The 141950-nt window shown below is 40.4% G+C and overlaps 11 protein-coding genes and 3 non-coding genes across 26 annotated transcripts in view; 4 read left to right on the top strand and 10 right to left on the bottom strand.

Moving 5' to 3' along the window:
* Positions 1 to 2518: 2518 nt before the first annotated feature.
* Positions 2519 to 4616, top strand: tcf21 (transcription factor 21). The gene is made up of 2 exons (XM_046373939.1): positions 2519 to 3258; positions 4116 to 4616. The coding sequence occupies exons 1-2, from the start codon at positions 2842 to 2844 to the stop codon at positions 4203 to 4205; spliced, it is 507 nt and encodes a 168-aa protein (XP_046229895.1). The 5' UTR covers positions 2519 to 2841; the 3' UTR covers positions 4206 to 4616.
* Positions 4617 to 25449: 20833 nt separating this feature from the next.
* Positions 25450 to 29278, bottom strand: LOC124050902 (zinc-binding protein A33-like). Its single transcript, XM_046373872.1, has 6 exons — positions 28631 to 29278; positions 28442 to 28537; positions 28131 to 28361; positions 28003 to 28025; positions 26869 to 26984; positions 25450 to 26742 (listed from the first exon to the last, which is right to left on the bottom strand). Exons 1-6 carry the CDS (start codon positions 29033 to 29035, stop codon positions 26231 to 26233), a joined length of 1383 nt encoding a protein of 460 aa, XP_046229828.1. The 5' UTR covers positions 29036 to 29278; the 3' UTR covers positions 25450 to 26230.
* Positions 29279 to 36355: 7077 nt separating this feature from the next.
* Positions 36356 to 77412, top strand: eya4 (EYA transcriptional coactivator and phosphatase 4). Of its 8 annotated transcripts, XR_006841560.1 has the most exons (22): positions 36356 to 36764; positions 40457 to 40517; positions 57204 to 57253; positions 59399 to 59520; positions 62328 to 62411; positions 62892 to 62969; positions 63660 to 63726; positions 63909 to 64051; positions 64467 to 64610; positions 64786 to 64868; positions 65767 to 65941; positions 66070 to 66090; positions 67140 to 67276; positions 67522 to 67605; positions 70502 to 70591; positions 71090 to 71148; positions 71479 to 71639; positions 72040 to 72154; positions 72348 to 72469; positions 74913 to 75013; positions 75094 to 75194; positions 76474 to 76671. XR_006841560.1 is itself a non-coding variant. In XM_046372318.1 (21 exons), exons 2-21 carry the CDS (start codon positions 40485 to 40487, stop codon positions 76552 to 76554), a joined length of 1950 nt encoding a protein of 649 aa, XP_046228274.1. In that variant the 5' UTR covers positions 36364 to 36764; positions 40457 to 40484; the 3' UTR covers positions 76555 to 77412. The 8 variants fall into 8 exon arrangements, 7 of the variants coding, with proteins under 7 accessions (XP_046228274.1, XP_046228276.1, XP_046228279.1 ...); XM_046372318.1 differs by lacking the exon at positions 74913 to 75013 and having other exon boundaries at positions 36364 to 36764; positions 76474 to 77412; XM_046372317.1 differs by lacking the exon at positions 75094 to 75194 and having other exon boundaries at positions 36376 to 36764; positions 76474 to 77412.
* A 255-nt stretch (positions 77413 to 77667) lies between these two features.
* Positions 77668 to 81340, bottom strand: rps12 (ribosomal protein S12). Its single transcript, XM_046372324.1, has 6 exons — positions 81230 to 81340; positions 81060 to 81106; positions 79703 to 79819; positions 79393 to 79495; positions 78816 to 78917; positions 77668 to 77755 (listed from the first exon to the last, which is right to left on the bottom strand). The coding sequence occupies exons 1-6, from the start codon at positions 81266 to 81268 to the stop codon at positions 77693 to 77695; spliced, it is 471 nt and encodes a 156-aa protein (XP_046228280.1). The 5' UTR covers positions 81269 to 81340; the 3' UTR covers positions 77668 to 77692.
* LOC124051119 lies at positions 79177 to 79259 on the bottom strand. The gene has a single exon (XR_006841765.1). It is a non-coding gene; the product is annotated as a small nucleolar RNA SNORD100 (small nucleolar RNA).
* Positions 79565 to 79651, bottom strand: LOC124051120. Its single transcript, XR_006841766.1, has one exon. It is a non-coding gene; the product is annotated as a small nucleolar RNA SNORD100 (small nucleolar RNA).
* LOC124051113 lies at positions 79907 to 79983 on the bottom strand. Its single transcript, XR_006841761.1, has one exon. It is a non-coding gene; the product is annotated as a small nucleolar RNA SNORD101 (small nucleolar RNA).
* Positions 81341 to 82759: 1419 nt separating the features above from the next.
* zgc:153284 (uncharacterized protein LOC751696 homolog) lies at positions 82760 to 84753 on the bottom strand. The gene is made up of 3 exons (XM_046372326.1): positions 84588 to 84753; positions 84157 to 84324; positions 82760 to 83106 (listed from the first exon to the last, which is right to left on the bottom strand). The coding sequence occupies exons 1-3, from the start codon at positions 84630 to 84632 to the stop codon at positions 83044 to 83046; spliced, it is 276 nt and encodes a 91-aa protein (XP_046228282.1). The 5' UTR covers positions 84633 to 84753; the 3' UTR covers positions 82760 to 83043.
* A 667-nt stretch (positions 84754 to 85420) lies between these two features.
* On the bottom strand, positions 85421 to 95787 carry LOC124050133 (deleted in malignant brain tumors 1 protein-like). 2 transcript variants are annotated; one of them, XM_046372316.1, is made up of 17 exons: positions 95678 to 95787; positions 94523 to 94600; positions 94307 to 94333; positions 93871 to 94182; positions 92965 to 93258; positions 92536 to 92850; positions 91839 to 92126; positions 90638 to 90952; positions 90145 to 90444; positions 89712 to 90020; positions 89092 to 89406; positions 88310 to 88618; positions 87896 to 88189; positions 87069 to 87401; positions 86865 to 86969; positions 86215 to 86299; positions 85421 to 86092 (listed from the first exon to the last, which is right to left on the bottom strand). In XM_046372316.1, the coding sequence occupies exons 2-17, from the start codon at positions 94572 to 94574 to the stop codon at positions 85945 to 85947; spliced, it is 3801 nt and encodes a 1266-aa protein (XP_046228272.1). In that variant the 5' UTR covers positions 94575 to 94600; positions 95678 to 95787; the 3' UTR covers positions 85421 to 85944. The 2 variants fall into 2 exon arrangements, with proteins under 2 accessions (XP_046228272.1, XP_046228271.1); XM_046372315.1 differs by lacking the exon at positions 95678 to 95787 and adding an exon at positions 94743 to 94957.
* Positions 95788 to 98191: 2404 nt separating this feature from the next.
* Positions 98192 to 107037, bottom strand: sh3bgrl2 (SH3 domain binding glutamate-rich protein like 2). The gene is made up of 4 exons (XM_046373760.1): positions 106771 to 107037; positions 102540 to 102725; positions 101456 to 101536; positions 98192 to 100649 (listed from the first exon to the last, which is right to left on the bottom strand). The coding sequence occupies exons 1-4, from the start codon at positions 106813 to 106815 to the stop codon at positions 100635 to 100637; spliced, it is 327 nt and encodes a 108-aa protein (XP_046229716.1). The 5' UTR covers positions 106816 to 107037; the 3' UTR covers positions 98192 to 100634.
* An 840-nt stretch (positions 107038 to 107877) lies between these two features.
* On the top strand, positions 107878 to 114399 carry lca5 (lebercilin LCA5). Of its 5 annotated transcripts, none has more exons than XM_046373464.1 (10): positions 107878 to 108111; positions 108704 to 108825; positions 109945 to 110345; positions 110739 to 110980; positions 111105 to 111410; positions 111522 to 111659; positions 111780 to 111876; positions 112035 to 112171; positions 112273 to 112456; positions 112544 to 114399. In XM_046373464.1, the coding sequence occupies exons 3-10, from the start codon at positions 109952 to 109954 to the stop codon at positions 113455 to 113457; spliced, it is 2412 nt and encodes an 803-aa protein (XP_046229420.1). In that variant the 5' UTR covers positions 107878 to 108111; positions 108704 to 108825; positions 109945 to 109951; the 3' UTR covers positions 113458 to 114399. The 5 variants fall into 5 exon arrangements, with proteins under 5 accessions (XP_046229420.1, XP_046229415.1, XP_046229416.1 ...); XM_046373459.1 differs by having other exon boundaries at positions 107879 to 108111; positions 112270 to 112456; XM_046373460.1 differs by having other exon boundaries at positions 107879 to 108261; positions 112270 to 112456.
* Positions 114400 to 114765: 366 nt separating this feature from the next.
* Positions 114766 to 122247, top strand: fam167ab (family with sequence similarity 167 member Ab). Its single transcript, XM_046373465.1, has 3 exons — positions 114766 to 115066; positions 118643 to 119015; positions 120519 to 122247. Exons 2-3 carry the CDS (start codon positions 118647 to 118649, stop codon positions 120780 to 120782), a joined length of 633 nt encoding a protein of 210 aa, XP_046229421.1. The 5' UTR covers positions 114766 to 115066; positions 118643 to 118646; the 3' UTR covers positions 120783 to 122247.
* A 3234-nt stretch (positions 122248 to 125481) lies between these two features.
* Positions 125482 to 134327, bottom strand: ccm2 (CCM2 scaffold protein). Its single transcript, XM_046373615.1, has 10 exons — positions 133921 to 134327; positions 129690 to 129866; positions 129455 to 129538; positions 129172 to 129355; positions 128737 to 128873; positions 128168 to 128303; positions 127936 to 127993; positions 127700 to 127835; positions 127438 to 127576; positions 125482 to 126746 (listed from the first exon to the last, which is right to left on the bottom strand). The coding sequence occupies exons 1-10, from the start codon at positions 133948 to 133950 to the stop codon at positions 126451 to 126453; spliced, it is 1377 nt and encodes a 458-aa protein (XP_046229571.1). The 5' UTR covers positions 133951 to 134327; the 3' UTR covers positions 125482 to 126450.
* A 7428-nt stretch (positions 134328 to 141755) lies between these two features.
* Positions 141756 to 141950, bottom strand: part of xkr6b (XK, Kell blood group complex subunit-related family, member 6b) — a 1002-nt gene continuing 807 nt past the window's right edge. The window contains exon 1 of the mRNA XM_046373941.1: positions 141756 to 141950. This exon is cut by the window's right edge and continues 807 nt beyond it. Within this exon, the coding sequence (XP_046229897.1) occupies positions 141756 to 141950 (195 nt within the window).

The raw sequence follows: 141950 nt of genomic DNA, 5'->3' as shown, positions 1-141950 counted from the left end.
AGCAAGTTTCGTTCTTTTTTATATATTCTTTTATTAAGTCAAAGAGTGGAATGTTTTTCTAATAAATAAAACGATATTTTGTTTGTGATTATCCTCCCTTTCTCTCACAACCTAATGTCACAGTGAGGATACAGTAGCTTTAAAAAGGCAACTTTGTAAAATTTAGGCAGAACTCAGGTAGCTCCAAAACTATAAGGGGACTGCATATCACCAGTGCTCCCCACTATACTCTTTGCTGTGGTTACGTGTGGCCTCGGCTACCTGTTATCTCAGTTAGCCATAGAGCCAAGGGTTACTGGACCCCTGGACCCCTGGACCTGTTCATGGTGGGAGTCGGGTAACAGGGCCCATGTTTGAACTATTCTGAAAGCAAGCACACCTAAACTGTGTGATTCATTACAGATACGCTGATATTTGTTCTCTTACAGGACATTTGAATGTCACACGGCCAACCTACTATTTCTCAACATATGCAGTTGTTTTAAACATTCAACACAGGTGTCTGTGTGTGACTGAGAGAGAAATGATAATGACCCGAGGCATCAGGTGTCGCCCTCGGTGGCCCTGCGAACAACATCTGGAACCCGTCCCTTCGTGGTGACATCACACAACCAGTGTAACCTTTGACCCAAACTGGCTAATTAGCAGCATGTCCCTCCATAACTGCCAGGGTCTCCTCTTTTTTCTCTCTCCATCTTTCTCACTTACGCCCCCCTCTCCACCTGTTGCCTCATGTCACTATGTGTGTGTGTGTGTGTGTGTGTGTGTGACCAAGGCTCTGAGCGGGAAAAAACATGCATTGAGGTTTTCTAAACACTCACAGTACACTGTTTAGTACACATTACCACTCCCGTGAAGTTCAGTTATGTCTGATGACTAACCCGGTTTGGTGTAGGAGCATTCAGCAATTCTGTGTGACAGATACTCTCTTTCTCTAGTAACAGACCACATAAGAATTAAAGCTTTTACAAGTACAGATAATAGTTATAAGGGTATTAGATCAGGGTCTTTGTTTTATTGATGCAGAGGGGAGAGGAAAAGGGCTGTGCTGTATTTCACAAGCTATTTTAGTTCATTTCCCACCCCCTGACTCTCTGGTGGATCCATGTATCTCAGAGGTGATCATCAATCTAGCAGACTCTATTATTACTTTTCCACAAAGTGCTTTGATTTCCAGCCCACCCAGGAGATTAAGCCCCCTCCTTTCCCTCTTTCCTCTCCTTCCATCCCCTCACCTATCTATTCCTTCCTCCTTTCTCTCCACTGTGTGAGACACCATCTCTCCCTTTTCCTTGCAGTATCAGCCGTTTCCAAAATGTCTTCCTCTCTTTCTAATATCTTCTTCTCTAATATCCATTCTTTTCAAGATGTTGTTTATTTCCAACTGGATCCAAAATGCAGCTCCATATGAAGTGTTTTTATGTATTGTGTCAATTCCATCGGATAAAATGCGGTGGTGGTGCCGCTTAGTGACACCGGAAGCAAAGGGGTGAAAGGTCAGTTCTCAAGAGACACACTTCTCATCTTTACACACCCTTCAGCTGTGCAGGCAAAGGAGTTGAGTTCACACATACACTCACTCACACACACAATCCTGCATCCCAGCAAGAAATATTTGTAGTTTCAGGCACACTTGTCCACACAATATTTCAGTCAGTGTCACTGACAAGTGAACAATTTTTATAAAAATTAGGTCAGCAAAATGCACACGACTGTCATCAGTGTCCTCCTGTTCCTACCCAGCGTTTCCTTCTTAAAGCAGGTCCACAGAGCTCCAGAGACTTTGTTGTTTGGTCTTGAGTGGACCAGTGCATGGAGCATCGGTGTGGAATGATGTGGAAGGCCAAACAGGGGATTGTGGATGCAGGGTATCCATTACATCAGAGGGGGCGAAGGCGCCAGTTTGCCATCTGAGACGTGACACCCCCTGTGCTTTATCCTGTTAACTGGCAAGATGTGCTGAAAGTTACATGGGCTCTCTGAGTGGACCAGGGAAATCCCAAATATTTTGAAATTTTGCAATTTCCCACTGTATTATACATTTACAGGAGTGGATTTCAGAAGCAACAAAACCTCTTTAAGATAACATATCAAAGAAAATAAAATGCAAAATTTTAAATATATATTTTACCTAAGTTAGGCAAATAGAATAAACATCTTTATGCCAATCACATCTACAAGACCACTGATTTTATATTGAATCTGTTGGTTTTGCTTTAGACTAGACTAGGTAATTCTTTTCATTCAGGTACAGCAGAACCTTCTATTGATCCCAAATTAATATATATTTTCTTAACATCAACCACCTTTATCAAAGATTAAATGCTTAAAACCTTACATGTGAATATTACAGACTGAGCCTGTGTGTGTTTCTACTTGTAGGCCCCAGATTTGTTTGGAGGTAGTTTCATTAATAGTGTGTCGTTCTCAAAGTAAAGTTCAGCCCCCTTTGAAGTTATTGAAAAGTTTGAAGAATCGGTAATTAATCAATTTCTGCACAGTTGTTTATTTATTAAAAGAATGAAATACTCGGTAAGTTAGACTGTGGTTAAAATAAATCCTCTATTCTACTTTCTTTTTCTGGGTATCCATCCAGGGTCCCTTGGGGTCCTGGAACCGTTTAGGAACCAGCATGTTAGTTCAGCACCAGTGTCTCCTCCCAGCATGAGGTAACGCCCTCTCCAGTCATGGAGATATAAACTGTTGCATTCTGCTCCCTCCGTGCACACTTAGCAGTTCATGAACTTATCTCCAAGACGTCTGTTTGTCCACCCAGTTCATTCCCGCCCAGGCTTTCCTGCTCCCATGTTTTGAGCCCGCTCCAGTCGGAGACAGTTTACAATGTCCACCGGGTCTCTCAGCGATGTCGACGACGAGCTTCTGGACGGCATCCTAAAATTTGGCTCCTCCGGCAAAGACTCCAACGAGAGCACAGAGGAAAGCTCCAACTGCGAAGGCGCAAACGACGCGCCGAATAAGAAACGGAAGACAGCGTCCCGGAAAACTGCAGCCAAGGGTGTGGCGCAGCAGGAGAACAAGCACGTGCAGAGGAACGCGGCCAACGCACGAGAGAGAGCCAGGATGCGCGTCCTATCCAAGGCCTTCTCCCGGCTGAAGACCACCTTACCATGGGTACCACCGGACACCAAGCTCTCCAAACTGGACACCCTGCGCCTGGCGTCAAGCTACATCGCGCACCTCCGGCAGATACTGGCGAACGACAAATACGAAAATGGATTTATCCACCCCGTTAACCTGGTGAGACTGGCGCGTAAGGTGGAAGGGAAGGCCAGCTGAAAGTTTAGTTTCGTTATTGAAAAAAAAAACAGCGAGGGAAAAGGTTAAAGTGACGTTTAAAGGGGAGGCCTAAATTTTGAGAATGTGTAGGTTATGATATACTTTAATTAACTCTAACTTTATGAATGAATCTTTTTTTATTATTATTCAAAGCTACCCCCACTGGAATGTATTTCTAAGGATTTTAACCCGGGTTGCAGACTCCTACTAGGCCCCATATGTTTCAGAGCACCAAAGTGTCAAATGAGGATGATGGCTTTGTGAAGCAGGTGCATGAGAGGGGTAATAATTCACATTCATGATGAGTGTTTTTAGGCCAAAGTTTGGTCAGTGGTGTCACCCTGTATAAAGGATCATGATCAGACCAGAAATTATAGCCCTATCATTTTTCTTACTGAATAATTTCGAAATAATGCAGTCGTTTCAGTACAACATTTGGCCTTAATTTATTCCCCCATAAAGCTAGAAAAAAAATTGTACAGCATCTCAAAAATCATTGCATTTTTTTTTAAAAATTACAATAGAGACGAAATCATTAACCTGCAAACATAGAGTAAATAATAACTTTATAAAACGGTCACAGGTCAGATTATTGGAGCTGCAAGGGACAAAGCTTGTTTTTTAAAAAAATCAGTGCATCAACATCTGGCGATAGTCCAATCATGTCTGGAATTCATCATTCTCAGCTGATCACTGCAGGTGATTGATCGACACATAACTGGACTGATTGGTTTTTAGTTTGGACATCGGTTTCATAATTTGATGAATTAACAGACTAAGAAGCTCTATGTCCTAATTGTTCTAATTTTCCTCCGCAGACGTGGCCTTTCATGGTTGCAGGTAAGCCGGAACACGAACTGAAGGAGATGCTGAACACCACAAGGTTATGTGGAACAACGGCGTCCTGACCAAACCAAGCGGAAGCCTACGTTTGTTTTTTTTTAAAGGAACAATTATTTTCCAAGACAAAAAAAAAAGAAAAAAAAAAGAAAGGACTGTGACTGAAATGCACGTCTCATCTCCACAGACTTTGAGTGGGAATAAAAGAGAGTAGCCTAGCCTATACTCTCCCCTTCGTTCCCGTAAAGAGAAACTGAATTTTATTTAAATGCATCCTGTCACCTATCGTTGTCTTTGCTGGTTCAAAGATAAACCGCATGCTTCAAATCGCTTTTTTTATACTCTGCAGATGCATTTTTTTTTTTTACTCTTTCAGGCTCGTGTTGGCTGCTGCATTATGATGGATGGATGTGCACTGTCTCAAATGGTTGTACAGATTACATGTATATAAATATATATTTGTATCACTTTTACACCTATCGAATGTTTATCATTGTCTTTATTATTATCATTTGGTTGTCTCTTATTTCCGTGTGTGGGCCAGTGCTCCGACCTTGTAACCCCTCTTATCTCCACTCCTTCAGAAAAGCAGAACCTGATCACCAACGAAGCGTCAGTGCAGATAAGTCTCTCTCTGTTGTTTCTAAAAGATAACGGTGGACATGGTTGTCATTACATAAACAAACGTTTGCCTTCAAAGATTGTTCGGTACCCTAAAAGCAGTTCGTGCTCTTGTAGTTTAAACAAGGCGGATTAAGATCATGTCACTACCCTGCTTCATTGATAACTGCAGGAAAAGGTGTAAAAGAAAGTGAGGTAGAAGAGATTTAGAATTAACTAATAGCCTGCTGAAGTAATTTCACTTTTGAATATTGTGAGGCCTTATTACTATTTAATGAAACACAACTCCATGTGTTTGTTTCAGAAACAACACGCCTGTGAGAGGCGAATGAAGTTGTTAGGGAGGACCTAACTACTGCGGGTAGACTAATTAACCGCCAAACGCTCAGTGATTGGAGAGACTATTTAGGATTCAGCCAATCAGAAGTGGAGAGGTCTCAGTCGCTCAGAGGTCATTTGACGATGTTTTGAAAGTTGTAGAAAACCTGCGCGCTGAGCTTTAATCCCGCCCAGACAAGTTGTTTTAATTCGCTCGGGTTATGACCGCTGTGTTTACATCATGCCGACAGTTATTTATGCAGTCTGACACGCGGCATCCCTCTCTCTCTCTCTCTCTGTGTGTGTGTGTGAGACTCCTCTCTCTCTCATTGTGGTTTATTGGGTTGAAAGTGAAGGCTGGTACTGCTATGGAGGTGTCCACATGGTGGTTTTTGTTTAGTTTAGTTTTTTTTAGTTTTTTTTACACAGAATCCCTCTGTTTACTCCCCATTTTTGTCTTTTCGCCTAATATCTCTCCCAGCTCTTCCTCTTCAAACCCTTTAAAAAAAAAAGCATAACCTGCCAAAAACTGCACGTATGCCTACCTGTACCTCCACTCACATTAAGAGGCTATGCTCTCATGAAACACGAATTGGTGCTGTTTGAAAGATTTGTTTGCACATTTAAAGACTGTGTGCACACTAACAATGTCACGATTAGTCGGCGTCGTCGACGCAGAAATTTACTGAACCCCGATGCAGAGTCAAAAAGCGGCAGGCAGGCGTGGTGGAGGTCCAAAAACAAATGTCTTTTAATTAATTAGAACAAAAACCAACAAAAGGCTCACTCTTACCGTGGCAGAAAATCTACAAAAACACAAGGCATGGCATGGCATGGCATGGCAAAAACAACAAAATATTCCTGGCATGGCATGGGGAAGAAATGCAGATCCTGGCATGGCATGAGGGAAAAACACAGACGCTCTGACAACAGTGACTGGGAAGACAAGGACTAAATAGACAAGACAACGAGACACAGGTGACACACATCAGGAGGGAGAAAGCAATCAGGAAAACTAAAAGCAAAGCTACATGAAAACAGGGCACACAGGGGAAGAGACACTTTCAAAATAAAACAGGACATGACAAAAACCTTGAACATAATACATGGAAGCACAAGACAAACATGGAACATGGCACATGGACAGAAATCAAAAGACAAAGCATAAGCAAAAAACACCAGGCATGACAGAACCCCCCCCTTAAGGGACAGATCCCAGATGTCCCTAAACAGAAAAAACAGATAACCAGGCTGGGCGGGTGGAGGGGGACCAGGAAGGAGAGAAAAATCAAGGAGCAACAAAACCAAAAACAAAGTCAGTGATTCAGTCTGGGTGTAGGGCATGGACCTGACCTGAAAACTCAGGCGGATGACCCTGGGTCAACACCCAGGTGGGGCTTGATGCATCAGGGGGTCTGCCCAAATGCTGGGCCAGGACCCAACATGAGGCCTCAGGCGGTCTGCCTGAGTGCTGGGTCAGAACCAAAGGCTGATCCATGAGCCGCCTCTGTGGCGACCTGACGAGGCGTGAAGACCTGAGGAGACGTGGAGACTTGGCGACCTGATGTGGAGACCTGACGAGACATGGAGACTTGGCGAGACGTGGTGACCTGACGAGATGTTGAGACTTGGCGGCAAGACGTGGTGACCTGACGAGACGTGGAGACTTGGCGGCAAGACGTGGTGACCTGACGAGACGTGGAGACTTGGTGACCTGACGTGGAGACTTGGTGACCTGACGTGGAGACCTAACGAGACGTGGAGACTTGGCGGCGAGACGTGGTGACCTGACGAGACGTGGAGACTTGGCGGCGAGACGTGGTGACCTGACGAGACGTGGAGACTTGGCGGCGAGACGTGGTGACCTGACGAGACGTGGAGACTTGGCGGCGAGACGTGGTGACCTGACGAGACGTGGAGACTTGGCGGCAAGACGTGGTGACCTGACGAGACGTGGAGACTTGGCGAGACGTGGCGTGAAGGCAGACAGACCCAGAACTGGGACAGACGGCTGCGATCCATCAGCTGAAGCACGGGGCCCCGGCGTAGCTTGGGGTGCTGGCGGACCCAGACCTGGAACAGTGGGCTGCGATCCATCAGCTGAAGCACGGGGCCCCGGCGTAGCTTGGGGTGCTGGCGGACCCAGACCTGGAACAGTGGGCTGCGATCCATCAGCTGAAGCGAGGAGAGCGGAGACGGCAGACAGTCGCTCCGTCAGGGTCTGGAATATGGCATCGATCTCCGCGACGGTTGGCGGCTCGATCCGCGGACTCCGCCCCGGCAGCAGGGAGTCTGTTGCTGGATGCAGGCCTCCCCGGGGCCTGAAGCGGCGCATCTGCTCCTCCCAGAGTTCCACCAGATTGGGAGGCCGGGCCGCCATTCCGGTGCCCGCATTAGGAGACTCTACGGGGTTCATGTTTGGTCAGAGCGTTCTGTCACGATTAGTCGGCGTCGTCGACGCAGAAATTTACTGAACCCCGATGCAGAGTCAAAAAGCGGCAGGCAGGCGTGGTGGAGGTCCAAAAACAAATGTCTTTTAATTAATTAGAACAAAAACCAACAAAAGGCTCACTCTTACCGTGGCAGAAAATCTACAAAAACACAAGGCATGGCATGGCATGGCATGGCAAAAACAACAAAATATTCCTGGCATGGCATGGGGAAGAAATGCAGATCCTGGCATGGCATGAGGGAAAAACACAGACGCTCTGACAACAGTGACTGGGAAGACAAGGACTAAATAGACAAGACAACGAGACACAGGTGACACACATCAGGAGGGAGAAAGCAATCAGGAAAACTAAAAGCAAAGCTACATGAAAACAGGGCACACAGGGGAAGAGACACTTTCAAAATAAAACAGGACATGACAAAAACCTTGAACATAATACATGGAAGCACAAGACAAACATGGAACATGGCACATGGACAGAAATCAAAAGACAAAGCATAAGCAAAAAACACCAGGCATGACAAACAAGTCTTTCTTAAGTACAGTTTTTAGGTTTAAAGGCTTACTCGAACTTTGCTGGATATTTTGTTTTGTTATATTTTGTCTACTCCAGTATTGTTTCAGAAGCCACTTGTTCCATTTTTACATTTCTGCATACAAACCCTTTAATGAGTTAATAAAATACAAATATAACCATCCAACAGAACAACCTGGCTTGACCGTAGCTACGGTTAATCCTTTGTTAACTGTTAATAATGTTGCAAGGCCATGAGAAATGCTGAGAATCTTTTTTTGTTTGTTTTTTTTTCAACTAATAGTGATCCAATTTTCAGTTTTCTTCCATCAATAATTCATCTAGGAATCAGTGGAAAATAAATAGGATAAGTCGTTTAAGTCATACAGTGCAAAACTCCTCTTATATTAAACACCCCAAATTCCCAGAAAATACACAGGACATAACCTCAGTGGTAACTATGGGAGGAGTGTGTGCTGCTTGCACAGTATTGCCTCAGTAATGATAATACAATAATCAACACTGACCTTCTGCTTTTGACAGGGAAAGACAATAAGCACAGAATTATTTAATATTTTGGTTGCATTTTAACTGAAATTTTATTTTTGACTTTGGAAAATATTGGTTTTACAAAATAGTGCCGATTCAAGGTCTGCTTACTAGCATCTTCTAATGGTCTCCATGAACAGCAGTTTTTTCAGATGACATGGAAATATTTACAATATTATTGAGTCTTAAAGACTACTTTTGCTTCATTTTTCATTGAGACTATACTTTTCACTTTTGCCTGGCAGTAGGGATTTGGCTGACTTTTTCATCACGCTCACTCGTTCACCTCACTTTGCCCAGTGCGAAAAGGATGGTACCAACTACCCTTTAATAGGAATAACAAGACTGAGTGCTTGAGTAATAAAAGAGTCCCACCGACGTCTCCTCAAGGACCCTCACCTAATACATCAGCGGCGGCGTGGCAGAGGCCTCGCCGCCACCTCAAAGGGACCACCGTGGAGAAAATAAACTTGGCCGCCTCTCTTCTGGGGCCAGCTGCAGAGAGAGGAAGAGCGATAGAGAAGGGAGGGAGGGGGCTGCATGAGAGCAGGGCTGGGATTCCCATACTTACTAATTGTTTTGTTGGACAGCTGCCCAAACTGTGATGTGAAAAAGGTCCACTGGCTGAAGGGAGGAAAGAAATCACATAGTGTTCCAGCTGACCTCATCATGTTACCCATCTGCCCTCATGGTTACTTAAGATCGCTTACTTTTTATTGGTACGGCTGTTTGTCAGGTCTGATGCAGCCAGCGTAGTCCAACAGTGTGAAGGCGATGCAACAGGCGAGTCAACAGTTTATACTGTACATTCCAACATCTCTTTCTGTCCATCTGTACATAAATATTGGACAGACAGGCCTATATTAGCAAATAGAGAGACATACAGCTAGTTTATTAAGTTTTTGACACTACACGTTATTTATTCTGAAGATCTCATCTCTGCCCACTGCAGAAAACATCACTCCTTGTCATGTTACATCACTATATACAGTCTCATGTCGTTACTCCCTTCAACTCTCCCCGGGTCCCTCCCTAACACATCTGTCTGCTCATGTAGTGTCCTAAGACTGCCATCTTCTGGGAGGTTTTTGGGGACACCTTGAAACCTGGCAGTCATCTCATGTGATTTCATGCTGTGAAACTTTACACCAAGTCATCCTCGGTTTGAATACGTGGCATATAAGATTGTTGTTGGATAAAAAAAAAAAAAAAGAAAAACTTGTGACAATATTCACAATGCACAGGAAATGAAGAATACTTTTGTTTCATGATTATAAAGACATGCTGACAGTTGCAGTTGATGGTAATTGTTTTACATTGTCTGAGTTGGCTTCACAAAACCTACTACGCAGTTATTCAGTGGATTGTTCTTAATCTTACTGGACTGGCAACACATCTTGAAAAGCAAAAAGCTACTAAACAAACAAAAAAAACCAAACTATGAAGTTGCCTGTTTTTGGCGTTTTAACTATTCTGCCTCTCATTAACTACAATCCTATCTTATTCATGTTCTACGTTAGTGATAGAAAGCGTAGGTCCTTAAATAACATGAATAGTGCAATGTTGTTTTCAAGCTGGCAGGACACAGAGAAACCACTTTGCCAGTTTCTTCAATTTCTTCTGTTTGCATATTTTATGGCTGAAAAGCGAGAAATCTATCAAAACCACATGCTGCTGTTCTCACATCAGAGGGCAGCTTAACGCTTCACTTTGTAAAGAGACGGCAGAGAAGAATATCATCATTATCTCAAGTAGTTCAAACAGTAAAAATCTTCCAGAAGATGGAAGGGATGAAATGTAATTTAAAAGGATTTGACGTGAACTGATATCATTACCAGCTGCTCCTTAACCTTCCCGATAGTGTTTTTGGTAATGAATAATTAATTCCTATGTAGATCTTTTCAAAAACCTATTAAGAATCTATATGAACCTCTAGATGGCAGCAGAGGATCCCTTTTAATGAATATCACGAGGAGAGAGGGAGAAGTGAAACCTGAAGCTGCATTGCATTGATCTGTGAAGATTTAGGGACAGTGTAAGATGATGAGTGGGTGCAGTGACTAAATGGCGTGCGCAGCAAGTGCCCAAACTGGAGAGGCGTGAGGAAACGTTTGAGCAAAAACACTTTTCAATTTCAATTTCAAATTTTTCAGATGTTTTGGTAGAAGAGTGTGGGCTGCTGCCTCTTTTGAACAGTAGTGTGTCACACTCATTATGAATTAAAAAAAATTTTGCCAGATATTCTAACATGCCTGAGGTTGGGGAACAGCTGACAGTGGTGTCAGTTTGTATCTGATGGCATGGCAGCCTGGCACATCAGCCACCAAAGCAGAGGAGATACCAAAGATAGATGAGGCCTGTCCAGATCACCTCCTCGTGCTTACTGCTTATACTGTGTGTGTGTGTGTTCGTGTGAGGGAGAGAGAGAGAGAGTGAGAGAGCAAGCGTGTGTTGCTGGCACGGATTTGTGAATATTAAAAGGATCACAGCAGGTGCCTGCCTTGAGACTTCTGGCCTTTTTGTCATTGCTTGAACTGTCTTTGCAGTAAATTATCATCTCCCACGATTGTCTTTATCTCAGAAAAAAAAACCTTTTTGCCCCAAAATGTGACTTAAAGGGTCAATAGATGGAACCCCCCCCCAAAAAAAATACCAAAATAAAAACAAAACAAAAAAAAGCCCACAAAACAAATATTCTTACTTGCCCATCACTGTATCTAGTCATACTGGATTTGGTTTGAAGTATATTTCTTTGATATTTTTGCACTCTGGTGTACCTGTGTCTGTGCAGCTTAAAACATTGAAAAACGGCACTTTAAAAACTTTAAAAACTCAACAGCAACATCTTTTTCTAAACAATGTTTCAGTTGCTCAGGATGGTCCACAAACCTCAACGTTTCGACGTTTTCACTGTAGCAATTTCTACTGGAGAAAAAGTCCTTATGAAAATAACCTACATATATGCCCCTATAATGCCCCTACAGGAAGGACCCTTGTAAGCCACTGGTGCATGTTTAAAGAATTTTTTTGTGTATTTATTTTTTTTTATTTCTTTTTTGAAATTCTGGAAAAAACTTCCTAAAGTGACTTTCTAGGAGTCACTGCACCCACCTAAGAAACAATCTGCCAGAAAACTCATGTTTTTTGTCCTTTGTAGTTTTTCTATGCATTTTAAAAACAAAGATATAGCAAAACTAATGAGCTTTAATGGTGCTGATAGGTGGATTTTGTTACAATTGGACAGAACCAGCCCAGGACTTTTCCCCTTTTTCTGCTTAATTGCCCCCTTTTCTTGCTTAATTAGGACACAGACCCATTTTTCTTTATTGTAAAATTATGGGGGATAGAAAACAGATTGGACGGAACACATGTATGCGTTTCTGAAGTTGTTTCAGAAAAAGTACCCCCTGTGTGCAAAATCTGTTACTTATATGATACAATGGACATTTATGCAAATTTTTTTCTCATTTGAAATTTTGTGACACCCATGTCATACTAGGTTCTTATGGGTCAAGACAACCAGTTTCATTTTGACTGTACAGATATGTTAGTGGTATTAATTTTCTCATGTCAGTTCTAGGCATGAAGGCGAATAACTATAAAAACATGCAGGTTTGTATTTTATTTAGCTGAAAATTTAGATAAGTGCAGAAATTCACTTTTTTTTTTAATCTTGCAATGTGTAAAAGTAATGCCAGAGCCTGTCGCTCATCATCAGATCAAAGCTCAGAAAACGTCTCACACACACATAGCTGTCACGTAGACAAGTAGAACAAATGAATATCCATCCCTGCTTGGGTGCTTTCAACTATTCTCCTCCCCCTGAGTCATTATACAACACATAAGTGAAAAACAATAAATTTCACAGTGAAACCTAAACACAAGCTGCTCAAAGAAGCGTTTGTGTCCCATAAGCCTTCAAGTATTTGCTTGGACACACGGATTTATGGGGCCTGAAGAACTTCACATTCAGCAGACTGTGAAGGTATTTGACTTAAACATGGTGGCTGTCAGGCCATGTTTTGACGATCACGTTACAATAATTAAAATCACTGAAATATATGGACTAACCTGCACCTAGAGGCCACTCATTTTGTAACGCAAGAGACAGGAAAACTACTACTACTACTACTATCTTCTGAGCCTAAATAAAATATTTTGTTTAATATGTGGAGGACTGAGAATAGATGGACGACTTCACTGCAACATGGTTGGCTTTTAGGCAGCCATTTTCCTCAATACCTTGAACTGCTAAGCCTTTAAAATACAGAATATGAATTGGATGGTTTAAGGCTTAATAGTTGAACGCAATTTAGCAACAAAGAGCAAGCAAAGGATAAAGGAGGTCTCTCACACACAGAGAGACACACACGCAAATGTTCGTGTACACACACACACACACACATACACACATACATACCCATGCTGTAAGAGCGGCGTTAGTAGAAGGAAGGGGCGACTGACTAAATGATGTTTTCCCAGGTGGCCACAATTACCTGTGTGTGGAGTGTGTGTGTTTTTATGAGTGCATGCACACAAGCCTTAGCATGTGTGTGTCCACGTGTGTGTCTGTGTGTGCATAAGAATTATCCACATGTTGTTTTTAGAGGATTCAGGTCTATTACAATTAGGAAGACATGAATCAAAGTCAGACTCTCACAGTTCTCCACAGAGCACTCACAGGTAGAGAACCACCAGCTGAGCAGCAGACAGTCAGTCAGCACCCTGATGCTTTTCTTATGATTACCACTTACAATAATACCATGCAGACAACTATGAGACCGCAGCAGCATCCTGGGTTTACTTAACAAGTGGCCATTCATGCCCAGTTAGAGGAGAACACCTCACAAAGCCAGAGGGAGCGGGATCATGATGGGTCACTGCATAGGGGAGCAGAACACAAGCTCTCACTGTTGAGTCATGGAGTTGATGAAAAGCCGAGGCTAATCCTTGATGAGTGTGTGTGTGTGTGTGTGTGTGTACATGTGTGCATATGTGTGTGTACTTGAACAAAAAGTCAGTGCCAGTCTGCTTCAGTGGTGGCTTCTGACTTGCAGAATTTCACTGAGGGAGTGATACAAACACCTGCTTTAGTACTTATCAAATCGAAGTGGTAGTGTGTATGTGCGTGTACGGCCTTGTGTGTGCGCGTCTGAACTAGCGAATGTGTGTCTCATTATAAGCTGAAATCACTCACAGGTGACTTTGTTTATTTGATCCCAATTAAGCCTCCGCCTCTTCCCACATGGAAATCTGACCATGACTTTGAAAAAAAAAAAAAAAAAATCCCCTCCTTTTATTAATTCCAAACAACGTTCCAAGGATTGTGGTGAAAAACCAGAAGAAGAAGACGAAGAAGAGGGAAAAAAAGATTTGTCAAAACTGTGCCCGCCCTTATGGCTGTAAGAACGTGCCATTTTTATCCACACTGAACCAAAATGGGAATCCCTTGGAATACCAAGCACACATGGGCTCAATTATAATCCCGTGGAATTCCGCAAAAAGTAAAGTCGGCATTAAAGAAAATATTCCTCTAATCTGGGCTCTTCCTCAAGCTGGGTGTGAAGGAAATTTAGGGGGTCCCCGTTTTAATTGGGTCCAGATTTGACCACCCTATTGAAACAGGGCTGGGACAGTTTTTTTCAGTGGACTATTTTGTTGAAAAAAGGGGACCAGTTGGGTTGTACGTGAATAAATGTCTGACTTTTCAGAGGGGGTTTCTGCAAACCAGATCAGACTGCCCCAGTATTATAGGAAGCAGATGGACAGAACCAAGAAAAGAAAACAGTGAGTCCCATAAGAGAGGAACAGAGAAGTTCAGTTATGTGTTATGTGAATATGAGAAAAAAGTTTTGACATTATTGATCAAAATGTGTGAATGCATGAATTAAATCATAGTACATTGGACAGTAACAGTATATTCAAGTCAGATAACCTTCTTAATTAATGAGTTTAGCATGCAAGGCCACCAGTTGGACCCCATAAAACTTCTATACTCTCACAGCAGACACACACAGGCAAACACACACACACACACACCTGTATTTTGACAGATTTATCTGGTGTGTAGAGTGATGCAATTCACAGCAGCACTTCTCCCAATCACAGCTCTGAGAGGTCACAAAGTGAAAGGAAAAGTTTAGTAGTACTTCTCATATCTTTATTTTTTATTTTTACTGTTTAAAAATAGGAGGGACAAAGATAACACACTTTTTGAGGACCTTTTGAGGACACCAAAGTACAACAGTCTAACTAATTCGCAACTTAACAGTGATAAAAGTCATTAACTAATTATGTCGCATGTGAAGTGAAACATCAGTTCACACATGCTTCATCATTTCATATGCACATTAAATAGCTCTAAAACCTGCGTGAATAACTGAATCTTGTCTCTGTTGCAGCAGAGTTTAGGCAGTAAAAAGCAAGTGAGAGAGCATCAACTGAAGAATTGCTTGTCCTCACTCTTATCAATGTTTTTATTGTGTCTTGCTCAAAACTCATTGGCTTTTCCAGTTTTACAGTCTGGTTTTATTGCCAAACCAGGGGCAGTTCCAAAAGTCAAAGCAGATTCAATAAAAGTCAGCTGAGAGGTCTCACACTAAAAAGCTTTGTGTTTTTTTTTCCCCAGGAAAAACACACACACTGTACCTTTATGCAGGTTTTATCTGCATTTCTTTCAAAATTTCCTTTCAGCAGCCTTTTGATATTTATTGCTTTCCACCCACTTCCTTGCCTTCTCATACAATAGGCGCAGAGTTGGTTATTTTGATAACATTCAGTTCAATAATTCAAACTGCAGTGTCATCCAAAACATTGTCATCCCTCGAAATTGCTGCGTTGAGTGAGTATTCCACAAGTGAGTAGCGTATTAGCTGTGTTGCACCACCCACATTTATTTAACCTCTTCTGACGGAGCCCCACAAATCAGAAATCATTTGCAGACAGTAAGGACACAGGAATCAGTAGTACAAATATGTCTTTTGAATAAACTATATGAACTTAAGATTGTTGGTTTTATCGTATGTAGCAAGAGACCCCCCCCCCCCCCTCACTAAGTCTGTATTCAATGAAATAAGGCACAGTCCGGCAGAGAAAAATGCCAGAGAGGAGTAAATGGCTGACTGTGACTGCCTAGCACTAACATGTTCACAACTTGCTAGCAAATTAACAGTTGAATCACTAACTGTGAGTATTTCCCGTGTCACCAGCCTTTTAGCATTTCCTATTTTGTAAAGAAAAGATGAATTTTGTTGTGTCGCTTCTGGTGTGGCAAGGTCTTAACAGCCCAGAAGAAAAACAACTCTGAGGTGGGACTGAAGTAGAATTATTAGTAAGACTATCAACTCCAAATGTAGAAAAGCATTGGATTCTAATTTTGTGAGATAAACAAAATTCACTGAAGGTTTCTTGACTTGTATGGCACTTTGGGACAGCGGTTAGCACCATTGTCTCACAGCAAGAGGCTTCTGGGTTCAAGTCCGGGTCTGGGCCCTTCTGCGTGAACATCTCCCTGTGCCTGTGTGGGTTTTCTGCAAGTACTCCAACTTCCTCCCACAGTCCCAAAAACATTCATATTAGGTTAACTGACTACTCCACATTGACCTGAGGTGTGAGTGTGTGGTGGTCTCTCTTGTGTACCCCACCTCTTGCCCATAGTCATCTGGGTTAAACCAGACCCCCCGGCGACCATGACAGATAAAGAAAATGTATGGATCCTTGGTTTCTTGAGTCTTTGTGATTTTATTCTAATTTAAGAGGCATCTCCTTCCTACACTGTGATAAATCCATGGAGCTACCGATTTTCAATAACCCTTTATGTTTGTATGCAGGGATCACAGAGACAGAGAGGGATACTTTTACTAGAGCAGCATGCTAAGAGTGTGCTGTCCTGGGGAAAAACACAACACCCACATACTCACCCATTCACTTCACTATCACTCTCCCTCTCAATCCCATTTTTTCCCTCTAGATGCCATTTGTCCACCTTGGTACTCTGATGCCCTTCCGGAGAGTCGAGTATCAGCTTTCTTCCCCAGTGGCCCCCAGCTCCCTCCACCATGCATTTTTAATGGACACACTCGTGCAGCGGACAAATGATTTTTATTTTTGACAGGGGAGGGCTGGCTCCAGTTACATAGGGTTGTGAGAGAGAGAGTGTGCATGGTGAAGAATGCACACACACACACATACACACACACAGGCACACCACAGACACAACCAAGAAAGAAAGTCAAGAATGACCCAGCGATTCTGTGCTTTAAGAGCAGATCTTTCCAGAAAATGTATGTAGACAACCTTATTAAATCATGTATTTATCTTTCATGTGCTTTGCAAAACACACACGGACACAGAGTGCACACGAACATCCTCCACTTACCATAGCTGTTCATTAATTCACCACTTGAATTATGATGGGCCAAAGTCCAGTATGATGAAAGAGGCAAGAAGCCCACCAAGGCCTTCATTAAACCAGGATTAGAGCCAGTCTAAACCCATTAACTCTGGCTTAAAACCACTTTAATTCCAATCAAATCAGAATTAAAATTCACACTGTGAGACAGTGTGCGCACTCCACATTGTGACAGTCTCCTGCCGTGCACTAAACTGTTTAACAGTGTGTGTGTGTGTGTGTGCTAACTTTACTTTACAATCTCTCCTGTGCTGGCTTTGCCCCTGGATGGTGTAATCCATTCACTGAGGGAGGAGAGCTATTGCTGAGTACTCTTAATAGAAACAGTATTACTACCAATAAAGCTAAGACTTCAGCTGAGATCATGGAGATACAAGGTGCGCTTGATAAGTCCATGGCCAAAGATACAGGGAGATGAGTTATATAGTTTTCATTCCACACACGTGCAGCCCAACAATTTAAGTGAAGTTAATAACTTTTGTGTTATTCAGGACTGTCTGAGAAAATGGACAACATCAGCCTTCATGCAATGATCTACTACCTCAGCCTCATGGGATTATCAAAGAGGTAAATGAGGACATGCTCGCAACACAAGCGGAGAGTGGCACCCTCACAGTACTACCTCTTACTCAAAATAAAAAAGAAGCTCAGTGGTGTGAACCACTTTATGGTGATCCAAAGTGTGGATTTCTACAAATAAGGGGCTCATGAGCTCCACAACTGCTGAATTAAGTGTGTAGATGTAGGAGTGGACTATGTTGAAAAACAATGTGCTAAGTTTCTCAAATTTACTTCGCCCATCTTGGGCCAACATCTTATCAATGACTTAATGACAATGACTCATATAAGAGTAGGAAATTCAAGGAATAGTTTGACGTTTAAGAAAATATCCTTATTGTCTTTATTGCTGAGAGTCAGAGAACATAATCGATACCACTCTCATATCATTCTTGTCAACAGGAGGCTATAGAGCCAGTAGCAGATTAGCTTAGCTTAGCATGAACACTGGAAACAGGAGAAACAGCTTTTTAAAATTTTCTTGCTAACTAGTTTGTCTATGTATATTTAAATATGACTGAATATTTTGCTCTTCAGGTACCTCTTGGCGTGAAGGTCAATAAATGCATTTCCTAAAATATCAAACTAGGCTATATAGAGTTTATGATAAAAACAAAAAGCTGTCACAGTTGTTCAGTGTAATAAGAAATATTTATCCTCTATGGATTATGTATTCTAATCCAGTTTTATGAAGACTTTGATTGGTTTTACTGCCATTGTTTGTAAATAGGCAGTTTTCAATCTCATGAAAAAGTTCCAGTTGTCTGCATACTTATTAAAAAGCCTGATTAAAAAGAGAAGTAAATATAAGGTAAGTAAATGTAATTTGTTACTTTCCACCTCTAGAGAGAGGAAATGATGGAGAGAGAGAAAATTTTAGGCATGTTAGCCCAAAGAGCATTCCCAGGTGTGACCACAGCATTCCCTCCATACACTTTAACAAACCACTGTGTGTGTGCTTGTGTGTGTGTCTGCGTGTATAGGTCTGAGGTTTGTAACTCTAAGCCAAAATGGAGCCATTCCTAAGTCCCGCAGCCAATAGCATCAACTACTAACTCAAACTCACAGACACATACAGACAAACACATTTGCACTCTGAGAGGTGACAAGTGAGGATAAAATAATTTTTGATGAACAAGTCATTTAATCCGGGGTGACAAAATTACTGTGTCGTTGAAACAACTTTGTAAGTATGCATTGTTGGAAAGCGAGTGTGAGTTTTGGGTTGTGTGAGTGAGAGTGTATCAATGGATGTGTGTGCGTGCATGCATGTGTGTTTGTGTGTAAGCTGAAAGCTTAAGGTAACCGCTCAGTTTCACTTTTTCCCTTTCTCTTTATAATGGAAGCATTTGGAGACAGCAGTGAAAGAGGTCTGGCTTGATATCTCCTGAAAAGGTGTGTTCGTGTGTGTCTGTGTGTGTGCATGTATGTTTAGACATGTGTGTATCATATGATCATCTGTATTTGCATGCCTAAATGTTGAGTATGTGCTTGTGCATCTGAATGAGCCTGTGCGTTTAATTATGTGAATGAGCGATTGTGTGTGTGTGTGTGTGTGTGTGTGTGCGTGTGTGTAATATGAACCTCTTTGTGACACAGCAGTTGGCAGATAGAGGGGACTAAGTTACCCAAGGTCCCTTAGGCCATCCACATTGTTGAGCGCTGTCTGGGGCACCACAGTGGTATGTATAGGTGTGTGTGTGCGTGCACGCAAAAATGACAAAAACAAAATGATGGTTCAGAGATGACAGGAGAAGAGGACCAGCCTGAGGCCAAAAAAGTGATGAGATGAAATTGGGAGCATGAAAGCGTGAGATGATGGAAGCTAGAGAGAAAGAGCAGAAACACGATGTGCCAACTATGAAACAGGAGCAAATTAGAAAAAGGTGTTGAAACAGAACAGTAGGCTCAAACATGAAACTATTCCTTCTAGACCTGCAACAGCTCTAAAATAATAGATATCAAACTCAGTAGAAGACTTCAGCTAAGGCCACCAGCAATTTAAAACTCTCTTAGTTTTCTTTTTTCCAAACAAATGATTTTTCTCTGGATAGGAACCATTAACTTCTGAAAACAAATCCAAAAGAGGTAGCCCATCTATTTGAATTACCGTAATTTAAAGACTTTGAGCACAACACTGGATCCGCACCGGTCAGCGCACCTCCTCCTCTGTAGTGCTTCCATGTAGCTTTTTTTTGAGAGGAGTCAGTTATCAGTGTTTGTAAAGTTGATAAAGTGATAAAGTGTTTTGTTTGTACAGCTGCATGTGAGTCTAAGATACGTTCAAATGTGCGGCTGACCAGCTTACTTTCATGCATACACTGATTCTTTGCAAGCACGTCTGAAAATTGTTTCAAGAAAACTCAAATGTAAATGCATCTTTTAAAGCATGTGATCTTGGAAAGGTAAACTGCCTGCAAAAATGCATTGTGGAAATAACTTAAAAGCAGTGCTAATTAATACTTTTACAACAGATTTAATAATTATGTGCAACGAGAAAGAGGTCACTCAGCTAAATTTGCTGTTCCTTATGGAGCACGTTAGCATCTTTTAGCTCATTGCTTTTGTTTTATGGCCTGTAACTTTAATAGCTTGATTCCCTCTCACCGCTTTCATCAACTGGGGAAAGCTGCTTTAGACAATTTTGTTTTGTGTCTGCTGGATGTATAAACAAGCAATTGTTTGCTAATTCATTCCCAATAACAACTTTAAATGGTGATGATATGTCAAGGTATCGTTTTCAGCTGCCCCCAAGCCCCCAAAAACTAATTAATGCTGCTTTAACTGGATTATTAAAAATGCCTCTTTGAATACATGAGAATACATGTTTTAATCATATATGTTTTTGAATAAAAATAGATTGTAATGAATATACATCTCTGAGGCCATGCTGGGTTAAACTTGATACGGAAGGCCAAACACAATAGCAGCTGCTGGATGTGAACAAACAGATGGCACAGGTATGACACAAACACACATGCGCACACACATGCACACACACACACACACAGTCTATTCACTTGATGACTTGTGCATTAGGTATACCAACCTTACCCACTGGTGAACATGGATGAGATTTAATGGCTGTTTTACACACCCATTATTTTACTTTCTTTCCATCCTCTTCCTTAGCTGTGTTCTCTCTCCATCACCCCTCTCATTGCCAGCTCCATTCAGCCCAGGCTTGTTGTTTGAATGAGAGGAGCGGACCACCCTGGGGAGAAATGGGGGGAGGATCACATTACCCCCAAAAATGTAGCAGGCCTACAAAAGGGCCATGAGACATCAGGGTGAGGGAGAGAGGGCGGTAGTGAGAGGGAGAAATAGGAGAGGACATGAAAGAGTGCATTAGTAAGGAGAGGTGGTTGGGGGGGTTTGATTGGGATGGAGAGATGAGGGAATGGATAAAGAGAAGTGGAGGTGAGAGGAAGCAGGGGTGGAACGGCACACACTTTTTCTGTATCACGGTGATCTAAGCTCTTTCATTCTACATTGTAATAAATTTCAGGCACTTAATCAGTCCCCCTGTTTTTGTCTTTTTTTTCTTTATTCCAAACCATTTTGCTTCAGTAAGTTGCATCTAAAGGTAAATTACAGTTTCATACCCTCTAAGTCTTTGTAGTTCTGGACATCATTCCTACCAGTAAAAGTTTTACTCACTTGATTTTTGCTGTGATCTATGAACAGGTAGGATAAGACAAGATACCTAAGTCTGATGATCATAAAAGCTTGAATCAAAACTACAGGGTAGCCAAATTATTTGAAAGAAAAAACTAAGGGGGAAGTTTATTACTAAATTTGAGTTTACAGACCAACTTTGTGGTCATTCCTCTCTCCTGCAGTGTATGTTTAAATTTGTTTCTACACGACTAACAGCAAACACATTGAGTAAAAGACATACAGATTGTGCTTTTTATCAACAAAGCTGACTTAGCTAGCTAACTTTATATCACAGCTGAGGAGAACACAAGCAATGAATACATGCTGGGCTATCACAAGCCCAATATGCCTGTCATCCATGTCATCCGATATCTTCAAGGCTCTGCAACTCACACCGAACAACCTCGATGGATAAGTAGCACGACTGGTAAGAATAGATAACACAAAAAATATGTGTTTTGAGTCAAGTCATTCCTGACTTGAAGCATGAGACACACCAATTTTTGTTCACTGCTCTAATTATTAAATTATCATTTGATCGTACTATGATTTTTTCCCTAACCGTGACCAGGCTCATGTAGTAGCCAAAACCCCTGAACTTTGGTTTCCAGTAACAAGGTTCTGTGCTGTGTCCGCCCAGCATCCACTCAAGGTCCAAGACTGTAAGACTTCCTGGACTGAAAAACTTGCCAATAAACACAATTTAGGATGCAGTCATATCTGCTTCCAAACAGAATTTATTTGTTGTTCAGCACTGACTTGCCATACTTACATACTGTGCTGTGCCTTTCCAGCGCAAACTGATCATTGCTGAAAATTTGACTTCACTCAGTTTTGGTTTTACCACCAAAAAAAAGGTTTGGATGAGCTAAACGTAGAACGTTTTTACATCCTGACTGATTGTCAGACTACTCATGCTTCTTGCCTCCCTCAGACTTCACTGCCGCATTTCTGTGTCTTTGCAATCATTTTGGTGAGACCAACATTGTCATAACGGATAGAAATGATGGCCAAAACTGTGAAACAATGAGCCAAGTTTTAATAAAGTGAAATGTTCCTGTAAGTCAGAGTTGGCCTGAATGTGACACATATTTAAATCCTGCAAACCACTAACCACACCGATCACTATTTGGAGTACTATTCAAGCTAATGTATACCTGTTGATTCAGCGGGACAGACATATATTATTAATGTGTTAACTATCTTGTATGACTCAGCGACATAATTGTAGATGTGAAATAGTAGCTGGATGGAGGCAAATAATGAATGGAGGTGGGGTCGGGTATGCGGTAAAAGCCTTCATCTAATTAAAGTTGCTGATTGTAAGTCAAATGGTGATTCATATGAGCAGCACATCGCAGCTTTTTAACTTGAACACTAGATTTATTTTCTCATCTCCTGCAGAAGTAAACGCATCCCGTACTGAAGCTGCAGTTTCTGATTGATGTCCTTAGGAGGTGCTGTCAGTCAGTGCTTTGGGATTTATCTGCAGAGTCTAACTCCTCTATCGCCCTCATTGACATTTAATGATAATTATAACTTGGGTCACTCCAGGGGCAGATGCACGCACACACAAACACACACACTCACACACACTGCCTGGTTAAAAACATGAAGACATTAGCGGTAACTTGATGCTGAGTGAGTATTGATCTACTCTCAGGGGGCTTAGAGAGTGAGAGAACACTAGACAGCACTTTATCACAGCACTTGACCATCTAGGCTGGCCAGTGGTAGTGTGTGTGTGTGTGTGTGTGTGTTAGAGGGATGAAGAAGGAGATTTAACAAAATAATTTGTTATGCATAGAAATTCTTCAGAAAATAAGAAAGTTTTAACTGTCAACAAACTGTGTGAAATCCAGCCTCATTTTACTCCTGCACATTTCAGCCTTGTAGTTCATTAATCACTAAAAGTCAAACGTCCTTTTCCTTTTTTCATTTCCTCCTTCCTTACTTCCTTCCTACATCGTCCCTCCAAATATCCTCCTGTGAGGTCCTGACTGACAAATTCAATCTGAACCCATAACATTATACAGACCAGACTGAGTAGCAATCAGGCATATGAATGTATGTGTGTGCGTGTGTGACTGTATATATGTGTGTGTGTGTGTGTGTGTGTGTGTGTGTGTGCGCGTGTCTGTGATTGTGTGTGTATGTGTGAGAGACCAGTAGGGATTTCATGATTATGATTGCTGAGGACACGTGCTGCTCAAATTCTTCAATGATTGCCTCCAAACGGAACATAAATGCCAAACAAAACAATAACTCCTTTGAGGGAGAGAGAGACAGAGAGAGCGAGAGAAAAAGAGAGAGAGAGAAATGACAGCATCATATACTTGGAATTTGTTTCTTGAGCATATCCAGACCACAATAACATGAGCGAAAAAGTGACCAAAAGGGACCTGAACTCAAAGAGCAGACGGAAAAACAACCACTCAAAAACATGTTCATGTGTGCTTCCATGTGTGTGTTCTTGTATTCATAGCCAATGAACACGGCACTGATTTAGGTAATAACTGTGGTGTGTTCATGCAGTATGTCATGCTCAGTTTGATTACATTCTGATTAGACATTATGCTTGTTTTAACCATTATGTAACACACAGCTTTCCTGAGTCCTCCATCTCCTTCTGCAAATCCTTCCCAAACACCACAACACACACACTCTCTTCTCCTCAGAAGCCAAACAAAGTCAATCATAGGTGTTGGTCCAGACAGGCTGTTACTTCTATGTCTTGTGTCTCGAGCCTTCGGGCCATTGGCCCATCTGTCCCGTCTCTGTTTGTCTTTCTTTTAATTGTGTCTCAACTTGATATCTGCTTACTGTTTTGGCTCCAGTTCAGAGCCATGCTGTCACTCTCATCACCAGGAGATGGACCGTCTTTGATCTCTCTGTCGTGATTCATTCATTTTCTGCGTTTTTGTCTCTCACACGTGTTTTATGAGTAGCGCGCTCACATGAAGTACCAACATACACATTACAGTCTTTTAGCTCATGGAGTGAAAATCATTCTTACTAAATGTGATGGATTCACTTTTTACAGTTTTGGGACAAACCTGATCTCCGCACAGTTACAAAAACAATGTCTGGTGCTTTGAAATTCCTCTGATTAATGTGTTTATTTCATCTGATTAGTAGAAAAATGGGGCTTTCAGTAAAATAACATGTGACGTATTCTGCTCAGTGGCTCCTTGGTGCTCTTTGGTTAACATGGAATGACTGACCGTTCAAAGGAGATTATGAGAAAAATAGATGGAATTAGCTGGTTTGCCATCATTCCTTGGAGCTAAAGTCATGGTTTATGCAAGAAGAATGATGATTTGTAGAGATAAAAGTAAAAAATAAAACAGCAAAGGAGAGTTTTTTTTTTTCCAAAATATGAAATCTGCTAGGTCATTGCTCAATTACATTAAAATTAGGAGGCTGAGGGACCAGTTTTAACTTGATAGCTATGAACCTTATATAAATGCCCACTTATAAAATAAAATATTTATGCCAAGAGACCAAATCCCCCTACATTCCTGAATTAAAGTTTGGATAGAGGTATGAAAACATCTAAATGTCCTGTTCTGAATGAAATCTGAAATGTACACTTTGCCTAATTAAATTCATGGATGAGTAATCACTCAAGCTGACACTCTTTCTCTTCTAGCTTTCTCTAATTACAAACTTGTAAAGTTACATTGGGTAATCAGGGGAAGGAAAGTAGGCAACCCTCATGACCACATCTGACCATATGTTGTCAGTCACTTTCTGATTCATTAGCCCTGAGAAAACGGGACTCAGAACCACTCATCATGTAAAACATGTAGAGGAACAGAAACTGAATGAAAGATGCCTGTATGCCCCTTTCTCCTTCTATTTCCTTTTCTGCCTCAGTGTGTTTTCTTCTCTCCATCCTTTTTCTCTTTTAATTTGGCCCCTCTGTTTGTTTTTCTTCATTCTTTCATTAGTTGGAAAAACATAGTGGGCATTCCAGCTGTAATACCGCTGAGATTCGGTATCAGTGTGGGGATTCGGGCTCATGTGTGTGAGTGTGTCGGCAGCTAACAGACAGAGAGCGAGAGAGAGAGAGAGAGAGAGAGAGAGAGAGAGAGAGAGAGAGAGAGATGGCAGTATACTGTACACATTAGGCATTGCCTCATACTGATTCATCCCTGTGCTATGTGTGCATGTAGGCCGATGTATCATGGAGATTGCAAATGAAGTTTGTTCAGGCTGAGTGAGAGATGCATTTGTATTTTCTTTAATCTTTTATTTATTTGTTTGTTTGTTTATTTATGCACTTAATTGTCATTCAACTACGTTTACAAACATACTCATCGGAATAGCCATGCTACAGGAGACAGTTGGGACTCTATGTATGAATGGTAAAAAGTGTATATAGCAAACTTGATGTCAATGCACTACAGTTAAGCTCTCATGTTCCTGACAAACAACTAGAGCTCATGAAGAAATTGCTTTATTTACATTTGAATTCATATAAATTTGGTCTGAAGCATGAATTAAAAGAATAGAACACGTTAAATGATTGTAATTTATACAGACCAAAATCATCCATTTTTTCCCAAAGGAGATACTCCAGTGAAGCAGTGGGACTCATGAGAGCTACATTAAAATAAGAAGATATGTCGTCCCAAGGATGGGAAAAAATTTCCCATAATGCAACGCAACAGCATCTTTCATTAAAACCTAAATTTCCGTGTCTTTCAAAGCCCCACCCTCCAGCTGTAACTCAGGCGGTCAAAAATTCAAAAGCAAACATTATACATCTGTTTTTACAATGTATAGTGACTAAATTAAACTTTGTGTAAACATGTGTAAAATTGGTCGAGTTCCTCTCTAAGGTGGACTAAACGAAAAAGAAAAGAGGCAAATCCCGCACAATGTCAAAAAGATGAGAAGACCTACTAAACAGAAATAAAAACTGACGACCAGTTGGTGATATCATGAATCATTAAGCTTTCAAAGCCTCGTCTTGCTGTTGAACCTCTGCAGTAATGCAGAATGTTTATGTGGATTGTCTTATCCTAACTGACAATTCAGCTGGGAGGATTTTTGCGTTTTCTTTAAAATAAGGAAAGACCCTTTTTGTGAAGGTGTCTTTAATGGTATGTACAAGTGTTTTCTTATCTAAGTCAACAAATGACAGTATTCCTCGGTCATAATCTAGCTGCACTCTGACCTTTCGAGGAAAACAATCTTTAGACACAATTTTCACATAATCTCTTGGAGTAAGTTCACGGAGAATGTCAGTGCAAGTACATATGTAGATGCCCCAGACTGTTTTGGAGATTGGATCATTTGTTCGAGTAGCCACACCAACACTCCAGTACTCCCCCAACTCCACATCCCAGCTGTGTTTTCCAGAGCTAAAGCCTTCAGAGCCGAGAACGTCTATGCTGCGCAGCCTCTCGGGGTTGTTAGGTAGCGACTGACTCTTGTCACTTTTTGTTGAACGGGTCATCTGTTCTGATATAGTCAGTTGCAAGTCGGCAGTGTTGGGGTCCAGAATTACAGGAGCTTCAGTCAAAATAAAGCAGAAACAAAAAGGAAGTTTATTAAGATGTTTCCTAAAGGTACGGGTTTTACTGAAGGCATTGCAGTTTGTTCTTTAAAGAGCCTGCAAAACAACACAGCATTACTTACTGTACTGAATTATATTTTTCATCTTCATCCAGACTGTGAACAGCAGGTTCCCCACATGTTTGGCCTCATCAACCAGGGCCGATGGAGTCTCTGGTTTTGCCAGGTTGCATTGGAGTCTGAGAGAATATCAGGCAGACACAGGTTATCAGTCAGATATTTTTAATTAACTATACTAACTTTAACTAGCTTTATTAACAAGCCTTTTTGTTTGGTGCAAAGCAGGAAATTGAATTGACCTTAAAATTAAAATTATCACAATTTTTATATCAAGCCAATTTTTCCGTATTATTGATGGCTCATGTACATAAACAATAAATTCACAGGAAACTAAGCATTCTCTTATTCGACAAGTAAGTATTCAAAAGTTGAAACATGTACGTACACTATACAGACAAAGTATTTGGATACCTGACCATTACATCAACAAGGTCTTTAATAACATCACAGTCCCAATAATAGCTTTGCACCTATAACAACTGCCACTCTTCTGGGAAGGCTTTCAAGAATTCAGAGTGATTCTGTGCAATTTTTTGTGTGCAATAGTGAGGTCAGGCACTGATGCTGGACCAAAAGGCCTGGCTCACAATCTCTGTTCCAGTTCATCCCAAAGGCGTTGGATGGGGTTGAGGTCAGGACTCTGTGTGGGCCAGTCAAGTTCTTCCACACCAAACTCATCCAACCATGTCTTCATGGACTTTGCTTTGTGCACTGGGGCTCAGTCATGCTGGAACAGAAGCCCCCCCCCTCCCCCAAAATGTTGCCGCAAAGTTGGAAGCATAGCATTGTCCAAAATGTCTTGGTATGCTGAAGTACCTGGATACTTTTGTCTATATAGTGTATGTCATGTATTTTGAACAGAACAAGTATTCTTGTGCTCAAAGCATGTTTTAGGGCTTCCAGGGATCAAAACACTTGTAATTTAGAACAGAAATCCAGGATTTGTTTTGTTAAGATGATCTTAGAATCACCACTAGTAACCACAAATGTTGCAAAAATAACCAGAACTGAAATCTTAACAATTGAAACATGAACGTTAATGTTAAATTTAATGTAAACAAGAAGCACTCAGATGTAAAATTATCCACACAATGGTGAGACTTATGCTTTATCAGAAGAGCTTTCAAAGCAACTTACCGCTCTACAGTGGATTTCGCATTCTGTCAAATAAAGAGAAAACAGGACAACAAGTCAGTGCTTCAAATTAAGTTAAAAGTTAAACATTAAGATAAGAATTTTAAGTAACACAGGTAATCACTGAGTACCAGCATAAACGAGATGTCCTCAGCCTTCATCTCCTTCTCTATGGTTTTAATTTTGTCTGTGAGTGAGGAGATCTCTGCAGTCAAATTAACAATCCTGATTTTCATTGTGTCACTCTTCAGTGTGGCCTCTTTCCTCACTGCATCAATCCTAGCAGCCTCCTCTGCTTGCATGAACTGGTAAAGCTTCTGAAACTCCTCTTTGATTGTCTTCTCCGTCTGCTGAGCCTGAAGCTACAACAGAAACATCTTTTCATGAGAGCAGATGAAACGCATGCTGCTTTCGCCTTACAACCGTTATGTCTGTGACTTACCTTGATGTGTTTGTCCAATTTATCACACCTGAGTTTTTCTGCTTCATATTTCCCAAGGTTGCTTTTTAAGGTCATCAGATCAACCTTGAGTTGGGTCTACAAAAAAGTGCACATACATTCATTAATAAAAAGTTTGCTTGTTTTGTGCAACCCAGTCTTATTCATTTTTATTCAACTGTATTTGCTCACCCTATGGCCGTCTGCTGCTTCATTGACTGGGACGCAGTTGTGTTTCTTATGTTTTTGTGAATCTCTACATATCACGCAAATGAGCTGTTGGTCATCCTCACAGAAGAGCTTGAGTTTCTCACTGTGAAGACTGCAAATCTCTTTTGATACCGAGTACGTCCTCTGACTCCTCTCTTGTCTCAAGCTGTCAGACAGGTTTCTCAGTGCCAGATTTCGAGGAGGCTGAGGCATTGGAAATAATTTCTTACAGACTGGGCAGGTTTTGAGTGAACTCTGTCTCCACCACTCCTGCAGACAGTACTTACAGAAGCTGTGACCGCACAACAAGATAACAGGATCCTTAAATATATCACAGCAAACAGGGCAGGTACAGTCCATTTCAGATTCTGATGCATTAGCAGCCATTCTGTTGATTTCTCCTGCGTTTTTCAGTCCCTGCTTGTCTCTGACAGCCAACTTACTTTCACTTTCACAGATTTGCTCAGCTGGTGCTCAGGTTTCGTATTTCTAGTTCCAAAAGGCTTCAGTAAAAATTCAGAAACTCCTTGTTTCAAAGATAACTGTCCTATTTGCTGGATTTTCTTCCTTATCTTTACACATACATTAGCATGAGCAACGTAGGTACTGAGATAAGCTCTTCCTGTTTCCTGTAAAAAAAAAAAAAAAAAAAAAAGGAGGAGGAGTTTATGCTTTTTTTCCTTTTTTTCCTTTTTTCTTTTTTTTAATCCCTGCATTTCGGTAACTTTAACCTTAAATGCACCCAAAAAACAACTGGAGCTCTCTCAGAAGCGATTTGAGATACATTTGACTTGTTTGAGGTTCAGTCATTTTCAGTTTTACAGTCCAAAATCACACATTTTCCTCAAAGGAGTTCAGAAAAGAAAAAAACAAAAAAACAAAACTCCCCTGGAACATTATGAAAACAGGAAAATTGTCATAATCTTAGTCTGATTAAAACACTGAGATGATCAAACTCTTGAATTTCACTGACCTGAAAGACAGATAAAAAAAATATAAATAAACAAAAATCATAATATTTATACATGCACATGTAACTTCTAACTTCTAACACTGCAAATGAGTCATAAAAGCTAAACCTTCATCAGATGCACATATTTGGCCTTAAAAAACACAATAGATTTTGTGAAATCATTTTAAACAGATGCTCCAGTGATTCACTGTTGTACTTACACAAAGGAAAGCTACTCAGTAGAGCTCAACTTTAAGTCTTGAGTATGTGTCAGCCTCTAAAAGCACCGGATGCTACGTTACTCCTCATCAGGATGTGAAAATCAGATGTTTCTGAAGAGATAGCCTATGAAGGGGTAATGCAGAGAGATTTTGTCAGATGTCAACACAAACACTAACTTTATTTAAACTTATTTCAGCATATAGTTCTTTGCAGTAGTCTCACACATTTTTCTCACACACTTCTGCTGCCTTTCTCTCCCTCATGCACACACATTCACATTAAAGCACACACACGTGCACTGCATACATCATATTCACAGCAGTGAAAATCACAAGTGATTTGCCCCTTGACCGCTGCAGCAATAGCAATCAAAGGCTAACTGCTTTAACATGACAGCACACACCACCATGTGGCCAGTTAATGTGGCTACTCTTTATTTTATCTTTGTCTGTTCGTTTTCTTTTTCTTGAACAGACTTGAATGGGAGAAAAAAGTGAATTAACATGGCTCACACTGTTCAAACTGTGCCTTCTCCTTTTTAGTGTCCTCTGCCGTCACTGCAAGAAATACATGAAATCTGGGAGAGCAAAGACATTTCAAAATCTGTTGTGGATTACAAGCTGCTCCACATGAATGCCAAAACCTTGTTTTGATTGTACAATATTAATTTCAACCATTTAGCTTCCAAAACAAGGGAATTAGACACCATCTTGTTTTGATTTAATAAGATGATGTTGTTGATAATATAATAGCATTTTTACATTTTGTATATTTGCTTTATGCAATAGTCTGTACCCGTCAAACTCTGTGACATAACTTTTAGTTTAAAACTGGTATTAAAGTAGATTTTCTTATGTAAGAAATGTGAAAACCTCCAACATTAATATTGGGGTCAGCTATCAATATCCATACCTCTCACAGAGGAAACTCTCTGAGACTCGAGTTCATCACTCACCTTCTGTATAACCGAATCTTTGAGCACGAGCTCAGTTACTTCATGATGATGTTTTTCATACAGCATAAGGACTTCCCACTCACCTTTCCTATGCTGGTGTAATTATTAGAGTTGGGAATAGTGGTGTGGGGGTGGATACTTGGGAGACTGTTCCTATACTTAAATATTATGTCCATAACCATAAAACATTCAATCCACATAAAGCCAAGTGTTCTGGATCTGGCCACAGTAGCCTCCCCCGGGTGGTGCAGTAAAACCGCCCTGAGCTGCCATTAGGTGGAGGGAACTGGAAGAAATACCGGACATAGGCTGGGACGGAATGAGAGCCAGAGCACAGCTGATGGTAAACTAATTTTGCAGGCCTGATAACCGCGTAAGCCATGTTGTGTTCACACACACAGAATTTATCACGCTTCTGCACAAGTGAACGGTCGCTTAGGAAGCTCAGTGTGGGACAACACTGACTCACTTTCTCTCTATCACTTTCTCTTTTCATCTTTCTGTCTCCTCCCTCAACTGCTCTCACACACACTTGATCACCATCTCACCGAATAGGGCATATGGTCCATCACTTGCCTTGAGGGACAAAAAACTGGGAAGAAATACAACGAGACACTGTAGCACTTCTCTGCAGACTCTTGGACAGAAGTGCCAAGTTTGTGTGCATCGACAGTGTTCAGCTGCACAGCTTTCCTCCCTGGGAAACACAAGAAACGCTACACAAGTCTAAATCTGGACTTAATATTCAGTGTACACTCTTTCAAATGAAGAGGGGAAAACATCAGTCACGTCCTTAAATTGCTCCAGTTATGTCTGAAAGGGGTTGCATGTTAATGCCAGCAATCATTTTGTAAAAACATATGTCAAGCTTTTAAATGTTAAATGTATTCATTTCAAACTGAAACAGCTTTTCCTCCCACATGAAGGTTCAAACCAGCTGAGACTGTCCATCTGATGCCCCACACCTATTTTATAAGCCTTTCGCTCATTGCTGATTACAGGAGGCCACACACAAAGAAACTTTGAGAATTCAGAAAAGGCTTAATTATTCTTTTTATTTAACTGACTTTTATGTTTGTTTGTTTCTGTCGTCCAATATTTTGGCAGAGTCAGCAAAAAAAAAAGAAAAAAAAACAAACAAAAAAAAAAACTTGTAAGTGTAACCAAAGTGGCAGCTTCTCGGCAGGACATTACAGGAATTTATGATGTGTTAAATGTTTCCTTTGTTCCTCCCTGTGGCAGCTCGCTCTGGCAATTAGGGAAGGCAGAGGCCCCAGTGAGCTCATTACACCTCCTATTCCCCCCATCAGTGTCTTTATCTAACATAATTGTTGTGCAGTGTGTTATCCTTTCAGCACTAAGTCATACACGTCTGGCAGTTCAGTACCATTTTAACGTGTTCATAAAAATAACTCTTGCACTCGAGTCTTTGTCTCGCTGACAGATACACTTTGTTACATACATCTGACACATGCGTCAACATCTTAATTACCACAAGAGATTAATTTAATATCACTTTTGTTTTTCTCTCAATATTGTGGTCAAATCTGAGACCCACTGTTGGCATTTTGCCAAAGTCTAAGATGCCAACAGATTTTTTTCTGTGCGCTTGTCCCCTGAAATAAACCCAATGCACCATTCCATTTGGCAAACCAATTTGGGATGGAGGGTGGGGGCAGAAAAGGGAGAGGTATAGGTTAGCTGTAGTAATAATCATAAATCACCTCTGAAATGCTGCCATGTCACATGCCAGACTGTGCCACTAATGACCAGCCCCATCTTTCACCGGGTATTTTTATCTGTGTGCCCTGACACTCGACTTCTGGAAGCATCCTCTCATTTTACGTCGTCAGCACCTCGACCCGGGCTGAGCACAAGTTCCTCACATATCTATAAATACCAGCCAGCTAAATGGCATTTTCTTTCACCCACCCCCTGCTTGGCAAGAACCAGAAGCACTGTGACTTGGCAAGGGGACCCACAGTCTTATGCCACTAAACATCTTGGGGCTTAGCCCCCCCACCCAAACGTCATCGTCCAGAGAACAGCTGGCTAAAAAAAATAGATTCATCTGCCACTGCCTTCAAATTCCAAAGTGGTTTCAGTCTAATTAAACAAGTTGAAATAAGTTTTTTCAAGATCTAGTAAACAAACATTATAGAGCTGAACAATTCAAAGTAGGATTTAATTTTGACATTGCAGTTATATTTAAAGCATCAACATAGATGAGTGCTTTTTAATTCTCTCTCACACACGCCACAAATGCACAAACAAACACCTGTATGTTCTTCCTTTGTGCTGAATGTTCTGCCAAGTTCTTTAAGCTTACTGACATGTGTCACTAGAGACTGCGGGTCAGTGACAGCTTTCCGCTATTTCGGGCTCTGTCACAGCTTGAAGTTTTAATTTATTCTGCCAGAACATGTCAATCATTGAGCAACAGAGTTCAGGCCTGAGTCTGCTGCAGGAGAGGGAGGAAGTTTGCACTTACTGAAAGAGTCAAACAGATATAAAAAATACACCAATAATGTGAAAGGAAATAAACTAATCTACTCACCGAAAGTTCCCCATCCTGATCAAGCACACAGATTTTATGTTTCAAATGTTTTCAGTCCACACGAACATAGTTAGATGAAAATGTTCTTTGTACACTGAAAAGTGAGAATTTTTTTTTTTTTTTTTCACGAGCGAGGAGCTAGAGAAGGAGGTTCTTTTAGCTTCACCAATGACTTCCACCGGTTGGATAAAGTATTTGTATTGAAGAGGGATGGGACACAGACCCCAGAAAAGGCCCAACTTTGCAGCCTGAGCCCAACATGGCCCAAGACCAACACCATCTCTCTGATGCATGCAGTGACAATGACAATGACAATGATAATAACAATGTCTACACAGGCTGCATACTGAAAACAGTACATTGCCAGAGCAGCAGCTTTATTCCTCTGCCAGAGTCTACAGAGGATCTGTTCGGGCTCAGTACTGTTTGAAGGTCTTCTGAATTTCAGTCCAATACACAGTCACTATAGTTATGTACTTAAAATGAAAGAAAATAAACCTAAGCCTAAGTAAAATGTCTAAAAATCATGTTTATATGAAACTAATTTACAACAGAAAATACATTTTTAAGGTTAATGCAGTTATATTTTGATTTAACATCATAAGAAATGTCATTAATTGTTGCTTAAACCGAACCACAAACCCGAGTCTCTACTGGAATTGTGGTTTCTGGTAAACACTGTGCCTTAAAGTCTTAAACATAAACACAGTGTTTCATTGAGTTTTTACCTGACCGGTTTGATGGAGACAGTATCCACGACAATATAGTCTAATCTCCAGGCAGTGCTTAGTGAATGCACTTTGTTATTGTTTCTCTCTCTTTCTTGGCTTCAGGCCATGCCCGTGCCCATCCATGAGTCATGCCAAGGGTCTGAATTTGACCTGCCTAATGTCGTGCCAAAACACACACACATCAGTCATCATACGATGTCATGCCTACTACGCTTGGCATCATATGACTTGGCAGAGCTTATCCCGCGCAATTCAAAATTACTAAAAATCTCAGCTGTAAATCAGAGTCACTTCACAGGATGACAAATCAGACCTAAATCTGACGCCCGTTCAGTGTGGAATTTTCATCTTACATTAATTTCACTCGGGTCTCTTCTCAGGGTCCAAATGCAGCTGTGCAATGCAAGTGATTCTGTTTCTGCTGATGAACTGATAGCTCTGTCTTTTGTCGCTCTCCACCCAGTAAGGCTATCATAAATCATTGTTACTGTACGCCACCAGAGCTGAAACACTCTCTGTGACGACTGCTTTATGATGATGCTGAAACAAGCCTTGTTGTACCTGAACTGATTCCAGATTTGTGTCTTTTATTTAGAAATATAATGCAAATATTTTTTTCCATTTGAAGATATAGTTTTAGTGGATGATTTCATTTTTCACTTATATGTGGCTAAGTTGCAAATGTGACAGTTGAGAACAGGTATATTTACTTGAATGGTAAGTATTGAAAAAATAAAGGGCTTTGATTTTTACAAAGAAATCCATCATCCTAAAGGTAATCATCTCTTTGATTTGATGTCCCATCACAACTAAAAGCAAGAAAAAATTACTTTGAATGTGGTGGGAAGCCAGATGGGGATCATGTCTTTACACAAGCTTGTGTTCTGCCAGATTGAAGATTGGACTTTAACACAGAAGACCACCGCACCGTAAGTGTCCCATTTCCACCCACTATTAAAGTTTGACCATGATCCATCCTAAAAATGTATCTATTTGTTTATTATTGTCACCCTGACAGTGAAGCTACACCAACCATCAGTAAGTAGAATATTTAACTGGATCATGTCCAGCCCTCAATTCAACAGATGCATCGAAAAAGGAAGACTAAAAGACAGAGAAATAAAAGGAGTGAGGTTAAACACTGCGCTGAGGTAACGTTGTACGATAGCGGCCTTGTCACTCTGCTCCCACTTTTTCATGTTTGCTTTGCCAGTGTGTCAGTGGCTTTCTCTTTCTCTCTGGGCCTGCCAGCTGATGTGTAAGCCAATGCCACAAAGAAACAATCTTTTTTTTATTTTATTTTTTTTTTTTCAGTGTTTGTTCGTGTGATGTTAGGGAAAGTTTGGCTCTTTCCATGCTATGTAAAACTACCAAGAAGCATTTTTGAATGATATAAACAAATTGCATTTATGTGCTTAAGAGGGATGAACTGTGTGTATTGTATGTTTATGTATATGTGCATGTATGTGTGTGTGTGTCACCAGGATCTCTAAGCCAACAGTAAGGGATCAGTCAGAGATGCTGCTGACATCATCATCCCAAATAAATGACGACATGGTGAAAGAGCGCTGCTTCCAGGCCAGCGGGAACCAGCAGTCTCAGAATCCATCAGCCACAACAAACATTCAGTTTTTCAAATAAACTATACTCTGTGGCCAAATCTGTCATCTTTTTAAGCCACTGTGGAACAGTACTTTCTGACTTGAATTTATTCGAGCCATGCAGATTTATGTTATGTTATTTTGTTTTGTAAGGTCAGCATGTTCTCTGGATTTTACTGGCACAATTGTTCTTAATTTATCTGTCTTTAAGTCTATAACTCGCACCATGTTTTCCCTCTGCGTGTGTGTGCCTGGCTTCCTATTTGTGCTGTCATGACCGCTCTGATGTGTGTTTATTGTATGTTTCAGTACTGTTTTTCAAGTGGCTGACAGTCGAGGACTTGTTTTGATACCCTCAGTATTCCAAAGACATGCTGCTTACAGCTATAGCAACATGTGAGCAAAGAGCAGCGGCCCAATTAATGTGGTGTGACCAGTACTACCCACAACACGACTGACAGAAGTGAATTCACAGCAGGCAGTTTCCACTGAATATTCGTGACATATTCACACATAGATAGATAGATAGATAGCCTGGTCAGTGGGTGCATGTTGTTTTTTCTCTGATGGGATAAATAAAACTGTGAACTCGTCACTTGGTCCAAACTATTAATAAGAATGTCATTTTGGTACCCCCCCCGTCCCTCCCCACTGGACCCCATTAGTCCTTTGGATACTTGCCCAATAGTGGCCGCATGGCAGCTGAACGCATGCGCAGCGGCAAGGTTTTCAATAATGAAGTTGAGCCCTAATGCCTGTGAACAGCCTGGTGCTCAAACTTGGGACACGGACTGAAAATTATGGTGTTTCCCGCAGAAGCGAGCGGTCGGGTCACCGAGGCTGAGAGCCGGGACTTGGCTTTGAGTTTGTAAATGACTTCAGTGGAGTCTGAATAACTCCTCGGGCTTGTTTTTGGACTGTGAGCTGGTAATGGCCAGCAGTGGCTGAAGTGTTTCGATCCCGTCAGTGACAGCGTGCAAACAGCAGGGAGAGCTGTGAGGCGACCGCACTCCATTAGATTATGAGCGTCTCTAAGAAGTGAACCAAATCTGGGAGCTTATTTCTTACTGGGGCGAAAAGTCGACAATTTCAGCACAGGTATGTTCCCTTTATTTCTTTATTTTACTCTGTCAAATGTCTCATCAGTGGTATTATGAAAGTTACTGATTTTAATTCAGTCTGATTGATTTAATTTTTAGATAACAAGCGGAGCATATTCGGTTCAAATCAGACATTATTTTAAATTTATCCGCCCAAACAACAATGAATTTTAAACGGTTTGATTTTCACAGCTGACTGCGATGAAAATATCAAGTGTGTTTTTTTTGTTGTTTTTTTTAATTTATTTAATTTTTTATAAATTGTTTATCACAGATGTACACATTAATATATATATATATTAAAAAAAAAAAAGAAAAAAAAAGAGACGTAGGTCTTACATTTATGTTGGTGTCCGTTTTTCTCACGTGCGAGTAAAAGTTCATCCCATTGGCTACCTGGATACATTAAACCCCGCTTAAATTTACCTTATCCATCCGGTGATTTCCAGAAAAATGCTTTACCTTTTATAGATTAGTACAAATGTGAACTAACAGTGAATTAATATGCATTTAATCAATCCCATTCCTGTAAAACTGGATTTTTCTCATGAAAAAAAAAAATGTTGAAAATGATATGATAAAAATAAAATGATTTTCCATAGCCCGTATGAAGACCTTTGGCTGCAGGTCAGTGTGGTTTCTTTTCTATCCCGGATTTCATCACACACAAAGGAATTTCAGCGCTCTGCTCATCGTTCCTCCGTGCGTCCATCACTTTTCTCCCCATCTCATCCCACGTGGAGTTTGTGTTTATATTTGATATGTAGGAAATGGGAATCTCATACCACGGCCGGGCTCTCAGGGCTTGGATGGCCTCTGGCTATTGGCCTGCCCCTAACAACATGACGGGTTACGCGCTGACTCAAAATCTGATAGGCCATACTGCGTCGTAATCCATAGCTACAGATTGGATTTCACATTAAGGACTCACGCTTAACCAACGGGCATTAATGCGCAGAGAGATGGATGGATTGGCTTTGAGGTTCCTGGAAATTTGGAGAAATGTGGAAGTCCTGTACACACAGGGGCAGAAAATAAATGATTGTTCATTTATCCAAATTTATTATTTGTCAATTAAGTATCAACTTGAATATTTAGCCCATTATGCAATTAGTTTGAAATAGTCATCTTAGCATTATGATGAGGACGTAGCCGACTGAGATTACTATAAAATATCAAATAATTTTTTTAATTCAGTTCAAAATTTGTTTATAAGTGGTAATTTTTTGTACCCATATCCTCTGTCTTTTTTATGTCAGTGACTGTTCATATTTTATAGCCTACTGTATGTAGTTGTTTTTTATTTATTTATTGTTTTTTTTTTTTTGGGAGGGGGGTTAAGTTGTATTTCTCTCACACATTATTAGAAATATCACACTTAATATAAGACGTTTTTCTCTTGCATTAAAGGCGGTGTTATACAAAGCCCCCGGAATTTTGTGCAATTCTAAAATAATAACAAATTTATCATTGCGTGCCAAAAATAAATAGCTTCACACACTTTATACTGCAGCTCCTCTTTAATGTTGTTCGGCTTTGTGCTGGATAATATGTGGGCTGTTTAAACTCGGACTGGGGACTGGGGAGGTGTGTCTGCATATCTTCGCATGAAGACTTAACCCGTTTGTAAAGAAAGTTCCTTAATTTCCTTTCATATGTGTCATCGCGGAAAACACGATCGCTTAGTCAATGAAGTTTGAGTCGATTTGAAATACGTGACTTTTCATTACAGCATCTGCAGCCAGCAGCAGCCTGCGGTTTGTTCAACATCCCCCGACTCTTCGGCTTTTATAGCGTGAAATTACCGCAGTGTCGCTGTGTAGTCCACTTTCTAATCCCCCCTATGTGTTTCTTATGTCGCTGTCAATAACCATAGAGAGAAATATAATTCTCTCTTCTGGGACGCCGAAGGAAATGGCAGGCATCATTGATTCCCCGTGCAGTGTCAGGTAACTACGGGGTGGGTTCAGGGCCATGTGATGCATTCGTGTGTTGTGGGATATGAAAGAGGTGAGCAAACCAGATGGTCGTCTGCAGTTAAGAAAATTTACAAACATTTAAATGCATCAATTTATATATCAAAAAACGTTGATACTGTGACTGTTATACTCGTATATATAATCATTTTGATAACCTAAAAATGAGACAAGGGTTAGGGTTGTATGTATTATCAATCACATACAGTGATTGATCATCTTTACTTTATGTGGGTTTACTGTCCACTACATCCCTGATAAAAAAGAGAAAAAAATCATGAAGGGGAGTTTGACACGAAAACAGAAGGAGGCTGCTTCTGTCCTCCGCAAAGGTGAGAGAGAGGGGAGAGGAAGGGAGGGGTGAGGGAGGGAAGGGGTGGGGGGTGAGGGAGGCTCGGGCACAAATCAATTCACCTGAGAGACGCATTATTGTCTTTGGTTTCAGGCGAGGAGGAGCTGAACGCTATGAAAAATTAAAAGGATGCCAGTTAGTTTAAAGGATCGAGCCAGACATCTCCACACGAGCATGCACGCACACACACACACACACACACACACACTTATATATTCACACTGAACAAACCGCTCTAACTTAATATTCTTTTTAGTAATCCGTGTTTTGGGACTAATTTTAGATTAAGATGGTATTTAAAATACTTTCAGACTTTGTAGAAAAAGAAACAGTTCTCTCACAACTTACATGCTGCAGACACGCACAGTTCAGACACACACATGTCTTCTGTTATGCACCTTTATTCACTCAGCTGAACACACAGAAAGCTTGGATGGCACTGCGGAAAGGACAGCTTTTGCAGCTTGCTTGTGATACTGGCTCAAAGAGCAGGTGCAGAAAAGTATTTATTTTACTTAAGCTTCAGAGAAACAGAGCAAAGGCATTAAAAATTTGAAAGAGATTATTTTTTTCATGAAGAAAATTAGCTGGAAATGGGAAATACACTTTCTGGGAACCGCACATCTAATGACAAAGAAGGACTTTTGTGTTTGCGAGTGAGTGTGGGTCTTTGCCACTTACTCTTTTGTTCAACTGTCAAACTGCGTCTGACAGCTTTTGCACAATATAGCAGAGAGGAGCCATTTTGGGCCCGTTCTGTTGGAGTGCTGGCATGGCTGGCCTTCTGTTGCAGGAGTGGCCTCTGCGTGGCAAAAATGATCGCATCATTTAATCTCCCTCAAGTTGTAGACAATCACCTCGACCTCTCTGTCTCTGCACCAACCTGTCTCCTGTCTAGTATTAATAGGGTCACTGGCTGTCTTCGTGTGCTAGCCATCCACTGTGTCTGTGGTCCAGAGCCAGCCAAGCAGCCGTATCATTTACACTTCTCCATTTTCATTGTTGATATTTACTTCTGCAATTATCTCTCCACTTCACCCTCGGCTGAAGATGATATGCTGAAGTTAACGCTACTGCTTCCCTCCTTCAGTCTCTTGTTGCTCACACATAAACGCACCGACAGAAGGTCTAACCGTCAGACGGGAAAAAAAAGGAGATTAATGTAGTATGGTGGGTGATTTCATCCAGTGCAGGCAATTAAATTTGGTAGTCAAGCATCCAGGCAACATCCCTAGTAAACAACATGGGCACAGGTGATGACTTGTAATTCACACAGTGCACACATAAACAGAAAAAAGGTGATTGTTTAATATTATATCCATTGACACACATTTTATTTTATATATTTTTTTGCCCCTGTAGTGTGTGGCAGATCACAAGCCAAGAAGCCATGGAGGCCTCACAGGACCTCAACGAACAGATGGTGAGTTAAACGCTACTGTATGCAAGCGAATGTGTGTGGGTGGGTGAGTATACCTTGTATGGGCCACACAAGTCAGAGGTATGGGTGCACTGGAGAGATATGTGTGTGTGTTTGTGTGTGCGATAACACACAGCAGATGTGGCTCAGTGACTGTACAGTAACCATATGGCAGCAGTCAGAGTGAATGAGACTTCATTACAAACTGGATGTAGACATCAATTTAGGAACTGTATGTGTGAGCATAGGTGTGCATGTAATACAATTGAATCCTCAGTCATTTAAATTACTGACCGAGTGAAGAACAAGGCCCTTTTTTAATCTCTACCACATCTTTTATACCACACTCACACACACACACACACACACACAGCCATGCCTGAGGGTTTGTTAGTGTCTCAGCACAGCAGGCCACCTCTGCGTCACGTCAGCGCAGCGTCCCAGTTCTGCTTGTTTAAAGATCAGGCCGTATTGTTGGGAAAATGATTTTGGCGGCGACCGAGGTCCACTCGCATTTCAAAGTCGTTAGTCAGCCACCAGAACAGGTGTAATTTCATCTCCTCCTCCTCCTCCATCAAGCTTGGTTCTGTCTCCCTCACTCTCCCTCTGACCCGCCAGCCTCCACAGTAATAATAGCGCAAAGTGGGACAGAGCACATGAACTATGTTGTTTTTCCCCCACTTTTTGTGTTGCTCTGTCAGACTCGCCCTGGGTTCAGATTACGGGCTGACCCCACTGGTGTGCTGTCACTCACATATACAGTACGCGCACGCAAGAAAAACACACACAGAAGCAGTAAGAAAGAAGGAAAGAAAGAGAACGAGAGGAGCATCCATCTTGCCTTCTGCCATCCAACTATCAAATATTGATGTCCTTATTCCACAATTACTTCACCTGCTTTAAATAGGGCAGTGATATCATTTATAATGTGAATTTGAGCTGCAGCTCAAAGGCATTGATTAATTGTTCAGCTTGGAAATGAGACCTCAAAGCAAGGGCAGAGATTTTAATCAGATCGTACAGAGATCACAGGCAGATGGAAATTTGGGACGCCTGGAAATGTTTGCATTTTACCTTTTTTTTTTTTTTTTTTTTTTTTTTTGCTGAAAAATAGTCAGCTCTATTTTTTGATGTATAATGTATTGTTATATGATGTATAATTATTTTGAATCAGTATCTGGTATCACTGATGTGATGAAATTTGGGATAGGATGAACCTTCAGGTAAACGTATCTGAAATGAATGTATTATTAAACAACAGCCTGGCGATACATTCTACCTTCATTAGGTTGTAATGTTTAGTTCTTGTTTAAAATGTTTTAGAGAAGTGTTAATTTAACCTCATAGTCATTGGGGTAGACACACTGTAGTTGCATGTGAACGGCTGTAGGGACGGGTGATGACAAAAGACAAAAAATAGTCAATTAATTTTCAGTCGATAGACTAATGGATTAATCAGCTAGTCATTGCAAATCTCCTGTCATACAGCCTATGCCATAACCAAATCGAAATTGATATTCATATTGTATAACAATATCAGTATTGTACACACTGGATGTGTCTTCTGTTTCAAGGGTTGTCAACTTAATTTTTAGCAGACAGTTTCCTTGCTGCTTTGTGCTTGTCTCACTTCGATTACAGCAGAAGCTCAAATAATAAGTGTGAATGACAGCTTTCACAAATTCAGCTTAACTTCAAATTAATTATACCATCATAAATCATTTCCTTGGAACATTTTCCTCTTTAAACTGAAAACTGAAAGTGGCTAATTCTTTCCCTGCACTGCTTCACTGAAATAGGTGTGTCTCGGGTGACTAAGAAAACAGCACAGACCTCACACACAAAGTTTCGGGGAGTTGTCTGTTGATACCTGATACCCCCAACCCTCCCCTCTACCCTTTAAAGTCCCCCCCCGTCCCTTCCTTTTCCCACCACATCCATCGCGCGTCATCTGGGTTATGGTCAGGCGTCCTCTCTGGCCGCCTGCCTGCCGAGGTCCAGCCTGCCGTCTGGGGTCCTCAGGGAGCGCTGGAAGAAGCCTGAGGCAGGCCCAATAGTGGTTAGCCCCATAATGCTACTTTTAGCCTGGTTAAGTTTCTCACTCCACCTGTTGTCACTTACTTTGGAGAAAAGGTGCTAACTGTTTTTTGGGTTGTTTTTATTTATTTATTTATTTAATTTTTTTGTTAATTCTGAGTGATGCTCTGTGAGATGATGATGAAGACACAGAAATGATTGGATCAAATGTTTTCCTATTAATTTAAATTAACACCATGTGCATACATGTAAAAGTATAAGGCAGATATTTACCAAAGACAGATCCCACACCACATGTGAGTATACACACACACTCCAAACACACTTCCTCAATGTCTCTTCATCTGACAGAGCCCTGACTGAAATCTCTAGTCCGTTGGCTAGTGAAGAGGAGGGGGAGGCAGAGTAGCATGGTGTTTGTTGACCCTGGGGAGCCTTGCAGCATTTAAATGTACGGCCACAAGAAGAAAAAAGCGAGAGAGATGAAGGAGGAGGAAAAAAGAGGGGAAAAAAGGTTCTTTTAGCTGTAGCCTTTTCCTCTGGTGCACTGGGAGAGGCCCCGAGTATGGCAGCTGTCCCAGTGTGTGTGTTTGTGTGTATGTGTGTTTTGTGTGTGTGTGTGTGTGAGAGAGAGAGAGACAAGAAAGACGGGGAGAGGGGGAGACCAACTTAGAGAAGGAAAGGGGTCATGTTGCATCCCTCTTTCACCCCTACAACCCCATACAGACACATTCACACTAACTTACATGCAGCAGCAGTAGCTAAATGCGAGCACGGCCCAACCCTGATTGCCAAGATTGCTTTGGCGTCATAGACAGTCGTTTCAGAATCTGCCCGGCGACAAGGCATGTGGACAGATCACAGGAGTGTGGAGTGTAACAGCTACCCCCTGGCATGCCTCTAGTGGACTGGCATCCTAGTTGTGGCACCGAGGTGCACTTCAGTTTCAGCTTAGTGTACAGTGATTCTTGTAAGATTTATGTTTAGTTGACAGCTGAGTGTTGCTGGGAGAGTCTGCCCTTCAGTCTTTTAGTCACCTCAGTCTGAGCCATACAGAGGAAAAAATGTAGGAGACATAAGATTCTTATTGTTGACTGAATTTTTATTGATAACTATGACACAGAGGGAGAGCCAAAGAGAAGCAGGCAAGTTTAAAAAGTGCGCAAAAGTGTGCTGTGTGCAAAAAAAAAATAAAAAATGCTGTGGCCAGTCCACGCAGACAGTGCTTTTAGAAACGTTTCTGACATCCCTCAGTCGTTCGTCTGACGGATGAGATGCGTTTCCATTTTATCAAATCTGCCAATCCACAGACTGCACTGCACAAGACATGCACATCACCCGAAGACCACCTGCATTTTTTTTAATGCTATGTTTTGAACTTATTTACAGTATCTGAATCATCAAATAAAATTGCTGACTTCAACCACTGGAATTTCTGCAGTCAGCCTGGTGAGGACAGTTTATAAAGCCTTATTTTTGAGGGAAGAGATGGTTGAACAGAGGATGGGGTCCGTGTGGTTCGATTAGATAGAACACTTTGACTGCCCTTGCACGTGGTTACATGAGACCATTGATATCACTCTCTAATCTCTCTGTTAACCAGCAGCCTGGTTCTCTCCACAGCCTCTCTGTAGCTAAATGATTAAGTCACAGCCTCCAGTCACGCAAATAAAACCGCAACTTTACATTTTTACTCTTTGGTTTCTGTGCGGATTTGCAGACTTGTTACCTTTGGACAGAGCCAAAGTTTTCCTCTTGTTTCCAGGCTTTATGCTAAACTAAGCTAACTTACAGCTTTCTGTATTTAGCAGACAAACAAGGGAATGGTAGGTTTATCTTCTCATAGCTTTATTTGAGAGGGACAATAAGCCAACTTCCCAGTATTTCTGTAGAACCATTTCTTCTGATTTTTGTTGATGCTGAGATGCTGAGTTTTGGAAACTGTGTGAAATCACCTCAAAGAAACAGTCCTATATGTGCAAGATGGGAAAAAAACAGCCGTTTGTTTTGACATTATTTTATTTAAGACAGTTGAAATAACCAAAATGCAACATTGATAGTTTAATTCCGTCCCTGAGTAATGTGGTGGAATCATCACTGGTTTCTGAAGTAAAAAGCTTTTTCACTAGCTTTGCTCTTTTATTGATCGAGTAGCTCGGTGGCAGTCATGGAGGCTAGGGTTAGGGTTAAAGGGTTTTACTTTGCATTTTTGGTACACAAATCTAAGGGAGGTTTCTGTTACAGTATGAAAATGAAACTGCAAAAGATCTGTACAGGACCCCACTGCCATACATGTATGTATAAGTATACCTGACCAAAGTCCTTATGTGTGACGGGGACATCGCTCACCAGTCCTTCAGCTGATGCCTGCAACATCTCTGCTGCAGACAGGAGAGGAACTGCTCCTGAGGAGGAATCAGGATGTTTATTCTTTTGTTACTGTGCTTTCAGTTGAGTTACAATTTTGATTTTGTCCTTCAAGTGCCCAAGTCTAAGTGCACACCCATGCAAAAACAGGCATTCACACACACACACACACACACACACACACACACACACACACACACACACACACACACACACACAGGACGACATGGCTGGTTAGATGTTATGCTATTATTCGTTACCATAAGGGGAATTTTTTTATTTATTTATTTATTTTTTTGGCCACATTGGTTTTGGAGCATTTACAACAGAAAGCACAGCTTATTGTTTAATAAAAACTGAATTTAACATTTTTGACAGATTTACTGATAACTGAGATAGCGCTGACTTGGAATGAACTTGGTTCAGTATGTTGAAAAAATACCTTCAGTGTAGTAAACTACTTCTACCTTTTTCCTTGTTACTCTAGCGTAGCTCACTACACTCTTTCCAAGTAGTTTTCCCAACGTTGCCAAAACGTCTGTCTATTCAGTTCTTGCCTTAGCTCAGATAATTTATAACTCGTATATAACAGAGTTGAGAGTCTGGCCCGCCATGGAAAGCCAGCTAGGTGTGAGGTGAGCAGGTCACAGACAGCCTGCGAGCCAACCATAGTCCGACAGTGTCAAACCCCCCAAACAGACTGGAGAATCCATCTAGAAACCCAAAGCAACCGGCGTGGGCTTTCTAGAGGAACACACCAGACAGGAAACCACATGATATGTGTGCTTGAGTGTCTGCTGTGCGTTTCTGTGTGAGAGTATGTGCGTGGGTAGGTGTTTCTTTCTCTGTTAAACACATATACTTTCTGTGGTGTGGGACAGCTGAGGTCATCTGAGTGGAGACAGTCTCATATTGTGACCATGCTTCTTTAATTGAAGTCAATCACAGCACAACGCTTGTCGAGATTCCTACCTTTATTGATTACTCAAAGGGGTTTTTTCTTTGAGGAAAATTACATTATTGCCAGATGTTATATTTCTTTCTATACTGATCATTTTAACATGATCAGATCCTTTGAAAAGTTGATTTGCAAATAAGCCATATCAGTAACACTCAACTGAAACACTTTCAACTCTGAAAATGGCATTACATGCACAGAAGTCCTTGGTAAAGTACTAAAACATTTTACTGCCATAAATAGAGTCCTTGATAGCACAACCCACCGTTTATTCGGCCTGTTCTTCTGGCCAAACGCTCATCTGCCATTGGTTATCAAAAAAGGGAGCATATTTCCTCATTTTGCTGGGAAGGAAATGAAATTGCAACAATTGTGCTTTGGTTACGGAGGAACCTGCCTGCCCTGCCTGCCGCGAGAACTTCCTCTGTTGCTCTGCTGGAAGATTGTATTTCCCTCTCTGCAGCGTAGAATCAGAGAGGTAGCAGAAGGGTCGCAGAGGCCAGATGAGTTGTGACCTGGGTCTCTGTACTGACCTAATCCTCCAGGCTAGGGCTGCAACTAATGACTATTTTCCTTATTGATGAATGAATGAATTTTTTTCTGCCTGTTCTGTTTTCCTGTTCATTAACATCAGTTTGTTCTTGTGACATGTTTTTTTTTATTGTTGTAAGTTGCTAAAGTTATGTTATAAAATGTCCAAAAATGTGGTGAGGTGATGTCCTTAAAATGCCTGTTTTGTCTGAGCCTCATTTTGAATGAAACTGAATATGAAAACTGAAATTTGAAACATCACATCTTCACATTTTAGAAGGTGGAGCTTGAGAATGATTGACGCGAGCTTGAAACAATTATCAGTTAATAAATCATCAACATTGTCTGTAATTCATAAACCGATTTTTAAATATTACTCCAGATCTACATAAAATCTGCCCTGATTGTCTTTTTGTGTCTGAATAACATTAACTCTTTTTTGTTGTAATATTGGCAGTGTTAGCATATAGCAGGACAGAACAATCATAATGGTCTCCGTTATCATTGAGACCATTTCGGATTTGCCCTTGTATTTTCAATTTGTGGCACATTTATTTATTGTTTCCTGAGGAACAACATGTTGATGCCCAGAGAGACACATTTCACCTTCCCTGTCCTTGATTCTTTCTGTCTGTCTGTCTCTCCCTCCTTGTCTTTCTCCTCAGGCCTCCCCGCCTCTTTGTCTCTCCCTGTGTCTCTCTGGCTAGAGTGATGATTCAGGGCCTATTGTGAAGTCAGCAATTCGATACAGAGCCAGCCTGAAAGCCGGGGGGTGGGGGTGGATGGAGAGAGTAGAGTGGGGGGGGGGGGTGAGAAACAGAAAGGATTATGGGTGTTCTCATAGCCAGGTCCATGCTGTCTGGAGCCTGGGGCGCTCTGGCACCCTTACCTGTCCTCTGCTTTACCTTTTGCTCTCATTCTCTAATTTGGCCCATGGTGCTCCTCGTCTCTTTGACTTCCTTTATCTTTATCTGTCGCTCACCCCGAGCTCTTCACTGTCCCTTTTTTTTTTTGTCCCGTCTCTCTGTTCCTTTTCACACTTACGTACATCCTCTTCTCCCTCAATCTGCCTCCCTTCTTTGCCGGCATATGGTACTGTGAGTGATTTTATTAGGAAGATGATATGAAGTGTTTCGGGGTCTGGTATGATGGAACAGCTTGTGACTTTTGAGACGTTCAACTTCTGTTCGTTCTTCTCGGTGTGTCAGGCAGCAGTAACTTCTAATAATCGCATGTATATTGAATGGGAGCAGATGGTGTGTGTGTGTGTGAGAGAGAGAGAGAGAGAGAGTGACAGAGCGTACCTATCTGTCTGCTGAATGTCTTTCGGCGTGTCTTTTTCTTTTTTAAGGATATCTACCTTATGTTGTCCCTCTCACATGCACACACACTGTGATGTCATGAGCAGCATTATTTAACAGGCAGCTGGGAGGCCATTCATCATTTAATTAAAAGCGTCTGAAAGGGATCTGAGGCCTAATGAGATTAGCTTTAATTATTGATGTTGCTGCAGACACACACTCAGCCACAGAAGCACACACACACTCACACAGAAGTTGTGACCACCACAGACACGCAGCACAGCCTTAACATGCAAACTGTTTGCATTTGCACTTTTTTTTTTTTTTGCTTTTCAATTTCTTTCACCCTCACCTGATCTTTTTCCCTGCGGACGCACACACAGACGCTGTGGAGGTGCTCAGAGGGTTAGTGGATTTGGACCGGGGGGGGGGAGGGGGGCGGTTTGCGGTATGGAGAGACAGAGCCAGGGGTGCGGTAACTGGGCTCGCGTTAGGCATGAGGAAGGGTGACAGCAGTGGCGGGGCGGGGGGTGCAGGAGGGTGGTGTTGTGTTTCTTCAGGTCTCACACAGCAGCAGAGAGAAAGAGCTCTTACTGTTCTAGTTCACTCACTCCATTTCATTAAGCTGAATTCTGCCACAAAACATGGAGTCCAAATACCAGTGGATGTGTTTCAACGATCTGCTGTTGGGTAACCCATTGACATCTTTTTCTCCACCTTTATTTCCCTTTAAGTAGCTTTAAGGTTGTTAAACCCATTTTATTCCACACTAACAGTATTGTACATATTTGTTCAGGCTCTTCATTTCTATGGCTGCACCATTTCATCATTTTATCAGGTGCAAACACACAACCCATAATTCAGCTTCTTCTTCTTCCTCTTCTTCTTCTTCTTCTTCTTCTTCCATGTTTCTAAATCAAGCCAAGGGTTCAGAGTAAGGACATATCTGTAATATTATATCTTATAACCTGCATGGAGCTGTGAGTCATCATGTACTGACTCACGTTTTGAGTCATTCAGATCAGTTATTTGCAGCTGTTGATTTGGAGTTAGTTGATAAAATATTTATTCATATTATGTTATAGAAATGTTCAATGATCAATCAACTGTCAATTTCTGCACTACACCTTTCCATTCAGTTCACTATGCATCTGTGCGTGTGTGTGTGTGTGTGTGCGTGTGTGTGTGTGTTTCTGGTCGGCAGTGGCCTGGTTTAGGTTTCTTCCAGTTGTTTTTTTAATCACTCTCATCAGATTAGCCGAGCAGGGGCAGTCGAGGCCAAACGCTTCACAATTAACAGCGCAGAACTGTCCCGCACACACACACACACACACACACACACACACACACACACACACACACACATCCATCAGTGAGTTTTCATTTGTCTCCATTGACTAAAGCTGCATTAAATCATGTCTGGGATCCCCTCACTCTCTGAGACAATGAGGAGCCAATTTAAATGGAAGATCTAAAGCCCACCAGGATGAAACGAGGAGGAGGATGGAGAGCAACCTTAGCCACTGTTCTCCTCCACTGCTCTACCTCTCCAAACATGTGTTGATTACATAAAATAATATTTGGGATTCTAAGATTAGTAAGGTGCACCAAACACCGACCTTTGATTGATAATCAGAAAAAAATGTTTTGGAATCAGAAGAAATGCATCCTTTGACAAAAACTGGAATTCGCTAGGATATGTTGCACCACAGATATGCAGCGTAGAGGCTCAACATGAAGTTGGTTCATTGCTGGCAAGTCCCTAAGAATGCAACTGAAATTGGAGGATCTAAGCAAATAAGCATATTTCCCAAAATGTTGAATCATTCCTTTCAAGAAAAAATCTTTGCCCTCCCCATAAGAGCTGGAACCAAGGACTATTTACATTATAGATTAATCTGCTGATTATATTATTCAGTCTATTAAATGTTAGAAAATACTAAAAGAGGACAGTTCTGATAGCCTTGTGTTTAAAACACACAGGCGTGTTCCCAGTTTGACCATGGCCAGAGACCTCTGTTCCTTTTGTTCTCCCGTTCTTTCTCTCCCTTCATTTCCCATCTTCTCTTTCCCTCACTGTTTAATAAAGACAAAATGAGAAAAAAAGAAAATCTCCAAAACCTGTCATGGAAGACAGCGAATATTCACATTTCACAAGTTTGAATCAGTACATTGTTGGCATTTTTATTTAAAAAATTATTGACTCACTGATTAATTAAGTTATTTTTTTTGTTTCAGTCCCAGTTACGTAGTTCTATATTATAATAAGAAATTCTACAGTGCAGTGTAGTGAAAACACCTGGAACACACTCACTGTCGTTTGAGATGCTGTCCATATTCATAAAATCCTGTATGAACATTGACTTAAGCTGGTCGGTTGAGGAAAGTTTTTTGAACGTACAAGAATCTACATACTGCAGTTTTAAATTGTAGAGTTACATTTTATGCTACAAAAATCAGTCATGAAATCACATGTGAACCAGAAATGTGTGTTCCTTTTTTCAAGCTAGCAAACACACACCCAGTAAACCTTCCTAAATTCCCTGTAACTCCTTTCTTTGTCTTGAAAGGCATAGCATCGTGCTGCTGTATTGTCTTGACAGTTCATTGTAGAGGTCAGCCTCTAGTTTTAGCTCTATTTTTGTCTTCTTTTTCCTCTCCCCAGGTGACTTGAAGACATGTGATATGTCAGGTGCAAAAATTGTGTGTGAATATACTCCCATTTCTGTGTCCTTCCCTTTGTGAGCAACACCAGGCAGTTTTTGGCAAATTCATGTGTGTAAAGGCAGGTAAAATGAGGTAGCCAGCGAGAGAGAGTTGTTTTTAGAGAGTACCTTTTCACCTAGACATCACCACCTCCTCCTCCTCCTCCTCCTCCCTGCTCCACAGATTCACCCTATTCTTCCCTTTCACCGCCTCACTTCTTTTTTTCCTCTATAGCTTCCTACTGCACCTGAAAAAGGGGCATTTTTGTAGGCATAAAGAGAGGGATAGTTTTACACTTCCCCAGGCTGGGGGAACTGGGGGTTGTAGGAGGAGTGGTGGAAGAAGGGTCGGAGGGAGGGAGGAGGCTCAGCACAATGTATTTTACATGAAAGGAAGGGGATAGAGTTACCACGCCGATAACCACTCACACAAATGGAGAGAGCAGAGTGCTTTGGGACAGGTAAATGTGTGAGACTGTGTGTGTGTGTGTGTATGAAAGAAAGAGAGAGAGAGAGAGAGAGAGAGAGAGAGAGAGGGAGAGAGAATGTGGAGGATAGAGATGGAGGCTCTGTTTGTGTGGTGAGTAACATCCTTCATGAGTGTGTTTTGTGGTTGACACACTCCAGCCGATGTCAGAGACAGGGATGGCTGGCTGATCACATTGCACAGGTGTGTGTGTGTGTGTGTGTGTGTGTGTGTGTGTGTCTTAGCTTTCTGAACGTAGCTATGCTAAGCTTCAGCTTCCTATTTATCGTACAGATGAGGTTTTAATCCACTCACCTACCTCTCTTTCACAAAAAGTCTAACTTCTCCTTTCCCCTCAGATGTAATTAATTATGAAACATAGCCAGGATATAAAGTGATTAACAATGTACTTAATAAATACAGTTGTTTAAATGGAGGTCTGAAGTCTGCAGAGATAAAATTTAAAAAAAATATCTACCCAGTAGGCTAAAAAATAAGTGAAAAGAACAATAACAAAAGAGATGAAGAGGAGCAGTCTCTGTCTTACTGTCTGCTGAGTGACAAACTGCTGTTGTTCCACTTGAAGAACAAAGTTACTCTCGAGGGCCTCTTAAAAGGGAGCGAGGCACCTTCGCCAGACACTTTTAAAACACTCCTAAAGTCAACAAAAAGCAAAGCAGACTCATGTCATTTAGCTGTCTAATATATTACCCGCTTCCTCTGCTCAGTTCACTGCTCTGATGTACCCGTGCCATGCTACCGTTTTGTTTTCTTTCCGTCTCTCTCTCTCTTTTTTTCCTCTTGGTATTTCATCAGGCATGTTTTGGGACACCTCCCCTGCTCCCTTCTCCACTTGCTGTGAAAATATTGCATTGGGGATGTTTTTGGCCGACCCCCTCCTGATGGGGTCCTGCCTGGCTAATAATAAAGTGCTTGAGTTGTCAAGCGCTTCGGCAACACCCTAATCTGTTCTGACAGCTAGTCCTCCACATACACTTTCAAACGTCCAGCGTGCGCACACAAGCACATGTCAGCATGCGGGTATAACACACGTTCAACAGATGTTTGCACTGATGTATGCACACAGGTCTACAGACAGTCTATCAGTCAAGGTGTTTATTGGGGTTGGGGGATAAATGGTGTGGGACCATCATGACCAAGCTAAAGGTGGCTGGTGCACAGTTGGAGAAAGTGACCCTGTTCCATATTGGTCTCTAGGCTTCTGCACCCTTATGAACTGTGTTCTGTGATTGCCTGGTAGATTTACAGCAACGTTCAAACTGGTTGATAAATTTACTCAAAATAAAAAAGCCTCTCCTGATTACAGTAATATCTAGCCATGCGTATATTTCTGGTTATATTTGCAAATGTCTTGTTAGATCTTGGTCATAGAGTATATGCAAAGAAATAATATATTAATTCTATTACCGGTAAATGTTAATTAACATCCATCCATTTTCTATACCGCTTATCCGTCAGGGTCGCGGGGGAGCTGGAGCCTATCCCAGCTGACTACGGGCGAGAGGCGGGGTTCACCCTGGACTGGTCGCCAGTCAATCGCAGGGCCTGTTAATTAACACAATGGGATATTTAATGCATTTTAAGATGACATACTAAATTGAAAAAGAAATACATACTGTTTTAAATTTTTTCAGATTCACATTTTTCAATTAGTAGCAGCCATAATCCAGCCTTAACTAAAACCCAGTCAAGTTTTTTCATATGTAGAAAGTAGTTCCAATGAAAACCGTTAATGGTGAGGTGTGTGGCCGAGAGATCCTTTGCAGTTACTGTTTAAGCTGTGAGCGCCACAACCAGAAAAACACTGGTGGCTTGGATGTGAAGGGTCAGAAACTGGTGCTGGTTTAAGTCTGTGGATGAGTGTGTGATCAGTCTCCTTTCTGTGGACGCGTATTCGTGTAGTTGCGGGGACAAAAATCTGTTTAAAAATCTGTTAGGTTAAAGTAAGGGTTAGGATCAGGCGAGTAATGTTTATTGTTATGGTTAGGTGGTGGTTAAGACTCCAGGAGATGAATGTAAGTCTATGCAATGTCACCAAAAGTGATGGAAACAAGACTCTGTGTGTGTGTGTTTGGGCATGTGCCTCCCCTGATAACACCTTGGTGACCACAGTGAAAGAGTGCCATCTTCAGACCGAGGCAGCCGGGAGTCCACCCAGTGTACACCACACCTTGGACCAACCACTTCGGCTCAACTACACCTCACATATAACACACATGTGCAGCCAATGTGGGTCCAGTTAACACAGATTGAGTGTGTGTGTGTGTCCTCATCTGCTCAGGTGGACGTGTGAGCCTCTGTGAGGTGTGGGTGGGAGTGTGTGTGTGTGTGTGTATGTGTGTGTGTGGAAGGGAGGAAGGGTCAACTGCATGGTGTGAAGTTTATGGTTTGGCCTGTACTTTCTGCTGCACAGTAAGACATCGATGTTACATCCCCACCACATCTTCATTATTTACAGTTTTAGATCCATGGAAGTAATCAGACTAGAGGTACCATCAGCAGGATTTACTCCGGTCATACACAGATGTTTTTTTTTTCTTTTCCATTTTAGCGGTTCATAAACGACCTAGCTATAGCGTGGGATTGAGTCTATTTGTGTCTGTATTTGGGCCTACACAGAAAAAGCTACATCTCTGACAATTAAAAGTGTTCTTTGGCTTTTGGCTTTAAATGTAAGCTTGAGTGAATCTGCGGTGAGTGACAGCAGTGAGAGAGAGAGAGAGAGGGAGAGAGAGAGAGAGAGAGAGAGAGAGCAGGGGGACATGGAGAAGAGAAGAAGGGGAGGAGGCAGAGGAGGAGGGAAACAGAACGGGTGAAATGTTCCCCATTACTAGAGTCGAGGAAGACAGGAGCTGTGCATGGATTGACCTGAGAGACAGAGAGAGAGAGGGAAAACTGTAGGTTATATAGCAGCTTGTGTCTTTTCTCCAGCTGCTACGCGTTTACTCAGAGAGAAAGCGAGAGACGCAAAGAGAAAGAGAAAAAGAATGCATGTTCTACTATAGAGCAAAACCAAGATAAACGTGACACCTGGAGTACAAAGTAAAAGGCAGGTAGATAGAGAAGAGCTGAAGCCGTGAGTTTGTGTAGGGAGAGTCTATGTGTGTGTGTGTGTCTGCATAAGTGTGTGTGTGTGTGTGTGTGGGATTCTGTTTATTTGTGAGACCGGCAAGCCTGTCAGTGTCTGAAGAAAAAGCTAGTGGATCGTGCAGCTCTGTAATGCTTTGTGGAAATACAGGACTGCGAACTGACCTGATTACACCCTGAGGTAAGAATGCATCTCTGACTCTGTGTGAGTGTGTGTGTGTGTGTGTGTGTGTGTGTGTGTGTGTGTGTGTGTGTTTCTCCTCAAGCCAACGCTATAGTTTGCTTTTTTTAATCAATCAACTGGAGTGTTTTTTTTTCTTTAACATTAGTATATTTATACTTTTTTGCTAATCACACATCTGAGTGAATAAATGCTGCTGAAAAATGCTATTAATTGAATTGCTAAAAATGTAATATTTGATATAACATTAATTGATTGTTGAATGGGAACAATATTCAGAGCAAAATAAGGTTAGTAGGTTAAGGCGACAGCACAATGATATTAGGGCACCACTGAAATTAATGTAAGTTAAATAAATTTATATGTATATGCTAAATATATTTTACAACACATTACGAATAATGAAATGTTTGTGGATGTAAATGGAAAGAAGTTTTAAATTTTTCAAAATTGTTATTATTGAATATTCTTCTTTCTTTTATGCAACATTTGAGCTTTTAGGTAGGTTTATAGCTCAGTTCTTGAAATCATCTGATAAAATCTTCCTCATAAATATTAACAATTTGTACCAAATTACGGCGATTCTTTAAAAGTGGGATTGCTGAGTTTATAGCAGAAAAGAAGAAGAATAAAAGAAATTTAGCCCAAAATGTTCCTTATACACAGGCGTAAACAAACAAATTTCATTTAAGCTTTCACATACAGTTTCCATATGCGTATATGGGTGTGTGTGTATTTGTGTGTGCAAGCAACTCAATGCATGGTATCGGATGTCCCATTGCGAATAGGTTGGGTTTTTGTCAGAAACACATAGCGCTATTCTTCTTGCACTCTCCCTCTCTACCCCCTTTTCTCTTCCATCACAGCCTTTTCATAGCTTGCCAGAAACAATAACACAAATCGCGCTGATGCAACTTCTATGTCACATTTTAGATTCTTTAGTGAGCTTGTTAAAACAAGATACAGCAAGGAGAAAAAATAACAAAACAAGTAAACACATCCAGGACCGCTTTCTGTTTCTTATTACTGTCTCTTAGGGTCAAATCAGGCCCTGTGTTAGCATTACATCCCTTAGATGATACATATCATTAATAAGTGGCAACACAAACATAGCAGTGTGTGATTCCTTTAAATAAATCATTGTTATTAGTGCTAATTACCTGAGGTACCTGTATTTATCCCTCAGGGAGTCCTGGGCCGGGCAGGTTGTGTTCCAGAGCGGTTACCCAGTCAACCAGGTCAAAGGTCACTTACTCAAGTGCCTCAGATGACACAAATGGGTCCTTCAGGCATTGTGGTGTCCTAAGACTACATTTAGAGGCCTGCTGTTTTGCTGTTAGAGATGAAATTAGGTGTGTTTTACTGCAAGATATGGAAGAGTGACGCTTTTGTGCACCGGATATGACAAATAAAAATTAAGTATTTTTAAATTTAAAGCAAGTGAAAAAGGCTTTAACAATAAGCAAACAAACAAAAAAAAAGACATGTTGCAAGACAAAATAAATGGATAGGAATTATATCAAATATGGAACAAGTATTTCCGATCTGACCAGAGATAAAAGCAGTGAGTTACTGAGAGATGTGAGCGACTGGAGTGTGCAATGGATAAAGCACAGTGATAAAAGCTTTTCAGGATCAAAGCCTGCGTGTGCTTTCACAGATCTTGTTGAGACAGAAACAACCATGGTTGTGTGTTTCCGTGTGTGTGTGTGTGTGTGTGTGTGTATACGTGTACCCACATTTGTATGTGGCCATACGTGTGTGTTACATATGGATTGCAGTTTCTCACGGCCGTGCTGTTGATGTCGTGACTGACAGCCTTGTTAAATTTCAGTAAAGCATGAAACGGGACATGAAAGTGGCTTGTGTGTGTGTGTGAGAGAGTGTGTGTGTACGTGTGTGTGTGTAAAGTAATCCATACGAGGGCACCGGCTAACCTTTGAACCCTGTCTTAAACAGCTAAGTGCCGATTCTTATTCACTCTCAGCAGGATCCTCTAATCAAAACCATAACGCCTCAACACACAGAAATACACACACACACACACACACACACACACACCACCACCAAAAGTGTCCTCATTCCTAAATACGGATACCTGGAGTTTGGCGTCTGTTTGGCCAAGCACTTACCTGTGATTGCGATAATGTGCAAATGACTTGAATTCATGCTGACTTGGACCGTGTGTGTGTGTTTATATGTGCATTTCCATGTGTGGGTGTGTGTGTGTTTGGCACCTCGCGCGTGCCCTACACCTCAACAGTGTGTTGACACAGTGATTACAGGGCAGCTGGTACACATTGGACCTCGCTCCGCCCTGCATTTACTGTTCTAATTAGTTCCTGTTCCAAATAAGAGGCAGGAATTTTAATAGAGAACCTCTGGTCTGCCGTCGTCGAGCTCCGCATACCCTCACACACAGCAACACACATAAAACCAGCCTGTGTGTGAGCGTATGCTGCAGTGGAAAGGCGCTGAGGCCGAAGCATGTTTTCTTAAACCTTTTTTTTTTTACCTTCTTCTTCTTCAACGATGAAGGAAAAGTTCCAGCGTACCGGTGATTGACGTGACCAAATGTCCCTCAAAGTCAACGCTCAATTTAGTGTTCACGGCGACCTGTTTTAAGGGTGAAGAGTGAGGCTCTGTGACCTAACATGACCCCGCAGTGACCCTTCAACTCTTTAAGGGTTGAGGAACGGGGCTCGAGCTCAGGATGGAGCAGGGTCAAGGGTGAACAAGGGAAAGTTAATATCTGTCACATAGACGCCAGTTAGCACTTCTGTCACGGTGGTGGCCACAACTGCAGACATCGGCTTCTTGATTTATTGTAATTTCTGTATTTTGGTAGCATTTTATGAATCAGAAAATTGTTGCTGTTCACAACAGTTCATGATGCTAATATAATTTGTCTGATTCATAAACACTGGTTTATAGGCTGGTTTATGGCACATTAAACACTGGCTCTTATGAACTGTATGTGTGTAATGTAATGTGTGTGTTTAGTTAACATTTCCTCTGCTCTGCTTTCTCTGCAGGTGAAGAAATCACACAGCGAATCTCATGTTCCAGACCCTTCGGACACCAGGTACACTCATTTGTGTGTGTTTGCATAATATGACAAACAACATTAGGTTTTTCGGAGAGACAGAAAGAGAGTGTGTGTGTTTGTGTGTGTGTAGCTATGTTAAGTTAGTTATGTGTGTGCCCTAGTTCTCTGGTCACAGTGCCGAGAGGTGAGGTTTCACTGCATTTGCAAGCTCTGATGAGGTCATCAACACTTTCCCAAGACCTCAGTGTATGACACACACACACACACACATAGAGGAAAAGATACACTGATCCAAATGAAGGACAAGCAAAGGGAGCACGCTGTACAGCAATTTATTTAGAGCTGAACTGCACACTACAATTTATATCCTAAAAGACTGATCGCTTAATGAAAAAAATAACAGCAGATAAATCACCAATAAAAATAATCTTTAGCTGCCAGCTATATAACTGTTTATTTTTACAAAATCCCCTGTACACTGCGCATCGCACTGAGATGCTGCATGTTTTTTCAATGACCACACATAATGTGAAAAGCAGAAAAGAGTTTATGAAACACCCAACTCCTGCCATCGCCTCCCGAGAGGAGCGAAACAGAGAGGAAAGAGGAAAAACAAGGGACAAGGAGGGGAGACAGAATCGTTTCCTGCTGTTGAAAGACAAAAGAAAAGTATGGATGAGGAGTGTTAAAGCATACAAGAGGAAGATGAAAAGAGAGTGAAAAATGGAAAAACACCATAATCAGTGAAATTTCTTTGCTGTCTTAGTCTGGTATGGCAGAGATATTTTATCCTTTTGTTTAAATTTAAGGCTCGGCTCACTACAGTATCTCTTTTACCATTAAGCGTTGTTGATGTTTAAACAGTTTTCAGTTCAAAACACACAGGGGAGCAGAATGAGCCTTTAGCCGTAACTAGAAATAAGATTCAACAGAGAAAGTTGATTTAGTTTGTTTATCTTTCATACGTTCTCTCTTTTGCACCGTTAAGCTGTGTCTTTGTCGTCCGCTGAAAGCTATTTGTTTATACCTGTCAGTCTGGCTGTGGGTTGCAGTCATGTGTGGCGATGCTATCTGCCCATAGCATTGAGATGGCCTGCTTCCAGACCATGACACAGATGTATTTTACACACACACACACACACACACACACACTGGTAGAACGGCAGCCCGCATTTGTTTAATTCTCCCTCCATCTCTGTCATTTCTTGCTTTGATGTCTCACACAAAAGCACAAGTGTGACCAACCTGCGGGCAGCATGAGTCAGGGAGCACACACACACTCACAAACATACACACACACACACACACATTCATATTAGGTGCTGTCCATACACACACTGACTCAACATTAAACTATGTCTTCAACCAAAGAACATGTCAAAATGTGGGTTTGCGGCAGCAGTGATGAAGATGTACAAGCGAGTGTTTTATGTTGCTTTTCTTGCTGTGTGCATACATGAAAAGTGATTGAAAGCACTTCCCACCTCTCGTTTGGGGTTATGGACCCCAGGGAGCCTAGTTGTTGCCCTGGTATGAACTAACAGGGATCCAGATATACAATAAACACTGACATTAATGTGAAAGGGATACTTCTACAGCACTGTAAATATGCATCTTAATCATGTCCATGTCTCTGTTTACTTTAATTTCTAATTCTCCATACACATGCACACACACACACGCATAGGCATACACACCCTCACTTTACCATTACCACCTTGTGTGCTGGTTCATCCCACTCATGCATGTGGAACACATTGTAAAACTAAAGCATGCTGGCAGGCTGTGGGTTTGTATTGGAGCCCAGAAGTGTGCACCCACACACACACACACACACACACACACACACACACACACACACACACACACACGCACACACACTCTATAAAAGAGCCAGCAGGCCCGCAGACAATGTCCAACGCCTCTGAACACATGCTCATGTAAGCTAACTGGTACGAAGAAGCACGAATTTTATGGCTGTATATGTATGTGTGTGTGTGTGCGCGTGTGTGGGGTTCCTGTGTGGATATGCAGTCTGTCACTGAATGTGTTCAGTGAGATCTTAACATAATATATAGAGGTGGGAGATTCCCAGCTGTGGGAGAATATTGCCGCTGATCTGTTGTTCATTCAGAAATCACAGCTCATCTCATTTTCTCCCCCTCCTGCTACTTCTTGTAGGTCTATGGAAATGCAGGACCTAGCCAGTCCTCATAATCGTGTGGGAGGTGGAGATTCGACAGGCTCCAAGCTGGACAAGAACAGTCTTGGCAGCCCCTCTATCACCACCAATGGAACAGGAGGTGAGACGAAAGAACGTGTTTTGTGCTGCAGTAATGAATGGAAAGTTGTGTCTGTGGTACAAAGGTTAGTTTTAGTGTTAAAAATATAGTTTTCAATCCTGAACATTAGGAAGACAAATGTGCTGTCAACTACTTAATAAAGGTTGTACAAGTTCCTGCTTGTTCTTTGGGACAAGGGGAATGTTATTGAAAGTTATAGTTATTGACTTTCCTTTTCGATATCACTTGCATGTCTGTATAATAACCATCCAGTAGGTTAGGTTAGCTTGGCACAAAGACTGGAAATGAAAAAAAAAAAAAACAGCTTAGTTCTGTGTGAAATATGTACAAAAACAAAGTGTTAACAAACAGGATATGACTTGTTAATTAGTGCTGGTAGGGGAATTTTGTTACCTTTGGACAGAGCCCTCCATTATCTTTCTGCTACGCTAAGCTAACTGGCTGCTGGTTGTAGATTCATATTTGCCCTACAGACATCATTGTTTTCAACTAACCCCTGGCAAGAAAGCAAATTTCCCAAAATATTGAATTATTACTTTAAGTGCTATGATCATTCACCAGTAAAAGAGTGAGCGATCTCTTTAAAGTCACGATATCAGAGTCTCTGTGAAAACATAATCTTTTAGACTGAACCTCAACATGTCACGCTTGCATTTATTGACAACTAAGCTCTACTGCACACTACCATTGTTGATTGTTTGTTTGGGAGAGATTTATTACAGGTTTCTATGACATCTCGCTGAAGCAGAGGCTAAATGCACATATTGTCAATTGCTTTGTGCAAAAGCAGCTGATGAGTGTAATGCAATGTAATGAAATGAATGTCTGTTGCAAAATCATCAGTCAGAACAATTTTCAACATGCAGTGATAAGTACTTTTTGAGGAGTTTATAGAGACAGAGGAAGACATGCACTTGCAAATGCACCCATACACACACCCCATGCTGGCATGAGGACTTTTGAGTAAACCGCTGGAGACTGTGTGTAAACACACGGTGAAGCACTTCTACTCTCCTCCGCTAACCGCTTTGGCAAAGTGTGAGTGTGTGTATGTGAGTGCAAGCCCAAAATCCCACTGGAAACTATTTCCTCTACAAGGACATTAAAGCATCACTGCTCTCTTAGATGTCAACACCAGTGAGCCCTCTTCTCTCTTTCATTCTCCTTTCTTTTTCTTCCTTTTCTTTTCCTCTGTCCATCTGTGTTTCTCTTTTCTCTTCATTTTTTTGCTCATTCAGCCTTCATCTCCTTCTCTCTTGCTGTCTGTCCCCTGCAGTCATTTTTGACGGAGTAGTTTGATGTTATACAACTGGATTTAAGTGCTTTTGTTCAGGGCCTTCCTTTGATCTATTGCTGATTTAACAGGCAATGGAAACCACTTTTAATAGTAATGTAATGGAAAAAGTGAGATACTACATTTCACTTGACTTGATGTGTCAACACACACACACACACACACACACACACAGTCACAGAAATAGCCTTCCTCAGAGTAGACTTAACAGTGAATTCAGACCATATTAGAGCACATTAAATCATTTTTGATGAGCTCACAGCTAATGGTTTTAGCAGACAGAGCAGGGACTACACGCTCACAGCCAAAACAAACTACATACCCAACATTCCCCTCACCTGACATCAGCCAGAGCGCAGGAGCGCCGGCCGTCTCAATAGCAACCTATTTGTCTTCATTAGGGTGCGTCCGATGGGTTGTATTGCTCCCTGTGGGGATTAATGAAGTTGTCCTGAATTAAATTAAGTTCTCAGATGGTCACTGATGATGAGTTTGAATCATGTTAAGAGAAAAATGGTGCTCAAAAACACCATGTAGAATGTAAACAGGTGTGCTTCTCCTTAAGTCACTTAGAAAATATACTTTTTTACTGTGCTGAGAGTTAGATGACAAGATTCATTGTAAATATATAAAATATTGCTAATAATCAATATTTTATATATTTACAGTGCACTACTTGTACGTGAAAGGCCTGGCTCTTAATAACCCACAGATAATTATCATCCAACTCAGCAGTTCCCTCTCAGCTGCAAGGAGCTTCTTTCAGCTCAATGGTTTTATGGGCCACAACTTTCCTATTCTGAATCACTCTCATCAGCATAGTTTCCAGCATCAGCATGCAGCTGTTTTCAGTGAAAAAGCTCTAGAAGTACACTACCTGCCCAGCGTCAGATGGCAGACACACACACATAGTGAACATAGTGGAGCAGTTGGCTGCTGAAGGGCCAGATTGGTGTAAAGCAAAACAGAGATACAACCCCTGTTCCATAAAAGTTGGGACGCTGTGTAAAACAAAATAAAATGGATTCTGATCATTTAAAAAAAAAACAGGAACAAGGTCAGCAAAATCTGCATATCAACACCTTTAAAGCACACCAATTAAAATGCTATAGCCCTTTGGTTTTATCTGTAAAGAAACAAGGTGAAAAAATAAAATCTAAAAGTTTTGGTTTTACTATTTCTTGGCCAATGTGACTTTCTTTTATCTCTATTGATTGCTTTACCAGATGAGCTTCAGGTGATGATAGGCAGATGTTTATAGACAGAATCATACAGACAGGCTGCCCCCAACAACCCCCTCCCCGTCAAGATTTGATGCTAGGCTAAGCTAAATATCTCCTGGCTTCTGACCCTCCTGTATTACTCTCGGTAGGAGAGCAAATAAGCATATTTCAAAAAAGTCTTTTGCAACACAAATGTCTGCTTTTTCAAATGATCAACACCACGTCCCATATACTGGCATCTAGTTCTCAATGCAACTGTATCCTCACCTTCCCACCTTGCACCCCTTTAGGTGAAAACATGACAGTTCTAAACACGGCTGATTGGCTGTTGGGTTGCAGCAGCCCGTCCCCTGCCCCGAGCTCCAAGGACTATGGTACAGAGGTGCATGTGTGTGAATCCAAGGCCAAGGAGCCATATTACCATGAATGCAAAAAGAAATGATTTTCTGTAGTTTGGGCTCATCTTCGATCTGATGTTTCTTTTTGCCAGAGTTGCAGTGATTTTGATTTGCTGTGCAGAGTTCACTGCTCTTGGATCCCGTTGTGAATTTATCACAGCGTGTGTGTAGTTGTTACTTATTTGCAGGGTTCCCACCAATAAAGAAATTTTTTTAAAATCTGGGGTATTTGATGAATTTTCTGAGGAAACCTTTTGGTCATGGTGGTATTTTGACTTTCAGTCATTTAAAGCTGTATAATGGGAACCCTGCACACCACATTTGCTCCCATACTATATGTGCATGGTAGTTTCCTGCTTTTTTTCAGTAAGATTTTCTTTGTGTGTGTGTGTGTGTGTGATGGTACTTCCTTACTGGCCCCCCTCAATAATGCTGATCTTTTCTCTCCTCCTTAAGTGAAAACAGAGCCTATGAACAACAGCGACACAGTCACTACGACAGGCGACACACCACTGGACACGTACGCAGGCTCAGGTAACACACACATCTGCCCACAGAAATGCACTGAAGTAGAATTTTGTCATCTAGTCTACAAACCAAAAAAAAAAAAAAAATTCCCATGTCTCTGTACCAGTCAGCTGAGACGCACACACACACACACAAAACAACATCATCCATTTTAGCTCAATGGTAGGCCTGCTGAAAGCTTTAATCCCATGAAGTATTGCCTGTCCTTGGATTACGTCATCAAAGGCTGGCAGAGGGGTGAGAGACAGGGTGAGACATTTTTACACTTGTCTTTTTTTTTTTTTTTTTTTTTTTTTTAAACTCATGACCCCACGCTCCTTCACGCAGTAGAACACACACACACACACACACACAAAACCATTAAGCAACACACAGTGAGGGTTTCAAAGCAGCGGGGTGTTTGTCAGTATTGAGCTCTGACATCTCAATGACCACAAACAGACATTGTGTTTTACTATGAGGCCCGCTGTAAGGGTTTCGTGGACTACAGTGCTCTCTAAAGGGGGAGAACTTGGCTCCTCTCCATTCAAAATGCTTCAAATTATGTTTACTGGAACAAGTCAAACAAGCCAGAGGCCTTGAGCTGTTTTGTTCAGGAGTAGTTTTGTTAAATGTTAAAGGAAACAGAAGATTTGAGCTGACATCATTCATAACCCAGTGTTGCTTTGTTGTTTTTGATCATTGTGCTGTTTTTAGTGATCACCAGCAGCGGCTACAGCCCTCGCTCAGCCCACCAGTACTCACCTCCCCTCTACCCATCAAAGTGAGTTTTGAGCTTTTATACAGCAGAAGCTGCTTTCTGAGAATCCTTACCAGCATACCCTCTCCTTTTCTGCTGCGACACAACTAATTTTACCAAATATTACTAATTTGTCTGCTGGTTTAGTCAATATCATCATAATCTGTCTTGTATCTACCTCACGTGTCACTCCTCTCCTCTCCCAGGCCCTACCCCCACATTCTGTCCACGCCAGCCGCCCCTCCCATGCCGACGTATGCCGGTCAGCCCCAGTTCAGCAGCATGCAGCAGTCGACCGTCTACACTGCTTACTCCCAGACGGGACAGCCATACGGACTGTCCACCTACGGTATCAATAAACCAACACCTCGTGACATACAGAAGCAGCGCTATCTAACACGTTAAAGTGGGACCTTATTTTTTTAAATCCATACTGAAAGACTGAACCTCGCTGGGATACTCTGTGTGATTATAAATGGACTAAACCAAAGAAGTCAAAACAAGTATTTATAGGAAAAGAAAACAAGACAAATTAAAAATTTTGATTGCTGAATTTTTGATTGATGTGATAATCGGCAAGAAAATAAAACTTGTGCTTAGAGAGATATAAATAAAACTGTCATGAAGTAATGTTAAATCTGACTGACTGCCTAAAATATGTAGTTTCAAGAAAGCAAAATCTGCTGTTCCAGCTTTTAGCAGAAAAGTTTGCTGCTGCAAACATCATATAATATTCTGTCTGTTTTTTGTTTTCCTTGTTGAAGATCTCGGTGTGATGCTGCCAGGCATTAAGACAGAGAGCGGTCTGGCTCAGAGTCAGTCTCCTCTGCAGACAGGCCTCAGCTACAGTCCCGGCTTCACCACGCCTCAGCCCGGGCAGACTGCATACTCACCCTATCAGATGCCAGGTCAGTTTGAAACACACGCAAATATCCTCAGTTTTTATTACTGCGTATGGCAACAGAAAAAAGGTCTTACTTTCCAGTGTACTGTGACACTACACATAGTTTTAGATTGTAAAAATGTTTATGTCTCCATTTTTCTTGTCTTTGGTCTAATTCCTCTTCTTCTCTGTGCCTTCAGGTTCCAGTTTCACTCCCTCCTCAGGCCTCTACGCCACCAACAACTCAGTGTCCAACCATGCCAACTACACTGCCACACAGCAGGTCCCTCACCTTCTATATACTGTTAGATTGTGTGTGTTCTTTAGTTTAAACCTGAACTTCTCGCACGATACAGCTGAAAGTTGGCTTAAGAAAGCCCATTTCCTAAAGAAGTTCTTCCCAGAGCAGACCAGCCATGCGACATGTTTGCTGAGTGGTCAAATAAATGTCATTTGCCTCATTACGCCAGCTCGAACTAAACCAACTCTCAACTAAATGTGAGGGTTTGGTGTGGTACAGATGGAACAGTATTGGAGACCAGAACTGGTTTTACAGTGACGCTCCCACACAGCTTTCCTCATTCTGAGCCACTTCGAGAACAGAAATCTAAGTACACTGTGCCACTGCAACAGGGACAAACACAGGAGAGAAACGGATGATTAGTCACTGTGAAAGAGTGTTTTGTTCTGAATATTACTCTGTGTCCATATGATGAATTGTCCTGTGGTAGTTAAAATGCTTAAAGGGGAATTTTAACGTCCCACTATGATAGATGTGGCTGTTTACAGGAAGAAAGTCAAGGTTTGGCTTGTGTGGGTGGATTAAGGGGAATATAGTTTGTGTGTGTGTGTGTGTGTGTGTGTGTGTGTGTGTGCATACATGTGGTGGTGCTCCACTTTATAGGGACTTGTAGAGATGGACATAGTGACAGGTTTAGAGAGCTGACTCATAAAAGCATCCATCTCCACTGGGTCAGTAAAAAGCAGCAACACAAGGCTTTAATTGTTTTGGAGATATAAAATACAGAATTGAGGGAATAAAAGATTAAAGAAATGAGAGGGAACACTTGTAAAATCTATTCCACCAAAAAGTGAAACACAATTTTCTTTTCTTTCTTTCTTGTTTTTGCTCTTTTTTGCATCTGCTCTTTGATTCTCACTGTTCATGTAATTCTCTGCAGGATTATCCCTCATATACAACGTTTGGCCAAAACCAGTATGCCCAGTATTATTCCGCCTCCACTTACGGGACTTACATGACCTCCAACAGCGTGGATGGCACAGGCTCCACAGCAGCCTACCAGCTGCAAGATCCCACCCCTGCCATGACCGGACAGGCTGCTGAACTTCATCCAGGTTTGTATTAAGACGATGAAAACTGTCCAACCACCAACACTCCACTGCAGCTCTAATGTTGTAAATATGCAAACAAATGTGAGATCCTTCACCATTTCTTGATACTGGCTCCATAAATTTGTTTCCAGTAGAAAAATACCACAGTTTGGGTAAGTGAGTTCAAAACTCTCTTTCGGACATGATGAAGCACATAAAGTAACTTCAGACTGTAGCCATAGTAACCTGGCATCTTACTCACTAATTGAAGAATTTGCATTTATTAACATTTGCCTCGCAGACTTCAGAGTGAGGTTGTGTTAAATATTGCACTTTTGCAGGCGAGTCAGAGAAAGGGGGCGGAAAGGCAAGAGAAAAAGGGCAATCTGCATCTGTGTGCACAGAAAAACAGCTTGGTATTCATTTTTTTTCTTTGGTTTATCTTGGCTGTAACTCAGGGAGCCTGATTAAAGGAGCTTATCATTCTTCCTGTCACTGGCACTTTCCCTCTCACCGCTTTTCTCACTATTTCTCTTTTTTCTTTTGGACTCAAAGTTGGTATCTTTTTTTTTTCTTGGTATGTGTTTCTCACATGCTCTTTGTGTCTTTTTGTGTCTTTATCCACCCCCTCTCTCGCTCTCTCGCTCTCTCTTGCTCCCTCCCTGATTGAGACATAACAATATGAGAGCTGAAGCTTAGAGTCTGGTTCTAGTTACCACACGGCAGTGGGAACATGTGGCATTAGGAGGGGTGTGTGTACACACAAAAATGTGTGTGTGCTCTTGTACGCTCCTACAGAATTTTGTATCTTTGCAAGAAGCATCAGATTACCTAACTTTTCTAATTTATTGCACACTTCCATCTTTCCCCTCCTCTGTTAAATCTTTACATTTCGTGTTATCATGAATCAGTCAGAATATCAATGGTACTTTTGTTTTGGTTTCTTGGTAGTCTTTAAGTTGATCCGTCGTGCCAATTACCTTGAATTATTAAACCTGACAAGATGGCTTATTACTGTACAAAGTCTGAGTTATTGCTTTTCCTGAAGTGGATACAACTCCAGAACACCTGTGGGATCAGCTCAGACCACGACATTACTGTTGCTTTAATGCAGCGAAAATAGTTTGTGATGGCTTATGCAGTTTAAGGCAGATATTTGATCACTTTTACATTTTAAATATTTAAAATCTTGAACCCGGTCTGTGTTTGTGTACACTCTCAGGCGACTTCGACACAGTGCAGAGCCCCTCCACGCCCATCAAAGAGCTGGATGACCGAGCCTGCCGGAGTGGGGGGTCTAAGTCCCGGGGCAGGGGCCGCAAGAACAATCCCTCCCCTCCCCCTGATAGTGACCTGGAGGTAAGGGACCAGAAAACACCCACTGACAGAGCACTTACAGCACTGAACGAATATTCCATTCAAATCTCAGTGGAACTCCCTTTGATCTTCATCCTCTCTGCTGACTTAAGTTTCAAAATACAAGGAGAGGCTGATAAAGAGAAAGACCACCACTGTCACTGTCCACTTGAGCATATAGGCTAAGAAGAACAATCTATGATATTTAATGGAACATCTCCCACTGACTTACTGTTTTCATTCTCCAGAGGGTGTTTGTGTGGGATCTGGACGAGACAATCATTGTCTTCCATTCTCTGCTCACGGGCTCCTACGCACAAAAATACGGCAAGGTAAGCTCATCACCCTGCTTTTGCTGGCCGTGTGTTTTTATTGAGTTTCAATTCCCACAGCCATCCTGCAGTATGTCTATGTCTTTCCACCCATTTTCTTTCTGGCTGCCAAAGTGGAATTAGATTACAGCTGGGACAACGCAGGTCTGATTTTCATTAAATGAAGGGTCATGAATCTTCACACAAAAATTATCACAAATGGCCAAATGGTGGATTTATAACTGAAACATCTCGGTGTGGACTCAATAAGTCCAAAAAGTATTACCACAGCGATTGCTCTCTGGACTTGTCTGCCCCTAGTTTTGCCTTGCAGGCTGCATACAACAGAGTAGGAAGACCTGCAGACATATTCAGTGCAGATGCTTATCATCAACCGAAAATGATTCACTCTGTAGTGACTGCCATTGTCATTATTCTTTGGAAAGTTAATGACTTCATAAAAAGATGCGACAGACGACATCAGTCTAAAATAAATAAAGCAGTGAAAGAAAATGTTCTATTTAGTGATGATGCTAATACAAGATTATCTACTGGTGAAGCTGAATGTGATTTTAAGTACAAATAGTTTATTGGTTATATAGCATTTTACCTGTTTAATCTCTAAATTTTACTTGTATTAAATTAAATGTAACATTTAAAACTCTCAATGAGCAGGACTTTCAAATAAGCTTGATTTGCTTAGGTATAATCATTACATCGAATACTTTGGGAATGTTATGGTCAATTTATGATGCCATGACTCTATGAATGTACTACATCTTAAGAATACCTTTGAAACAAATTAATAATTATCATTTAACATGCTAATTTCTTTCTTGGGCTGATGTTTATTCCAGTCTTCATTGTGAACTTATCTGGTGGTCTTAAGTTCTCATATAACAACTACACTGTTTATAGTTCACTTTATTTTAATAGTTCCTGGCTCTGATCTGGGATCATCATATGTGGCCAAGGCTACAGATTTTTATTGGATGATGTCGTTTCCTGTGGGCTCCAGAGTAGCCACCACCAGCCTGCCTGTACGGGCTTTGCATCCCACTCTGCAGCCCACAGAGTCCATTCTGATATTCTTGTCTGGCAGTCAAACAAAAGCTGGCATGGCATACACACACACACACACACACACACACCAGTTGGAGCCAGCCATAGAAGCCCGAGTTTGTGGGCACTGATGTACTTCCTAGTTGCTCTGCAGTCGTGGAATTTAATGTTTGGCAATTGGGATTTAATGAGTATAAAGAAAGGCCCTGGTGAGTTGTAAATTGTTGTGTGTGTACGTGTGTGTGTGTGTGTGAAGGGGGAGGTAGAGAATGCGGCCTTGTGGTTAATTCAGTATGGTTTGCTTTGTTGTTCTAGCAAAGAAATACTGAATACCAAAGAGTAATATCACAGTTGAAGTCTTGGCTTGTGTAGAGATAGTCGTGTGTTTCTCCGCACGTACAATCAAATTAAGACTGAGATGTCAGTGATTAGGTCCCATTAGGTCTCATGTCATGTGATAATAGGTCTTGTTTTGTGACAAAGCACGCATCCATGTAAGCTGAAGTAGCATTAGCATGAAAATGTGCGTCAGAATATTTTTTTTCACCTCATTTGCTCTCTGCTGGCCCCAAGAAATATAGTGGCAGCTGGATCTGTTCACACCTCGCCCAAAATAGTGTTTACACTGTTGACATGGGAACTACAAGACCCAAGTGCCCCTCTCATAGGGCATTGAGGATATAACTGCTCCAGATGATGTTTCACTTTTCATTGAACATGCACCTCTATATCACACAGATGCACACTTGTCATGTCTCAGCACAGGAGACGTTATAACCAGGGATAATTTTCATGAAGAGTCGAGTTTCCAGTGTTTCAAATGATACCCGCAGAGGTGGAGAGTAGAATTGTTTCAGGGTCCTCTGGCCAGGCCAAAGTAATATTTGCAGTTCTCTGTGATTGATTGAACTTGTCTGGCAAAATATTGCAAAAAAACCCCCAAAAAAGCCTCCTCAGCTTTTCTGGAGCTTGAAGCCCAGCTCAACTGCTCAAAGGGAATTGGCACTTTTCAGCTGCGAGTGTTGAAACGCACCGATGCCTCTTACTTTTTGGCTGGCAGCCAACATAATCATTACCTGAGAGACAACTTCTCAAGCCTCCTTGTCTCTTTGATTGACAGGGAACCAGGAAAAGAAATACAGTCACAATTTCTGCTATCACTATTAAGCAGCTGTTAAGTTTTGGAAAGTTCTACATACCTCACATCTTCCAGTTTTATGAAGAATACGCTCTGTATTTTTTTCACTCTAAAATACCGACTCTCTCTCTCTTTCTGTCTTTCTGTGTCTGTGTGCCTCGCTTGCTCACTTTCACTCTTCTTCCTGTTAGCCCCTTTCTATTTTGGTCGTCTGACGGCGTCAGCGAATCGCGCGGCAAGCTGTCGTCCCTTGCTGACCTATCACAGATGATGGTTTTTGCAGCTGAGCCCCGGGCTGGCAGGGCAGGCTGCATTCCCCCTAAACATTCACTTGCGCACACACACACCATTCACATACCACATACACACCAGACAGCATCTCCCTTTGAGGACAGTCATGCTCTGCAGTACACACATGAAGACACACACACTCTTTCTCTCCCCCTTCACCCCCCCCCCTCCCACCAAGCCACGAGGAATGTTGATGGGACTGAACAAGTGCAACCTGTCTGTCAGCATCTGCTGTGATGAGTGGGAGCTCTACAAGTGGGGCTTGGGGGGGGGGTGTGAATTTGGGAGGAAGAAGTAGGAGGTGTGTAAAACCTGAAATGGTTTTTGGGACAGTAGGAAGTAATGTCTCTCAGGGAGCATAAAGGACACAATTTGCCATGGTGATGATGTCATGATGATAATGATGATGTCGTCATCCTCCATTAGGACCCTCCTATGGCAGTAACGTTGGGCCTGAGGATGGAGGAGATGATCTTCAACTTGGCTGACTCACACTTGTTCTTTAATGACCTGGAGGTGAGACACAGATGTTAGACTGATACACACACAAACACACACACACACACACACACACACATTAAAGTGTTAAAAGACCTGGAGTTTTTCTGGCACACCATTCAAATTTTTTCACAAAGCACAACCTAAAGCACTCAGAGCTTCTTGAAAGCCATTCAGATAACAAACTGCTACTGCCCTCTAGTGGTGTGAGTGTTGCACCATGTTTACATTCTATTTTTAGCACAGAATATTTTGTTATCATTGTTAGAATTATATTAGTTTTGTCATAAATGTTGGAAAATGATTAATACATTTATACTACTAGAATATGTTAAACTAAACTGGCAAATAACATTTTGCTTCACTATCTCATTAATGTTTCTGTATACAGTGTAATAGTACATTATATTCTAGTTTATTCATGGTTCATTTGTACATCATCAGTGCTCATAGAGCATTCTGGGGTTTTTAAAGTTACTTATCTATGTGTCTTATCTTATTTGTGTGTCTGTACAGGAGTGTGATCAGGTACATATTGATGATGTGTCATCAGATGACAACGGCCAGGACTTGAGGTGAGGAATTAATTATTGACATTGCAAACACCATTGATGTTTTTAAGTTAGTGTTTGTTTTTCATAGCCAATTCACAAATGACAGTATGTGTCTTCTGTTGACTGGATCTAACGTATTGTTTTATAAGGATGTTAATATCAATATCAATACATTTATCAAAGATATTAAAATGTCTGTATTTTTTCTTTGCATTTTAAACATATAATGAATTTCATCCTTACAAATTCCATATTGACAGTCAGAGTACTGAATAATAAAAATAACCTTTTGATCTTTTTTGTTCTACCAGAGCAGATTTTTCAAATAAAACATATCATTATTATTGACAGTACTTACAGTTTTGCAACTGATGGCTTCCATGCAGCTGCAACCAGCGCCAACCTGTGCCTGGCTACTGGTGTCCGCGGCGGGGTCGACTGGATGAGGAAACTGGCCTTCCGCTACCGACGAGTCAAAGAGTTGTATAGCACATACAAAAACAATGTGGGGGGTAAGCCTATCTGACAGGACTCTGCTGGATAGTGCGGGGGGAGTTTTTCTTGATCTGTGTACCAAAGGAATCAGCTTTTTCAGAGGATTAAATAGTATGAACATAAAGATGAAATGAAACCATTCCTATACTCATATTTTTTGTCAATTTCCAGTTTAATAATAATTTTAATTTGACCAAATTTATGCTAAAATGGAAAATATATTTACTGTTAGTGTTTCGACTAGACACAGTATTCTAAAACAGCACATAGGCTTTTCTTCATCATTTCATTAATGGCTCCCAAGTGGACTTTGTTCATGGCTTCCATATTTTTCCTTTAGCCTTTCTTCCTCTTCTTCTACCCGTGTGTTTGATCCCTGATGCCGTGAGGGTTTAGTAAAATTATGCTACGTTTCAGGTCTGCTGGGTCCTGCTAAAAGAGACGCCTGGCTGCAGCTCAGAGCAGAGGTGGAGGCTCTCACCGACTCCTGGCTCACCCACGCACTCAAGTCCCTGTCCATCATCAGCTCCAGGTGCCACTTTCTTACTCTCTCCTAGTCATCTGCTCTGTTAATTCATAACTTTCGGATAAGAAGCGTGTGGGAGCTCGTCCACGCTCAGCATCAAAGGACATTAATTCATGATCCACTCATCACTACATACAATTCATCCTTCTTTTCACCTGCCTTTACATAATAAGGTCCGCTCTCCATGTGTGTCTCACAGGAGTAACTGTGTAAATGTACTGGTGACCACAACGCAGCTCATACCGGCGCTGGCTAAAGTTCTGTTGTATAGTCTGGGATCTGTTTTCCCGATCGAGAACATTTACAGTGCGACAAAAATAGGTAAGACAAACACTCTAAGTTCTTAACAGTAATCTAATATTGGAAGTAATATAATGTGGAATGAATGCAATTACATAGTAAATGACTATATATTTTACTTGCAGTATTTTGATGATGCATGCATTTTGTTGGTTGTCCATTATATTGACGTTCCATATGTTACTCATATCCTGTTATTAAAGTTATGGCTTTAGCTGGGCTCAGGTTCACTTAACGGTGGGTTGGGACTGTTTGAGTTACAGTGTGTTTTATTTTATACCCTGTGTGTGTGTGTCTGTATATGTGTGTGTGTGTGTGTGTGTTAGAAGGGAACAAGTAAAATTGCATGCATCAAATCTCTACTAAAGAAAAATAGCTCACGCTGGTGAAGCTTAGTCCAAACAAACACACACTCACACACTTTGATATTAATATCAAATTATTATTACTGTATTATTAATTAATAATACAGTAGTCAGTGTAGGATTTTAATTAATAAGTAAAATTACTACCCAGCTGGCATCATAGTACATCCTTTCCCTTGATCAGTGCTCTCTTGCATATTGATACAAATCAGTGTTGTAATTACCCAAAAGTCACACTTTAGTAAAAGTAAAGAAAATGTCAAAATAAAAAAAAGCACACAAACTGTAACATATTTTATTGTAGTAATATGTTCCTTTAGATTACTTAAATAGAAACTCCTAATCAGATTTTCATTATTTAATGATTAGTTAATTGAGAAACAGGTGAGTAACGAATCAGGAACTACTTGATAATAACCTTTACGTTTAACATTAAACTTAAACTTAATAACCTAAAACTAACATAACGTCTCCATAAAATTTGATCAGAATTTGCTCGCTAACAAATGGTTAACTTGCAGGTCATCTCTCATTCGCCCCTCATTTATTCCCAGGTGACTACTCAAACTTTTGTCTCCCTTATTGTAGTGTGACCATTTTTATTACATCTTGTCTTTGTTTTAAACCAGGTTTACCAGTCATTTCTAGTACTTACCGCTTACTCGTATGGCTCCTCTACAACACTGAGGGAAAATACAGCTGTGTTAAAAGACTTTTTTTCAGCCGGGGACATAAATCGCAGGTTAAGAAAGGCTCTACGCACCTATGGTCCACCCATGCAGGTGTTTTTGCTTATTTACCTAATTGTGTCTCCTCAAAACACTGTGGACGTAGACAGACTTGACTGACATCTCTCTGACCTTCCCATTGGTGTTGTTGCAGGTGTTAGGTTGGGAGCTTGTTAATCCCTCTTCATTCCTACTGGTTCATTAGGTTGGTGACCTCATGCAGCTCCACCCAAAGTTTAATTAGTCACAGTAATTGAAAAGTCATGTGAGGGTGTGCAGGGACTATAATATGCATTGTTCAGTGGTTTGGTCTGGACTTTCAGACTTCTGTTGAGATTTTAATCAGACTTACAGGTGTGAAACTTCCCCCCTGCGCTATGCTCTGCACCAAACAGCTAAACTCGAGTGTTTTTTGTTGATTTGAACTTTCAGACCAGTTACTAAAAGTCTGTAAGCTTTTTTTAGAAACCAAAAAAGGAAAAACAGTTCAACATAATGAACTTGTTTAATTAGCACTTGACTGACAGCTTTATAATGAGTCAGTTCAGTTGTTTTGCGAGATGGTGGTGAGGCGGACGGCGAGAGGAATGTTTAAAATTGAAAGCGCAGGGAGATGCAGCCGCACTAAGGTATGTCATGTGTCATCCTTTAGTGCACTCGTATGATTGCGACATGAAACCAAAGCTAAACCTATCAAATGTATGCAGTGCAACAAAAACAGACTTTCAGGTGAGACACCCAGAAACTGAATGGCCGGTACAATGGAGCCAAAGTATTGCAACTGTGGCCAACGTCAAATCATATTCAAAACAAAACAACTTGGATTAGGTGGGGTTAGAGAGGCAAAACATTCAGGAAAGAAAATGTGTGTGTGAGTGTGAGAGAGAGACAGACAGAGAGAGACGGAGCACCCAGTTGCCTTGATTCAAATGGACATTGAGTTAACATGAAAACTGTCTGAGGTTTAAGACACAAGCAGGCTGTTTCCACATCCCATAGACTCGTTTGGATACATCACTTTGCATGTGGAGTTTTCATTATGTGTGTTGTACAGGAAGAAAGGCTAAAAAGTTAATGGGGGGGAGGTGGGAGGGATTTCTGACATCACTCACAAGCATGTCTGTTTTTGGATTTAGTGGAGAAACCAGACTGATTATGTTTATCTGAACTGAAGTATCTCACAGGGTGGGTGTCAGGATTAATCAGAGTGAGCGATCTGTAATGGGATCATGATTGTGTGTGTGTGTGTGAGAAAGCCTCTTCTCCTTTCACCTCACCCTTGTTGCACACAGCTTTTGCTTCTTCATGTCTTTCTTTTACATCTAAACAACAAATGAAAAAACCTGTGAAAGCCCATGTGTTTGTCTCCAGGCAAAGAGAGCTGTTTTGAACGTATAGTCTCCCGCTTTGGCACTAACATTACATATGTTGTGATTGGAGATGGGAAGGATGAAGAGCATGCCGCCAGCCAGGTAAACAAACGACTTCTGAACTCTGACCCCTCTGACCTTGTGACCCTCCTTCCTCCCCTTGTTTATTTGTTTTTTTGCAGGAAAAGAGAGTTGCTTTGAACGCATAATGCAAAGGTTTGGCAGGAAAGTAGTGTATGTTGTAATTGGGGACGGTGTGGAAGAGGAGCAGGCGGCCAAAAAGGTAATGGACCCACAACCTCACCGTGACCCCTGCCTACTCCTCACAGTGTGAGCTCTGATTGGACGAAGCCTGCCTTTCTTTGCTGTAGAGGTTTTGTGTTGGTTGTTCATGGTTTTCTGTTGTACTTGCTTTTTTTTTTTTTTTTTTTTTTTTTTATGAGGGGCGTGAGACTTTTGATTGCACCTGTCAGATTGAAAATTTGAGATTGAGGCTTAGCTCATGTTGTATATTTGGTACCTGCATTTGAGTCAAAGTCAAATTTATCAAATTTGTGAGCCATCTGCAACTGAACCATTAAAATGTATTGCTTTGGATCATATACTTTTAAAGTCAGTATGACTTGGGTGACATTTAACACTGAAAATGAATGGTTGCCCAAATGTACTCAGTGATTAAGCTTTGGTCAATCTCATTTGTTTGGAGCAATAATTTCATCCAGTAGTGTGTGGGGTCTTCTTTTACATTGATACTACGTGAGAGAAAAATAGAGCTGTGTCACAGCAGAAAAAGAAAATAGTGATATACTTGAATCAATAGGACTGGGACATGTTTCCTTGAGTGTGAGTATAAAGCCCATCTTTTCTCCAGCTTTGGGTTTCATTCTTGATGCTGGGTGCTTGGGTTGTGAAGGGAACACCTTGACATTACGGGAAACGTGTACTTGCTTCCTTGCTAAGAGTTAGATGAGAAGACGGATACCACTCTCTTGTCTGTCCGTTAAACGTAAAGCTACAGCAGACAGTTAGCTTAGCTAAGCATAATGACTAGAACATCACTTGCTGGTGTCTTTACACACTTCGTTTTAATCAAACTATAACCAAAATGTGAAAATGGGGGACTGAGTCAGTGAAGTAAGTTAGTTTGGTTGCCTGCTAACCTTGTGGTGAAAACAAGAGCTGCTAAGCTTAGAGTATAAAATCTAATTGTCCCCCATAAAACCACAGAATATCATTTACACACAGTGTGTCAATTTGTGAGATTTGGAGATGGACTTTCCTTCCAGTTTTTATGCAAAGCTAAGCTCACAGCTGTAGATTTATCCTAAATGGGCAGACAATGTGTGTGATATCGATCTCATTTAAATGAACTGAGATAAGCACATTTCCCAAAATGCCGAACTCTTCCTTTAAGCCTTAGGATTGCATGGATTTTGTTTGCACTGCTTTTGCAAAGCAAGCAGCTACAAGTTACTATAGTGTAGCTTGCATGTCTTTAGGTGGGGGGTGTGCAGATATTAAACAGCACAGCCATTTTAATGATGTGTATGTTCACTCTGCAGCACAACATGCCTTTCTGGAGGATATCAAGTCACTCTGACCTGCTGGCACTACACCAAGCACTGGAGTTTGAGTATCTGTAACTAGTAAAGCAATATGGACTCATGCAATGTTACCATGGACACGGTCAGCCAGGCAGCCACCTTCTTTTGTATAACTATTTAAGAACAAATACACTGCGACTGTTTTTTGTGATTTTATTTTTGTTTTGTTTTTTGAACGTCTGGATTTACAAACTCTGAACGGTCTTAAGAAGCAAAAGGAGAAATGTAAGGAGGTAAAAGAAAAAAAAAAACAGCGGGGTTACAAGATGATTCAACCACCCAGCTCAGGCCGCCCCCGCGCCATGGTCTCAATGCTGGGAATGGACCGCTGTGAAAAACCTGTCTACTGTCCTTGCAGCTATAGCAGACTTCCTTGGCCTGAGAGGATGTTTCTTGGTGTTCTGTTTGTTCTAGAGCACTTGGTCTAGTTTTAGGCCTGGTGTAGGTAACCTGGGACAAACTTCAAACCATGAGGCCTTCTGTGTGAGGAAGACAGCTGACACCCCCGCCCCCCCCTCCCTTTCCTCAGTTTTCTTCCTGGTGTTATCACAACACAACAATGCAGCCTGTGGCAGAAAACTTGTGTAAATTATTTACAATAAACTTAAAAAGGGTAGAGGTGGATGCTTTTGTCAAGGAAAGAAATGTAAGTTCTGGGGTCTTTTTGTTTCCCTTCTGGATTTTTGTAATTTTTGGGGGAGGGTGGGTGGATTGAGGATGTGCGTCATGATGTGTTGTGCCTTAATGTGTTTGAATGTCTTTTCTTTATTCAGAAATCTATGTATGTAGATATAAAAGGAGAAATCCTATCCAAATGACCTATGCATCTTGTCTTCCCTATTGAAGTTTACAACTGGAACTTCAGATAACCAAAAATAAAACAGTGCTGCATATTATTGAAAAGTCAATTTCTCCACTAATGGCAAAACACAAATCTGCTTTATATCCAGAGAAAAATTCTCCAGCAGTCATATTTAAGATCAGAAACACTAGCTTTGATTTCACACCACTTCAGTGGCACTTGCTGTTTTGCAGATGAAAATGAAAAGATGAAACAGTATTATATCAATACACCATTATTTCATAGTCCTTAATGGACTCGCTTGTCAATTTAAATTCCAAACTGTTAAAAGAAACACTTCACACACCTGCTTCATTTCCACTTTTTATTGACACTTTATTTCTTGCTCTTGAAGTATTCCTCAATCACATCCTTGGCCTGAGACTCCTTGCCATAATCCTGCAGTAAAAAAAAGAAAAAAAAAAAGGTTTGAGATGAACATGATAGAAACACTTCTTAACAGATATTACTGGCCAATGTAGCTTTCCAGCACAGGTCCGGCAAAAAGCAACAGCACACATCAGTACAGATATGCTTGCTGTATTTTACCAACAGCAATTCAAGGGCTCCTGTGCAGTTCCTGTAAACAAGTGCTCAGTGTAACTCAACTGTATCCATGGGGTCTAACAAATGCAAAGAAAAGCTGATATTTCTTTTAAAGCTTAAATAAAAATCAAGCTTTTTATGTTTGAAGTCTTCTCCCTGCCTCTAATATCACATGGCAGGACATCTTGGAATATCACCACCACCACCTGATGATCGGCAAAATAGTGTGACAGCATTGCCAGTAATACATCAGTATCATGTGTGCCTAACCTGTAGGCAGAAAAAGGTCCATAGCTACCAGGTGAAAAACCAAGGAAACTAAGCAACAACTCAGAAAAGCACAACAGTTTGCCAACCAGAGAGCACTTACAAGTATAATTCAAAAATAAAAGTTGTTGATCCAATATATGAAATACATCTCCGCTCCTAAAACATCACCCTGACTCTGCGATAAATGACACCAAACTGCCGAGCAAAACTTCTGACATGTCAAACAGATATACTTTATTTAAACAAATAAATTAAAAACTCTAGATGTCCCATACATCATCTTACCAAAACTGAAATTAAAATAAAGTGATGCTGATGTGATGTGTGTTTCTCATACAACAAACTTTGGGATTATTTACAGTGTTATAACTTGTCAATGTGTTACTGTATGTAGCCATTCTTTAGGGACCCCAGACATCACAGACAGATGACGGGGCTCGTACCCTGGCTGTCATTTAGCCAAGAGTTAAAAACAGCTGCATGGCATGAGGCACATGCACCTGCACTTGATTGGCAGATGTAATTTCAAGCCTCCATTTAGCAGCAGTACTCTCCATTCTTATTCGCCAAAAGGTTTTTACCATCTGTCCTTCCTTTACTAAATGGAATTTGATTAATTTCTTTGCTGAAGAGCATCATTTACCTTGACCACGACACAGCTACAGCCCACAACCTTGCGCGGTTTGCCCTCACGGTCGATCTTGCACAGACCGACCCACTCGCCGAGCTTCTTGTTGTCATCAACCTGAAATAAAGTTAAACAGCATCTTAACTTGTGTCACGCCTCAGTTCAACTACTTTCCAATGATGCACAGTCAACATTCATAACTTTGGGAAACAATTTCTGGTCTTTAAAGAAGCAATATTGGAAATTGTAGACCTAATCACAACAATGCCAATTACTCATGATAAACTACAAACTATTATGCATGGAAGTGGCAAATGCCTTCAGTTTTCAAGTACTTGTCCAGCGAGATAAAAGCAGCAGTGTGGGTACTCTCAGCTGTATCTCAGACAGAAATTGGGTAACAATGGCAATCTCCTCACAGTATTCAGTAGAGGGAGCCAAATTATCATCAGCGATACAGCAGTACATAACATGCTACGTGTAACTCATCTGACATTATACAAGAATAGATGTGACACATGAATTCAGCACTGAGACATTCATGATGTCTGCCACAGCTGATGCCAAATCAGTCTTAAGCAGGCCCATTTACCTTTATCAGGTTGATCTGATGCTCAGCGCAGAGGGCCTCCACCAGCTTGACGTACATGGGCTCATCGCAGTTGGCTGCAAGGGCGCAAAGATGGGCCTGACGCCTGCAAAAGAACACCGAATTAGTTCGCAGGAGGTGGTTATACACCATTTACTCAAACAAAGTTTGACAGCATGTCTCAGACAGAAATTGGGTAACAATGGCAGGCTTCCACATAAAAACTCAGTAGAGGGAGCCAAAATATCATCAGTGGTACATGCAAGGACAAAAAAAACAATACACTGTTATGGTAAAATAATTTTTAACACACTTGTCCAGGGCCTTGGCAGCCTCACGGATACCACGGGCGAGGCCATCGTGAATGAGTGCGGTCTTCAGCACTTCAGGGAGAGCAGTGTTCACATCCATGACACCTCCAGCAGCAACGCTATCAATAAAATTGGTGGACAAGAATTAAAGTTTAAATTTAAGCAAAACAGGGATGACAAATGAGCAGATTTTAGTAAAGCTCCCAGCATGTCAGAGTGGGGATCTCACTCATTGTTGAGTGAAGGGGTATCCGACAAAAGAATGTAATGTCATCATTCACGCAACAGAGAGCTCACTTAAATCCTCAAACACGAATGAGGTGATAAATTCTAGCCTTTCTCCTGACAAAAAAAAAAAAAATGTGGGGTACCAGAAACAATCTAGTTCTTATTTCCAGGTTTAACTTGTGGGTATTAATGTATAAATTGTGTGTATTGGGATTTCTCCATCCTGGAGCACATTGCCTGTCAGATGTCCTTTCTGCATTACGAAACAGCTCATGTTATGACTGGGTAACAGACTGTCTGCAAAGATTTAGCCGTTACAACAGGTAGCTTTCAGTCTCAATCCTACTTTAACATCGGCCATGATACCACAGTATCTCTTTAACAACTGCTTCAAAATGACCTGAAACTCTCTAATCTGTTAGTTTGGCAATACTGGAAAATTAGTTTCCTATTTTGGTTTGGTGATTTTCAGCCCACTTGTGAAAGTCATATTATAGACAACAATAGCTATACCAGCACTGGCCTAGTAATATTTAATTAGTAAAGGGTTCAGTTTTTCAGGTCCCTCACTGGGTAATATGTACACAACCTATTGGATAATGAATGCATTCCTAAATAAGATGAGAATAAGATAAAAAAAAAAATGTGTATGTGCTATCAAGGCTTTCAGTTCTTTCAGCTATGGTACTTTTCGGTTCAGATTTCTGCTCAAACGGGGACAATTCATGCTTACCACATAAGTAACGTGAACGTTTTGCTGCTATTTATATTTCCCCAACGCAATACTATACCTAGTGTCCTACAATCAGATTAAGCAGTGCAAACTTAAAAGCCCGACCACTCCATGTAATGTTACTTACATTACATACTTAGACTTTATCGTTGCATTACATACGAAGATACCGAATCTCCATAACCCTGTTAACCTGCAACTCGGCTAGGCTAACCAGTTAGTTAATTTCAATTAAAATAAACTCAGACCAACTACCACAACAGTCATTGTAGACCACCAGAATATTCCACATTATTTAATATTATGACAAATACTTGGCTCTTTTGTGCCTCGTTTTGTTGTTAAATATCCCAGCTAAATGTCTGTGGGCTAGCGGCAAATCTTAGCGTCATGCTCACCCTTCCTCGGCCATTGTTGGTTTATGATGGATGTTGGACCTAAACTTCTGCAATAAAGAACAGAAGAGAAAGAAGAGTTATTATCCATCACTACGGCACACTATGACACATTTATAAATTAAGATGTCTGATTAATCCTTTAGATTGTGCCGGTAGTTGAAGAAACGCACCACAACCTCCTCTGGGGCAGCGGGTAAAGAGGACGTCATAAGCCCGCGCCATCGCTTTAATACCACCAGGCCCCATCCGCTCCACAAGGTGGCGTCCACTGTGCTGCCTGTTGGAGTTGCAGTTGTAGTGTTAGTTGAGTGTTAAATAAACTCAAATTTCATATAGTCAAAAATCAATTTCAATCTCATTTTGTCTCAGGGGCTAACATACGCCACCCTCCATCGATAAGGATAAGAAAAACGCCCATAGCATAAGCCTTTAACATGTGAAAATGGAATATGGATCCTTTTTACAAATATTCATTCATTATGTTGTTGAGCTTCTGTACTTACTAATATTTTTTTGCTTCCAAAGACAACAGGGAAAGTGTTCAATATTGCATCAATTAATGCTATGTTATATTTCTTCTTGCTTAGTTTCAAAAGTAAAAACAGTCAAAGTAGAAAATAGTCAAATAATGATTTCGTGCTGAATTTTAAGATCAGTCAGTAGCTTCAGATCACTGCTCATCAAATAAGTGCTTGTTGTTGGAGCTGCTGAGGATATAAGACACTGTGTGTAAGGTTATGAAAAGCATCCACACATTTCAAACTAAGTAACACTGATTTATTAGTAAGTGATTATTGTAGAAGTGTGTGGTTACTTTTTCTGTCATATAAGTAGTAATAATCAATTATTATGAAATGTGGTGGAGTAAAGGTATGAAATGTAAAGCATAAGCATAAGTTGTATATAGTAAATTTACAAGGATAAATTTGACTCATACTGAATAAAATATTACTCTGAAAAATATAAAGTAAAAATTACTGTTAATGTTTCAGATTTCTAGTCTATTCAGTGTTTTCATTTTACTGACTTTTATTTTACTTTATGTGACTTAAATTGAAAAAAAGAAAAACACAACTCTACTTGTCTCACCTGTGCAGCTGCAGTGGCTTGAAAGAGTGATTGTGTTACCAACCACTGGGCCAGTGCTCTGTTCACAGTACAAAACACCGACCCAAATGCAGCTAAAACCTGCCCACCTAAAAGTTAAGGTTGTTCAGAGTACGACACACGTGTTGCACACTATCAATTTCGAGTCCGCTAGGTCGACAATTTAACACAAGACTAGAAGAACACAAGACTAGAAATAGAGTCCTCCCTTCAACATATTAGAATATATTCTAATTTCTATAGTGAACGCCCCCAACAGGTAATATTTTTATGTAGATCTATGCTCTGCATGGTTCTGCAGTGTACTGGTTTTATTTTGGTGATATTGGTTGATATTAAGTTCTATAGTGTTCAGTTACTTTTGACAATTACTTTGTGGTTATTTCTACCAGCAGACTATTTGAGTATCTGGTAATGTTGTCTAAAAGAAAAACCCCTAACTGTCTAGAATATTCATAATTTCTTAAGACATTTGAAGACATAAGATAAAATGATATAGTTTAACTATTTTTTCAACTCACCAGGCTTAAGCCTTCCACTTCACATTAGCCTATCACAAAAATAAGAAACAACCAACCTCAAGTCAATTCAAATGATTTTAACCAATTTTATTTGAAGTATACAAACTGTTCAGATGTGCAAAACTCTCGTCTTACCCTGAAATAAAAAGCACTTTCACTTGCCAAATCCTTTGAGCTTTGAGCATTATTCATTAGATACAAATAAAAAAAAAATTCATACCAAATCCAAATGAAAGGAAACAGAAATATTTAGTAGGCTATATTGCCTATATATAAATATAGTATATTGTTCATTTGCTAGAGGTGTGGAAACTGGTGACACGGATGAACTGTCCAGCAGCTGGTTTCCATTCCTTTTAGAGTTTGAGAAATTCCTCCAATTCTTCCATCTCGACTGCATTTTCAAATGCATCGTAGTCCTGCAAGGAAGACAAGGTGTTGGGAGTCAGGGGTTGGAGGTGAAGGAGGGGGAGATTCAGAGAGACGGAAGAAAAAAGAGAAGCAGTTCTACAGATTCCTTTAATACATCTTAATGTATTCATTAATTAGTATATATTACAGAGATTACACACGGTTGAAAGACTGAAAATAATTACTGACTATATTATTTTTATATGTATTTTATTGTTAAACACTGTGTGTTCAGCTTGCTGGAAAGATTGTTCTGTGTGTGACTGTGTATGTGACAATGAAATGATTTGCTTTGCTTTGATTTGATATTATGAAAGCCGGTGCTCTCAGCTGAAGTGATTGTCACATGATCAAACATCTTCTGAGAGCCTTCGGCGAAACACCATCATGGGAGCAAAGCACAGAAGCGTGCTCATGAATGACATAGTAGAACCGTTTTTTTTTACCTGTTCATTCGGCTCTGGTGCTGCGGTGAAAAAATAATGCTTAAGATGGTGATTTTTATAAATTGCATCAACATTTTTACAAATTCTTTGATATTCTTCATTTTACAGCTGATTTTTTCAGTCTGGTGGACAAACCAACCATTTGACTTCTGCTAGCATAGCTAAAAACTGTGAAGTCAGAGGATTTACCATATAACTCTATGACAATTTGTACCTCTTCAAAGGCAACCAAGGTTGAAAAGTCTTTAAGTCAGAGCAGCTTTTCAGTCACAGCAAAGTCTGAAGGGAATGAAATGGTGTGTCTAATGGAAAAATGAATAGGGCGTGTGTCAGCATACCTGTGAGTGTGTGTATGTGTGTGTTTGTGTGTGAAAGTATAGCTGTGCACATTTCTTTACATCTGTGTGTGTGTGTGTGCGTGACTTTGGTAAATATTTGGTTAATTACTGTGTCTACACCCTTATGACTACCAAAGGAGGTTTCTTTCCTGTGAGAATTGCAGGAAACGTGTAAATGATTTACATTCAGTCATAACTCCTTTAGATTTGAGAAGTTGTTACATCGTCAGCACAACCTTATTATTGCTTTTGCAGGGTATTGTGCAAGACTCACCCCACAGTAGATGTCTCCATTGCATATTTGAGGGGGAAGTGCACTCGAGTTTCCTGCCCTCTCCCTCATTAAATTCTTGTCTTTAGAATCCTGAGAAATGTCCACAGCTTCGTAAGTGATCTTCTTGCTGTCCAGGACAGAGAATATTCTGTCTTGATGTTTCTTCATCTGAAGGGGACAGGATTTCTTCAGTTAAGTTTTTGCACAACTATTATTAGTCCTGCAGTCCTGTGATCTGTACAATTATCTTTTGCTAGAAACACAATTAGCAGCAACATTTTGTCTACAGAAATAAAATGTAAATGCTGTGCACACAGAGTATGATGTACTGGAATCAACATGACTTGTAATGTTTTCTTAAACATGTCAGCGCGTTAACAAAATGCCTATGAAAACTCGAAGAAAGAAGCAAGCAAGACCACATACTGTACCTCTAAGGAGCCGCTCACGCTGGTATAAAACACCTTGATCGGCATATCTGCTAATTTAACAGTGACAGCAACACAGGCAGGCTTATGGTGAAGAGAGAAGTGGAGAGAAGGAGAATGTTCCAGTTCTCTAAATGCAGGTATGTGGTGCTGGTTTGCTGTAACAGCAGACAAGGTGAGCAGGTTTAGACAAGGCTTACCTGCCTGCATGGGCACACCCACTCCTGCTGACTGCAATTCCAGTTGTAGCCTGTCTGCTCCAATTGTGAAAGCAAAGACACACACACACACACACACACACACACACACACACACAGAGCCACTAGTGCTGGAATGTAACTTAGCACATTTACTCATGTACTGCACATTTATTTTACTTTATTTAGTTAAACTACTTTTAAAGATAAATAAAATCTATACATCTCAGTAAATCTAAAGTATTATAATGTAAAGTAATGTATAGTGTCACAAAACTGAAAACAGGGATGTTTTTTTCTGAGCTCATGAGAGGATGACCTTTTCACAGTTCACCACATAGGCCCTTATTTATGGATGACATTTTGAAGGAAGGCACAGACATGATCAAAGTGATGACTGGTTGAATTAAGATTTTTCCTTTCTGTGAAGATTGTGATTATTGTTATGCTAATAGTATTGTTCGTCATGATTGTGCAAAAGATTTATATAATTTAAGATTTATAATAATTTAGTTACCGTATATTGTATCATAATCGCTGTTTTGATAAAGTTTAAGCACATTTGCTCCTGCATTAGAAGGCTGTAATTACAATGTATAAACTGGATTTTAAAAAAAAAGAAGAACTTTTTGAAACTAGTTTTGTAAGAATTACACATTTATTGATCAGCAGTCACACTAAAAAAAATTATAATGCAATACAAAGACAATTATCTGCACATTCCTGCAGGCGAGTAAACTTTTGCTCTGTGATTGGCAGAATATCCCCAAAAAATAAAAATCACGACAGGAATAAATTTCATATGTTTACAAAGTGTCATGTATGTTATTGAAAATCACCATTTCAATTTCCACCAAGTTTATTTTCTAAAACTTTAAAAGCAAATGACATAGCATCCATGAGGTGAAAATTTGTTTACTTAAAAAGGAGGCATAAAGACACACTTAAAACAGGTCCCTTTTCACTGAACTCCAGTGCTTTAACGTCTCACTTTGCTGCCATGATGTTGAAGTGCACTCCAGTGTGTTACGCCAAGACATCAGTTTTGTGTGCAGCTATCTGCAACTTGAGCGGCAAAAGCCTTTTTTTCAGCTCAGTGTTATGTTGCCCTCGAAATTTAGTGAAACTGCATAGCATAGGTTATTCTTTAAGTTGTTCTGTTATCACGAGAGGACGAGTGGTTCAAGCTCATAGCACACTCTCCCAGCCAGGTCTTCGGGGACCCTCTCAGCGTTGTCGGAATCAGCATCAGCCTTCTTCTCCTCAAGGCCAGGACTGTGTCCATGTTCATTCACTCTGCTATTGTGGCCTCTAAAGGGGAGAAGGACAGCGACGGTTGTAATCACTAGGAAGTCTTTCGAGTTATTGGATCTAAAATACAACAGGCGTATCTTGGCGAATAACATCAGCAGGACTCCCTCTTTTTTTATTACCTTCCATCGAATGTTGCATTGCTTCTTTCTTCAAAATCTTGTTTTATTGTTCCTCCGAGCTGATTACTGAACTGAACTATGGTACCTGAAAAGTGAGCACAAAATCGCCAAAACAGCAGCAGTCAGTATTTTTAAGATTTTATGATTAAGATTTTTTTTTGGTGCTGGAAAGGTAATGTCCATTGGTTTTATTTGAGCTTTTTGACTGGAAACAGCAGCCTGCTGAAGATTGAACCAAAACAGTTAAGTTGGTGTCCACAAAAGCTAAAAGCTAGAAGATGCTACAATACTACAACAACACTTATGTGTGGCTTCAATTTTTTGTCATTATTAAACCTCCAATAACTATAAATAAAATAAATAAAAGTTGTTGGCATTGTATTCAGGATTTGCCAGCTGCTGTTTGTCATCATTTGAGAAGACACAAGTGAGGAATTATTTTATTCTCCTATTATTTATTTAAAGCTGGATGGAACAGCAGTGATTATCATCAGTGGGTTTGTTGCTAAAAGCTGCACTTTTCACTCTGCACATTGAAATTTTTTCCATTCCTTACATTAAATGATTAATTGGTGCAGCTTCAGTCTAGACATGTTATATGGCATTGCTGTAATTTTGTGTCGAAAAAAGCTTTGATGTCTGCCACTTACCAGCAACCTCACTTCTCTTCTTCCAGACCAGGTAACCAATAACAAGCGCGAGTAGCACCACCACTAGCCCTATCACAACTCCAGAGACAACTGAGGATGTGGCAGCTGTAGGGATTAAAAGATCATGTTTTACTGTTAGCAAAAGAGAAAACCAGTTATAATCACTGAAGAAAGACAAACTGTCAAGGGGTCTTTGGCTCTCACCAACTATGTTGATTTGGAGTGTCTTAGAGGGAACGGAACAGAAGGGCAAAGAGGAGATATTAACAGCATAGACACACTGATAGTCTCCTTGGTCGTTATATTCAATTGAAGGGAATTCAAAGGTTGCCAGGTAGAAGATAGAGTGGCCAAATGCTGTCTTCACTTCAGAGCTCATGTTCGACTTTGTCAGATAGAAGACTCCTCCAGCATATCTGGAATGAGTGGAGCAAGTGATAGCGAAGCTGCTTCCTTGCGTGACCGATGTTTTGTCCGGGCTGTAGATCACCATTGCATGAGGAGATGACAGGGAGATTGAGGGCGTCTCCAATTTCACTGCAGAACACAAATGTATTTTTTTTTTTTACAGACTTGTGCATTAAATTAAAACCCTCTGGAGTTGACCAATTTAAGATGACATAGTTCACTGAGTCTCTGTTTCAATTTGTGTCAAAACTGGGGACTTCAAACTATATACAAGTTTTTAAATTTTGTTAATATGTCAAGTAAAACCTTTTATATTTTACATAAAATATGAAGCATTTTATTTTTGTGTGTGTGTGTGTGATTTTAGGTCCAGTGTGTTACAATAGTACGGCAAAATGAAAGACTAACAGTAAAGTCACACTTGTGAGGTTGTGCTGAAAAAATGATACCAAACAAGGCAAGGTAAACCATTTCTAAGCTGAAATATAAAGGTAAAATCAAAAGTAGTCAAAAATGGACAATTACACACATGACTCCAGAAGGTTAATAATGTTAAATCTAGCATCGTCAAATTTCCAACAATCATGTTCAAGGGGAGAAAAAAAAGGCACAAAATTACTGACCTATGACAGAGAGCTCTGCGGTATTTCCTTGAGGATAATTGATGACTTGATTGGGCAGTTTCTTTTGATATTCACAGAAGTATGACCCCTTTTGGTTGAAGTCCACTGCAGGGAAGGTGAAGGTTGCAGCCTCGTGGTCAGAGTACTTTTCCACTTTAAATGAATCTTCTATCTTTTTCAGGATGAATGTCCCACCCAAGTTTTCTGATACTACAGTGCAGGTGATTTCAACTTTTTCACCCCAGTTTACTTCTGGAGAAGGATTCAAAGTGATCTGGGGCTTTTCTAGGGCACCTGAAACCGGTAATACGTTTTAGTTCAAGGTTGTTTTGTCATAAGAGTCAACACAGCTTCATGTCTTACAAAATGAGATGTAATGTCATTCACAGATTCAAATTAAGTCAGTCCTCTTACCTAAACAGATAACGCCAGCATCTTCACCATGCCCGCAGTTGTTCTCTCCAAAACCATTGTGCGTACAGTGTGTGATAGCAGACTCTTGTCCTGTACATTCCACATTGTCCAGCCATATTGGGCCACTGCCTCTACCAAAATGGGCACTTGTCGGAGCAGAAACTGCATGACCACAGCCAAGCTGTCTACACACAACATCAGCATTGCCAATTTGCCATTCATCATCACACACAGTTCCCCACTGGCTTTTATAGAAGACCTCCACTCTTCCAGAGCACTGACTTGTGCCACCGGCCAACCGGACCTGTGCTGCATATGTCGACAAAAATAAATTGAGTTCAAAGGCAGAGAACAGTCCTTGAGACATGTATTTACATAGAGTCAGTGGGCGGTTAACCTAACTTAGCATAAACACAAAAAACAAAGAAACAGGTAGCCTGGCTCTGTCCTAAAGTAACAAAAAACCGCCAACCAGCACTTTTAGCAGCTAGCACTTTATATCTAAATAAAGATTCATTTACAGAAGCTGTTTCAACACAGTTTTAAGCCAGCCAGCTAATGGCTCCATTTCTTCTATGCCCTGAAAACAAAGAAAACGCAAATGTTGAACTATTTCTTAAAGCTTGATTTTGCATATGACTGAATAATTATTTAATTTAATAATTACCCATATCGCTTTCTTTTTTCTTTTTTTTTTTTACTGTGCAACTTTTGTGAAACATGCTAAAATTAATTGTAAACTACTTTCAAGAATTTGGAACTTATAATTTAAAAGGCTTTACCTGCACAGGTGACACCAGCATCATGATCATGCCCACAACTTGAACTTTGGAAACCTTTGATCGAGCATTGCTGAAGAGATGTCACATTGTCAAAGCACGACTCGCTAGCTTGCGCTATCGATCCACTGCCTTGGCCAAAGTGGGCAGAGCCAGGAGCGGTCAACGCCTGTCCGCATTCCAGCTGCTCACACACCACCTGAGCTTTACTCATGGTCCAGTCTGTGTCACACACCGTTTGCCACTCGTCACCATGACGGACCTCCACTCTGCCAGAGCACTCATCCTTGTAATTAACCAATCGGACTTCCAAACTGCCTGTGGGGTCAAATTTGCTGAAACCATTACATGATATCAGACATTTCATGTGGTTTTAATGTTGTCAAAGGTATGTCAGATAAAAAAAAAAGGCAGATGAAAAAAAATATATGTGTGATACTTTAAAGTCAGGTTACATCCATGCAATAACTGAGCAGCTCTATCTGCAGAGGAAGAGCAGTAAATGATTCAGAAACACTGAGTATCTATAAACCGCAGGTGTGCAGGTGCGATTGAAAGTGGCAGTATGTAGACACAAGTTTTGTAAAGACTTATAATATAGTCATTTTTGTATGTTGTCTTACCAGTGCAGGTAACACCAGCAATTGAGGTGGTGTTGCAAGTTTTGTCTCTATATGGACGCTGAGGGCACTGAGCCAGTGAGGACTCCAAGCCATTGCATTCAATTTGATCAATCCAGGTCTGCTCTGTGCCAGTGCCATGCTCAGTCATCGTGGTAATTTTATGAGCCCTCCCGCAGTCCAGCTGTCTGCACACCACCGTTGCATCATTCACATCCCAGGAATCACCGCACACAGTCCGCCACTCTCCTTTGTCATAATACTCCACTTTTCCAACACAACGACTCTGCCCACCGGTCAACTTCACATTGCCTGGAAATGATTGTGTGAGAGATTATATGACGATCATAATTTCCAAAAAGAAGAAATTTTATTTATTTATCAACTATGTGGACAGGCACAGAACATTGTTTTTCAGTTTAACTTCAAGTCTAACCTGAACATTGGACAACTGCCTCTTCAACACTGTCGTAGCTGTTCCTGGTGTATTCTCTCAGTGTGCACTGAGTGAGAGAGCTCTCTCTACCATTACAACTGACTTTATACCCTCTCATTTCTCCTCCTTGGCCAAATGATCCTGAGAACGAGACAGGATCTCCACAATTCATCTCTCTGCACACCACTGTAGCTTCATTCATTCCCCAGTTAACATTATATGCTGAGGACCAGTGGCCTCCGTGGTTGAACTCCACCCTGCCTGAGCACTGGTTGGTCCCATTAATGAGTCTGATGGTAGCTGGAAAAGACAGAGTAACAGCAATTAGTTTACATGTTTAAAAGAAATAATGGGTTAATTTAAAGAGAATGTTATGTCCTGATATACTGTTGGAAAGAATTGTGATATAACACTTCAGTGTTGACAATGATTGGCACAATATTCAGAATGCACAGACACACAGAACACAACAGAGTGATAACCAAGATGATACCTGAGCACACCACACCGGCGTCTTCTCCGTGGCCACAGTTATTTTCCCCGAGGGAGAGATGTCTGCAGTGCAAAAGGGATGTCTCGTTACCCACACAGCCAACATCATCCAACCAGATGTCTCCTTGGCCTTGACCAAAGAAGGCACTAGATTTGGCTGTCTGAGCTGTTCCACAGTCCATGGCTCTGCACACCACTTGAGCATCTCTGATGTCCCACTCATCATCACACACTGTTCCCCACTGGCCGTCGTGCAGAACCTCCACTCTGCCAGAACATCTGTCGGTGCCATTGACAAGTCTTAGTGGTGGATTGCCTGTGGACAGATCAACTCATGTTAAAAGTAGTCACCAACTTAACTGTTAGCAGATATGGCAACTACAAAGCATCCTCTCCACTGACTCTGAAATCCTTCACTTTGCCTTAAGATTAAAACTAAATTAAATAAAAAACCATAAAAGTTGAGTTGTAAAGCCATATATAGAAACTAAGGCTGTACATTTTCTGTGAGTCTTTGCTCAATCAAGAAAAGTGGAAAAAATATTTTTCTTTTAATTTTCTTACACACATATGTATGTTTCTTATTGTCAACAGATCCCATGAAAACAACAAAACCAACAATGAACTGATCCTGCTATCAAGTATCACAAGCCAAAGCCTGATGTAGCTTATTTTTGCTTGCTATAAAACCTCATTGTTGTCTGTTAAAGGGATCCATTTTTCTTATTTTATGACCAACGTGGGTGAGTCACTTTCAGTTGATCCAAAATACATCATCCTGCCACTGTAACTACTCACTATCAGAGAAATCTGTAGTTTTATGGTAGGTAAAGGTGCATTTGAGTTGGTGATCTGTTGTTATAACCTCTGGGAGAAACGTGACTAGCCTGCATAAAACTTTAAAACATTACCTAATCTGGGAACATTTGTGTCTAAGTCACAGATGCATTTTCATCCACAACAATTGTTAACAATTAACAACTGTTAACAATAACAGCAAGTCATCAAACTGAAGACTGATTATGATGTTTTCATGAACCTTTCACCTTTACGTTAGTGTCAGAATCAGGCAAAAATATTCAAGAGTAAATAGGTGTCATAATGTTTAACAGACATAGGCTAATTATGTTTTTAATGTCCACACGTCCTTTGCTATTGTAAGTGGAGGGTGCTACAGTACATCCCTACCATTTTTGTCTTACCTGCACATGAAAGAGAAACACTTTCACATCTTCCTGCGTTTTCCTGAAATGTGCAGTTGCCGATAGAGCTCATTCGGTCAGGGCATGTAGTTGTAAACCCTCTCAGTCCGCCTTCACCAAAAAAGCTTTCCTGAGTTTTTTTTGGTGCTCCACAGTCAAGTTCATTACACACCACTGTAGCCTCTGCATGGCTCCACTTATCATTACAAACCTTCCCCCATCGCCCATCGTGGAAGACCTCCACTCTGCCAGAGCAGTGGTCAGTCCCATTGATCAGTCTGACTGATTCTGGAAAAGAAGCAGTTAAAAAGATAGAGAGATTATATTTAAAATACTTCAGGAATTACAAGCAACATTTTGCTATGATTTGTGGTATTATGTGAGGAGAACATATTACACTGTCTGTCAATATGTCACAATACACCAAAGAACAAAAGGGGAACAGCAGCAGATGATTGTGACAGGCTGCAGGATTTTCTAACATGGAGTGGTTTAAAAATGATATTCCTGCCAAAATGGAAATGTGGAAGTAATGTTTAAGGTCTCAGAAAAATAGAAGTGATTTATGCATGGGAAAGCCACTTGATATTTTTGTCACTTGATGGCTCGTGCGTGCAGATATCAGTCCAATCTTATTTCATTCAAACACATAAATGAGTGTGAGATTTTTGAGCCCCAAACAGAAAGCATATGTCACCTGAGCATATAACACCAGCATCTTCATTGTGGTCACAGTCGTGTTCTCCAAAACCTCTGTGTGGGCAGTCAGAAAGGGATTTCTCATGACCAGTACACTCAGTGTCGTCCAGCCAAACCTGATCCTGACCTCTGCCAAAGAATGCCTTGTATTTGACTGCAAGAGCAGTTCCACAATTCATCTCCCGGCATGTGACCCTTGCTTCCTGCATGCCCCATCTGTCATCACAAACTGTTCCCCACTGTCCATTATGGTAGAGTTCCACTCGGCCAGAACATCGATTGGTCCCATTCACCAGCCGAATTGGTTTGCTGTCTGCCACATGGAAGCGAAAAAAGCAAAGGTTTATTCAGAAGTCATCCGAAACAACAGATAAAGTTTACCACAGGAATGCTGATGTAAGTTTACAGGAACACGTGGATGACTTACTTGTACACACAAGAGTAGCATCAACACAGGTCTCCTTGAAGTCTTGAAGTGTGCACTGTGAGACAGAGGTCTCATTTCCATAACAGGTGGTTTTGAGTCCAGCCAGGTCAGTTGCTTCTCCAAAATCTAGCACTTCTGTTTGAGTGGCAGGGGAGCCACAGTTAATCTCTCTGCAAACCACATCAGCCTCTGATGTGCCGAAGTCACCTCTGCAGGTTCGTTTCCACTGGCCATCATGGTAGACTTCCACTCTGCCGTTACACCGATTGCTTCCGTTGACTATCCGCACATGTTCTGCAATTGATGTAGGCAGAAATTTAAATAAAGCCAACAAATATTGTGAAAGTAGAATTTTGAATATTAATTATTTTCCATAAGCCATTTGGACAATAAGTACATGATGAATGATACTGTAAAATCATGTTAAAATCTGCATAGCTAAAGTAAGGGGCCTAGCCCAAAACCCTGAAAGCCCTATCCCAATAGCTGGTGACTGTTTATCTCCCATTTTTACCTTCTGCACTTTGCACTTTGCACTTTCTAACAGCATGTCATGTGCTGACATTGCTGCCATGCTTCTGCTGCAACTGCATTGCCATCACAGACGGCCATCATGTTAAACTAGACAAGCAGCCGTGAGCTGACCATACAACCTCTGGATTTTTGAACACAAGATGCAATAATATGATCACTTGCCAAGATAAATGCTGCGTTAGCTGCTTTTCTTTGCAGCTGTATTTCCCAATCTCTTTTGACAGATGACAGTTCCACAAGACAGCCCCCCCCCCCCCACACACACACACACACACACATTCATATTCTTATTTGAGTTATTGAGTTATTTAAATGTTTTTAGTGGGTCATGTGAAGCCAACATAACTGAGAGGAGTGTGAACGCAGTCTTACCTGAGCAGACAACCCCAGCGTCTTCACTATGGCCACAGTTATGTTCCCCGAATGTTTTATGTGAACACTTGAGAATGGACGGCTCCTGACCAGTACACTGCACATCATCCAGCCAGATCTCTTCCTTTCCCTCTCCAAAAAAGGCACTTTTTTTGGCCTCGAGAACTGTCCCACAGTTTAACTCTCGACACACCACTTCAGCATTGGCAACGCTCCACTGATCATCACACACAGTTCCCCAACTGTCCCTGTGGTAGACCTCCACTCTACCAGAGCAACGTGAAGGCCCGACCAGCCTAATTTTATCACATTCTAGACATGGGAAAATAAAAGCACAATAGCTGTAGGTTGTGTCACCACAAACTCAGCAACAAATCAATTGATCTTGGTGTAGAAATGAAAATATCTACATAGAACATTAATAAAACTTACTGACCTGTAAGCAGTGAAAGACTCAGCAGACCTACAGCAGAAGTAAAATGTTCAAATCAAACCTGACAGCCCAGAGATTAGTCACGAATATTTAGAACAGTATGGTCCAGTACATACATAACAGTCAGTACTCTAATTTGTCAAATTTATTGAAATTCAGAATAAGACCCTTTAAAAGTCAAAAAAGTCTAAATAAGTCACTGAAAAAACAGAAACTTACCTATTGACAAATAACAAATAAATAGTTGTTTTTCAGTAGAAATGAAGATCATACTGCGTCCTCACAGCGCGACAAATGCTGTTGAGGTAGAATAAAAATGGAAGAAAAAATATTATTATGCATCTTTTAAAAGATTGCTGCCTTTGTGGTGTTGTTGAGTTGTGGTGAAACAACGAGAAACCATCCAGTCTTTTTCTATTATAATTTGATTAAACTTTACCTCTGAAATCCAACAAATCCAGGCAGCTATTAAAATGAATCCACAATTCAAAACATAAAGCTGATCACATTTGAAACATCCAAAGAATAGAAGCCCCCTGTGCTGATCCAGTAATTGTTAAGAATAAACGTGGCTGTCTGGAAATGGACTGCAACCTGGATGTGTGTTGACATTTTGATCAATCATTAAAGACGGAGGAGATTTGATTTTGTTTTACACAATATCTACGCTACTATTTGATAAAAGACATTATGTTCAACAGGAAACCACATGTAATAGAATGCTGGAAAGCAGCTGGACATGATAGTAACGCTGATTTGTGGACATGACAAATGATTGCCTGAAAAAAAATAAAAGGGAAATGTAGATCAAAAGGAGAGTTGTTTTGAACAAATGTTAAGAGGTGAGCTTGACCACTGACTCCCATCTGTCCCCTCCCATCTTTCACAACAGTCTTTTTATGTTGATTTTGCACACAGCAAAGTCATTCCTCTCCCTTTGTTTAAATGTATGAGTATGAGCTTTGCTTTTCAGTTCATTAAAAATTATTTGGCAGTGGCATTCTTATTTCAGTTTTAATGTAAATGTAATGTAATGTAAATTAAACATGCCTTATCAGACATGAAAAAAAGATATTTAAGGTATTTATCATGCATCTTAAACAATATGCATCTACCTTGTTTTATATCATGCATTTCAACTTAATATGGTAAGTTCTGGTTAATATATTGCTTTTAACTCACACTACAAGCACTTGGCTTCAGAAGACATTATGCAGCAAAGTAATCCACTCCGGGTATGTAATTGTCAAATTTGTATATCTATGCCCATCGTGAAGAAGAAACCTCCTCTTGCACCAAATTTCATGTTTTAACAGGACATTTCTGTAATCCTAAATCCAAGAAATATCAGATTTTTTCAAGTAATTGTCTTACCTTAAAATGGGTCGATGCAGTTTTCTGACCAATAGAATAACAGCATATATAGTTATGGTCTCAAGACCTCAGACCACTGAGATTTATTCTTTCACAAATGCTTGACTTGACAGAAACAGTTCTTGTCCAGCATCCTGCTGTCAACATGACTCACTGGGACTGGGAATGGCAAACACTTCCCCAAAGTCTGAGTCTCATCCATTTTTACAGTTATTAGGTGCCTGTTATGTTCCTCAAATTGCTGCCTCTCTCCAAGGTTGTGTTCCTGTTAAGTGTCACGAAAGCAACCAGAATTTCTTTTTAGGTTACGATGGCGCCTTTGCGGTTGCTACAAGTACATCCACAAGCATTATCAACAGCAGGATACAAAATCATCAACATCAGGGAATGTACTCATATTTTTATAGAACTTATTCGAACTATTTGGCATAATAACACCCATTAATTAACATGCGCGTGGGGTTTTTATTTGTATGTTTGTGTTATACTATTAAATGTAGTTGTTCATTGTTTGTTTATTTTTGTGTGAATGTTGTGCATTCACTTTTCTGAAGTTCTTGAAGGTTTTTTTTTTTTGCTCTCTGAAATGTAGTTTTCATGTTAATAAATAGTACTGTCAGAGTACACAGAAACTCTTATATGACATTGCCTCACTGACTTGTCTACTCAGCATTTTGAGTTGCTTGTTTTAAACATCTGTTCCGGACGCATAATGAATTTAGACATTACAACTGGACATTATGCTGTTTAACCATTTCCCAACTTCCCCTTGATGCAGTAGTTTTGTCACATTAGTTCATAAAAAACTGAATCCAGCATACATACAGTGCATTCAGAAAGTATTCACACTGCTTTGCTTTTTCCGCATTTTGTCGTGTTACAGTCTCAAAATGGATTAAATTAAATGTCTCCCTCAAAATTCTATACAAAATACCTCATAATGACAAAGCAAAACAAAAGATAAATAAATTAAAAAAAAAAACACAAAAGGTTTTCACACCCTGCGATCAATACTTTGAAGCCCTTTTGGCAGCAATTACAGCCTCAAGTCTTTTTGAGCATGATCCTATAAGGATGGCACACTTGTTTATGCAGGTGCACTGTTTAACGAAAGACCATCGGGAAAGTAACCCATTAGTAAAAATAGTGAAACGAGTAGTCAACCCAGTAACCTCAGTCAGTATTCTCTAAAGACAGAACTGAGGACACTGAGACTTGAACAACAGGTTAAGCACATATTGATATCTGGGTAAATCATTACAGACAAAGAGATATGCATCATTCACTGATGGGAAATGACATTACAACTCATCCCGAACAGGGGCCTTGACCTTAACTTTTTTCTCTGAGGATCAACAATGTGACTGCATTGAACATTATCATGCTGTTGCTGCCTAAAATATCAGAAAAGCAATCAAAATATACAACATCCTGGACTTTTAGAACTGGGTAAACAAGCTTTCACACCGTTGCTCTTTTTAGGATGGAGGCATGCTATTCAGTGTAATCAACAATTACTCACTATAGGAAGTACAATATGTCTCTATTAATTTGCTGGTGACAGTTTAGAAGAAATTACTAGGCTAACAAACATCTATTCGTCTGTAATGCTGTTTCTCCGCAAAGCATTTTTGAATTTTATATTAAAGGTATGTTTTGACTGTCACAAATGCTAAAGGTAAATGAAAGATTTTAATTCCGAAGGTCTTAATTGTGTCAAATTTATCTGTTCCAACTGCATTTTCTCCCTCTTCTGTCTCCATTTATCCTGTTTTGCCTCTTTACATTTATTCCTCTTCTCTTTCCAGATTTGTAATTCCTCACCTCTCCACTAGCGGCCACTGCAGAGTTCCTTGCTTCTGTGCACCAAATGTGCTCCACCTCCTGCTGGATCAGCCCCTCACCATCTTGTCAGCCCATGCATTTACAACAACCCCCTCCTTCATCTACTTTATGTTTTCAATCTTATTTCTCTTCTAATAATCCCCTGTCCATTTTGGAGTTCTTTTTAATTTTTGCTTACCTGATTTGACTGGCTTCATGTTGCGTAGTGTGAGTTTGTTTTTAACTAAGTAAATGGGTCAGATAGGTGGTGATGGTCATCCACTGAGTTCATTCTGGTTCAAGGTATGATATGCTTACATGATACCACAAAAGCAACTTTTTTTCTTCTGCCTTCAGGTGAAAGCCAACAGGGCCACAGCAGGGCTTCACATTTATCCTCTCAAGAGGAAAGTATATTTTTTTAAATCTCCAACTGTTATTTAGACTTATTTCTATTTGTACATTACAAAAAACAGTGTGTACCACTTTAATCACTTCTATAGTTTTGTTCTCTGTTGTTTTAATTCAACAATTACATGTGCATCAAGAATACTGAGGCAAATTAAATTCAAATATTGTAATCTTCTTTGCTGTGTCAAATACAAACACAGTTAAGTGTTATTGATTAAAGTTCTCATGCAACTGTTACAAACAATATGCCACAATTAAACACAACATATTCACAGGAAGAGAGGTGCAACATAACATTTATTCAGTTTGTGTTCCAAACAGACTTGTTAACATGCATTCACATAAAATCACTGCACATGATTTGACAATAATTGATGCTACAACTTTGCAAAACAGGAATGTGGTTAGTGACAGATTTAATGATGTTCTGTACTCGATTAGAAATAAGTGAAAATGACATCCTTTCACATGAAGGCATGACATTTAGAGAGAAAATGGCAGAGTGTATGGTGTATCTGTTTACTTGTGTCCTTCATGTGTAAACATACAGGAATTAATCAACTAGCCACCTGTGATAATTTAATAAGGATGCTTAGTGTTGGTAATTGGGAGAGAGAGCATACAACACAGTTTCGGAGGACAGAGAACTAGAGTTGGCTGTGATGTGTCAGTCTATGTTCACAAACACTGCTCACATTGGCTCAGCATCCATTTACTCAGAAATTTGGAAATATATAGAGAGAAGAGGGGGTAGAGCAGGGGAAGCTGAGTCTGTAAGCGTGGCCAGATCTTGGAATTCCTTAAGTCTTCTGTCAGATAAGATTTGTGCTCATAATCTGTCAGTGGTGGAAGAGGTATTCAGATCCTTTACTTAAGAAAAAGTAGCAATACAGTGATGTAAAAATACTCCATTATAAGTCTAAATCCTGCATGAAAAATCTTAAAAATACATCAGCAGCAAAATGTAGCCCCAATATATTCAAGTAAAACTATTGGGCATTCGAACCTTTACTGAAATGAAACCATTTGAGAAGTTAAGGGGGAAGAATCACTGTAAAACAGACATTTGAAATGTGACATCACACTGTTTTTTGGAAGATTTTATTAGTTAAAACTGTCGGAAGCCACTAGCTAAATCTTTAACAATGTGTATTTATGCACCTGTTACACATTATCCCCCATGTACAATATTCATCTTAAAAGTGACGAGTACCTATAGATATCAAATAAATGTAGAGTAGAAAGTACAATATGCATCTCTAAAATGTAGCAGAGTGGAAGTACAAAGTAGCATAAAGTAAGACTACTGAATTAAAGTACAGGTGCCTGAGATCTGAGGAATAAATGGAATGAATGTACTCATTTTCCTCCACTGCAATTTGTGGCGTGCTGTAACCCATGTGACCCTGATAATATCCAATGCCTTGTCTACTGCACTCTTGAGGATACAGCTGGCAATTATCTATATTTTCATACTGTCAGCAAATCCTTTGAAAAGACCAAAGCTAACAATTATTATTTCTCTGTGCCACAGTGCTCTGTTGTTGTCCAAAAACCATTAAAAACACAAAAATAAGCCACGCTGTTGCACTGGGTGGCATGTTCTTCCACTGTAATGAATCTGGGCGTCATAGTTTATTTTAGTCTGACACATACTGTCCTGCTGGTGTAAATGCACATCAGAAATGCAGAAAAGCTAATGTGTATCCATATCTGATGATAGTCCCTAACAAAAGTGATATTCACTCAAGTACAACTTGATAAAAACCACAGTGCCCAGTTATTTTAGGAAATTACTTGACCTTTTTCGGTTTCTTCAGTAGGACTGAGCACGACAGACAGGGCAGGGAAGTTAGAGTGTACTGAAGGACAGACAGGCTTTGGTTCTGGTCTTTTTAATGGATCTGTAGACAATAAAAAATAGAGAATAACTCCAGCCTTGTCCTTTGGTCAAACTAATTTGGCAGTGAAAAACAAAGGAACACAGTTTGTTTCATTGGATGGCAGTGACTACACACTTGCTGGCGATGTTATAAGATATAGTTTTGATCCTTCATATGTTTCAGAATTCTTGGTCTCATCTGCTTTGTGATTAGCTGTAATCTCACCATCACCTCTAAGTAAACGTCTTCACTCCCACACACGCACACACAGCCATACAAGACTGTGAGGCCTCGTGTTGTTTCAGGTTGCATCAAGTGCAGCCTCTCAGATCCCCTCACTTAATGCAACCTTCATTAACAGCTGCTGATTCACTCACTCACACACACACACACACACTAAGGCATGTACACACACAATGCAGGTGTGTGTTCATATGACTTGTGCCTGGTCAATTAGTCCATGTCCACTGCACTGTGGATTGACCTAAAGCATCTGGTCCACTCATGTCTAATCTAGTTTGCACAGAATTTATGCTACTGACAGTGTTTGCTGTTAAAACATGAGAAAGAAAACACAAATGTACCCATCATCATAATCCACTTCTTCTGCGGTTACTTTTCTGTAGCCTCTTGAGAATCAGACACGTCTTGGATGTGATGGTGGAATGTTGTTTAAAGAGTTTTTTTAAGGTCGTAGGAAAGGTTGTATAGTTTGATATCCATGGGGTCTGATATTTGGCAACATGCTGGCATTGTAGAAGGAACACAAGAAGTGATGCAGTTTTTGTGCTCATATTTTAAGGTTCCCTGGACGTCACACGCCAGCAGTTTGATCAAGGCTACGACTCTGAATCCTAGAGAATGGGGAAAAAAGGGTACAGAGAGTTAGGGTTAGATTTAGAGCTGCTACACCACATATTATAAGTCTCTGTTAGACTTGAAACATGAGCAAATCCAAATTCCAAATCGAATATATCCACAATATCCTTCTGGTTTATACATAATCGAATCTTTCAAACTTAGTTATCCAATCAACCTCTAGGAGAGGGACAGAGGAGGGAATGTGTCTGGAGGAAAATTAAATCAATGCTCTTTAGTGATGAATGGAAATAAGCTCACTTTGGCATCTGACAGTTGGATCATTGAATTGTCCCTGTAATTTTGGATTCTTTCAAAAGCACCAATGTAGTCCTACTGCAGTTATAATACGAAGATGAGATACTCCACTGTGTATTGTGTTTGTTTTTTCCATTTAAACCGTTGGTTGATGGAGGGACTATGATTATCTAAATCTAAGAGGATCTTTAAGAGACACAGCACATAAATCTTAATATTAGTGAAGACAGACTGAAGACAGGAGATAATTCCACTGAATCTGTATTAAACTGACTTCTCTTTTTCACAAACAAAAAAAGCTGATATGTGTGAAACACCAGTAAGTCACAAATCAGATGTTTCAGCTAGCAGAAGCTAGAGCTGCTGATCCAGCACTGCAGAGAGATGATACAGTGCTTGAGGAAGTTGGGACTGACAGCAGACCTTGTTGGATGTATGATTTATACCACAGAGACAACAGTGTGTTTCTGTGTCTTCAAATGTGAAGGCATCTGTTTGTGTTTATATATCGCACAGCCAGAAATAGAAATATACTTTTCCTTACTTTCACTGAGGGTTGGGAACTGAGCCCAAGGAATGCAAACACAGTGTTGTTCTCCTTTGACTGAAAGAAGTCTTCATAGTCCTGAGGGGAAAGACAAAAAAATGAGGATGTTGAGTATTACATAATCGCTGTAAGTTCTGCTGTAAACATCCCTGCGAAATAGTCCTGCTGCTGCCACTTTTAATATACAGTAATTTAATGGCCATGACACTACAGAGTAATGTTGGATTACCTTGGCCAGTGAGAGTGACAGCAGGGAGAGCAGATAATCTGCCCCATCCATGAAACTGGATTACGACAGGATTAGAGAGTAGCGTGCAAAGTGGAGGACATAACAGGAGGACTAACTGATCAAACTTATTCTCCAGCGTAGTTAGCCCAACCTTATGCTGACTTACACTGTTGTGAACTGTTCAAAAAAAAGACAGCTTGAGCATTAACAATCATCCATGTGTAAACAAACTGAATTTCATGGTCTACACTTTAAAAATAAATTCCAATCTTGTGTTCCTGTGTTAATTGTTCAGTTATGTCTTTCATACGCTCAAAATGTTAAACATTTGAATCAAAATCCCTCCTCTCCCTCATCCCCTGCCTTCTGATCTAAGTATGAGGGTTAAGGAGGCAATAGTCCTCTACAGTTTTTGCTACAGCTCCATATTTTCATGTCTGCGAAGGCAAACACAATTTTGAGTGATCCAATTAAGTAAAAAATACATAACATTACAGAAGCTAAAGACTAAGACTAAGACAGATTTAAACCACTAGTGATACCATTGATCGACGCTTTGATGAGTGGACCCATGGACTGTTTGAGTCTCATGTCATCAGTGGCACAGGATGATGTAATCAATATTTCTTCATACTGCAGAGGGCGGTAATGTGTGTAAATGATGCATTTTGGTGAGAACCTGGGAAAATTTCACCATCTACCTTGATTTGCATCTATTGAGATGTGCAAATCTATTGTGACATAAAAAGCTGTCTCGAAGAAAATCCAGAAAAGTTAGTTCCAACATCACTGTCACAGCTACCTAATAGATGTTTACGCATTCAAAATATTAGAAACAAGCACCCATCATACCCCACAGTAGCGATCCTCATTGAAGATCTGTGGAGGCAGCGGGTTGCCCTTCTCTGGCTGCTTGTCTCTGGGGATGTTACGGTACATCCAGAGCCTCTGTTCCTCCAGCATGGTGATGTCTATTTCCTGGAAGCTGATGCGATTGGCCTCCAGGAAACCCACCACTGCCTGCTGATGCTTCTTTACCTGGAGAGATTAAAAATAAAAGGAAAAGAAAGAAAGAGAGAAAGAAAGCGGGATGGAATTACTTTGCAACATCAATAATGAGCTAAAATAAACAAATGTACATAATCCACAAAGGCATCATCTCATATTGCCTTAATGTATGGCCATGTTTACATAAAGTGCAGCTGGATACTGGACATGTGCATGGATATGTGCATATGGCATTCACCTTGTCTCTGTATACTGCTACTCAAATAACAAACCATAAGCTGACACCCATCAAACCCACACATGTGGAGCATATGTATCCACTGTTGAGCCATTGCATTTGTAAAGGGGACATTAAGATGGATTATTGATTAGAGGAAGAGCTTAGGTTTAAATTCTGAAATGCTTCTCCTACACAACTGACTGTGATCTTATATCACATCAACGCAGCTTATGACATTTCAGGAGAGGTGATGGGCTAAAATGAACACTTATCATCTACTGCCGTCATGATTCTATTTTAAAAAGAAATGAATTTTGTGTTTTGTGTGCATAGTTCGATCATTACTGCAGCTGACAGAGCCAAAGCAGTAATTCTTTCTGATCTACATTCTGTGTACCCTTTCGTGTACTTCCAAAGCACATAATCAAGTCCTCATTTAAGAGGGAACCCCATTCTGAAAACTATGAACTTTCCCATTTGTGTTCAATGCGATGGATGCAAGAGCTCCCTGCTATGTCCTGTGTGAAACTCTGTGACAGTGTTTGTGAATGCTGGGAGGAAAAAAAATAAGCCCAAGGATAATTTTAGAAGACAGAAAACTCCCACGGAAGAGAAGATCAAAAACAAATCAGACACAGAGACAAAGTCCACGTCTCAGACCTGTAACTGTTGAGTGTGTCTCTCCACTCTGTCCTCATATTCCACAGTTTTAATGGAACAGAAGCAATGGTGATTCGGATGGTGTTCATAATTTAGGCTAATGTGCACAGTTGGTCAGTTGGCAAACAGAAAAGAACATTTCCGTTTAATTTTGTGCCTTGTTGCACTTCAGTTTCTTCTCTTATATGTAGACAGTATTCTTTTTAGTATGCTGAAAGGGCTGATAGTTCAAAATAATTTTGGAGCAAGACAGTGAAAACTAATATTAGCAGTTTTTATCTTGTGGCTGAATATTATAATTTATTATCCAGCACTCTGAAAACATTTTTCTAGGAATTCTGCCTTTAATGGAGGAGACAAAATAGTCATTAAATGATGAAAATATTATGGTGTCTGCTCTCCGTGCTTTTGTGTGTGTGTGTGTGTCATGCCATGTGTGTCAGTACTTTTAACGATGCTACAATGGAGCTATTGTTTTACTTTAAAGACAGTAAGAGATTGTTCTGAGCAGTCTGCTATAGACACACACTCAAACAAGGGTGCAAATGATCTGCTGTTGCCACAAAACAGCTTTATCTGGACTCCCACAAGGAAATAAATTCATTGCAAGGACACCGTTGGTCTTTGAAGAAAAAAGTGCCTGTTTGTTCTGGTCAAAGGTTAAAACGACATACATCAGCTGTCAGTTTCTGGTCTGAGTCTAAACTGTATAATCACACTGCTGGTCTACAACATAGCATAAAAGATACAACCCTCCTCTGAGCTCACAGGCAGGCAGCACGAGTCTAAATAATGAAAGAGGTGCCCCCAGTGAGGGTGAGTGACAGTGTGTGACGGGGGAAGATGAGTTCAGATTTGTGTGTGTGTGTGTGTGTGTGCGTGTGCACACATGTAGGATTAAAAACATACAAACACACATGACAGTATATGAGTTTGCATGCATTGTCTCAGAGTGTTTTCCGAAATGAAAGGATTAACTGGAGGTTAGCACTAATCCTTTAGTCGTGGACTGGGAGAGACACATGAAAAGACATGTAACAGAAAAAATACACAAAGTACACATGACCAACAGCAACAACAAAAACAAATTCAGTACAAAACTTGCGACTGGTTGGAGCTACCTCAATTCCAAAAAAAGTTGTCATGCTGTGTAAAACCTGACTATCAAGGCTTCCTCAACTCTTCTTCAAAACGAGGTGGAGGAGGACTGTTTTTATCCTAAATCCATCCCAGTGCAAATTCTCTGTCAAGAAGAAGGATTATGCTTTATAATCATAAAATGATTTCTTAGACCAGATGATATCAAGATACATAGTGGGGACTGTTTAAACTAAATTTGCGATCATTAACAGGTCATCAGGAATTAGAAATACAGCAAAGAAATACAGTCTACATTAGTGGGTGGGGCGATAACCTAATTTGCACATTCATTCTGCAGTAATGATTTCCGCCCTACTAATCTGGTGTTGTTAAGCTGTGAGCTGCTCATTTTTATGGGAAGATCATGGTGTTTTGCTTATTAATTTCCCCTTGTTCATATGACCTGTTTTCCAGATTTCATCCCCTGACCTTCACTATGTTTCACAGTATTATTGTCTTCCTCCATCTCGGTCTCACACCACTTCAGTCTCTCTCTCTTTTTTCTTACACTCACACTCATCCATTTCACTTTAAATCAGCTGAAGGGACCCAGCCTCACCTTTCCTCTTTACCCAATCACTTGTAACTCAATTCCAAAGCATTCAGAGTGAATTACATTCACATGAGCTCCACATTCACATAACTGACCCAAATGGTGGACCTATTCAAGCATGCGAGACTGGGCTTTGTGTGTGTGTGTGTGTGTGTGTGTGTGTGTGACAGAGAGAGAGTGTGTGTGTGTGTGTTTTGAATGTATGTGTCATAGGATTAAAAATAGCTCTTTTGTAAACACTCTAAGACTGTGCTGCTCTCTTGTAGAGACATAGCATGATAAAATAAATATATTACTCATTTGTGCCATTGCCTAAGACTTGAAGCATTCATGCAGGAGTGTTGTTTGATGATTTCCTCGTTATACTGCATCACATCAGCTACGCCTTCTCAATGGCATCTGTCTGTTATTTCCCCCAAGAGGCGCTAGACCTAGGCTGCAACTTATGTTTCACTGTGCATTAATCTGTTGTTTTCGATTAATTTTTGAACAATCCAGCTCAACATAGAACGATAAAAAACTGTAAGAAAAGAAAGAAAGAAAGATGCTTCGTATCTGAGAAGCTGGAATTTTCTGTTCATCAAATTAATCATTTGATCACTACTTGAGGCCCACTGTAAATGGCCCTCTAATGAAATATACCAGCATAAAACAGTCTTATGTAAGTTAAGTTAAGTATGTAAGTTGTTGTAGGTTTCTCAAAAAAATGTACCTCTACTTCCTCCTCCTGACGAAGGTTACAAAGTAATCAAAGTCTGAGTGCAGAACAACACATCTGTCCTTTTTATTATGTGTTAAATATTGATGGATCTCTTGCCACGCAAATCAGCTGTAAATATTGTTTATGAATATTACAGTGTTAAGAGTTACAACTATTGGTTGATTTATCATTCAAGAAAAAAAAAATCAGTTGCCAACTATTTTGATCGATTTATCGTTGTATACTAAATGATTAATTGCTTAACCATAAAAATAATCGCAGAATAATCAATAATGAAAACGATCATAGGAGCCCTCAAGTCATTGTTATTTTCTCCATCCTGCAGGAGAGCAAATGTACAACTCATGACTTGTTTGCACACCAAACAAGTACTTTTTTCTACCTAAAGGAGGGACAGGTTTTAAAAGAACGTGTTATACCAATCTACACAATGAAAGTACTGCAAACCGGGTGGTGTGAAGTATAACAAAATATTACAAAATCGAAATAGGCTGAATTGATATAAAGCCTACATTTCCCAGAAAACACGAGAAATCCACCTATCCAATTAAAAATGTGCATCCACAGTATGTCAGTGAGTAACCTGCCTGTCTGAATGTTGCTGATTACTTTCACTGCTTGTGAACAGACTGAAGTCTATACAAGCACAAGTACAGTTCAGTTACATAATACCAATAAACATTATTTTGCGGATTTGCTGGCATAAACAGTCTACATTTGACTGCATTCTTCTTTACATGCAACTGTCAGCGAGCTTGAAAACGCGTTTGTAAACACTTACCGCAACAGAGCCGGTTGAAGAGGCGATGTAGACCTTGATGACCATTTTAATCCCAAATTAATGTCACACAGTCGACAAACTAACAGTTTGCTGCCAGTAAATATCCTTTATTCCCAAATTAACAAGTGCAGACTTTGGGCTACAGCCTGTGTCTCAGAGGACAGAAGACACGCGTCTCCAGTATTTGAACAGAGACATGATAATAAAACAGCGTGCGTATAACTGCCGACTGTGGCGCTCACCGTTTCTCACTGCACAGAGCCAACAAACATCGTATATAAAACACTGAACTTCCGGTTATAGATTTCAAAATAAAAAGAAAAACAACGTCAAACAATGTATTTGCTCTAGGGTTCCTCAGTATACAGACGTTTAGTTTTCCGCATGCACTTTCACATGCATAATTCCGTTTTTGTCTTCCCTATATTTCTTTGACCAAACACATTTAAACATTATTTGATTAAATTAAGGGATCATTTTATTAGTAGTCTAATTCCAAGAAAGTCATATAACCTAATCATTTCAAGTAAATCCTAAACACATCATTTTACTTTAAAAGCTTAACTGTTTATTTTGAAATTTTTTTTTTGGTTTTGGTTTTTGTTTTTTAACTTTTGCGCAACTCTGGTTATGTTCAGTAACTTGACGCAGGTGACCTCCCCATCCAGATTCAACTGACTGCACAGGAAATTGATATTAAAGACGGCAGTATTTTGGGTAGCAAGGCGTTTTCCAGTTAGTATGTATAGTATTGATGGACAACATAAGGAAGGAACCACTTCAGCTGCAAGTGTTGTGACTACCCTATGCTACAGATGGCCAGATACCACATGTTGCGCATATTTCACGACATAAATCTCAAACACAGAAAATGCGTTTTATTTTCCTTGCGTCTAGCGATACATTAATGTACTGCTGCTAAAGTGACGGATATATTGGCCTATGCACATATTCTAACAACTTATGTGTGACCACGATATCCTACATATCAAATGGCAAGAGAATGACTGGTTGTGTAATAAATATAATGCAGATATGTGGTGCCAGTTGATATCTTTTTTCTTTTTCAAAAACTGTATTACAACACGTGCTGCAGCGCCACTCTGGTGGTAGAGTGGTATTGCAGGGGGTACTGCGGTTGCCATGGTACGGCGTCAGCGATAGGACTGGAGCAAACCGCAAGGCGTAGACTAAAACACTATTTTGGTGCCCCTGACGGCTGGGATTACTCAGTGTTGTTGTATTACTGTGGACAATTACAGGAGGGCGCATTTTAAAACGGCAGTGGTGACTGTTTTTTTTTCCAAAAGGGCGGACGACCATGTCTTTTTAAAGCAAACGGTAGCTAAGTTAGCTTGCTTGTCGTAGAAGCTAAGTAGCTAACATGAGCCGATTGAGTCTAAACAAGAAGCTATTAATTGTTACAACGTTAAACGTAAACCAGAGAAAGCTAGGAATATTTTAAGGAATAAACATGGAACCTTAACCGAGGTTAGCGGCAATGTTAAAACACTTCCCATTTGTTGATGGTATTTTTTGTTACTATATTAGCATAATAAGCTATCCTCAGTAGGTCCGTCTTCCATCACCGTTAGCTTTCGACAGTCCCTTAGCTAACATATGCTAATGTCGGCACGCTGAATGGTATTTGGAATTGCCTGTTTTCTCTCTTATTCTTTCTTGTTGTTCGTGATAATGTTGCACGTGAGTAAAGGGCCCACTGAAATGTTTGTCTTGTTTGAGGTTCTGTTATAGCTAAGTCGCACTTTGTTGTTGTTACCAGCGAGTCTTACAAACAATGCACCTGTCAACAACAGACGGTCACTTTTAATCCAGTCTGCTTGTGTCACAGAGAGAGAGAGAGAGCAGGGGGAGCTGGTACATTACACCGGTAAAGATAGCACGCATCTGTTTGTATATTTGCTTTCACCAGGGAGTTCGTGGCCAGCCTGCATAGGGTTTCTCAGCACACAGAGCTATTACGGGTCTTCAGAGGAAGTCAGAGTGTATGAATGATGACAACGAAGATGATGGGGATATAATGTGACCTTGGTGGTGAGTGTTAAGATACTTGGCACTAGTGTACACCCGGGCTTTTTGACCGGATTAGACATGACACTTGATAGTCTTATTCAATGCTTGTGAGTAACACATATCATCATTAAATTACGTTAAATGAACAGTTTTCATTTCTGTATGTTTATTAATGTAACAGATACATTTCTTGATAGTGATTAGAGAGAAAAAAAATATTCAGACCCATTCCATTCGTATTGTTTAAGTAAGTGTGTAGTCTACAGGTAATGAACCAGGTAGTGTTGATTAAAAAATTTAACAACTGAAAAACTTTTCACCAATTTCAAAAATAGGTTTGTCCCTGCTTGACTTACTGTTAGGCTCTTTCTGTGCTGTATGTGCTCATTGTTGCCATAAATACTTACCCATCAAGTGATTCTATTACTGTCAAGGCTGACGAAAGGACAAGATGACTGCACAACCTTAATTCATTAACACAGATATTAAAGAGCTTTCAGGCTCCTCAGAGTTAGTCTTAAAGTCTGTGTTTTATTTTCTGACAAGGACACAGATTTGGGGAGGAATTATATGCAAATGTGTAATGTAAGTAGAAAAACTAAAAGTACCAGCCCATTAGATTTGCAATATTTATATTAATTTTCATTTTGTCTGCCTTTTTTATTTACATATTCTTTGATCGTGTGTACATGTGCATCTCATTGCAGTCAGAAATAATAATCAGGATGTTTAATACGTCAACAGGGCAGACGGGGGCAGACTAGTATTTTGTATGTAGAGCAATGGTGTGCATAGTGATATCATACATCATTCAGCCTCATGGAAAATTCCACCTCATGTTTGTTGTCGCTTAGTGACCAAGACACACAATACGGAAAACTCAACAGAAACCACTTGGCTTAGCTTCTTATTACTTGTTTTGGCTGAATTTTGAGAAATTTCATCTGTGTTGCACAGCAAAAATGTTGAGGTCAAGGACTTCTAATGTAAGTTTGTTAAATCAGGTTAGGTACATCCTATGCATGTAAACTTCTGTTTTTGTTTTAAATTCTAACTCAGAGAAAAAGTAATTTAGAATCTTGATTGTATTTTTTCTCGCACTTTTTGTGTATAAATTCAACCCATCATTTTCTTTCAAAGTGACAACATGGAATCTGTGAATATAACTGACTCGTATGAGGACAACAGGGATGTTGATCAAAGTCGGCAGTCACTCCGTAGTACCAAGACAGATTTGCAAGAATCGTCCTTCCAAAAACAGAAAAGGAACATCTGGGACAAGATCCAGGATGGGGATGAAAAAAACAACTGTGCCGAGAGTAGATCGAAAACCAGAACCTGGCATTCAGATCCAGATCGGGACCAGATATCAGATGGAGAGAGACGGGGAAGTAGTCGGTCATTTTACTCAGAGGACTATGAGAATGATTCTCCTTCAGAGGGCTCAATCTCACCTTACTCCCATTCTCGGACTCCGTCCCCTCCTCCTCAAAGAGGGACACAGGCAAAGAGAACTTCTGGCAGCTTCATCTACAAGACAGGTATGTGAAGACAGAATTTATGTAAAGACCGATGAATAAATGAAAGTGACTCTTATTGATTACATTTGTTTTACTGTCCAGGTGATGGCAGTGTAAGACAGATTTTAACATCTGCAAAAAACATCTTTTTAGACATGCATTAAGATATATCAGCAATTTCCACCCTGAACTTGGACTCAATAAATTATTATACTTAGTAAATTTTTCCTTGCTGATGCTCCATTTGAATATTCTAAAAGTTCTACTAACACAATAATGTCATTATGAGTAAAGTTTTATTTTGATCAGTCTTTGACCTCAACTTATTTTATATTCACCCTGGCCTGTAAAAAGGTTTACTGTCATTACCTCTAAGTTATTTCTATATCAAGTGTGTCGCTTCTGCCTTGTCAGGTAGTGTAGGGCGTCGTGGTGTGTCTCGCCCACAGCGTCCAGGTGGCCAACCCCTGACCCAGCATCATCGCAAGGGAGTGCGTTCACAAAGTAAGGAGTCCACACCCCCTAAAGACCTGGACCTAGTGACCAAGAGGATGCTTTCAGCCCGCCTGCTAAAGATTAATGAATTGCGTAATGCACTTGCTGAGCTGCAACAGCGTACTGATGAGCTGCAGAAGGAGAATCGAATTCTCAGACAGGTAGACCTTACCCCCTTGTGTAAAATCAATCATTAATCTTTTACCTTTTTAAAATAATTTTTCTTCCTCCATCTTGAACACCTGTGGCATCATAAAACTAAAGTTTTTGTTTTCCATGCTGCAGCTTCAGGTTCGTCAAGAGAAAGCCCTGCAGCGTTACGATGACACAGAAAACGAGATTTCCCAGCTCCTCTCGCGCCACACCAACGAAACGCATGTGCTGCGTGAGCGGCTCAGGCGTACTCAAGAACGGGAACGGGCAGCCGAGCGGCGGTTGAAGGACTGTGAGGTGCAGTTGCAGAGGAGTCAGGCAACCATCTCACGACTGAAGAAGCTGGTTGACCAGCGAGAGTTAGGAGCCAGAGACGAACTGAGCCGCAGGGTGGAGGAGGAGAAGGCTCGGGCTCAAGAGGCAGAACGAAAGATCAAGGTACGTTTAATTTTGATTTCATTTATTTATTAGAGCACTGTATACCCCAGTATAGAGAAACTAAGGCAGTTTCAAATATGAGTGAATTTGTTTACCTTTGTGTGTTTGAAGGAGCTGGAGCGCAGCATGGAGCTGAGTAACAGCAGTTACCAGAGGCAGCTGACTGCAGAGAGGAAGAAGACCATGAGCGCACAGGAAGAGATCAGAACTCTGCAGGAGGAACTGGAGCGACTGACCAGTAAACTCAAGGTCCATATACACAAAAATATGCTAAAAATACCAAATGAAACCATATCTTTATTTTTTTGCATAAAAAGCAGGTTGCTCAGTGTATGAAATTTTCATTTTGTTGATTTCATTTCTTATCAGGAGAAGGAAAGAGAACTAGATGCCAAGAACATATATGCCAATCGCATGATAAAGCCTTCACATAAAAAAGATACTGACAGTGGCACAAAGCGTAAAAGTAAGGCCTTATCACTGGTTTCTGGTCATGATTTTTGTGCGTTTGTTTAATTGTATACTTCCATTAACTTTTAGCAAGTTTTACAACTTATTGGTTGTTGCTTGGAATGGGATTAGCAAAATTAACTCTAATATATAATCTGCTTTTGATTCACACAGCTCCCAGCAGGAACAGCAGCAAGGCGGCGCAGACTAAAGACAGGCTGTCTAGTCTGGATTTCCCCACACCTCCTCCTGCCATCACTGATGCCACTCAGTACAGTGAACAGGCACCTGATGAATATCTATCACTCAAGGTACAAAGAACTGACACCACTTTGCTTTACACCAATGTCCACGCTGCTTTTTCTGCCACTGTTGCTTATACCTCTTTCTCTAAATCAATATATGTCAGCAGGAGCTTGACAGACTGGCAGAGTCAGAGGACAGCCATCAGAAGTTGGAACAGCAGAAGATGAGAGAAAAAGAAAAAGAAAGAGACAAGGAGAAGGAGTTGGTAAAGGAGAAAGAAGAGCAGAAGAAAGAGCAACTCAACCAGGAGCTGAATCTTCTTGAGGAGAAGGCATCGAAACTAAGAGATGGTAAGATAAGCACAGTGTATACACATGCATCCCTAATGTGTTGAGAAAATTAGTAAAAGGCGTTATGGTTTTATCTTATATCCACAGGCTTCGAGAAAGAAAAAGAGGAAGATGACAGAAAGAGGACAAGTTCCTTGTTTAACACAGAGGAAGAGAACAACAGGAAGCGTGGCCATGTCCAGGAAGAGGTGAAGAAGTGGAACCAGGATACTCTGGCCAGCCATCAAGCAGCAGAGGAATCACGTCGCAAAAAGGAGCAGTTGCTGGCTAAGATGCGTGAGATAGATCGACAGAACCAGGGAGCCCAGGACACTATGTTTTCTGAGTCTAGTCCCTCTGTATCCAATGGGGGTACTAGTAACCATTACACTCCTATTCTTCCTGAGCAGAAGAACTCGATTTTTAACCTCACAGAATCAGGGGAATCAGCCAGTTTGTGTGGTGGTGGTGCTGGAAGCAGGGAAGGTGGAAAGAGAAGATCTGGCATTGAGGGGGGAGCTGTTACAACAGGAGTGGGGAGAAGGGCACTACGGTCCCAAATCTCCAGTGATGACTTGGCATTCGGAAGTTATGCACCTTCTTTCGGAAATTCAGCTTCCCGAGGTTCCCCAGGCTTCCCTCCACCTCCGTCTGCAGCAGACAGGGACTCAGCATTAGAAGCGATTGGTGTTTTTAGTCTGAGAGGGATGGAGACGGAGAAAGAGAGGGAAACGGAAAGAGGAGTGGAGAAAGACAGGAAATCTAGCCTCATGCAGCAGCTGTTTGGTGCTCTAGCAACATCCCCTGGTGACAATGTGAGCACTACCAATAAAATGGAGCTCCTCAACAGTCCTCCAACTATCAATGGAGTACGTTCAAGAAGAGAAGCGCTGCTCAGCTTCAACTCAGGGTCTTCCACTCCTCCAGCATCCTCCCTGAACACCTTACACATCACAGACAGTAGACCTGCCATCCGTGCCATCACCTCTTTTGATGATGACATAGAGGAACTTACTTTATGAACTTTATTTAGATTTAGTAGTAGTAGTTTCACAGCAGATGAGGTGATTTCCAAAATATAAGTAACTGAGTAACATGGTTTATGTGCAAACACTATTTATTACCCAATAAAAATGTCAACATTATCAACGGAAGCAAACATAGAAGAGAAAATATATAAATGATATAAAGTAGGATTAAAACTGTGTTATTATCTTTTTAATGTTTCATTGTGTAGATAAAAACTTGCATGTGTGTAGACACATGTCTGACAAAGGTAGTTGTCACAGTGTTGCTGAAACTGGTAATGTAGGATTGTTGATCCTTTAATCTGTTGTAACACTAGTTGAACTTATAAGTGTTGTTGACTGGTTGCACTTGTTAAATTTCCTCAGGTTCCATTCCAGTTTTTCTGGTAGTATATGAATCGTAGGTTATCTGACGAAAAGAATGATAGCAAAGCCACACCAGCTAACCTCTGGAATTATCAATTCCAAACCAAAGCGTGGGCAATATAGTCATTTTTTAGTGCAAGTCACATTTCTTTGCATTTTACATTTCAGCACTTTGCCATGCTTTTTTAAAACAATAATAGTTTGGAATTCGGGCGTACAGTCCATGCCATAGGAATGTACTCCACCACAAAGCAATATGACAATCACAGTATGTTTACTGAATGTCTGATAATTATATAAAATGGCTTATATTTATTTATATTTGCAGGTTTCTGGAATATTATCTTGACACTTACTAAATGCCCTTGTTATTGACCATGCTAATGGCCTATAATCTAATGTTGCTAAATAATAAACATAAGCTCAGTGAAAGTTTAGAAGTAGTATGTTGTATTTTGACAAAAAAACAAAAAAACAAAAAACAACACACCTGACTTGAAGGTATCGGGTGATACCTTGATATCAGGGAAATATCAATAGTCCCTGTCCCCTGCGCTCATATGCCTCACAGCAGACAATCAGCACTAAAACAAACCACAAGTAATATTGAAGTGAGTATATAAAGTGCTCTATTTTCATGTATATTTATTTGTGTTGATTTTTTCCATGATGGAAAGGCACTATAGAGTCCTAATGTGGCACAAGTCTGTTACCAAGGAAGCTGTAAAATTGGTACTTTTCCCTTTTTTTTTAAATTATTCAGACAGATTTTTTTCTCTTTCATAATGAATTATATGTGCAGTCTGAATAGTCTTTATTTAGGTTTTGGATGCTTCATATTTTGTACTTACTGTCCAATAAAAAGAAAAAAAAGTTTGAGTCGTATTTTATCGAACGAAAATGAAATACGGTGAAAGTGAAACCATTGAGGTCTAGTTCTATATCTATGGTGGCGTATTTATGAGTCTGTGGTGCACCTCCATTAATATTCATGCGGCGGGAAGTCTGATAGGGATTCCTGGTACGTCTCCAAGCAACCAAAACCTGACGCAGCCTTCCCGCCCCTCCTCCGGTAGTTCTATGCTCAAAAACAAGTGGACCGCGGAGATGTTGGGTTAAACTATCAGGGAGGCGCGGAGAGCGAGGAAGCGTTCTTGTGGTGGTCTTCACTGATGTGGCTGCTCGGATTCAGGGTGGCTGACTACAAATTGGACTGCAGCAGCTGAATTTTCACAAGGTAAACGAGCCGCACGCAGTTTGAATTACAGTTCAGATGATGCTGGTTGTTTCTCACCTTGCAGCAGGGCACGAGACGAGGAAGAGGAGGTTAAAATGACTGTCTGCTCACGTGGACGGAGAGTCACTGTGTATCCGTGCGTGATGTTGAGTTAAATTTTAGCCCTAGTGGGTCATTTTTGTATAGAAATCAAGGCCAGGTTATTTCCTGAAGAAGTCAGTGAGAACTCTACATGTTGTTGTCTTGTCATGTCTTTATGCTGAGAGATCTGGCTACATGAACAAAATGAGAAAAAATATTAGATCAGTAAACTTTTGACACAACTTTGCATCCCCTATGGGCTAAGACTGAAATAAGATCGAGTAGTAGCCCAGTAATATTTTGTAATTATGTTTCTTCCACTTATAAAAAGTGATTAAGCGGTGAGGTTTTTAATTCCTACATTTGAATGTTGACTTGATAATTTACCACTGGTGTAAAGCAAATAAACTGCATTTACAGTTTTGAGGTGGGCCTACTTTTACTCAAACCGAGAATCTTAATTTTGTGTTATTTTGCACTTCTTGTCTTGTCTGGGTCCAGAGTGTAACCACTTGACAGTTAAGTCTGATTTCAGGAAACATCCAGTCCACTACGTTTATGACACCTTTAGAAACTTTAGTTGCAATTATTAATGTAAAATGTGTGTCGTTTTTAGTGTATTACATGATATTTTGTATTGCTAATACATGATATTATGTTAATTAATAATACATACATAACTACATAATGTGTGTGTGTGTCTTTGTGAGTCTCTGTGTGCTTGTGTTATGCAGCACACAACCCATCCCCCATAGCTATGCAGACATCTAAAAATTCAGCTTGTATTACAGTAATAAAACCTATTTAATACTGTGATTTGATTAAAGACAGAAGGAATTGCACTTGATGGTCACAATGACATTTACATAGACACGGAGACACTATAGAGCATCTTGGACTTGGACTAGAATTTATCTCCGTCTTTCTGAACGTAAACAACCAGAAAAGAACACCTGTTGATACTGATAGTCAGTGTGTGGGTTTGTCTTTATTTGTTATTGGTTTAAGCTGTTAATGTGGCATATTTTGAACTCCAGACTGTTTCTGTTGCCATAACAAAGGGATCCAATATGCCCCAGTAAGTGAGTATTTACCTTTAGCTTTTATGTTAGGCTGCTTAGGCTGCATCTCTTTAAACCATGTTGTGATCCTGCTGGTGATTTCTATGGATAATAATGCTGATATTCTCGTGCACTGTACTGTGTGTCTGCACATAATCCACCCTCTAGCTTGAAATTTAACACCTCTGAATGGGAATGACTCAGAGGTGTGTTATGTTATAGATTGGAGAGATACACACTAAAGCCTGATTAGTTACTCTGCCGTCATGTTTGTTATGTAGACATGTCTGCATGTTCCAGATAGGAGAGCCAGACTTTATGAGCCAGCAGGCTTTGGCATCTTATAGTCAGACACCACAAAATAAATTCTATTGGTGTGGCAACACCACAACTGAATGTTGCTGAGCAATCAAATTCTGCTGCCTTGAAACCAGAGGAATGTATGGGTGATGTGCGGTGATTTGATGCCAACTGGGAAATTTGGATAATGGGGATGAATGGTCTTTTTCCACCAAAGATATATCAGTGTTACATTTGATATTCAGGATGTACGTTTTGGCCCGTTGAAGAGAATTTTTTCCTTCTAGTCTATTCAAAAGTGGCTGAGGTCACCAAAAGTAAATGATCAAGTAACCAACAGGAGTGTGGTTTGGGGTTTTTACTATTCTGATTTTAGGTCCTTTATGAATTTAAAATTGTGAGCACACGTTTCCCCATCTTTCTAAACCTCTAGGCTCTGCAGTTCCTATTCACAATGTAAATCACTACTGTACATTCAGGGTCTTTACAAACTCTTTAAAAATGCATGTGGTATGGATTTTTATTCTCCTTCACTGGTCTCCTGTAACAATATGGTCTCCAGAGACACACTGCTTACTTTAGAGAAGAAAGAGACGATCCATTCCCAGGCATTCACAAGTCAGCCACTCTGCACAGTGAGAGGTCTATTTTACCTTGCAAAACAGCCAAGCCTATCATTAGATACAATGACTTCACTGCTGGTCTGCTGTGCCCATTATGGAATAACTGAACACTAACCACTTATTGAGTGCCTGAAGACTTTGTGAAAGGACAGTGGGCAGAAAGTCTGCTTTGTGTGCCACTGTTATGAGTGTGCATTTTCTGTATCCTTAAAGGTTTAGTTAGTAACTTTATTTCCCAAGTTTGTCTTTTCATGGGCCTCCATAATCTCTCCACTGTCTCTAAATCAGGCAGATAAAATACTACTGAGATTTGGATGGACTGCCATGAAGAATAATTACTTTAGTAATCTGCTCTACCATGATGCCGACATGGTAAACAATGTGCTGACAAGTTAAATATTGGATTTATAGCATTAAATTTAGTGCAGAAAGAAAAGTTGTAAATTAGACTTGTTGTTGTTATTGACAACACAATAAACATGCTGGAAATGATTGCTTGACATGCGAAGAGTAAGAAAAAAAAACCGCTCACCAGGCATTCTCAGCCAGCATGTGAAAACTTGATCAGATTGAGCCCTGGATTCATGGGCCATGCATTCACACCATTCGGCCAATCAGGCAGGAGAAGCACCAGCTAGCTGTCAGCTACCATCATGTTTACTGATGGTTAGTTAGCGTGATGGCTTAAGAAGTAAAGGAGAACTAAAACGGGAGTTTCAGTGGTCATTTATTGCAAGTCATATCATCATTTCAATATTAGATAATGTTATTGCACATTGCAGATATTCTAGATATTGTGCAGGCCTTAAAACTAACGTCACTCCCATCAACGTCAGCTGTGCTTTGCATACCTTTCACTAATGCTAAATGGTAGTATGTTCAGGATGGGTTAATTCGTGAAATATTTTAGTGTCACATACTATATGTATTATGTTTGCGTTACCTCAGGCAATATGCCCTGTGGACAAGAAGGGGAAAAAAATGTGCTGATTCATTTACTGTTCCTGTGTTGTTGCTATGGAAACAATTTGCTCCTGTTGAATGAAAATCCTGCAGGTATATCCCCTTAGGGTGCTGATTCTTTATTATTTGATACATGAAAAGGCAAATGTCAGATCTAAATCAGGTCACGGAGTAAAGGGAGCACAGAGAGAAAACTTATCATTCAGTCTTTCTGGGATATAATATACAACTAAGCCTGAGTCATGCCACATTTGATGTGTAGCCGTTTTGTCAGATGCCACCTTAGTTTTCTTCCTTGTCATTTACATAGGGTGGCCAGTGGAACAGTCAGCAAATGTTTCCTTAGTTGCGTCTTCTCTTCTCTCCAGTTTCAAAGATTATCTGCCTTTAATACACCAATGGATCCATTAGAAATCCTTTGAAGATCGTCCTTCCTGACAAAGAGCAGAGAAAGTGGATGCAGGAGAGACATAAACTATCATCATTTGTAATAACAAACGATGATAGTCTTTTGACACCTTTTTTACAGAGCTTTTTGTATTTACCAGATTAATGATGGACACACCCTCAGCTCCTCAGATCAAAGTGGACAGGGCTTGTGACCTAGAGGAAGTGGAATTTGGGGAAGATGTGGATTTGCCTTCAGATGACCATCTCATGAACTTGAAGGCCTTGACAGAGAAATTAAGACTGGAGACCAGGAGACCCTCCTACCTGGAATGGAAAGCCCGGCTTGAGGTGGAAAGCTTCAGGGAGCCAGGAACTGGAAAAGACCCGATCCAAGTTGAGCCTGAAGGAAAAGTGTTCAAACCCAGCAAGACTGCAGAGAACTCTGATGTGTTTCAGTGCAAGTTGCCATCAGGTCCACTGAAAGGATTTGGGAACATCGATGAAGCTCTCAGTTGGCTGAGGAGAGAACTGGTGAGAAACCATAAATTCTTTACAATGTATAAGTTTATCATCTATATTTGGAATAAGGCACAGCTATACGTTTTCCATATCTAATATATTGTATTTTGTTTCAGTATTTGTAGCCAGTGGATGGCCATTTCAGTTGGATACTTGCGATTCAAGTACACATTTTTACTCCCATTTTTAATTTGAAGAGCTTTGTAATTTTGTAGTTAAATGCCGGATTAAAAAATAACTTCCTGCCACTTAGCTAATCAGGCTTTAACAATGGGCGCAATGTCCAATTACTGGCCCAGAGAAGCCCATTCACATTAGCAAATGAGAATGATTGCGACTCAGGCAGTTGGATCAAATGTTTGTTACACACAGTTTTTGCTTCAAGTGTAATCATTTTTACTCTGCTCAATTGCTCTGCACATTCACCCATAAGCCTGGACGGAGCACGCAAAGAGGCACTGGCAGAGGTCGAATCATACAAACATTTTGCACAAAGACAGTAGACAAGAGAGTTGATTATGATCTTTGCACAGACCTTTGCACACGGACAGTGGACATAAAAGAGATAGAACTGAGAGAGCTTGTGATGAAAAGCTTGTTTGTGGATGTCCCACTGTGAGTTTCCTTTTTAGATTTTGTTCCACAATAAAAAACTGAATGCATGGACCTTCCGTGAATCTAGGTCATGAACTATGTGAACGTGAACTATGTGTAAATCAAGACTGTAACCATGGAGTCAGTGTTGGTGTGTGTGTGTGTGTGTGTGTGTATGTTGGGGTCCTGCCACGCATATTACATTCTAGTTTTCCAATTTTAATACATTTTAAAGTGATAACATAGACAAACTGTACACAGTTTGCCACTGATTGTACTGATTGTACTGATTGTACCACAGCAATTGAACAACAGCTTCCGCTGGAGTACGGAAACCCTACTTGGACAAATGACACACAGAACTGCAGTAATACTAGAATTGGTAACGGTAAATATTATTATATATGAACTTAGCCACAGTTTATGGAATAATCTACCAACTGTTTAATTTTCATCTGTTATTTATGACATGACAAACATTACAAAATGTGCACATAACTAAGTTACAAGATGAATTTGAAAGCTTGTTTTGGACCTCAAACAGCAGTTTGACATAAAAGAATTCCTAACACAGCTTAATTATCGTCTCTAAAGCTTTCAACCACAATCTCATGATCTTCCTCCACAGCCGGAGTTGCTTAGTTGTCATTGTAGATGTGGTTTAGTTATCATCATATACTGCTGTCTGTCTGATTGAAATTCTGTACTTATTTCACCTGATATTAACTATCTCCATGGCAACTCCATCCACTGAGTAAGGCCAAGTTACCAGATGTTGTTCTGCAGCTATAAGAATAGATCCATTTTTGGCACTTTCAGTTGACTAACACATTATTCTATCAAAATTCTAGCTGATGAAGTGATTCATCAGTAAATCAGCAGGTTGCATGAGCACCACTGTTTTCTGTCTCTCTCCATCAGACAGACATGCGCTTGCAGGACCAGCAGCTGGCCAGGCAGCTCATGCGACTCCGAAGTGACATCAACAAGCTGAAGATAGAGCAGACGTGCCACCTGCATCGCAGGATGCTCAATGATGCTACCTTTGGCCTCGAGGAGCGGGACGAGCTGTCGGACCTGCTGTGTGAATGTCCAGTCACGCCGGGGCTCGGCCTCTCGGCCCCACTGAGGCTCATCGGCGTCACCAAGATGAACATTAACTCTCGCCGTTTCTCGCTCTGCTAGTGGCAGCAATAGCTCTTCAGGAAGAAAATCCTGAAAATAGCACAGTCTGTCTAATACTATCTTCGCTCCAGTGCATGCCAGCCATGGGCATCTGTTGAATAGTGGTGAAATCCTTTGTGCATTTAGGGCTTGACCACAAAGTTGTGAGGATGAACCTCAATGTAAAGCTCTGTTTTACAGTCCCTCTAATGAAAGGCAGAGATTTAGGTAATGTATATTATTTAGAAAGATGAATTTGAGTGTAGTCGGTACATATAAATGGTTTTTGCCACTAAACTATACATGGCAGCTATATACAGAAACCTTTCTGTTTTAAAACCACAGCAGATTTTAGACCTGTAGGCCATTGTGACTTGAAACAGAGAACTCGCAGTTTTTAAAATAACCTAAGCATCCTCAAGCTGTTTCCTGGGTCCTTTGTGGTTTCCATCTAAAAGTACAGACTAAATATTTGAATATATTTTTACTGCATCATAGATAATGCGTTCGGTGACAGTCAGGATTTTCATTTGTTCCCTGTATTGGATCTTGATATAAATGTTTTGCTTTTAAAGAGATGCCTTAATCTTGATACAAGTTGCACACTGTACTCCATGCATCTCTTAATTGGTGAGTAGCAGTATAATTTTATCAAGCATTACTTTTTGCAGACTATGATGGAAATAATTGCAGTCGTTGTTCTTCAAGTCTGCTGAAGTTTGCATCTAGGTTAGAGCTTTGCCCTTTTTCTGCTCCAATTGTGATCTGAGAGCAACCATTTGAGATGCCATTGTCTGTTTTAAACAAAAATATGGTTTAGTTTCAAGGATAAACATTGAATTATCATTCATTTAGATCTCTGCATCGACCAAATGACATGAAGATGTGAACCTTGTTATGATGGAATATATCATTACAGGTAACCTTTCCTTACTTATTTTCTTTTGGATTGTGGGGGTTTGGGATTTGAAATGTGAGCATATGAAATTTGAGTCAAGTATAGTCCCAATGCAGAGACCATACAACAGGAAAACGGGAGTTTCAGGGTTTAAGATGCCCCTCCTTGTGGCCCAGATATACTATAATACAATCTGAACATAATCACATTTTTATAGCTCTCTCTCACGCACAAAATGTCTAATCTGTTTTCCATAACGGAGCAAATTACCTCTAATGACAACCACTGAAAAGACAAGGTTAATATCGGGGTCTACTACTGCACAGACTGTTCCAACGTTATATGATTAGCTGTACAAACAGAGCACCTAGCCATTGTCTCAGTTCGCAGTGTCCCATGAACAGTGAGGCACCTACTAAGAAAACAATGCTATGCTAACTTGATCTTGTGTTACTAAGCCTATAATTGACTGGAACATACAGTACTTTGAATCCAGTTTGGTAAAATGTAATACCTTAAATGGGTTATTGTTAGTGCTAGTAGTATGTTTTCACAGATGTACCGGTAATAAATAATCTATCAAGAAGACGGATATGTTACTTTTTCTGCCTTTAGTTTGTTGTCATAGCAACAAAAGCTGTGTAAGAACTGCAGATGGGAAAGAAGTTTGGCTTGGAAGGCAACAAAATCCACCTTCCAGCACCTCTGAAGCTAATTATCACCTTATACAACAATTGGTTTGTTTAATCTATGCGAAAAGTGTAGAAATATCAGTGTTCTGTTTACTTAGGGCCATGTCTAAAGAAACAGTCAAAAATGTTCAATCATTCCTTTAATCTTAAAGAACGACATGAACTGATTACCTCACCTTCTTTCTGCAAATGAGCTTTTCTGTCATTTTTGACCTAATGCTTTTGTTCTGCTAATAGCTATCATCTGTGCATGCTGTGTAAACAGTTGGGAGCAACGTGGGCTCTCACAGTTTTGGGTATGTGTGAAGACATGAGCACGGGTCATGATGTTCTGCGTGTGAGAGTTGGTGTAACCCACTGGCTGATCCCTGTGTCCCTCTCCATCTGGAGGGCCTGAAGTGGCATGTCATGAATGACTTTGCTGAGCCTGAGATTTTTATGCATGAGCTCCAGCTTTATGTGAGCTTATCGCTGCTGAAAGGCACATCTCCTTTTGACTGAATGGCTGCCAAAGAGGCCATCACATACTTTTTATTAACAAGCTACTTGTGATCAAGGTGGTTACATTTCTTTTTTTTCTGTACTACCAGAAAACTTTCCTATTCCTATTTTTAAGCTATTAGCTACAATGAAAAACTGTGCAACTATTCTTATCTGAAATGGCAGTGCTCGAGGAAACTTCAGAAACTAAAAGCACTGTGCTTGTTTAGATTCAAGTTCTGCTCAACAGCTCTCCCAGGAGTTTGCCATTTTATTAATTTCATGCCTACATCATCTCATTTGCATAACAAAATGACTTGACAGGCATAAAATCAGGCACTATTGCTTGACCATATCAAAAGCCACAATAATGATTCAAAAAATGTTGAGAAGTAGATTGGTACAAAAATGCCTTAGCCATAGGATCAGCATCCAATGTAACAGAAATTATGTTATGTGATGATTTTTCTGAGTATCTTTATTAAGGGATTCTGTCCTCCTTTACCTTTTGAGGGCTTTTTTTATCGGATGTTCACCACTGGTAATGTAGCTGCCATCCTGTTCCGGGAATGTAACAGATGTAACACCACAGAGCTACAGTGCTCACCACGGCTGAGGTGCAAACTCAAGCATGAATGGCTGACAGAAACCTCACCAAGGTGAACCACAGGGTGAGACTGGCGAGAATCCCAGACTGCATCTCACATCAAGCTTTTGTGTAGGAGTGTCTTAGTACATCCCATCTCAGCCCAGATTTACTGCAAGGACGAGACATTTAAGGACCAGAACACCACATCCTGGAGAAGAACACATTAAATGGGCACACTGCAGTGTTTTAATCAATGGGCTATTCCACATATTGACTGTTTTTATGATTTCGTCCTGGATGATGTGATGACAGAATATCCCATTTCCTCATTTGTGACATTTTGCGAAGTTAGAACTTTGACCACTCAGTCAGCGATTTTACTGGAAAAGATTTAACTACCAATAACACTCTTACCTTTTATGGTGTGGGAATAAGAGCTGAATCAGACTGTTTTTGCTGGAGAAATACAGCACGTTGCAGACTCATGAGGCTTAAGGTTGACCACACAATTAAACCCCTGGAGTATCGAGACACTGATTCGGACTGGGTCGGTTGTTGGAAAATAGATTTATAAGGTCAGAGGAGCACTTGGACCAGTTCCTGGACACATATTAAACGCATGCAGGATCCTAAAATACTTTTTAAACCAGAGCTTTCTATGTGGGATATTAATTTGTGAAAAGCTCCCGGCCTGCAGAATCCTTTTCATTTTGAAGTTAGCTGCGTGCTCTGTGTGAGATTTGGCTGGTGGGTAACATTGTCTTGAATGTGGCAGATTACTGTTTTAATTTTTAATATATTTCGAGATATTTATTATTTATCATTATTGTTTAAACTTTATTGAAAGAAGAAAGAAGAAGAAACCAGAAACAATAGCATTAATTTGGAGCTGTGCTGTGTAGAAATATATGGGTCTTGAGCTGCCAAATGCTCCAGTAACCACATGCAGTTTATCCGTCATCGCCGACTTCATGTGCCTCGTGTGCAGTTCACGAAAGCAGCAAGCAAAGTTATGGACTGTAAACAAACTTCAGTCTGACTCTTCTTCATGAGGCATGTTCACGTAAAATGATAAAGTCACTACAGAGGCACTGTAGGAGCTCCAGTCTTGTAAAGATAATTGCTAAACTCTTTATAAAACAGCATGGGATCCCTAAATGACTTAATTAAACCAGCTGATCTATTTAATAATTACTTACTTCAAATGAGGCACTTGAATGTTTCAGTCTGTTTCTAAAATTGGATTAAGAAGAGAATTCACAGGAGGCCAATTAGGCTTCTGCCAAGTACTGTGAGATGGCAAACACGGTTCAATTAAACAGAGACTGTGTAAAACAAAATCATTTACCCTCCCTCTCAACCAAAACAATGAAGCAACATTGTGGCAAACAGGTACAACTAACCACGAATAATTTGACCGAGTGATGAGAAGAAATTTGTATTTGCTCTGTGAGATCATTGGCTTGATTATCTCATCCTTTTGTTCGAGGCAGACAGTGTCTCAAGTCAAAGAGGCTTTTTGAAGCCAGGTGCACTCCTACAGCTCGACTCCCATTCTCATTCCCACAACAAACATGAGAGAGTACAGACAACGCACAAGCATCTCGATTCCAGTTATTATGCTTTAAAAAAAAACCAAAAAAACAAAACATAACATGTATGAAAGACCTGTGAAGGAAATGGTTTAAAATCCGGGTGCATGGCTTTACAGAATGGAATGTACTTAATGCTAAAACAGTCCTGCCAATTTGTGGTACCTCAGACTCTCACACACACACACACAAAAACTAATCCCTAACTTTGTGGAAAACATCCAGCTTGACTGCTTTGATGAAACTCAGACTGAAGTTCCACAGCAGCTTAGGTGCATCCAAGCAGATGATCAGTCAGAGGGCATCAAAATCAGATTACGAAACCCTCAACTTCCGTGTCAGTTTTGGTGAATGAGAGTCAAATTTAATGTGGAGGATAGTCTCACTTCAAAGTCCTGATAATACAGCAGGCAGATTTTTTTTAAGGCATCATGGTGTTTGTAATTTTAAAACAAAACCAGATAAACCGTTTAAAGTAGCTGTTATTTAATAACCATGATTTGCAACAACTGTAGTTACAGTTCATAATTACCTGTCTGTGTGTGACCGACAGTTGGCAGCAGTACTGCAGTGTAAAGGCACAATGACAGATAAATGTAATGTCACAACACATAAAAAGATGACCTGCAGCAGAAGAACAAAAACATAAAATCATACATTTACATCAGCCATTACCTAACTGGCTTTGTCAAATACAGTCCCCACTCAATCACTTGAATGAGAATTTTTGTTTTTACAGCATTTCCTTGGTCAGTTTGAATAAGGCAAAGTTATATAAATGAGTAGACACTGATAACAAATGATAGTGTAAAACAAAGTGGTACACAAATCACGCTGAAAAACAAAATTATATAGGGCAAATTTTTTACACTCTCACAGCAACGCACAAATGTGAAATAAATGAAGATAAACAAAGTTGTCCTGGTGGTTGAAGCTGACTGACCTTTAATGATAGAAAAGCATTACATCCTCAGTCTTAGCCTTCTAAAAACATGTATAGTCCCCTGACGGATTCTCAAGAGTCTTTGACGGTATTCAGACAAAGACTAAAATATTCTCAAAGACTCTGGAGGTTTCTGTTACATTGTTAAAAGCAGTGGCAGATACTGCCAATAAACTAGTCCAAAAGTCAAAGAAACTTCAAAAATATATAAGAGGCCACAGCCAACAGACTGTGTGTCACCTACAGGGTCTGCATAAGTGCATTTGTTGACTTCATGTTTTTCTTTTTTTGTTTTTTTTGTGGTAAAAGTTTGAGGTTTTCCGTGAATGTGAGGGGACTACGTAACGTCCTCTTGATAATTAGAGGAAAATACAATAAACAAAATCTTAGGTCAGTGCTGAAGACCACCTTCATCTGATCAGTTCAGCTCATGCCTCATGACTGGCTGGCATTCTATGTCAGCAAAAAAAAAAAAATCTCCCTTTACCCGCCATGTCAAGGTGTCACCCCTTCTTGGTCCATACTGCAGCCTAGAGCTTCGATGTCATTACTGATATCAGTGATCATGCGGTCCCACTCGTCCCCTTCAGAGGCATCCTGGCCTTCGTCTGAGGCAGCGCTTCCTCCGGTCGCTCCATTGCCATTGGTGGTGGAATCGGATGCAGAGCTGGCTGTGCGCCGATAACGACCAAAGCTGTCGGTGATGATGCCTCGACCGTCCTTCACACCAATGGTCTCGAGGAAATTCTCAAAGTGCTGGCTGTCTTTCTCTGGTATGAAGGGACGCAGGCCTGCAGAGGCACATTTCAATGCATAAACCCATGAACTACATTTGGCACATATTTTATGACAAAAGAGTCAGAGAACACAGGAAGAGTTACATTATTGAGGAGACAGCCGTGTAGATGGTACTTGCTCCCACATATTGCTTTTTATAATGTCTCTGAAATGGTTGTGGCAGGAAAATCGGAAGCGATTGCGAGACTGTGACATTTCAATCCACATCAGCACATAAATCAATTTCAGAAGCAGCTTCTTATTGTTAAGTAATACATCCAATTGTGACTCTACCATGAAAGTGCCACTGAAAACACCAGCGTAACCATGACCAACAAAGACCAGTTCAATATGTTGGACAGGAAATAAAGCTTATGCAGTGAAAAGTATTGCCAATGTACAACAGGTTTTCTGTTAGCAAGCAATTCCTGACTGATCTGATAAAACCTTTATTTATCTACACTGGTGCCATAACCACAGACTGGTTATGGCATAGATAGACAGACAGATGACTTTATTCATCCCCGAGGGGAAATTAGGTTGTCATGCTACAACAGATTCAATTTGTTCAGCTTCATTTGTTCAAACTTCAGTCTGAAGTTGGAATTTTTCTTATCTTGCTCTTTTATTAACATTATACATCATGGAAGTCTAGCTACACCAGGTCATTGTAATTTGACTTGTGGGGAAATACAGTGGTCTTACCAAGGAGGAGGAACTTCCTGCTGTCCCCGTAGAGCTGTCGCAGGTTGATGCAGAACTCATGGATGGAAGCACCATTACGGTATTCATGGAGCAGGGTGGCAAACTGCTGGATCTCCTGTGATGACAGTTTTGTCCGCAGCTAGAAAAGGGAAGAAAAAAAAAAAGATATTGAAAAATCAGAACAACAATTAGTACAGCTTGAAAAAAATGTTATTCTTGAAAACAGAAAGGGACAAAGAAAGAGAAGGTGAAAGCCTCATACTGTGGTCATGTAGTCCTGCAGCAGCTCTGCAGCAGTGGTGCTCAGCTCTCCTTCGCTTGCGGTCTTCGTCTGAGGAGACGCTGGGGAGGAAGCCGACGGAGAGTTTTCTCCTGCCTCCATAGAGCCCTGGAAAGGACTTAAAGACAAATGTTCCCTCTGTAAGTGTCAAGCCAAAAGTAAACCACTTCCGGAGATATCTCAAAATCACTTCCCAAAATGAAAATGTATGTACTTACAATGTGCTGGTTTCCTCTTCAAAGGCCTCCTTAACATCCACTTTGTTTGAAGAATCATCTACAACAACAACGAAAAACCTAGAAATTTATAGGTTCATATCTGACTTAAGTTCTGAAACTTCAGTATCATGAGAATGAGGTAAAATGTCTAAAACATCTACAGATAAAATCAATCATTTGTTTGTTTCATTGTTTGTTTTTCTCTCAAGAGCAAGTCTGTTTTATTCCTCACCACTGTATAGAGAAAGGTGTCTGGTAGGCGTAGTTGCGCCATCAAAAATGGCTCTATCCAAGAAGTCGATGGTTGATTCTGTGTAAACAATCTGAAAGACCTGGCTGAGCAAAAGGCACAGCTCCTCTGCTGCTGCCTAAAAGACAAAAAAGGTTGAGCTATTAAAAGTTAGCTATGACTACTGTGCAAACTAATTCATGACAGTACTCTGCAACATGTTTTTCCAACAATGTCAACACCACTTTGACATCTTGTAACTTGTAGACTGAAAGTGCACCAGAATTAACTGAACTCTGTAACTTATCATTTTTGCTATTTACACCTGTAAGTAATTGCTGGCAATTAAACATCTGCCTCATTCTACCAACAAAAGTATTCTTTGGATGATAGTTTCAGTACTTGATTCAGGTCACATTCTCACTCTGAAAGGGTCCCTCTGAAGTTTCTTCCAAACAATCAAACGTTATGTTTACATTATGTGCTTGTGTGCGCCCATAATATACTGTGTGTAACAAAAGCTTGAAAGCATTTCTTTTCTCCTGAAGTATTTTAAATATGCAAAATAATACCTTATTGTCAACAGCCAGCACAAGCAGACAGCAAACTTCCACAAGCACAGCTCCACTCTCTGATAAGGAGCTCAGGGTCTGAGATTTATTGAGATCAGGACACGAGCTGGGACAAGGAGAACCTCCTGACTCCTGGGCTGAAAAACATGGAAGAATGCACACATATTGTTAGTATTCTTATATTATTATTGCTGAATTGTTGCCAATTTAGCAGACACTGACTTTAAACAGTGTGTTGCAAGTTAACTCCTATCTAGATGATCACTGTATGAAGCTTCTGCTTGAACAAGATTCCAAGCCAGTTCTCTCTGTATCCTTAAGATTCTGTAATCTTACAACTGAAAACAACATAACAAATTTAACTATTTCATTCTAAAATCCCAACACCTACCAGAACCTTTAAAAATGTTTTTTATTTTCTTTTTTTTTTTTTACCTGTTTTGATCACTACGAGGTGCAAAGAGTCATCCCTGATGTAGGAGACAGCAGCAATATCATGGATGGGCACTCGCAAGATGATGTCTTCTCCATCACGCCATACAAGCTTTATGTTGTACGCCGACAAGCTCACCACTGCATCTTGCTCTGCTGTCAGCTGGCCTGCCAACTGATGGGACTTCTAACAATCCCACATGCAAACAGTGTGGGTAATTGTCACCGTTAAGATAAGAAATCAAAAACACCAAATCAGGTTGAATCCTTTAACTCAGATACTCACCCTTGCAGTGTCAATGAGCTGCAACACTTCTGTGCGACTAGAAGGGTTCAAGTATCCTGGAACTGATGTCAGCTGCCCCAAGTACTAGACAGGACAGAACATGCACAACGTTTTTACTAAAAGTTGCACAAAACCGCCAAGTGACCCTAATATTATATAAATCATTAGTTCCTGTTGCGTAAATAGTACTACAAAATTGTAGTACACAGTTTATATCACTCCTAGCCACACTCACTTTGACTTCTTTCTCAATGTAGTCATTGAGCAGGATGTCGGGGTCGATGCGGTGGTCAGGCTGAGAGAGTGAGAAGGTGTGGAGGGCCCTGCGCTCAGTGGCTTTCTCCTGGGCCTTCTTGTCTCTCCCCTTCTCACCTTTCAGGAAGACTCGCTTGAACGGAGACACGATACCAGGCTGAATAAAGACAAAGAGAGCGGGGTTGAAAGAAATTAGAAGATTTTCAAAACACCAAGGCAGAAAAAAAATGAGGCACAATTTGTATGGATCTGTAGCATTTCAGACTCCTGAATTACATGCCATTGGTATTATGTCTTTGTAAGCATTATTAGTAAGTACAGGAGTATTTATACTCACAATATAGCTGCAATGAGCTTGCAACACAGACAAGCAACTGAAAACCCAGCTACAGGCTTAATGCTTCCCCAAAAATGAAATTCTGAATGAATTGAGAATTTATTTCAAACTTCTGTTGTTTGTATTTTCTGCTGGCCCTGCTTTCCTTGACTGTGCTGGTAGCTGCAGAGTAAGATGCAGCAGATGGACTTTTTGAGTGTGCAAACGTACAACACTCTGTGTTACCCAATACATGTTGCTCAAATATCAACAATAGCATGTGCAAAAGGAAATTCTGCACTTTGCAGTGCTGGAGTATTTGCAATATTGCAGTTGAAGTCATTGTAAAACATGACATAAGATCACAACAAAAAATCCAAATTATGAACATTAACCTTAAAAGATCAGTAAACAGCTGACACAGACATTTCACAATCCATTCTTTAGTTCTTTCACCAGCTAATAAATTCTCAATGTGTCACTGATTAAGAACTCAGTTAAGTATGCTTTACAAAAACTTCAATCAAGTTTTATCCAAGGTCTATGCACGACAAAAATCATTTCACAGCAATTTAAAAAAGCCTACCTCATGCTCCATGAGCCCCGAAGACAGAAGAGTCGTATTCAACAAAAAGCACACAGCCTGATCACAGATGCTGCTACACTTGCACCGTCTAAACTAGTCACCTGTTGCCTCCCCACTCACACAGTGACAGCTGCCCACACATACAGGATCAAGCACAGCACGAGTGGGTATATGAGGGGTGTGACCTCCCACAGAGGAAGGGAAGTGTCTCTGTCTCTATACTCAGGCACAAGAACAGGAAGGGGACTAGCCACAACTTCCTGCGATGACACGCGCACTCATACTGTGAATTTTGAAACGACAGAAAAACTGCAGCAGACTTTTTTCAATGTTGTTATGACGTTGTTGAACACAGACAAAACAGTGTGTGATCACAAGCACTTTTATTCCATAGCCTTATATTTTACTGTGATGTGATGATTGCTGCATCACTCACTCAGGCCTCATCTCTGCAGGTGAAGGTTTATACACTTCACTGTTGAACCACAGAAATACAAAGAGCAAAAGGCATATTCTATTATGCTAACCACAGATGTCACATCTGCAATGCAGTTTACACTGCACATTTAATAGGGCAAATGTGTAGACAGTCTGACTTACTTCTACAGAATTTATTTCCTGTTTTCATTCACCATATAAAAAAGATCAATGTAACAAATTTGCTCTACAATCATAAAATCAAGCAAGAGTAAATATCACTTAGAGAATGTGTGCTAACAATATCTATATTATGAAAACTACATGGTTAATGTAGTGAGAATAGCAGTTTAATTTATATTTATTCATTTTCACTCAACAAAGCTGAGCATCCCATTTAAAGCCTGGTTGGGAGGAGGATCAAAGAAACAAATTAAACAATCTGTTAGCAACAATGACAAAAACCGTAATAGTTCAAAGAGCTGCATGTGATTCTTATGATGTATCCATAATTTGATTCTTGCCTGATCTGCTTTGATCACAGACTTTATACAATAGTGCAACCTATAACCAGTGCATTATTTAACACTATTAACAATTCATGGCTTCACCTTGTGAAATGTGAGACCAAAGCTACTGTAACTGACCCCTGTGAATGGCCTTAAGATGAATAAGTGCCCTTTTGGTGAAAATCTGTTTACATAGAAACACAAATGACAAAAATGTGTGGCTTCTTTGTGCTAGGAAGGCCACAGTGACAAAAAGTGCAGAGGGACTTTCAAACTTTCTCACACATATGTCTGAGCAATGCAAGAAAACAGACCAAGAAAAAACATGGGTACTTTTATATTGTTTTGATTTAACCGTATTCATTGTGCCACAGCAGGGTATAAGATTAACAATGTAGTCAACAAATAACAGCCATTATTAATGAGTGACTGCTGAACAGTGAAATAAGCATGCAATATTTCAATTTTCAGACAGAATAAGTAAGAGTAATATAACACCTATTTGTCTTCCATACACCTAAAACGTATTTTCTACAGTGGTGGTACCAAGGTAAACTGCTACCATCTTTCTCTGCTTTTCCAAATCTAAGCTGCAATAAGGATGTTTTTTATTCTTGCCTTGTTAATGCTTGTCGGCAAGCAAGCACATTCAGTGAAATGTGTGTCAAGGCAGCTTTCACCCAGCTACATTTTTGTAAAGTAATTCAGCTAAAAAAATTCTTTAACTTCTCCAGATACTTTTGACAGTTTCCAGATTGCATCTGTCAAAATTTCATGAAGTCACAGAGACTCTCTGACACAAAGGATACTTTAATAAAAGAAGAATAAATCAGTTACCAAAGTGATAGTAATCATACAAACAAGACTGAGCTTTCACTTGATCCTGTGTAATAATACTCTGTGAATTTAAAAACACATCTGGGGCAAATACTGTTCATTATTGCCACCAAGTGGCACAAATGAGTACTGTATCTCGGAAACACTGATGGCAAAAGTTAAAAATCAACCCTGAACCCAGCGGACAGCAACACACATTTTCACTTGTTTTCCGGTATTGACGAGGCATCAACAACAAGCAAAAGGTGGCCATAACCAGTTTCATAAATATGGAACATTAAGTTTCACGTTACAAAAATCTAAAATGCTGCTATGTGAGTGTAAATACATTTAAAATGAATCTTTGTCTGTGGTCACAACTAAGCAAATTTATCAGTGTTTGTACAGTGCTGACAAAAACATTTCCTCCTTGCCACAACAAATCTTAACACTAGGATGTCGGTTCATTTCCATCCAAATGTTCCTTCACATCAAAAGGAGGTGGAATCAGATAGCCAGTAACTCCAGTCTTATTGTCACCGGAAAGTAATGGAATGACCAGCCCAATCACAGCAAAGATCTTAACCTCAGACAGTTTGCTTCTTATTATGCTGCTCAGGCTGTGAGAGCTTGTCAGTGTCATATCCTGCTTAGATTTGGTGGGTCCTGCCCTTCAGTTTCCTCCTGTGCCAACCAGAGGAACAGAGCGCAAATCTCCTGTGTCTGTTGTAAGACACAATGGGCACAAAAAGATCAAAGAATTGTCAGCTATGTGTCTGAACATAAAGATCTGTCTCCATATCAAATCGGATCATTAGTTAGTACGTGTGTGTGTGTGTATATGTGTGAGACAGGGCAGGCTGGCTGGCTGACACAACCAAGGAGCGCTGATTTCCTTTAGCATGACTGACACTGATAACCGCTGCCTCTGACAGCTAATGCTGAGCGCACAGATAGTCCGTGACCCATACCTGCACGGGAAGCCTGGCTGTGTTTTCATTACCTTCTTGAACATACTGACACAATGCTAAACCAACCTCACTGTTAAAAAAAAAATCCCCCAACGGATAAAACATTAGCCTAACAATACAACAATGGCCTCTGATTTCCTTTCAAGTGCATTTACCGCACACGAACACACATTAACCCTGAACACATTTTAATGGACTACAAAATTAACATTAAGTTAAAGTTGATACTGACACAACTATGTGAAATAAACCCATCGCAAAACTCATGGCAATCCTGAACTAAGATAAACTCAACGCAACTTAACACTTTACTCGCTCATTTAGGCTCAATCTGTTGCGCCTTACCTTTATTAAACGTCCATAGGGTAAGTTAGACATTTTTCCCATTCAAGCAGCGCTGGTTTATAAAAAGGCAATAAATTTGTCAGAATACATCATGACTGCTTTGCCCCTGTCCGCTGATATTTACTTGATATATGGCTAATCTTGGCTAATTTAGCCAGCTAACAGCTAAACTCCTGTAGTCCGACCGGCTAGTAATTTAGCATGCTTGCTGATCAACTTGCAATACAAAGTATGTCAACTGCCCGACTTACCTTTTTCACTTTTTTCACATCATCCTCCATTTCTAAGTAAAGGTCCTCTTCTTCATATTCAGTTCAGCGTGGACATCCAGGTGAGACAGGACATAACTACAGTAGCTTTCAACCAGCACTCATCTGACAGTAGTTAGCATGCTAGCCTAGCTTAGCTTAGCCTAAAATTGGTAAAGTGATGCCCGAATTTGAGCTGATAGCAAAACGCCATCCTGGTTTTTGCCTTACTCCAGAACCACTCGAAAAAATACCGGCGTGCCAACAATATAAAAACCGTATGCTTCAGTGCCGCTGAAACAACTATAGATATTGTCTATAAGCAAGGCAAACTCGGATAAAACAGGCAAAAGTTTTCAACCGTGCCGCCATTTTGGGCGTTGAACTGTGGTCCAGCATGCTTTGCTTTGAACAAACCAAAACAGCTGCCACTGCCTATCAGTGATAACGGAGTCGCTCAGTGAGCCAGTAGGAACAAATGGTACAGTGGTGCAACTGTTGAAGCAGGTTTTCAGGTTGTTAATTGAAATAAAAAACTTTTTATTTATTAAAAACCATTTTATCCAATGTCAGAGACTCATTTCAGACCAAATAATTATTGTCAAAAACGTAGACATTTGAAATGTTGACACCTAGCTGACACAGTTATCTTTATTAAAGCTCCCATACACACTTTCTGTAACTTATAAATAATATACTCTTATTTCCAAAGCTGATATTTTAATTCTTTATATTAGAAAAAGCACAGGTGTCAAAGTAAGCTGTACCTTTTGAACTGGTGCACCTATTGTGAAAGTAATGCACTTGTTAACAAGGTTAGATGTCATAGTCTAAGGTATTAGCCATTGCGTGAAAGGCTGTTAAATATGGGCGTTTCACATTTGGGGAGTAATGAGAGACCATTTTAAGTGTCTATCAAAACAATATCTTGGCATGCTGTTTACACTTGCTCTTTACTATCCCTGTTTCCTGGGACAAGAAAGTAGTCAGATATCAAGACAGCAACAGAGACTGAAGCGGATGAGGCAAGTGGAGGAAGACAGAAACATGTCTTTACAGCAAGATGATATGAAAGTGGAAAAGAAAGCAGTCACTCACAAGACTGGTCGCATGGATGCCAACAAAGGAAAGGTAAGCACTGCACATGTCCTGTAATTGACAGTGGTACTTAATATTATTCACATCATATTAATCTGTCATTATTTTTCTAAAACTGTGTATAAAGCAAACAAAGGTATTGTATCTGCTTCTGGTTTGTAGTATTTGGCATGGTCAGGAAATGTCACTTTGATGGGCTCTTTCGATGATTCGTGATTTCTTCATCGAAATTGCAAAAGCTATAGGGTCTGATTTTGTTATGCTAAAGATCTAAGACCCCTTTGCAAATAGCAATATATGCAAGAATCAGTTCAGCTTATGGTGAAACACCACTGAGAATGATTTGCCAAAATATTTGTCCAGGATGACCTCAAACCCATTTTCCAGATATCCAGCTGCTGCCGAGCTGCCAGTGCAGTTAAAAAATGTTAACTATGTATGTCCATGACTCAACATCTATATTTTAACAACTCTTCCAGTGTGCAAAAGAAATCCCTTCATAATCAGGGGTTATGGTGGTGGTAAGTGAAATGATTAGCAAAATGATTTGATCAAGTGCACTCATTTTAAAACCTCCAGCGCAGCTTTAGTCAAACCACACAGGTGTTTACACTCTTTTGTCTCAGGTTGATTGTCATCTCTCTCATTTGTCTTGTTCCGGCCTTTAGCTCAATTTGCAGAAGAGCTACTACACACATTGACTAAACTGTTCCCAGTTTGTCCGAAGCATGTAGGCTCAAACCTTTGTAGGTCATACGTCGCAGCTGCTTTCGTCTGTTGAAATGTGTAATGTGCATGTGAATACAGTACTGATATAGTGCACTTTCAAATACTATATTTATTTTTCTCTTCTGGGATGAACAGTCTGATATATGAATCTACAGTAAGGCTTAACATTACATTTTCAGCATAATATTTCTCTTTTCATCTAAAAACCAAAACATACAAAAAGAACTTTAGCACCATATGTTATTAATAATATTCATATTGTTCCCAAAAATAGGACATCAGTTTTGCTTTTTTAAAGAACGGGGATCCCATGAAACAATTTACTTACATGTTATATTTAACAACAACAAAGAAATCATTCCTTATATGTTCTCAGCCACAACATAGGTTGTATGAGTACACTTTCATAACAATGCTACAGACTGTAGCGAATTTGCTTACTGACATTGTGCCAACTTCTGGAACACCCCAGATAAATCATATAGTCTGGGGAGTATCCTGATAGATTTGTGAAATACACCAACAAGCTAACACAATCTAGAAATTGATTGAATATAAACAAAGCAATATTTCCCAACACCTTTGATGACAATTTCAAAAATCAGCAGCAATTAATATGACAACCATAATCGCTTCATTGGAATATCAAATCCATTTTGAAACAAAATATTACAGCCAATTCTACAATAACAACAAAAATAGATACACACAGATTAAGGACATATAGATGACAGGAATTTACAACACAGAATTCACGTTCTATATATATATTGTTTTTTTTTGTTTTTTTTACCCAAATTCCAGTAGCAGAAGTACATTTGTGCTCCTGTGAGTTTGCCAAAAAGATGCATTTTGTCATCTGCCAGTTTCATTCTCTCAGAGAAAAGAAAGAAAAACAAAATCCTAGTGCAGATTGAATCATAATAAAATAAAAACACACTAAATGCTGAAACCAGTATAATCAACATTATAAGAAAAGTAGTTTAACGGTTGTTTTTATGCAGATTGGAAAATCAAAGTGGCACCATTGAGAGTTGAGTTCTGCTGTAAACTGTGTGGATTTGAGGTGCTAGCTCTGGAGCATTTTGAGACTGTGAGTTTGTGGGGCACAGGCCCTTCAGTCAACCGGAAGGCTATGCTCTCAGAAAGCCGAAACGTGGACTGCGTCCACAGCGGTAGCACCTTTCAAATGTTTTAGTCAGCACCAGGTTATTAACAAAAATCAAAGAAGGATCAAAAGTAAAAGAAGAAAATGCACCGTTTTATCATCTGAACGTACTGCTCCAGTGGTCAAACAGATGGTTATGACACGGTACGGTTCCTTACGGTACAGACTTAAACCAAGTGAAAAACACTATAATGACCCGCTGCTACACATTAATGCAGAAATCATAGCGACTGTTGTGCAGTCGAGAGCATTTACATGCTAAATGTTGAGGGTCAACTCACAATGAGTTCTAAAGGCATGCTGGGGGGTGGTGGGAAAACCAGGAAATGAGGTTATTCAAAATTGAATAGGTTATCGGGCCTGTTTCGTCATTCCATTTTAAGAAAATGCACCATAAGTAATTTTTTTGCGCATTTCGTCATTATTGATTTCTTCCCTTGTTTTATTCCAACTGCAGGCATTATTGTTTCAGCTAGAGGATGTATTGTTCACACGAGACAAACGACACAAAGTTTACGTCTTGGCACTACAAATCATTCATCATTGCAAGACAGAAGAAGATGAAAAGGCAAGTACAAAACAATCAATGACCAAATCGTTCAATATCGTGGCTGGCATCTGTTAAGACTATCCATCAAACAGTCCAAAACTAACGGTTGTGAACTCAGTCCAAACTGCTAATTGTAACTCGCTGAATCAACTGGGGATGCTCTGATTCAGCCTGCTCAAATGTAATAATGATGAAGAACCCTACGTTCAAGTACGGAAGATGTTCAGTATTGCCTTACTTTTTTTCCTGTGTCTTCATCAGAACTAGTAACTGGGCTTCATACAGTTCCCATTGCTTGGTTCTGTCACACTGAAGTTCACTCGTAACGCTGTAACTGGAAAACAGTATAGTCCTGTAGGTGACAACTTAGATGAAATTGTACGACTAAGCAGCACTGTCGACTGAGGTGTGAGCTGACAGAATCAAATACTTGGCTTTATCTGGTTTGGGGAGACAGACAAGTAGAATACCATTTGTCATCATACTGGTGAGTGTGCTGGCACGTGAAACAAGTAAAGAAAGACATTGGCATTGTTGTTTGCGGACCTGGCTGCCATGGCTGGATTGAAGCACCCAAAAGTAACAAGGCACAACAAGGACTGAGAAGAACAAGTTTGCTGTTCAAACGCTCTTGCTGTGTGTTGTGGTTGTCAAGGGATGTGGAGTTGAGCAGGTAACCCGGCAGAAATAATTCTCTGTAAGGGATTTCTTTGTGACCTTGTTTATGGTATAAAGTGTGGCAGCCTGAATGCTACACCGTATAGCATAAAAACGGAATTTTTCATGGAGTTTAGCTCTTGAAACCCGTGTATAATTTAAACAAGAGAAATATATAAAAACTAAAATCCACCTATGAACCAGCTTCAATCTATTCCTTTTTACTAAATACAGAATGTGGCAAAATGGTGATTGTTCTGTAGAAATATGTAAAATATACAGCATGTTTCATAAAAATCCAGACTTATACATATAGACTCTTTGTAGAATTCATTAAAATCAGTTAGTTTAATTAACTGCAATTACTACTACTCTAATGACACGATTAAGCAAGCATAAATACTCATTAACATAAAGCACCACTAGATGAAATGCAGCACAGTTGTACAGAATCTTGTCTATGATGCTATATAATACTGTTGTCCCACCCACCCACACACACACACACACATACACACACGAAAACGAACGAATGAATCACAGTGTATTTGCACCTGATTTGGACATTTGTCCACATCTGGAAAAGGTCAGCAGTATTTGGAAAGGATGCACCGTACGCCAGGCAGCCAACTACCACAAAAAATGCCCCTCTCCCAAATAATAAGAATGAGTAACCATTCCCAAGAAAACAAATGTGCAAACCATAATTTAGTGGTACAATCCCAGCCGTGGCGTGGTCCAGGATGTAATATGTCAAGGAAAAAATGGAGACCCTTGAGGACATGCCTGGGGATGAGAACTGCATTGAGACACCCCTGAGTCAGCTGGTTCAGTGGTCTTGTTTGTTGGTCCTGAGGAACCCCTGTATTAGCTGTTTTGTTTAGTTCTTTTTTTTTTTTTTAGTTCAACAATATTTAGCATTCATTTTTCATTCATTGACTAACTATTCACATGGCTGTTCAGTCACTACAACAGAGAGGAACTACTCTGGCTACTATGGTAAACAATGAACAAGTTGGTTGTTTGCATACTCATGTATTATTTATACATATAGCGAGTTGGATGTTTGCGTCACCCTAGCTGACCCAACAGTTCTCAATTACTCAGGGCTGAACATCGCTTTTAAGCTGAAGGGTGGCAGACCCTGGATGTTGAAGCTCTTGGTTATGGCAGTGTACCTCATTGCATGTTCTCATGTCAGGATCTCCAGTTGTTCAGCCTCAACCCCGTTGTTCAGTTACCAGAGAGTGTGAGAGTGTTTCACGGGAAGGTACCAAGGCCCAGCACTGCAGAGATGGGGAAGAGGGTGGAGCAGCAACCAAGGATGGAGCCGAACAATCTAGCGAGAGAACAGAACTGTGGAAAAGGGCTGAGGAGACGCAGACAAGCATGCATACGCACCACCATGCAAGTATAGTTTCATTCCCCAAATACATACTGTAGATCACACAGCACATGCTGAGGAGCAAGCACTCATCTTTCTCACACAGGCATACAAGGAATTATCCGCCATACTCCAGACAAGCCCTTTATCACAATCTGTCCTCTTGTTCTTTTCCATCCCTGGCAAAAGAAACCCCTCTCGCCTTTAGCCTGGACTTACATGACATCTGCTTTTTTACAGTACGATGTTAGCAGGCACCCATGGCCACAGCTAAGCAGAAAGCCAGTGAGCCAGGAGAAAGGAATCTCTGCTTCGTGCAGGGCTCTTGGCCATCCTTTGTTGGGTGCATTCATACTAATGCCTCACACTAAACTCATGCCAAACACTGCAATGTAAAAAAACACACGCTATATATTCAGATGAATCATTGAGTAAAATTGGAATATGAAATGCATTCATTTTTTCTTATGAATTGTTCAGTAGCCCTCGCTGGAAATATTAGTCAAGCTCCTTTGACTTAGAAGGCATGTTTTTCTTTTTTTTAATTTTACTTTTTGTCATGAGCAGTCGTCCTGTAGCTATCTGTGGTGGAGCGCTCCCGTAGCTTCAGCCAGGAGATGTATATCAGTGTATAATTGCTGCACAGCAGGCCTATAAATGGCACATATTTCGCAAAGACTCATTCTACTGGTTCAAGGGGCCAATAAATTGGAAAGACAGTACAGTAAGATGCGATTTGGCTTTGTTTCAACTGCGCTAGCAGGTGCCAGAACAGTTGCCCTGTACACCCATTTAAGAGCATAACTCTTTGAGGGCACACTGATGTTGAGGAGTATAACTTTTAACACTGCACTGCACAACATTTTTTTTGTTATGTAGAAAAGTGTGTGCTCTGGCAAAATATAGTTATGTGATTGACTATAAATATGGACACAAATACTCACTGAAGTATAATAGCATAGAAATATCTTCTCAGATTTTCATCTTTTTTTTTCAAGAACTTTGCACCCAATAAGCATATATTAATCAACCTTAACAATTTGTTGATAAGAAAACAAAATAGGGAGTTTGGATAAGGGAGTACTTTCTAGGATTCAAAAGGGAATGGTGGAGGATTCCTTGAAGGCTGTCTTTGCACTTCAAAAAAGTGCATGTTAACACACATTTGTACTCTCCTACCCTTTACAAGACAACCTACAATCTTTACAAAAAGTCTTTGGAATGTTTTTTACTATGATTTTCTTCCCAACAATTTAGAAAATGTTGTGCTCATTTCAATTACATTCTGCGTTCCTTTCATTGTGTCTTTTCACCTCAGGCAGCTATCTTATCTAATATTTTGTGCTGTCACAACTACAGACAGGAATGACCAAGTAAGGCATGCTGTTACAGCTTGCCTCCACTGGAGAGCAGTCTGCACTGTAAAAATTGAATGTGTGGGTGGAACTGATTGAAGGTCAGTGTGCTTCTTTTTTCTTCCATACATGATGTGATTACGATTTAGGATTTTGAACAAAAATAGGACAGCCAGGATACACTTGTGCTACGTAAGCTTGCAGAGGGAAAATCCACTTTGAATTACATTAATTACAAAAAAGGACACATCATTGCATGTGCCCTTAATGTAATGGTATCATGATAAAAATTTCAGTGCTTCTTAGTTCATGGGCTAAGGACTTGGTAAACATTATTATACATTTCAATAATTTACCTCAAGAATGGCAGTAAATGTTGGGCTGTGCAAAGACCTGCCTCATCTGAGACTCTCCTCCATCATTCCCATCAGGCTTTGCGCTAGTCCCATGTCACAGGGACATACATTATGCCCTTCACAAGTATTCACAGGTTGAATCACCAATACAGTATAATGCATTAAACACATTTCATAATGAAACATTCATATGTTATCTACACACTCATACATAACCCTCCTCCATCAATGTAGAGGGATTTATATGAGACTTCTGTATATGTCACATAAGATACTGTAGGTTCATAATTTTCTCTCTATACTGTATGTTTTTTTTCCAAAAATAAATCATGACTGTGTGTTTAGACAGATTTTCAGTTGACAAAACACACATCTCCTGCAGAGAAACTGAATGGTTGGAGAGGGGAGAGAGAGAGAGAGAGCCTCATGTCAAATGGAAAGAGATAATATCTGGAAAAGAGGAAGAGCAGAATTAAAGAAAGGAAAGGCATGTGCATTGTTGTGTGTAAGTGTAGGTGACAGAGATGTGGAAAAGATGCCTTTAGAGGGAGGATTCATACTGCAGGAGTTCATAAAGAAGCGGACCGTCCCTATACCTGATGCCCACCGCATTAGGGCTAATGTACTGCAGCACATTTATGGTCCTGCGCAGGCGCCGATCCACAAAGTGTGCATCCCAGGCTGGGTAGCGTTTTCTGGGCATGTCTATCTTGATGAGAGGACCCTCAGGTCGGAT

Source organism: Scatophagus argus, chromosome 19 (genome assembly GCF_020382885.2).
Source record: "Scatophagus argus isolate fScaArg1 chromosome 19, fScaArg1.pri, whole genome shotgun sequence".
NCBI lineage: Eukaryota > Metazoa > Chordata > Actinopteri > Scatophagidae > Scatophagus > Scatophagus argus.
This window is presented reverse-complemented; position numbering and strand designations above follow the sequence as displayed.

Coding starts and splice junctions, on each gene's coding strand:
- eya4 (XM_046372318.1), top strand. CDS start 40,485: ATGGAGGCCTCACAGGACCTCAACGAACAGATG. Junction 62,412..62,891: donor CCCGAGCTCCAAGGACTATG/GTACAGAGGTGC, acceptor CTCCTCCTTAAG/TGAAAACAGAGCCTATGAAC. Junction 70,592..71,089: donor TGTTCTTTAATGACCTGGAG/GTGAGACACAGA, acceptor GTGTCTGTACAG/GAGTGTGATCAGGTACATAT.
- zgc:153284 (XM_046372326.1), bottom strand. CDS start 84,632: ATGCCGATCAAGGTGTTTTATACCAGCGTGAGCGGCTCCTTAGAG. Junction 84,325..84,587: donor GCGTGAGCGGCTCCTTAGAG/GTACAGTATGTG, acceptor TGTCCCCTTCAG/ATGAAGAAACATCAAGACAG. Junction 83,107..84,156: donor ATGGAGACATCTACTGTGGG/GTGAGTCTTGCA, acceptor TCTTCCTTGCAG/GACTACGATGCATTTGAAAA.
- lca5 (XM_046373459.1), top strand. CDS start 109,952: ATGGAATCTGTGAATATAACTGACTCGTATGAGGACAACAGGGATGTT. Junction 111,411..111,521: donor AGGCAGAACGAAAGATCAAG/GTACGTTTAATT, acceptor GTGTGTTTGAAG/GAGCTGGAGCGCAGCATGGA. Junction 111,660..111,779: donor GACTGACCAGTAAACTCAAG/GTCCATATACAC, acceptor ATTTCTTATCAG/GAGAAGGAAAGAGAACTAGA.
- LOC124050133 (XM_046372316.1), bottom strand. CDS start 94,574: ATGATCTTCATTTCTACTGAAAAACAACTATTTATTTGTTATTTGTCA. Junction 94,183..94,306: donor GAGTCTTTCACTGCTTACAG/GTCAGTAAGTTT, acceptor TCCCATGTCTAG/AATGTGATAAAATTAGGCTG. Junction 87,402..87,895: donor CGCAGAGCTCTCTGTCATAG/GTCAGTAATTTT, acceptor TGTGTTCTGCAG/TGAAATTGGAGACGCCCTCA.
- fam167ab (XM_046373465.1), top strand. CDS start 118,647: ATGATGGACACACCCTCAGCTCCTCAGATCAAAGTGGACAGGGCTTGT. Junction 119,016..120,518: donor GTTGGCTGAGGAGAGAACTG/GTGAGAAACCAT, acceptor TCTCTCCATCAG/ACAGACATGCGCTTGCAGGA.
- LOC124050902 (XM_046373872.1), bottom strand. CDS start 29,035: ATGGCTGCTAATGCATCAGAATCTGAAATGGACTGTACCTGCCCTGTT. Junction 28,026..28,130: donor AGGACATCTCGTTTATGCTG/GTACTCAGTGAT, acceptor TTTATTTGACAG/AATGCGAAATCCACTGTAGA. Junction 26,743..26,868: donor GAAAAATATAATTCAGTACA/GTAAGTAATGCT, acceptor TTTTGACTGAAG/CTCCTGTAATTCTGGACCCC.
- tcf21 (XM_046373939.1), top strand. CDS start 2,842: ATGTCCACCGGGTCTCTCAGCGATGTCGACGACGAGCTTCTGGACGGC. Junction 3,259..4,115: donor TTATCCACCCCGTTAACCTG/GTGAGACTGGCG, acceptor TTTCCTCCGCAG/ACGTGGCCTTTCATGGTTGC.
- ccm2 (XM_046373615.1), bottom strand. CDS start 133,950: ATGGAGGATGATGTGAAAAAAGTGAAAAAG. Junction 128,874..129,171: donor CCTCGTAGTGATCAAAACAG/GTAAAAAAAAAA, acceptor CATGTTTTTCAG/CCCAGGAGTCAGGAGGTTCT. Junction 127,577..127,699: donor TGCAGGACTACATGACCACA/GTATGAGGCTTT, acceptor TCCCTTTTCTAG/CTGCGGACAAAACTGTCATC.
- rps12 (XM_046372324.1), bottom strand. CDS start 81,268: ATGACGTCCTCTTTACCCGCTGCCCCAGAGGAGGTTGTG. Junction 79,820..81,059: donor CCAACAATGGCCGAGGAAGG/GTGAGCATGACG, acceptor TTTTATTGATAG/CGTTGCTGCTGGAGGTGTCA. Junction 79,496..79,702: donor GCTGCCAAGGCCCTGGACAA/GTGTGTTAAAAA, acceptor GTTCTTTTGCAG/GCGTCAGGCCCATCTTTGCG.
- sh3bgrl2 (XM_046373760.1), bottom strand. CDS start 106,815: ATGGTCATCAAGGTCTACATCGCCTCTTCAACCGGCTCTGTTGCG. Junction 102,726..106,770: donor CTTCAACCGGCTCTGTTGCG/GTAAGTGTTTAC, acceptor TAATCTCTCCAG/GTAAAGAAGCATCAGCAGGC. Junction 101,537..102,539: donor ATGAGGATCGCTACTGTGGG/GTATGATGGGTG, acceptor CTTTCCCCTCAG/GACTATGAAGACTTCTTTCA.